A 144,179-nucleotide genomic window follows, 5' to 3' on the forward strand; every position below is an offset into this window, starting at 1 on the left:
GCATTTGGAATCCTTGGCTTTATTAATAGAGACAAAGAGTACAAAAATCTAGAAGTTCTGGTGAACTGTTGCAAATCAATGATTAGGCCCTAGCTGGAGTATTGTGGCCAATTCTGGCAGGGATGTCAAGGTTTTAAACAAAAACAAGAAATGCTGGAATCACTCAGCAGGTCTGGCAGCATCTGTGGAAAGAGAAGCAAAGTTAACGTTTCGGGTCAGTGACCCTTCTTCGGAACATGTCAAGATTTTAGACAGGGTGCAGAAAAGATTTACTGAAATAGTTCCAGGGATGAGGGCCTTCAACAATGCGGAGAGACTGGAGATGCTGGGGTTGCTCTCCTTACAGCAGGTAGGGTTAAAGGGAGATTTGATAAGGCTGTTCAAAGTCATAAAGGGTTTTGGTAGAGTAAAATAAGGTGAAATCAATTTCAGTGGCAGAAGAGTCAGTATCCTGATGACTCAGATTGTAGATAATTGGCAAAAGGGCCAGAGGTACCATGAGGAAACAGTTTTTTACACAGCAGTTGTTATGATCTAAAATGCACTGCCGAAAAGGGTAGTGGAAGCACATTAAATAATGACTTTCAAAAGGGACTAGGTTAAATACTTGAAGAGAAAAAAAGATTGCAGAACTAGGGGGAAAGAAGGCAGGATTGGAACCGGTTGGATAGTTCTACCAAAGAGCTGACACACGCACAATAGGCCGAAAAGCCTCCTCCTGTGCAGGATCATTGACTCTATGAAGTCTTTCCTTCGTGCAGCCGACAGAGGGCGCTCCTGAGTACAGGCCCCGCCCTCTCAGGCAAACCCTCCACAACTTCTAACGCTTGCGCAAGACCAGCCGCAGTGCGGCTGCGCACTCGGCAGCTCGGACACCAACTCTAGCCCCGCCCCCAAAGCGGCGAGGGATTGGGTTTCACAGGGCGTGGGAGAGAGAGAGAGAGAGCGCGCGAGCACATGGAGAAGCGCTTGTGCGATTGGCGGATGCTGGTGCCAATCGGATGACGTCACAGAGTTGCGTCACCGCCCCGTGTGGCGGTTGGGTCTGAGCTCGTGTGGCGGCCACGCCCCTTTTGCTAGGGCGAGAGCGAGGCTTCTCAGTGGGCTGGGGCTGTTCGGGGCGGTGGAGAGCGGAGCGACAGCTGGAGAGGACGCACTTTTCTTAGGCGGATTGGTGAGTGCTGCCGGCTCCTTTGCCGATAGCTGCTGTTGCCCGGGATTTTTTTTGGTCGGGATGGGACAGAGTGAGGTGGCTCCATGGGGGCAGTGTCCCCGGGCCGCATATTGTAATGTGTTGTTGTTAGTTCCCTCAGGCCGGCTGTCAGGGCGCGGTGTGTTCAAGGATGGTTGGTGGGGGGAGACGGTCTGCTTGGGCCCCACTCCCTCAGCTTGGTTGCCAATAGAGCCACTTTAACCCCGCTGTTCCTCTGCAGCTTTCAGCCTCCTGGTTGCTCACCTCAGTCTCGCTGCAGCAAGGGCTGGCACCCTCATCAATATGTATCGTTCATTCTCTATACCCATCAATAAAACCCTTTTTTATCGCCAACTTCAACTCAATTCTGCATACAGGGCGGGGGCGTGAATTATGGCATTTAAGCAGTCAGTTATTGACCTTTGTTATGATGAGTCCTGTTTCAGGCTTCAATAGCGTTGGCAGAATTAGTACAGACAGGATAGTATTAATGTTGGGTGGTGCTGGAAGGGACCTGAATTGTGCTGGAATTGTGACAAACAGAAAATGTGGAAAACATTAAAGGCGTTTGTGGGTATATTGACAGGTACTTTTAAAAACCTTGAGACAAGACCTTTCTGAACATGCTGATAGACCATCTTCTGCTCCCATCTTGTTCAGAACTAAAATTCGCTTAGTTAATACTCAAGGCAGTAATACTTGTGGAAGGTCATAAACTTCAAGGCTACAAATTTGTCCTGTTGGCTGTCACTTGGAATCTAAAAATGATAAATGAGCGATTTAACTTTGTGTGCTTTCAAAGTTATAATTCTTGGATTTATATTATTTTTGAAGGCCCAGATGCATAGAGTTTAAAGCATTCCTTTTAACTCCCTAGGTAACAGTTTTTTGCATACCTTGTATATGCTGCACAGAGAACTGTCTAATAACCGGTTAAAACATAGAAAAATAGGAGCAGGAGTCGGCCCTTCGAGCCTACTCTGCCATTCAGTACAATCATGGCTGATCATCTAAACTCAGTAAACTGTTCCTGCTTTGTCCCCGTATCCCTTGATCCCATTAGCCCTAATTATTGTAGGAAGAAGGATGCGAACAACAGTTTATATTTCTATCCAAAAGAGAGCTTCACAGTAGTTTACAAAGTGGAAGAAAACTGAGAAATTTCAAGTTGAAGTATCTCTTCTCTATCTTTGGCCTCCTTGTCTCGAGAGACAATGGGTAAGCGCCTGGAGGTGGTCAGTGGTTTGTGGAGCAGCGCCTGGAGTGGCTATAAAGGCCAATTGTAGAGTGACAGACTCTTCCACAGGTGCTGTAGAAAAATTTGTTTGTCGGGGCTGTTACACAGTTGGCTCTCCCCTTGCGCTTCTGTCTTTTTTCCTGCTAACTGCTAAGTCTCTTGGACTCGCCACACTTTAGCCCCGCCTTTATGGCTGCTCGCCATAAAACTGAGAAATTTCAAGTTGGAGTACTGAAAGTATAATTGAGAAGTGTTTGAGAAGACTTTAGAAAACAAAGTGGTAGATGAATAGTGTAGAACTGCAAAAGGACATAGATAAGTTGGTGGAATGGGCAGATAGGTGGCAGATGAAGTTCAATGTGGAGAAATGTGATTCATTTTGATTGGAAGAACATGTAGAAATAATATAAAATAAAGGGTACAATTCTAAAGGGGGTGCATAAGTCATTGAAGGTGGTAGGACGGGTTGAGAGAGTGGTTAATAAAGCATATAGTATCCTGGGCTTTATTAACAGGGATGTAGAGTAGAAGAGCAAGGGGGTTATGTTGAACATGTAAAAGACTCTAGTTCAGCCTCAGCTGGAGTATTGCATCCAGTTCTGGGTGCAGCACTTTAGGAAAGATGTGAGGGCATTGGAGAGAGTACAGAAAAGATTACCGAGAATGGTTCCAGGGATGAGGAACTTCAGTTATGAAGATAAATTGGACTGTTTTCCGAGAGAAGGGAAGGCTTCGAAGTGATTTGATAGAGGTATTAAAAATCATGAGGGGCCTGGATAGAGTAGAAGGGGAGAAAATGTTCCCACTCGTCAAAGGATCGAGAACAAGAGGACACAGATTTAAAGCAAAAGCGATATGAGGAAAACTTTCACGCAGCGTGTGGATAGGTCTGGGATCCGATGCCTGAGTGTGGTGGAGGCAAGTTCAATTGAAACATTCAAAAGGGAATTTGACTGTTATCTGAAAAGGAAAAATGTGCAGAGTTACGGGGGGAAAGCGCAGTAAGTGAATTGCTGTTTTGGAGAGCCGGTGTGGACACGATGGCTCAAATGACGACCTTCTGCACTGTATCGGTTCTGGTGATGCAGAGGTATTCAGTGAGTGTCTTAGTGAGCAGGAACTAAATGAGCAACTACTGATGCTGGAATAAAGAATAAGCTGCTGTTGGGGGAGCAAAGATTGCTTGTGGGGATGTGCTGGAAGTAGTTCTAATAAGTTGGGGCATGACATGCAGGGTATTAAAAGCAAGGAATAAGGACTTTAAATTCAATTTCTCGGACATGAAGCTTTGTCTGTGTGCTCTGGATTTCAGCTCGATCCTTTCTGCTAAAGGTCTGCTCTGGTCTGCAAAACAAAACCCGACCCGAGCCTGACAGAACCACATTCGACCTGGCCCGAGTCCTTCCTTTTTTTCCCGTGCCTGACCTGACCATCAGTTAACTTACCTTCCATTTTTCACTTTGTTGCTGATCTGCACAAGCTTAAAATAACAGCAAAACCACCTTTCTAGTCCAAAAATTAAATTAACAGTGGAGCCACTTACCTGTGATAGAGTGTGTCGTGCCCGACCCGAGCCTGAATTCCAGACCCGGAAGTGCACTTTGGGATTGAACAGTATACTTTGTTTCTGTGCCTACAGCCTTAACCTGAAATGGCAGCTGTGGAGATGGCTGAATCAAAGACTGAGGTGACTGGGACAGGGTGGCAGTGGTTTTACCAGTGTTGAGTAGGATGAAATCTAGCTTGTTTGGAATTTGTAGGTAGGCAGCTTAAAAGTGCAGCAACTGCTGCCTTGGAATCGATGGAGTTGGATAGGTAAAGCCTTTGGCTTGGAAGTTGATTCTGTGCTTTTAAATACTATTGGTGATGGGTTACTTGAGTTATTGAGGACAGGACAGAACTTTGAGCCTGAGGGTGACACTAGATGCATGAGGAGGACCAGTTGGACATGTAATATCTTGAGTTGAACCATGATGTCATAACGTATGTTGACATGGGAACCACTGATAGTTGCCTGCCTATCCTAATAGCTGAAAATTTCAAAAATGCTTTGCTAAATTATTCCTCTAGCAGTCAAATTACCAGTCAAATTTTGCCAAGATTTTTTTTGAAATTTGCATGCTATGGTAATGACTTGATGGTGACTTTCCACCTTGTTAACATGATGCCTGCAGTTGGCCGCAAATGCCCCGATAATGACAACCATAATAGAAGTTTGTGTGTTTCGAGGGTACTGCATCACTAGGCTTGTGAAGTTTGACATTGTGGTTTATAGTGTCATAACGTTTCTCGGATCAGGTGCTGGTTTGGTTTATAGTATCATAAGTTCTTTGCGCAAATTTTTAATACTTTGTGTTTTGCTGAATGTCATTAGCTAATGCTTAAGTAACTCAAAGGCTGTAATACTGGAGACACATGTTTGTTCAACTCTATCCGTTCATGTTAGACCTCTTCTAATTAGATTAATCCCTTTGGTTACTTGGGTATGCAAGTAACTGAAAGTAGCATCCCTAAATAAACTTAATTATAACAGTCAGATTGTTTTTGTTGCTTAGAGTTCAGCTGTACTTTGCAATTGGGTCATTCTACATTCCGAAGGATGTTGGATTCAGCAAATTATCATGCCTTTTTAAAAATCTGGCCCAGCAATGTGCATGAACTAGAACGTCCTGCCCGCAAACCCCCCCACCCCCACACCCCGACCCCCCACAACACAAATACCTTAAATAAAAAAAGAAATGCTAGCCAGCATTTCTTGTTTTTATTTCAGATTTCCAGCATCTGCAGTATTTTGCATTTATTTTAGTGCTTAATTCACCACCACATCTCTTCCAGGAATGCCTACCTTGAAGTTCTGCTCTTCTCTACCAGCATTTCTTGTTTTTGTTGCAGATTTCCAGCATCTGCAGTATTTTGCTTTTATATTACTGAAATACCTTAGTTTACTCCCTGTTCCTTTATTCTATAGTGCGATAACTTCCAACAAGCAGAGAAAAAAACACATTTCCTTGAGTGAGACTGGGCTAAATCTAAATCTAGAGGTGAAAGGACAGTGTAGGAATTTAGGCCCACGTATTTTTATATATTTTTTCCTTTCCATTAGTTCAGTTGCAAAAATGCAACAAGCAAGTTTGGTAGTGACAGGAAGGAAATGCTTAAGTGTCCATCACCAGTTGATGGTGTTTTAGAGGCTGTTGAATTGCTGCTGTTGCCGCTATGTCATCCCAGTGCTTTTACTTCACAATGGATGGGTTCAGTACAGTTCTGTAGGGGTCTGATGTATAAACTTGCTTTTATTTGACTTGTCTGTCCATTTAAAATTGCTCTTAAATGCTGAATTCTATATATGGTGAAATATTGGCAGTACTGTTTCTGAAACTTGATGCTGGTTGTCCATTGTCTTTTTAAGAAATTTTTTTGCAAAGGATTTACTTCATGTACAATATGTTTTAAATATTGCATGGATGCATTTGGGATGGAGTTTTTAAAAAAAATCTTGTGGAAAAAAAGATTTTCGGGATAGTTCTTGTCTCCTAGCTTTGTTTTTTTTGTGACTAGAATGGGTTTGAGTTTTCACTATTGAAAGAACTGCTTGTTTTCTCTTGTTTTGAACATTTGTCTCAATAGCTCTAGTTCAAGAAACCAGGCTAAGAAATGTGAGCTGCTTTATTCAGGGACTTCAATTTATTGAATCAGTCTGTGTAATCATGGGTATAATGGGAATGAACATGTACAACTGTAGACACTTGAGAACATGACTCTAGCATTACTCGTATTTATCCTTTATTGGCCTCATAAACCAGATCGACACATGATATGTGCATACATTATTCCTGATGAATCTTGAATATATAGCCTTAAATTAACCTGAGCTTTTTGCCCCTCTGGTATATTTAATGATTTCTGGTTTCTGAGGGTGCATTTATATGTCACAAAGTAAACAAAGTAAAATTGCTCCAGGTTACTTATTTGTCATAGCAGCTTTTCCAAACCAGATTTAACTTTTTAACTTTAAATTGGTGATATGCCATGTCCTGACCTTCTAGGAATTGACCCCAACTATGCACTTTTGAATGCAAACTGTGGTCCGGGATCTGCAGCTCAGGTATAAAATCCTCAGTTGCTGTAATGTATTCTTTGTGAAATTGTTTCAGTGGGTTGCTCTTGTGGGAATTGCTTTGCTGTGGTGCTGACAGTGATATTGTGTGAGGGTTTTTAAATTGGTCCATAAGAGTCTATTCTTTCAAACCTCAAAGTTTCTTTACTGTGATTTTGGAGCTTGTAGTCCTGCACTTCCTTTCCTAGTAAAAGTTGTCAATCCTTTTTAAAAGCTGCTCTGATACTAGTGATCTCTCCCCCAATTCTATCACCGTCATGCTTTTTTAAAAAAAAAAGTGTTGCCTATTTCCATTGACATCCTCAACTTGAAATTTTCACCTGTAGCCCTCAAATTCTGTGTCCGACAAGAACTTTCCTGGATCCAAATTCCGTTACTGTGACACTGTTAAAGACTTCCTTTGTGGTGGTTTATAAAAAGCTTTTTGTTTGCAGTAATGCATACCAGCTAATGTTTTTATTTTAATGCTCTCTAGGCTAGCCTCCCATCTTGCACCCTCTGTAAAAGTGAGCTCAGCCAAAACTCTGCTTGTATCCTAATTTGTGCCAAGTTCCATTCACCCATCACCCTTGTTCTTGCAGACTTACATTTTCTCCCATTCTGGCAAATCCTGTTTTTCCCTCTCTATGGCCTCTACCTCCTTATCTCTAACTTCCTCCAACCCTACAAACCTCAGAGATCTCTGTCCCTTCAGTTGTGGCCTCTTGCTCATTGCTCCACTTTTGGCGGATGTGCCTTCAACTTCCTTGGCCCTGAGCTCTGGAGTTCTCCCCAAAGCTCTCCGTCTCTCTAACTCTTCCTCCTCTAAGATGCTTCTTAAAACCTATCTCTTTGACCAAGCTTTTAGCTTTTGGCCACTTCTAATAACTGATTGTGTGGCTTGGTGTCAAATGTTGTTTGATATCACTCCCGTGAAATGCCTTGGGATGCCTTAGTATGTTAAACGTGCTATATAAATGAAAGTTGTTTTAAGGATGGGCTGATTGCGATAGTTCAGTAATTGAATCTTGGTGTTTAGGAACTGAGAAATAACATAGTTCAGTGCCCAGCCTCAAAACCACAGCAGGAATGATGATCCTGACTGAGAAGTTTGTTTTAGAAACTTGATATAGTGGTTGTGGGCTATTATCCCAAAAGACTTTAAATATTCATGCAGAATTCTATAAAATAGTTTTAATATATTGAATTAGTCCACTTTCTGTTTTGTGGTAAAATCAATGTTCAGTGATTTGAAACTATTTTTTAATGGCAAGTGTTTCAACAAATCAATTCGGTTTATTTTGTCACATCTGTGTCGTGGTTGTCTTTCTTGCATTTGGTTGCTCTTGTTTCCTGTTTTAAATGTCGTCTTGATTTGTTGGACAACATCATTTGATCTAAAGTAGATAAGCCTACATCAAACAATCTCTCAATTTTGTGTTAGGCAAAAAAATGGCGCTACTCTAGGATAAAATATATAAAGAGGCTTGCTTACCATCAAGGCCAAGAAGCATTGCTTTTTTCATTGCCACATTTACCAGACAGCAAGCTGGGGACAAAATAACTGCTACTCCTAGACAGGCTTACGGCAAGTGCTTAATTTTAACTCTTACAGTTAAAATTTCATCATAAAGGTTGTTACGGTGGTGAATGGCAGAATTATGTAGAGTTAGTGATAACTGACCATGAGCTTCACTTGTTTGTTCTGCTTCCTCAAACTTGACTGATGTACTTTTAAGTGGGACAGAATTTGCCTATGCTGGTGTGGTTTCAGATTGTTCTATTTCTATCAGTGGAAACTTGACCATTCTTTATAACAAGGAAGGTGTCATATCTTATGTCGTACATAAACTACATCAGTTTTGTAGCAGTTAAGATACCCAATTGTGTACAAAGTAACTGATGGTTCATGAGCAACTTTGGCAATTTCTGTAGGTGTGATAAGGTGTCGTCAGTATCTTGCTCTATGGCAGCGAGGCCTGGACAACGTACGTCAGCCAAGAGCGACGTCTCAATTCATTCCATCTTCGCTGCCTCCGGAGAATACTTGGCATCAGGTGGCAGGACCGTATCTCCAACACAGAAGTCCTCGAGGCGGACAACATCCCCAGCTGATACACACTACTGAGTCAGTGGCGCTTGAGATGGCTTGGCCATGTGTGCCGCATGGAAGATGGCAGGATCCCCAAAGACACATTGTACAGCGAGCTCGCCACTGGTATCAGACCCACCGGCTGTCCATGTCTCCGCTTTAAAGACGTCTGCAAACGCGACATGAAATCCTGTGACATTGATCACAAGTCGTGGGAGTCAGTTGCCAGCGTCCGCCAGAGCTGGCGGGCAGCCATAAAGGCGGGGCTAAAGTGTGGCGAGTCGAAGAGACTTAGTAGTTGGCAGGAAAAAAGACAGAGGCGCAAGGGGAGAGCCAACTGTGTAACAGCCCCGACAAACAAATTTCTCTGCAGCACCTGTGGAAGAGCCTGTCACTCTAGAATTGGCCTTTATAGCCACTCCAGGCGCTGCTTCACAAACCACTGACCACTTCCAGGCGCTTATCCATTGTCTCTCGAGATAAGGAGGCTAAAGAAGATAAGGTGTCGTATAAACATTGAGTCTTTACTTTCATAGTGAAGACTAGGTTGACGTGTAGTCTGAAGTTCCATCATTTAGTCTGAGGGTTGCAGGTGAACAATCTTTACAACAACAACATGTAATGGTGCCTTCAACGTAGAAAAAGTCCAAGGCAGTTCAGTGTCATAATTATACAAAAATGGATGTTGAATCAAAGGAGGAGATATTTAGGGGTGGCCAACAGCTTGGCCAAAGATGTGGGGTTTAAGGAGGGGAGAATGGTGGAGGGGTTTAGGGAGGTACATCCAAAACGTGGAGCCTAGATGTCTGAAAGCAAGGCTCCCAATATTGGGCCAAAGGAAGTTCGGGATGCACAAGACGGGGGAATGGAAAATTCAGGCAAGGGTGTAGGGTTGGAGTAGATTACGGAGATGGGGTTTAAGCCACAAAAGGGTGTAAATATAAGAATGAGAATTATTAATTTCAGGCAGTGAATGTGGAGTCGACGTAGGTTAACAAGAATGGGATTGATGGAGGAATGCGACTTTGTCGGGTAGGATAGATGCAGCAGAGTTTTGAATGATTGCAGTTTAGGATGTGGAGGATGGAAGGAAGGCCAGCGAGGTGAGCATTGGAATAGTTGAGATTGGAGATGATGAAGGCACAGATGAGAGGGTTCAGCAGCTGAGGCAGGGGCGAAGGTCGACAGTGTTGTGGAAATGGAAGTAGGTGGTCTTCTGTGGTGGATAGGTTATGTAGCTCAGTTCAGGGTGGAATAGAGTGCCATGATTTTGAACAGTCTAATGAAAGCCGAGACACATTGGCCAGGGAGATGGTGGCATCAGTGGTAAGTACACAGATTATGTGATCGTGCCTGAATGGCTTTGAATTTCCCAATGTTTAACTGGAAATTGTGGCTCATCCAAGACTGGATGTTTGACAAGCCATCTACCAACGCAAACGTAGCTGAGGGATTAGGAAATGCATGTCTTCAGATGGTTTTGCAGAGATTATTTATAGTCATCCTTCCCAGTACAACTTTTGGTGGAACCAGACATGAGTTTTAGATTTGGCTCGACAGGGTATGGTATGATGGTGATTGTTACTGGACTAGTACTGCAGAGCCTGGACTAATAATCCAATGAGCACGAGCTCAAATCCCATCAAGGCAGTTTGAGAATTTGAATGTAATTTTTTTTAAATCCAGAAATAAAGATATCAGTAAAAGTGACAATGCTATTGTAGTAAGCCCATCTGGTTCATCAGTGCCTTCAGAAAGAAACCTGCCATCTTTACTTGGTTTGACTTATATGCAACACCGGTCCCAGACCAACTTGGGTAACTTTTAACTGCTGTCTTAAGTGGCCTAGCAAACCACTGAGTTGTATCAAACTGGAGACCCACCATCAGCTTCTCAGTAACTGGGAATAGACAATAAATGGCAGCCTTGCCAGTGATGTCCACATTCTGGGAATGAATTTTAAAAAAACAAAGTGAGGGCATCCTTTTTTAGCAGCAGGTAAAAATCAACAGTGGCTCCTGATGGTGCAGCCCAGCGCTGACGTCATCAGAGAGCTCCCAGTTTCGCAAATGCGCAAAATGGACTCTTGCTGTCAGTATGGTGCTGCCCTCCCGGCTTGCCAGGACCAATTCGCGCATGCGTGCAAAAATGTCATTTGCGTACTGTAATGGCTGCTCGCCGCTCGCTCTCTGCCTCGCCACTTCTCCCTCCTTGGCCACATGGCCCCCGCTTTACCCCCCCCCCCCCAAACCTATTGGTCACTTGTTCCCTGCCTCGCCACTTCTCCCCCCCTCAGCCACTCACTCCCTGTTCACCCGACCCCCCCCCCCCCCCCCCCCCCGCCTACCTTTGGACCACTCGCTTGCAGCCTCACCGCTTCCTCCCCTCTGCTCTGCCTCTTCTCCACCTCTGCTCCCCGCTCCCTCCCGTTTCTGGTCCCTGCTGCCTCCCGCGATCACTGCCTTTCTTCCCCGCGTGGGGGAGAGAGAGAGTGGAGAGAGTGACAAGATAGGCAGGGGAGGGAGACTGCAAGTGGGAGGGAGCGGGGCGCAGAGTGGAGGAAGCAGTGAGGCTGTGAGCGAGGGCCCACTGGTTTGGGGGGGGGGTGTTTCGGGGAGAAGTGGTGAGGTGGGGTGCAAGCGGCGAGCAGACGGGCGTGGGAGGCAGTGGTGAAGAGAAGTGCGATGGCAGGAGGGAACAGGATACTGTTGGGGGGTGGGAAGGAGGTGGCGACCGCAGCCACTGGCCATTTGGGTTTCTTTTGTTTTTGTAATAAATTGAGCAGCGCGATCTTTACTACTGGCATCTACCAAAAATGTCGTAAGCATTGACATTTCAGTGCATGAGGCTGCATTTGCGCATGTGCAAGTACTGCGCCACCTAGTGGTTGCGTTGTCACCAAACGCAGCAAAAAATCAAATGAAGGTGGATGTTTTTATTCTGGATTATTAAACCCAGTTGCTTTGTCTACAAAATTGCAAGTAATTTGTGTTAAAGTATAAGCAGTTCTGCGAGCCTTCCTCTGACTCAGTGCTGCAGCGTATTTTTGTATTATTGTGCCAGCAGCAGCAGGAACCTGGTGCTCATGTCATTAATGCACTGTTCTTGGACTTGCCCCTCAAGGCAGTAGTGCTCAAGTGGAGATTTGCAATCTCTTACCCTCTCCAACATACCTTTTGATGTGCTGTCTGAAGCTAATTGTATGCCCAGTGGAATTCTTTTTCTGAAACATGACCTGCTGCACTTTGCAATTCCTCAGGTCAAGTTTAGGGCAAATCTGAGAAAAACCCTGTGTTTCAGAAGTTTTGTGAACATTTTTATTGCTCTGCTCATGATTAATGAAACTCTTGAAAAAATACAATAGGAGAAAATAATTTTAAGTAGGCTACTAACATGCAGATGCAGAGTGTGGAATCCAGCTGTAACTAGGAAAATGCACTGCTGGGATTGTGGATGTCAGATCCTTCATAGTAAAGAGTGCAGTTGATGGCAGGAGTGTTTCCTTAAACCTGCCATCAATGGTACTCTTATCGGTAATGTAGAATTGCCTGATTTAAGCAAGTTCTGTGTCATTGGCACCTGTGACCTGAGAGTAGATGGCAGATGTGTGGAAATTGTGTACTGGTTTTTAGTGCATTGGTAGTTCTGCCCAGTACTAAATTCTCATTGCAGCATCTATCCTGTTTACAGCCTTTTCTCGATAATTTGAAGTCATTTATTTGCACAAAAAAGTAATTATCCAACAATTTCAACGAGCTAACTTGAAATTTAGCCGACTGTAGCAGCAGCGTTTGGTTGCCCTGAAGTTGCAGACTTGACCCATGTCAGAATTACTTGGGTACAATTAGTACATGTAATGGCTGGCTGACTTTCTCTGGTACATTGGGCTAAAGGCTATGATGGGTGGACCTGATTTTAGTCTGGCAGTTACATTAGAAAGTGGCCTGCGATAATTGAAGATGCCAGGGAAAATCCCATTTCAAGGACAGTCTTGATGACTAATGGCATTATTGTTTGAGTTCTGCAATATAAAAGGAAGGCATGAGCACCAAAGTTAAGGCACTTAATAGTTGCACATTCATATTCTCATAGTGCTTGGCTTTAGCACCAGCTGTTTAGAATCTGTATGCCGTAAGATTTCTCGAGCGTATTTGATATTAGCTGGCATCAGCACTGCTTCTTGATCAGTGCCACAAATAAAGAGCTTCCTCACCTTTTTGAATCACAGTCTGTAAACTGGCTAATTGCTTTGTTAATTACTGCTAGTGTAGCTGAATATGCAAAATCACCCGACAATTAAGAAACCAGCACTAAGATCGAATGCTTCATATTTTGATGTGCTATTGCAGTCTTATTTGTTAGTGTTCTGTAAACAATGGATTGCATTAGAAGCCTAGATGGCCATCATTATTCAATTTTCTGATGCTGTTTAGCGATCAGTCTATACAAAAGTACTTGAGAAGACGTTTCCTTCTAGATACTTGTGTTCAAATATGTCTGACACTTCTGTCAAATAATCTCCATTCTCCTGAAATCGAAGGGGACCAGCAGGATTCTACTCCAAAAGAGAATCCATGTCCGATAGTTCTTGATTTGTTGGACTGCAGTTTATGTAGAGGTGGTTTCATAAAGGTTCCGGGCCATTACAAATACTCATGTATAAGAGCTACAGTACAGCGAGAGGTCAGAATTTAATATAGCTGCAGTTGTTAAAAAGGGTATTGTCATGTTGGATTGGATTTTGCAGTGAGTGGCGAAGCAACAGCGCTTGCCGCTAATCTGGAACGACGCTTCCCATCAAAGATTTAGCCGTCTTTGTGGTGCACATTTCCTCTTTCCTGATGTAAGTTTGAATCTGGTACCAAATCAAGGGTATCTCCAGGTGTCCAACAACAGTGATGGCATTGAAGTATTCTCTCAGACAGCAAACCAGGAAGTAAAAAATGCTGAATCTCATCATTTTTAATTTTAAATTTTACAGCAAGTGAAATATGATTGGGACATACAAAGGATTAGGTTGGAAACTGAAATATCAACATTTTTAAAATGTGAAATTTCTTATATTGGAGAAATTTGACAGCAAATATGAAATTGCTCTGAGCCAGTGAGGCTGTTTAGCAGTAATAATGAACTTAAATACATCATTAAAACCATTACACCTCCTTCAAGAAAGTAACTTTCTCAAGGGTTTTTAAACAAGACTAAGAATAGGTATGAGGTTCTTGCTTCCGGTGTGGACGATGCCACAGGCTGCAGGGAGGATGAGTGAACTGACCATAACACCGTGGTTCAGAGTGCCATTCAAGTTGGGGGGTGGGGGGGAGAGGTGGGGTGAAAAGAGAAATGTAGTAGTAGTAATAGGGGATAGCATAGTTAGGGGAATAGATACAGTTCTCTGCAGAAAAGACAGGGAATCCCAAAGGCTGTGTTGCCTACCTGGTGCCAAAGTTAAGGACATCTCTTCTGGGCTGGAGAGGAACTTGGAATGGGAGGGGAAGGATCCAGTTGTCGTGGCCCACATAGGTAGGACTAGGAAAGAGGTTCTGCTGAGGGACTGTGAGCAGCTCGGGGCTAAATTAAAAAGCAGAACCACAAAGGTGGTGATCTCCAGGTTACTATCTGAGCCACGTGCAAATTGGCATAGGGTAAATATGATTAGAGAGGTAAACGCGTGGCTCAAAGATTGGTGTGGGAGAAATGGGTTCCGATTCAAGGGGCACTGGCACCAGTACTGGGGAAGGAGAGAGCTGTTTCTTTAGAACCATGCTGGGATCAGTGTCGTGGCAAACCTTATAACTAGGATTGTAGATAGGGCTTGAAACTAATTAGTGGGGGGGACGGTTCAATTGAAGGGAAGTTTAAAAAATCAAAAAGAGATGAGCGAGCAGAAGTGCAGGGTAGTGAAGAGGCAAACGGTAATCAAAGTGTGACAGGAAGGGGCAGAAAATGTAAGCAGAAGCGTGCAGCAGAAATTAGAACCAGAATGAGTAATAATGGCAAAAAGTCAAACTTTAAGGCTCTTTATCTGAATGCATGCAGCATTTGTAACAAGGTAGATGAGTTGCCGACACAAATAGAAATTAATTAATATGACTTGATAGCTATTACAGAGATGTGATTGCAGGGTGACCAAGACTTGGGTCATCAATGTGCACCAAGAAAGGAGTACAAGTTAAAAGTTCTCTAAAATAGTGCCAGCTGCCAGGTTATCTCAGGCTGCTGTTTGTTTACTTTTAATAATGTAGCTTAAATAGTTATCTGAAGACCAGGACGACACAAATGTTTTCTATTTTTGTTACAGTAGTAAGGAGTTTTGTTGGGGCCTGGGGCATGCTTCCTCAGCAATATTATGTTGCACTGTATTTGTCGCTGGTGAGGAATTAATTACAGGACTTTTTGCTGGACTTTGGGACTGAATACGAGAAATATCTCCATAAAGCCTAAAAATATAATTGTTTACATTTTCTCTCTAAGATGGACAATAGAGAATATAAACATGTAACATTTCAGTCACTTAAGCACATCTAGAGTCTATTATAAAGAATGTGATAGCAGAACACCTGGAGAGCATAAGCAGGATTGGACAAAGTCAGCATGGATTTACAAAAGGAAAATCATGCTTAACAAATCAGTTAGGAAGGCGAAGGGTATGTTGGCCTTCCTTGCAAGAGGATTTGAGTACAGGAGCAAGGATGTCTTACTGCAGTTATACAGGGTCTTGGTGAGACCACATCTGGAGTATTGTGTGCAGTTTTGGTCTCCTTATCTGAGGAAGGATGTTCTTGCCATGGAGGGAGTGCAAAGAAGATTTACTAGACTGATTTCTGGGATGGCAGGATTGATGTATGAGGAGTGGTTTGGTCAACTAGGCCTGTATTCTCTCGAGTTTAGAAGAATGAGAGAGGATCTCGTAGAAACCTATAAAATTCTAACAGGACTAGACAGGCTAGTTGCAGGGAGGATGTTGCTGATGGCTGGGGAGTCCAGAACCAGGAGTCACAGTCTCAGGATAAGGGGTATGTCATTTGGAACTGAGATGAGAAATTTCTTCACTCAGAGGGTGGTGAATCTGTAGAATTCTCTACCGCAGAAGGCAGTGGAGGCCAAGTTAATAAATGTATTCAAGAAGGAGATAGATATATTAATGCCAAAGGGATTATGGGGAGAAAGCGGGAACAGGGTACTTAGACGATCAGCTATGATCTTTTTTGAATGGCGGAGCAGGCCCAAAGGGTCGAATGGCCTACTCCTCCTGTTTACTATGTTTTTTAAATGAGGGTCTCGGGAGGTATTCTAGTTGTTCTTGGATTCATGCTTTTTTTAGTTTAGGGTGACAGTAGTGCCAGACTATATTACAGTTGTGAAGGGTTTCCTTTTTAAGATTATAGGGTGGCTACAAATTATTGAAGAATTATTTATTGTTTATCTCAGTCTCATTTTCAGTGTCGTCATAGCCTTAATTTTTCTTTTAATCCCTTTAATGGTGCCTTTTTTCCCTGCATTATTCTTAACCAGTGAGCAAATATCTTCATATAGACTTGGTTTTGTGATGATTAACTGTGGCATGGATGGAAATCTACTTCAATTTGACCCATGGATGGTGAGTCGTCCATCTTGAGAACCGTGCAAATAAATTTGCGCAACTATCTGGTTGAACCCTTTTGTCTAGCAGTAGAACTGAGTTCTTCATTGCTGCACGACAATCTCATTGCATAATGCAACTCTGTGAAGCACTGCTAAATTGTATATTGCCCTTTATCTGTTTACTTAAGTAACCATTTAATGAAAACAAATCGTAACTATTTGACTATAAAATGTGCTGAAATATTGACTCATAGTGCAAGTCTAAAGGGCACAGTTAAATATTTGTAGGAGGGGAAGCTTGAGGGGGGATTGTTGTAACTTGACCTCTGATCTGGGAATGGTTTAGGCATATTTCTGAATGTTATCAGGCGATTGGAAAAAACTGATTGTATACAAAGCAGCGAATGATAGCAGAATTTATATAGTTCTTACTGGTGTACACCAGTGTTGTAAATAATGCGAGCTTAAAGGATGGTGACACCATGTTCCCAAAAATAACTTGTTGGTAATTTATGTTCTTTGCAGGTCAGATTATTTTGACAATTTCCTAATATAGCATAGAAGTGAATTATAAACTCAAACTTTTCATTTGATATTGTTACTGTTGGCAAGTTAGTAACTTTACTATTGGGAAAATTATTTGTCTGGTTGCTAGTAATGTATCATTAAAACAACTAGGAAATTTCAGTATTTGCAAAGGCAAATTGTGTTCAACTACTGATATTTATATAGCCCCTTTAACATAATAAAACGTCCAAGACACTTTACAGGGACATTTTAAAACAAAGTATGACACTGAGCTGCAAAAGAAGATATTGGGTCAGATGTCCAAAAAGCTTGGTCAAAGAGGTAGGTTTTAAAGAGTGTCTTATTGGAGGAAAGTGAGGTGGAGAGATGTAGGGAGAGCATTCCAGAGCTTGAGGCCTAGACAACTGAGGTACAGCCACCAATGGCGGTGGGTTTAAAATCGGATGCAGACGAGGCCAGCATTAGAGGAGCATGGGTATCTTGGAGGGTTATGGGGCTGGAGGAGATTAGAAATGGACTGGGGCGAGGCCATGTAGGGGTTTGAAAACAAGGATTCTTGTAATGTAATTTTCTTGTCATTGGGAAATGTGGACTATCATCCTTTTCCATATGAATTTTTTGAGCGAATGTAAGTGATTCAAAGTGTTAGACAAATCAGTTGAATGAAACTTTGTGTGGTAAGGCAGCTAGATTTTGACAATTTGTATTGCATCTATTTAAAAATGGCTATCTTATCGCTAGATTCACTGCTCATGTACAGTATCATAGTCATGGACTTGAGGTATGTGCCAATACTCTATCATGGTTGAGTTACTTTCTGCAGGCTCTTTGCAATAATTCCATTTTGGAATACCACTTTAAAGTGAATATATTTCTGTAACAATTTATCATCTAGTCTGTCTGGTTCCTAACTGTACCAATCACTGAAATCACTCTTGTCAGGTAGTTGTTTTAGCCAGTTATGAGCAGTTATGAGAGTTGGAGTCTTAAGAGAGACTTGTGTTTATATAGTATCTTTCACAACGTCCCAAAGTGCTTTATAACCAATGAAGGACTTTTGAATTGTAGTTAATATTGTAATGTAGGAAATGTGGCAGCCACTTTATGCACAGCAAGCTCCCACAAGTGATGTTGATTGGTAAATATTGGCCAGGACACTGGGGATAGCTCCCCTGTTTTTCTTTGAAACCGTGCCATGGGATCTTTTATATCCACCTGAGAGGACAGATGGAGCCTTGGTTTAACGTCTCATCTGAAAGATGGCACCTCTGACAATGCAGCAGTCCCTCAGTACTGCACTGGAGTGTCAGGCTAGATTGTTCTGCTCAAGTCTTGGAGTGGGACTTGCACCCACAACCTTCTGGCTCAGGTGAGAGTACTATCAACTGAGCCACAACTGATGATTGTAAAATGTTGGCTTGTCATCCAGTGGCCATTTTGGTGACAAATCTAGGAGGAACTCAACAAGTGACAGCCACCACTATAGATGTGATCTGCACAATGTAAACATTTTATGAGCTCTTGTTTCTTGACCAAATAGGGGCTGTAGCCTTACAATAAAAGTGACACTGCATTTAAGATGGCTTGGAATATTCCATTAATCAGTTTGTGTAATACAGTGCATTGAAATCAAACCAGGCAGGTGCCAACTATGCCTCCTGAATAAGTTTTGCTGCATTAGTGTCAATATTTACTGTTTTCTTTGTCTGGGAAAAGCTATCCTATTCAACATTAAACAAGTTGTATTTATATAGAGCCTTGAATATAACAAAATGTCCTAAGGTGCTTCACAGGAGCATTGTAAAACAAAATAACAATGAGCCACAAAAGGAGATATTAGGTCAGATGACCTAAAACTTGGTCAAAGAGGTAGATTTTAAGGAGTGTCTTAAAGGAGAAAAGCAAGATGGAGAGGCAGAGTGGTATAGGGAGAGTATTTCAGAGCTAACGGACGAGACAACTGAAGGTATGGCCACAAATGGTGGAGCGATTAAAATTGGGGATGCTGAAGTGGAGAATTGACTCTCCATTTCAGTTACAATGAGCGCATAACTCTTAATGAAAGAAAGAAATGTCGAGCACCAGCGTGTAGAATGGTTTCAGTTCTAAACTGAAATGAAGGTTGGCATTTATCATGTTTACGTTAATTTAGTAGAGTGATGTGGGCTAGCAGCCATCTAAAACTGGCTAATCAAAATAGGTTCCACAGCTATTCTTGGATGTGAACATGTAAGTGCCTAAATGTGAGCAACTGTTAACTTGCTTAGTTGCCATATTGACAACTGATGTAACCATATCTATGAATTTCCTAGCTTGAAGTTGTTGGGCATGCACAGGAGTCTGCCTTTCAGAAATTTCTTTGTAAAGAAGTGAATTTTTTTTTTCAAGAATGTTAGCCTCTTCCATGGGGATATAATTCGCTGCCATGCGTGATACTGATTCATACAGATCAGAAAGTTCCATGTTGGATCTCTGCTTTGTACGTTGTTAGCTAACATTTTATGGCTTGGGGTGGGAGGAGGGGAGGGAAAGAGCTAGGGATAAGAGGAACCATCTTGCTGAAGCTGCAGAGAATGTTTGCATCTTCATCTGTGATTAATCCAAGTCTTCATGGTCTGATTGTTATGTACCAAATAGACTTGGAATCAAGATTGTTTTGCTTTTATTTGGCATCTGATCATGTATAGTAATCAGTTGAGGGAGTGGCTGCAACTGCATACTGAACCCAATGAAGGACAAACTTTTTGTTAAAATAAGCCATCAAACCAAACTTATAAATGTTAAATAATGACTTTTTGGAATTTTTTCAAAAATCTGCTGCATTTAGTAACAAAAACAATGTGTATACCTTTACTTGCATTGTGACTCATTTCAGGTGAAATTACAGATGCATGCAGTGGGCTTGTGAGGGCCAGAGTTCTAGTCACAGTTTACAATCTGGCAAAGTCTTGGGGCCAGATGGACGTCCTGCTAAATTTTAAAGTACTTTAGCTTTAAGCTTATAGCAAGGTCCCTTGAGCATAGGAAACATAAGATGGATGCAAAAGGAAGAAAGCTCTAAACCACAACACCCTAATTTTAGTTGATCAAAAACTTAAGCTGCAAAGTCATTTGAAGAATTTGACAGACTTAAAAATATTAGTTTCTTCATTATCAGGGTACTTGAGGCATTTTACATTAAATGCAGTTACGAACAATCCCTGTTATGAATGAAAAATGCTAGTTATACTATACAGTTTATTGACAGGAACTGTTTTCAACTTTGGATTGATCCAATCTATGCAGTGTAATTTGAATGGGTGTTATCCGAGTCCTTTCGGTTTTTCCCGTGCCTGACCCGACTTGACCACCAGCATGTTCAGTTAACCTAGCTTTCATTTTTCACTTTTTACGTTTGTGCAGATAAGCAACAAAAACTGTAACTGGACTTGAAGGGTTGTTTAAAAAGTACGTTAAGATTGGAGCCACGTACCTGAGGTGGTAATGGTGTGTGTCCGACCCGACCTGAGCCCAAATGACGGACCTGGAAGAGCAACCCGACCCAACCCCAACCCGACACATGTCGGGGTCGGGTAGCCATGCTCTACCTCAGCCACCTCACCATACAGAAGGTACTTGGGTATGCGACTGTCTTCCATCCTGTGGACGTGTCCAATCCACTGAAGCCACCTCTATTTATTTAATGCCAGCACACTTGGGAGCTCTGCCTTTGAGAGGACTGTGACATTTGTGATTTTGTCCGATAATACGCTGCAGGCAGCAAAGGTAGAAATTGTTGAGCTGCTTTTCCTGGTAGCTGTAAGTCATCCGTGTTTCACAGGCCTTATAAACTATGAGCTTGGTCCTAAGGGTCAGCTTGGTGTTATCCCATGAGAGTTTCGAAAGTCTACTTGCACACTAGGTCGGATGGCAAACTCTACAATCTATCAAGGCTGAAAGTGAAAACAAAAACACATCATGTCCTGATCAGAGAACTCCTCTACACTGACGATACCACGCTCATTGTTCATGTGGAAACTCCATTCCAAAGACTCATGGTCTGTCTCTCCCATGCCTGTAACTTGTTCTCCCTGACTATAAGCATCAAAACAGTGGTCATGGGTCAAGGTGTTGCATCTCTGCCCCTGATCACACTAAATAAAACATGGTTGAAAGTGGTTAGCAAACTCTGCTACCATGGGTCCACAGTGACTGACAATCTGTGCCTTGATGCAGAGCTTGGTACACGCATAGGGAAAGCAGCTGCCACCTTTGGCCAAACTGAAGAACACATGGGGTACTATCTATATTTAATTGTCCTGGCCATAACTTGGTTTCATTATTTACTTGTGTGGTGTAAATTGTGTCCCATGGCTCAGTTTGCTTCATTACCTTTTTTTTGTCTAGTCATGACTGAAGCTGTAGTTCAAACCTCTGAAAACTGCAAAAGCAAGACTTTGTTCCATTAAACAAACAGTTGAACCCTATTGCAAGCATGTGGAATCTGGCTCTTGCAGCATCTGTTGTATGTTCCCTCTTCGGAGAGTTCCTTAACATGGTATGAAGACATGTCAGAAAATTGTTGGTCACTAAAAGTGAACTTTTGGGAAGGGTAGTGATTTGATCAGTTGATTCTGTTCTATAACTAAGCAAAAAAAAAAGTGGCGTTGGAAGGACCACTGTTTAGCTTCAGGCCAACAAATTCTTCTATGGAAACAAAAATGTTGGGTGGGCTTGCTAGATAATGTTCCTAGCTGAGAACACAGTCCCATTTGGAACCTGATGCATGTAATTCCAATTTTTTTTTTCTGCTGCAACATCTGTTCAACTGAATGTTTCCAGAACTGAAATCTGAGTAGTTTCTGCTATCAAACTACTTTGGTCTACAGAATATAAAAATTACAATGATTTCTAGCACCATTGTCCATTTTATGATCCTTAGCTTTCACAATTTAAAAAAACTTAATAGTCTTCGTTTTAATAGTTCACCATTTTAATATTTTATTGAGTTTAATTATTCCTCACAGCTGTTTCATAGCTGGTTGTGTGGTTATTTGAGTTTATTTTTGGTTACTGGCATTGTCAAATTGCAGAGAGGAATCTAATTTGCAGTGACTCATACTAGCAGGCTGACACATTTATGCTTCAAGTACTATCAGGGACATCTAACATATTGGAGCCTTGTTTCAAAACTAGAGTGGACTGTGTGCTAACATCTGAATTGTGTCTATTTCTGCTCATACCAATTTCTGCTCGACCTTTCATTCTTCATATTTTAGGTCTTGGTTACTTTATCCACTTATACCTCACTAACTTTTATGTAGGGCCATATTGTAACCTTGTACAATATTGTTTAATATTTAACTTGATCTTGTAGCCTTTCAAAACTAAATTCTGCTATTGTGCTTTTGATTGGTAATGTACACACAGTGTAAAGGTAGGTCACTCATTTGCAACTGGTTGACCTTCCAGTATTTGCTGGTTTTCAAATAATTTAAGCTTTAGATGTTATGAAACTTCTATATAACGTGCAGAAATGCAAATCTGAATGTGTTTCGAGTTCCAGTTTTACATTCTAATTGTACTTCAAATAGTGTATAATTTTTGCTATCAAGTACAATATTAGAATGCCCATTGCATAGCTCTATTCACAAAGTCTACATAATTTACCAGTAGTGCTGTATAAATCCCCACCTGTGGATCCACCGTATGTGCTTCTTAGAAATTGTATTAGTGGAATGTGGAAGTTCGTTTTAAATCCACCAAATCCCAATATTTGGTGCCTTTTGGTCCAAGATCCATTGGCTGTTTTTGTTTCAAACTGGGGAAATGTGAATCGAACTGGGAAATGATCAAAGTACACAAAAAGGAGGTAGTAATAAAGTTGCAAGCCTGATGTGAGCAACAAAAGTTTGTTAAATGCAGAAAGGTGTATGGTTGAAAAACTGATGTATTGCATTTACTGTGAAGCATTTGCAATCAAAACTTTTCAGGGTTTGAAGCTTTCTCTAAACCTTTTGATGAATGAAATTGCCTGGAGGGATCATTTAATGTACATGTTTGTATGAAAATATTATAAAAATAGTGAAACTGTTTTTATACCAATAAATGGTTACATAAACATTTAAAGTGCTTTAAAACTGGCATTGCTATTGGGCTATCAGGTGAAACTATTCCCTTGATTTATATGTTGATCGTGACTGGGTTGGATAGGTATGTTTCACTATAACATCCCATTGCATTTAAAATAAACAAAATGCTGGAAATACTCAATACTTTCTGATGAAAGGTCACTGACCTGAAACATTAACTGTTTCTCTCTCCAGAGATGCTGCCAGACCTGCTGAGTACTTCCAGCATTTTATATTTTTATTTCAAATTTCCAGCATCTGTGGTATTTTGTTTTTGTATCCCATTGCATTTGTCTTCCTATTGTATTAACAGCAGAATTGTACACCAGACTCCGGCTGTCCTGTGCTAGGTTCTTACAGGGCTGATTCTGCTTTGCTTTTGATGCTTATGGTAAGCCTGTAAACTGCACAGAAACTTTGACACAGGAATTTAACCTTATCGTAGAAAGTTTCATGTCCGTTTCCTACAGAGTACTACAGCAATATTTTAGCTGCCTTTCAGTCGGTGTGAGTCACAGAGACATCCTTGTAGATGGTTATTCTGATAAAGTGGAAGTGTGTTTAGTGTCTTAAGGGCTGTGTGAATCTAGTTTTGATTCTGTAACTTGAGCAGTTCCAGAGCTTGATAAGTGTATGAAGCTTTTCATAGACTGTATATGTTGCAACTTTGGAGTCGTCTTCTTGCTAAATAAAAAGAATAGGAATTCCAATTATGGTAAACTAATATAAGCATGCTGCTGGTCAACCTATGTAAACCTACTACTGAGCTAAGTCCATTTTCTGGTTTGGCTTATGAACCAAATAGTTGTTTAATCCAGTTGTAGTCTCTCTTCAGTCAAAGCAATACCATCCTATCCACTACATTCCCAGGAGTTCTTCCTGTTTTTCAATATGGACAATTCAGTCAGCTTGTTTCATACAATTTCATATAATGTACCATGCATGAAGTTCTGGTATTGGTGAGCAGTGTAACATCAGAAATTAATTTTCATCACTCATTTCTTTAGAGCATGAATACCTTGCCTGGTTATTGCTGAACAAGCAGTGTTTGTATATTTTTGAATTATTTGTATGTTTAAGTGTAACTTAGTACTGAAGTGTTCAACAAAGAGCAGTAAGAAGTAGATGCAGAATAAAAACCCTCAATTTCCAAAATGTACTGCGAGTAGGTAAGGCTCCCAGCAAAATGGACTCATAAAATTACCTCTACGGTATCTGAAATGAAAAAATAAACAACTTGGTACATATCCAAAGTGAAATAATTTATCCACATTTTTCCTTGTCCTCCAATTTAAAAAAACAAATTGAAGCCGTAATGTTAAGTCATAGAATCATAGAATAATAGTGCAGAAGGAGGCCATTCAGTCCATGGTGTCTGTATTGGATTTTTGAAGCAGCTATCCAGTAAGACCCATTTCCTTGCTTTTTCCCAATAATCCTGCGAAATATTTCAAGTATTTATCCAATTCCCTATTGAAAATTATTATTAAATCTGCTTCCACCACCCTTTCAAGCAGTGCATTCCAGATCATGACAACTTGCTGCATAAAAATAATTCTCAAATCACCTCTGGTTCTTCCAATTATCTTAAATCTGTGTCTTCTGACTACTAACCCTTCTGCCACTAGTTTCTCTGCTCTAAGGAGAACAACCCCCCCTTCGCTACTTTCTCCATGTAACTGAAATCCTGCATCCCTGGTATCATTCTAGTAAATGTCCAAGGTGTTGACATGCCTCATAAAGTATGGTGGCCAGAATGGGAAACAATTCTCTATTGGGGCCGAACCAGTGATTTATAGAGGTGTAGCAATGTCCTTACATTTGTACTGTCTGTCTTCATAAAGCCAAGGATCCCAAATGTTTTTTTAAACAGCCTTCTCAGCTTGTCTTTCAAAGATTTATGTACGTACTATTGGGGTCTCTGTTCCTGCATCCCTTTAAAATTGTACCATTTTCTTTATTGCCTCTTCTCATTCTTTCTACCAAAACGCATCACTTGGCATTTCTCATTTAAAGCGCATTTGTCATGTACCCGCTCATTTTACCAGTCTGTCTATATCCTCCTGAAGTCTGTAACTATCCTCCTAGAGTTTTGTGTCATCTGCAAACTTGGAAATAAATGCCCTGCATTCCCAAGCCCAGAGCATTAATGTATATAAAAAACAGCAGGGCTTCTGATACAGAACCAGGGGACATCAATGTATACTTTAAAAAAAAAATTCAAACTTGTATTCACTTATAACCTGTTGCATGCGTTTTTTTTTGGTTTGGCGGAGAAAGTTGACTATGGTGTGTCATATGGAATACCAGATGCTGGAGTTGGGTAGTATAACGTTTTAATTACTTGCAGGCTATGCCCTGTTCAGCGTTTCACTATTAAGGTACTGGCAGTACTTCAATTTCTAACTAATGGTGTGAGTTGAAATTGGCACTCTATGTAAACCTTTTAAAGGGACTTTTTTTTTTTGGAGCCAAAATGTTTTTGGTTTTCCTGCATGACAGCCATGCTATATAGTGCCTGAAGTTTTCTATTTTGATGGGAAAATAATTTTACTGTCCTATTCTGATATTAGCATAAATTGACAGCAACCAGTTCCACAATAATTAGACTTTTCAATAAAAGCAGTACATTACAAAAATAACGCTAATGGAACTTTTATAGTTCACGCTTTAAGTGAGATTTTTAAAGCAAGTATTAAAGTCATTAGCTGCTTAGGAAAGAACTTTTATATGATGCCTTTCACAACCTAAGGATGTTCCAAAATGTTTTGCAGGCAATTAATTCATTTTAAGTGTAGTTACTGTTGTAGGGAAATGTGGCAACCAATTTACACATAGCAAGGTTCCATTAACAGCAATGAGAAACAATTGGTTAATCACACTTAGTGGTGTCAATTGAGAGATAGTGTTGGCTGGAACAAAGTAAGAACTCTGCTTCTTTGAATAGTGCCATGGGATCTTTAATCCTGAGGATCCTGAGGGCAGATGCCATCCCACTTTAATGCCCCATTTGAAAGATGGCAACTTTGACAGTGCAGCACACCTTTAGTACCGCTGTGAAGTATCAGAATAGATTATGTATTCAACATTCTGGAGTAGAGATTGAGTCTGTCCTGGCTGAGAGGCAAGAGTAATCCGACTCCAGGCTGACACCTGAGACTTCATGTGACTAACTGCCTAATTGTTTACATTGTGTAGCTGTTGTCTGCAAAACAGGTACAATTCTGCCTTTTACTTCTAGAGGAATTTTCTTTAATGTATCATATGCTTGAGGGAAATGTTAGCATTTCCTTTCGATTTGTTTTGTAAACTTGTATTCCCTTTTCCAGCATCAGAATACGTTCTGGGGAAGCTTTGCACTGGTTTAAAATACATTTTTGCACTTTTCTTTGGCAGAAAACTACACGTCTGTTCAAGGATTGAATTGTTAGATTGCCACAGAATAAAGTGACAGTAAGTTACTGTTGCTGAAGAGATGGCACTGCCATTCAAAAAGGATCTGGAGAAGTACAAGGATATTGATGAGGATGAGCTTCTTGGCAAACTTAGCGAGGAAGAATTGAAACAGCTGGAAACTGCCCTTGAGGAGTTGGATCCAGAGGTGGGGATTGAAATTCTTGATATTTCTTTTCATGATATCTTATCAAAAATAAGCTTTTTGTCATCTATTTTTAGAAAAGTCAATAGAACAGGTGGTAATCATCTGAGATTGGTTAATAGAAGTACTTCATAAAAATTCAGCAAAGATTCAACCCTAATTTAAACCACTGGATGCCGCTCCAAGCAATTTTAAACTCATTGCCATCATCGCTTCCCTCATCTAAGGCATTGATCTAAATTGTAAAAAGTTGAGGCCCCAGCACAGACCCCTGTGGGACTCCACTCATCACATCCTGCCACTCAGAAAAGGACCTATTTATGCATGCACTCTGTTTTCTGCTAGCCAGCCAAATATGACACCAAGATTGTGAGCGATCTCCTCCCCCCACTTCCCCCAAAAAACCCCAATTCATTGGTATCCTCACCAGTTCATTAAGATTTGGATATCTGCACTACAGCACTGAAACACACTCTAACAAGTTTAATATGCTAATCATTGGGGTAGAGGCATGGAAGAAAAACAAAAGGCAGAACCAGGCTCTTTCTGTATTTGTACCATTTATATTTTGTCATCATTCAAATTCTGATCTCCAGGTGTTCAGTGGAAGCCACATACTTTAACATTCTGAATCTAAGTGGATATTTTCATATTCTGTCCATTATTTCCGCAAGTTAATGTATATCTAGAAAGATGGCCAGCATTACTCGTGTTATTTCTGAATCTTGAGACTTTTTTGGGGAGTGGCTATTTTTTGTGTGTATCGACATACTAAAATGGTGTTTGATATATTGTTTTGTTCAGACTTCTAAAATAATGTGTTTTCTTCACTGTTCTAGCATTCACTCCTGCCAGCAGGTTTTCGTCAGAAGGACCAGACTGTCAAAACCCCAACAGGCCCCTTTGATCGAGATCAGCTTCTAGCATTCTTGGAGAAGGAGGCATTGGAATATAAGGACAGGGAGGATTATGTGCCTTTCACAGGGGAGAAAAAAGGTACTGTACTAGCCTTACTTGGGGTTGCAGGCGCTCATTGTTCTCTTGCATGTTTCTGTCTTTGGGGAGGGAATTAATGAACAGTGAATTAAAAATTAGAAATCAGCCTCCATTTTCTGTCTTCAACTTGTAAATTAAGCAGAAGCAGAGAGATGAAATCAATGTAAATACATAGTTTTATTTAATCAGTTCATTTGTACAATTTTTTAAAAAAAGTACCTTCATTATGACATTCGTATTTGGCAACTGAAAATTCTTCAGTGTCATTTGTTTTTATATAAGCATTCTAATTCATATGTTAAAATAGCTTGGCAATATTAACATTTTCCATGGTTCAGTACTTCCCATGGTATGCAATTCAGTATGGATAGAAAAGGTTGCTCTCCATTTTAGATAAGTATCTGTTAGTGCTGTCTAAGCATGGTTTTTTGACAGTAAATGCCAAACATTAGTTTTATTAGGGCATTTAGCAGTCAAAGAAATTCCCTGAAGTATGAGCAATCTGAAGTTTGATTACAGGAAGGGTTAAAATTATCTAGAAATATTTTGGGAATTGTGTAGTCTCTGTTGCTGATTATCAAACATATTTAAAAATGCACAGATTCAATTACACTAATACAATCCATATGAGAGGATTTGAAACATTCCTGGCAGGCATCAAAATGCTAATTACAGTATTTAAATATGTTGTAACTAAGGCAAAACAGACTTCTTTTAATAGCATAATGGCGTTGGTGTGGTTACCATCTATTTTTTTTTCTGTTGACAAGAAGTGTTAATACACATCAGAAGCAGGTATTTAGCTCCAGGATGAGTGTGCGCTGAAGTAACTTTAACCTCATTAGGAGAGTGTTAGAAATGAAAAATGCCAAAACATAGGTGTATTAAATGCACACATAATACTCTAATTCATCTCTTATTCTAAGTAATTCTTAGCACTGGCATTTCCAACTGTGCCAAATTGAGTATTTTCCTCAGTTTTGAGTACTCTTAAGTGTAAGCCTCTCATGACAATAGCCAGTTCTTTTTTGTGAGCTTGTAAACAAGTACAAGTAGTATACACAGTGTCTAGTTTTTAAAGGCAGAGCTACAAGATCTCAAAAGTGAGAAGTAAAATTCTCAGCGTTCAAACATTCAAAATATTTCTCATCACACAGCTGCTAGGATGATTGAATCTAGTCTCCTTTTTTTGTATTTTTGAGTGCTTTATTTTAAGAACATAGCTATCATTTGACTAGAAAGCAAAATCCCCTGGCTTGAGATCAAAGGAATGTTTTTACTGTGCAACAATTTATCAAAAGTTTATATTTGCATAATGGTAACTTCCTGAAATGAGGCATGTGTGTATATACCCATACATTGTCTTGATCTGTAGGTGCACATTTTTACCAGCATTTTGGGCTTTTTCTGCTATACTTTTTATGTATATAAACATGAGTTTTAAGACCACTTGGATCACTTTTTTCCTACTTTCAGCACATCTTGCCCAATTGGAGAATATAAATAACATTTTTTTCAAAATACTTTGCTAGACATCATACAAGGTTGGTATAATTGGGTAAAATATGACTTAAACACATGGTCATAATTTGGATCCCCCTGCCGCCCCACCAAACCAAGTTCCAATAATATTGATATAGGGCCTATAAAGAGCTTTGTACTTGAATGGAATTCTTGTAACTTTTTGTGGCCAGCTGATTGGCACAATTTATTTTTTCTGATGACTGTTCTTGAGCTTTCTGATACTTTCACTGATGTTTTGCTGCTGAAATCAGCCCTTTCAGGTGTGAAGATGGAGATAGAATGAAATTCAAAAAGCTATTAAATTCGTTTTTTTCCCAAAGCATGGTACTTGACAGAGTAAGCCTCCAATTTCATGGATGACTTGAAGACTTCCATTTGGGTAGAGCTGCTGGAACAATGTCCTGCACCAAACACAGAAATCCTTAGTTCTGTTCCTTCTGCTTTTATTGCTCAGATTGTATCTTTCTTGAGAACTACCTAAATTCCAGGGGTCTTTTCTTCAAAGCTTTGCATCAAATCAAAAAATGCATCTGTTGAAAGCAGCCACACATACTTGCTTTTGGTGCCTTCTGTTGACCGTTTTACCTTGTGTAAAAGCAAAATACCAATGCTGGAAATCTGAAATAAAAACAGAAAATGCTGGATTTACACAGGTCAAGCAGCATCTGTGGCGAGAGAAACAGAGTTAATGTTTCTCTGTCCACAGATGCTGCCTGACCCGAATTTTCAGTATTTTCTGTTTTTGTTCCTTGTGCAAGGCTTACTCAACTTTCTATAATTTAAAAGGATTGGAACATACTTGTGTAAATGTGGAAAAAATGTTGAGGCACTAAACTAATTGTCATTGTTGTGCACTGGATGTGTGAGATAGGATTGCATGCTAGTAGTATGCTCAATCTGGTAAAGGTTCTTCCGTAATGCATGGTACAGCTACAACTACCTGTGCTGCAGCTTATCAGTCTTGTTACCAATGCCAGCTAAATCTATCTTTGAGAGCGATAATTGACCGCGTGGGTTTTCGCTGGGTGCTCCGGTTTCCTCCCACAGTCAAAGACTTGCAGGTTGATAGGAAAATTGGCCATTATAAATTGCCCCTAGTATAAGTAGGTGGTAGGAGAATATAGGGAAGGTGGGGATGTGGTAGGAATATGGGATTAGTGTAGGATTAGTATAAATGGGTGGTTGATGGACGGCACAGACTCGGTGGGCCGAAGGGCCTGTTTCAGTGCTGTATCTCGAAATAAAATTTTTTTTAAAAAATTGCTTAGAAAGCAGAGCTCAGACAAAATAGAAGACTTGATTCCCAGCTGCACAAATGGAGCCTTGTGGCTTCACAATTTTTAAGCTTGCAAACTCCCAGATCAAAAATTCCAAAGATCTAACATTGAGCAAATTTGGTACTATCTGAGGTTATGTTGATGACTTCACCTCCTATGTAGAAGAAACTTCTTGCTGATAGATATGTCAGGATTGTACACCTTAACAACTTTGTCTATACTACGGATTACTTGTGCATTATAGAGTTGGATGTTGAAGTACAGCAATCCTGATGTAAACCTTTTTTGAAATTGCAACTAGCAAGTGATTTTAACCTTTTGTTAATCAGAGTTCCACCTGATGAAAATAAATATTAAGCTGATGATGTCCATCCTTTCCAATGTGAACATTAAGGCCAAGTATAACTAAGGGTCTGAACTCTCCTCACATACTTAAGTGAGTTGAAAATATTTTCTCTCCAAAAGCCAAAATGGCACTACATAATTTTTTCTGCAAAGAAGTTAACAAATTAACTAATATCAATGCAATTCAGTACTGGAAAAGCACTTCAGCCAGATTTACAAACTACTACCCTCAGGTAAACACTGAATATCTAGCCGCAATAGGGGTCTCATGTTTACCAAATTCACAGTGCAGGTTTCCAGATGTGCTGGGAAAACTACATCATAAATGGCATGGTCAGAAAGACTTGAAATAAAATGCCAATGCTTCACTTGAGTTCCAGGTTTGAGATTCCCTCTAGACAGCATAGTTCCTAATCATCTCCAACCTGTCCTTATGACTTAACACTTTAAACTCATATAATTCTGGTGAAGTTGGACTGTATGCTTTCCAGACCTGGATATCAGACCATTGTAAAAGGGGCAATGGTGGGAGCTGATGCAATGTTTTATTACCTGCACCCCATCCCCCACCCCCGCTCCCAGCTCACCCCCCTTCCCCCCACCCCCTTCCCCCCCCCCCCTTCCCAGCTCCCCTCTTGCACTGTCTTCCCCTCGCAACCCCTTCCCCGCACCCCTCTCCCCTACAGCTCCCCCTGCACCTCCTTCCCTCCACCCCTTCCCACCGCACTCCTCCTCCTCGCACTCCCTTCCCTCCACCTCCTCCCACCGGCATCCACCTACCCCTGTGTAGGGGCCCCAACAACCCCACTGCCTTGTGGGCCTCTCGGGAGAGACCAAGACTATGGGAGTAAACCCGAACAGAAAATCCAGAGCGGAACCCCGAAGGCGGTCATGTGTCACCTTTGGCATGTTTCCGGCAGTTCCTGCAGCCATGCTGGTGCCAAACGTCGTGCTCTGCACTCCTTTGGATCCCAACAGGAAGGCCGAGAGGGGGGTTTTGACACTTGGGCAACTCACAACCTCCATACATCCGCCCAGGCATGCGCCATGGAGAGGTCACTCCATAGTCGCTTCACAGCGACCAAATCAACACGGAAGGCAGCTGTTACGGGTTATAAGTCCAGCTCAATTGGCGTAGAGATTGGGCGCCACGGGTTGCGTTTGTCGGTGGGAGAGGTCATCGCATCTCACTGGACAGCTACTGCCCGCCTCAAACCGGGCAGCCCCCGGTCAGTAAGGTTCTGTCCCGCCACAATCCACCTGCTTCAATGGGTGCTTGGAGCTCAAGGTCATTGCCCGACAAGTGGACTGTAACACCGCACCAAACAGCACGAACAAAAAAGGAAAGAAGGTACCAGCCCTTTGTTTTGCAAGCTGGATCGTCAGAACTATGTGTCCTGGCCTGTTGGAAGACTTTACACAAATCAACGATTCTCGGAAGACCGCCATCGTTAACAACGAGCTCAGTAGACTCAATGTGGACATTGCAGCACTTCAGGAGACACGCCTCCCTGCGAGTAGATCTCGAAGAGAGCAAGACTACACCTTCTTCTGGCAGGGTAGGGATCCTGAAGAACCAAGACAGCATGGAGTGGGCTTCGCCATCAGAAACTCTTTGCTCAGCATGATAGAGCCACCCTCAAATGGCTCGGGACGCATACTGTCCATCCGACTGTTCACCGCCTCTGGTCTAGTACACTTAGTCAGCATCTATGCTCCAACACTCTGCTCCCCACCTGAAGCTGAAGACCAGTTCTATGAGGAACTCCATAATATTAGTAGCATCCCCAACACCGAACACCTATTCCTGCTGGGGGACTTTAATGCCAGGGTTGGGGCCAACCATGACTCATGGCCTTCCTGCCTTGGGCGCTGTGGCATTGGAAGGATGAATGAGAATGGACAGAGACTGCTTGAGTTGTATACCTATCATAACCTCTGCATCACCAACTCATTCTTCCACACTAAACCCTGTCACCAGGTTTCTTGGAGGCACCCAAGATCACGTCGTTGGCACCAGCTGGACCTCATCATCACAAGGCGAGCCTCTTTAAACAGTGTTCAAATCACACGCAGCTTCCACAGTGCGGACTGCGACACCGACCACTCCCTGGTATGCAGGGAGGTTAGCCTCAAACCAAATAAGCTGCATCACTCCAAGCAGAAGGGCCGCCCGCGCATCAACACTAGCAGAATTTCTCATCCACAGCTGTTACGCAAGTTTCTAAATTCACTTGAGAAAGCCCTCCAAAACACTCCCATAGGGGATGCAGGGACCAAGTGGGCCCACATCAGAGACGCCATCTATGACTCAGCAATGACCACCTATGGCAATTGTGTGAAGCGGAATGCAGACTGGTTTCAATCTCACATTGAAGAGCTGGAACCTGTCATAGCCGCTAAGCGCATTGCACTGCTGAACTACAAGAAAGCCCCCAGCGAGTTAACATCCGTAGCACTTAAAGCTGCCAGAAGCGCTGCACAAAGAACAGCCAGGCGCTGCGCAAATGACTACTGGCAACACCTATGCAGTCATATTCAGCTAGTCTCTGACACAGGAAATATCAGAGGGATGTATGATGGCATTAAGAGAGCTTTTGGGCCAACCATCAAGAAGATTTCCCCCCTCAAATCTAAATCAGGGGACACAATCACTGACCAATGCAAGCAAATGGACCGCTGGGTGGAACACTACCTAGATCTGTACTCCAGGGAAAATGTCACTGAGACTGCCCTCAATGCAACCCTGTCTCTGGCAGTCATGGATGAGCTGGACATACAGCCAACAAAATCGGAACTCTGTGATGCCATTGATTCTCTAGCCAGCGGAAAAGCCCCTGGGAAGGACAGCATTACCCCTGAAATAATCAAGAGTGCCAAGCCTGCTATACTCTCAGCACTACATGAACTGCTATGCCTGTGCTGGAATGAGGGAGCAGTACTACAGGACATGCATGATGCCAATATCATCACCCTCTATAAGAACAAGGGTGACCGTGGTGACTGCAACAACTACCGTGGAATCTCCCTGCTCAGCATAGTGGGGAAAGTCTTCGCTCGTGTCGCTTTAAACAGGCTCCAGAAGCTGGCTGAGCATGTCTATCCTGAGACACAGTGTGGCTTTCGAGCAAAGAGATCCACCATTGACATGCTGTTCTCCCTTCGCCAGCTACAGGAGAAATGCCGTGAACAACAGATGCCCCTCTATGTTGCTTTCATTGATCTCACCAAAGCCTTTGATCTCGTCAGCAGACGTGGTCTCTTCAGACTACTAGAAAAGATTGGATGCCCACCGAAGCTACTAAGTATCATCCACCTCATTCCATGACAATATGAAAGGCACAATTCAGCATAGCAGCGCCTCATCAGACCCCTTTCCAATCTGAAGTGGCGTGAAACAGGGCTGTGTTCTCGCACCTACACTGTTTGGGATCATCTTCTCCCTGCTGCTCTCACATGCATTCAAGTCCTCAGAAGAAGGAATTTTCCTCCACACAAGATCAGATGGCAGGTTGTTCAACCTTGCCCGTCTAAAAGCGAAGACCAAAGTACGGAAAGTCCTCATCAGGAAACTCCTCTTAGCTGACGCTGCTGCATTAACGTCTCACACTGAAGAGTGTCTGCAGAGACTCATCGGGTTTGCGGCTGCCTGCAATGAATTTGGCCGAACCATCAGCCTCAAGAAAACGAACATCATGGGACAGGATGTCAGAAATGCCCCATCTATCAATATCGGCGACCACACTCTGGAAGTGGTTCAGGAATTCACCTACCTAGGCTCCACTATCACCAGTAACCTGTCTCTCGATGCAGAATTAAACAAGTGCATGGGAAAGGCTTCCTCTGCTATGTCCAGACTGGCCAAGACAGTGTGGGAAAATGGCGCACTGACACAGAACACAAAAGTCCAAGTGTATCAAGCCTGTGTCCTCAGTACCTTGCTCTACGGCAGCGAGGCCTGGACAACATACGTCAGCCAAGAGCGACGTCTCAATTCATTCCATCTTCGCTGCCTCCGGAGAATCCTTGGCATCAGGTGGCAGGACCGTATCTGCAACACAGAAGTCCTCGAGGCGGCCAACATCCCCAGCATATACACCCTACCAAGCCAGCGGCGCCTGAGATGGCTTGGCCATGTGAGCCGCATGGAAGATGGCAGGATCCCCAAGGACACATTGTACAGCGAGCTCGTCACTGGGACCAGACCCACTGGCCGTCCATGTCTCCGCTTTAAAGACGTCTGAAAACGTGACATGAAGTCCTGTGACATTGCTCAGAAGTCGTGGGAGTCATTGGCAGCGATCGCCAGAGCTGGCGGGCAACCATAAAGGCGGGGCTAAAGCGTGGCGAGTCGAAGAGACTAAGCAATTGGCAGGAAAAAAGACAGAAGCGCAAGGAGAGAGCCAACTGTGTAACAGCCCCGACAACCAATTTTATCTGTAGCACCTGTGGAAGAGTCTGTCACTCTAGAATTGGCCTTTATAGCCACTCCAGGCGCTGCTGCACAAACCATTGACCACCTCCAGGCGCTTACCCACTGTCTCTCGAGACAAGGAGGCCAAAGAAGGAGAAGAAGATATCTTGTCCTGCGATTTGGCGCTTAAAACTGAATGCAATATGCCAGTTGGGTCCTGACTAATCGAAGCATCACTTCCTCACTTTTGAATTCCAACCCAACCTTCAGATAAAGGCCAACATACCGTTAGCCTTTAATTACTAGTAAATTGCTCGTTTTTAGTGATTTGTGTACAAGGATGCAAATCCCTTTGCCCCTCCATAGCTTCTCGTTACTCACCATTAAGAAAATATTCTAATTTATATTTTTCAAATAAAAATATATATTTTAAAAACCTGAGGCCCAGTATCGAACCCTAGGGAACTCATCGCCCCATCTCTTCCATCCTCATCTCCAAGTGCGAGGAGCTCATGAACTTCTTTGTTACTAAGATTGAGACCATACATTCAGCTGCCTCTGCTGCTTCCTCCCTTCCCCTAGCCCACTGTGCCAAACTCCCTCTAATGTTCCCCCCCCTGCCCTAGCCCTGAACACACTTATATTCCCTATCTCCAATTGTGGCCTCTCTGTGCTGATCTTGTCTGAGACCCACCTTCTCCTCCCTCGACTTTATTCTTAGTGAACTGCTGACCACCTGACCTCCCTTCCTGGTCCCCATGTTAGCTAGTATTATTGGTACTCCCCTCGGGTATTGTCCCCTCCTCTTCAATTCTGCCGTTATCACCCTCTACTCAAAAAAAAAAAACTCTTGCAAACTATGTATCATCTCCAAGCTTCGTTAACCGCTCCATTGAATGCTATCGCCAACCAAATCCTGAACTCCATGTTTGAATCCCTCTGATCAAATTTCCTCCCCTTCCGCAATATTTAATCTGCTCTTATCAAAGTCACAAAGATGAGCAAAGTGGGGCAGAGTTGTGATGTTAGAGGTGGAAATGGGCAGTCTTAGTGATGATGCAGCTATGTGGTTAGAAGCTCATCTCAGTCAAATATTACACTAATGTTGCGCACAGTCTATTTCAACATCAGACAGTTGCCGGGAAGAGGAATGGAGTCATTAGCTATGGAAAGGAGTTTCTGGCGGGGTCCGAAGACAATGACTTCAATCTTTCCAATATTTAGTTGGAGGAAATTTCTGATCATCTAGTACTGAATGAGGGACAAGCAGTCTGACAACTTAGAGTGGAGGGTCAAGAGAGGTGATGGTGAGGTATAGCTGGGAGTTGTCAGTGTACATGTGGAGCCTGACAGTGTGTTTTTGGATGATGATGCTCAGGGGTGACTTAATAGAGGTGTACAAAATTGTGAGGGGCCTAGATAGACAGGAAAGACCTGCTTCCCCTCGCAGAGAGGTCAGTTACCAGATTTAAGGTGATTGATAGAAGGATTAGAGGGGATAAGAGGAAAATCTTTTTCACCCAGAGGGTGGTGGGTGTCTGAAATTCACTGCCAGGAATGGTGGTGGAGGCAGAAACCCTCAACTAATTTAAAAGGTACCTGGACATATACCTGAAGTGCTGTAACCTGCAAAGCTACGGACCAGGTGTTGGAAGGTGAGATTAGATTTGGCGGCTGGTTTTTTCAGCCGGCGCAGACACGATGGGTTGAATGACCTCCTTCTGTGCTGTAATCTTTCTATGGTTCTACGGGCAGCACGTAGGTGATAAATAGAAGAGGGCCAAGTATAGATCCTAGGCAGACACCAGAGGTAACTGGAAGAGAAGTCATTGCAGGTGATTCTCAGGTTACACTTAGATAAGAAAGGAACCAGGCGAGTGCAGTCCCACCGAACTGGATGACAGTGGAGAGGTGTTGGGAATGGTGTGGTCAACTGTATCTGACTGCAGACAAGTTGAGAAGGACAAGGAAGGATAGTCACTTAGGATGTCATCTATGATTTCCTCAGTTATTCCCTTTAAGATCCTGGGCTGAAAACCATGAGATCCTAGAGATTTATCTATCTTGTGTGCCATTATTTTCTCTATCACCATATTTGATATTGATGATGTCACTAAGTTATTTCCCTTGACTTATTTCTAAGTTTTCTTGTACTGCAGGTATTTTGCCCTCTACCTTTACTGTGAAAACGGTACTCAACCAGCAAGTCTATTTTCTTGTTATCTAGTATAAGCACGTCTGCATCAGTCTTTAATGGGCCAGCATTCCTCTTACTACCTTTTGTTCCTGAATATATTCATAAAAGCTTTTGCTGTCTGTTTTGTTAACAGGGATTAAGTGCACGAGTCTTTGCCCTTTTCTTTTAACTCCTTTCTCCCTAGCTTCCTACCCTAGGGCACCTTGGCACAGGAATTGAACCTTAATGTATGTTCAGTACCCCTCTCTTCTAAAGTACTGAGGGAACTACTGAAATATTAAGTATAACTTCAATTTGCTTTGCCTATGACTTCATATGCTAATCGACATCTTGCTAATTGGGATGGTTGCAGCTAATAATTGGTTCACACACTAATTGCTTTTTATTTTGGAGATTGTGTCTCTGCTAGATAAGCTGGCACTGCCTTACTGTGTTCAGCACCAATGTGCAGTAAAACTTTATTTGGCAGATACCTCCTGTTACAATTTTGCTGAAAGTTCTGACTACAAGAATGATGGCAGGTGAATTAAATACAAATAGCCAAAATTATGAAGATGCACGATTCCCCCTGCTCTCCCATCATCTTGTTCGTAATGTTGAAATGGGTGGTTTCAATGTTCATCCATTTTAAAAGGTACATAATGACTACTGAATTATTTAGTTTTATCGGATATTTAATTAGGGAAAGCCAGCACAGATTTGTGAAGGGCAAATCATGTTTAAGTTGCTGGAGTTTTTTGATGAGGTAACAGAAGGTTGATCAGAACAATGCTGTTGATGTGCACATGGACCTCCAAAAAGCATTTGATAAAGTGCCGCAAAACAAGCTTGTGAGCAAAGTTCTAGCTCATGGAATAAAAGGGACAAGAGCAACATGGATATGAAATTGGCTGAGTGACAAGAACCAAAGAGTAGTGGTTAATAGACGTTTTTCGGACTGGAGAAAGCTTTGTAGTGGAGTTCCCCAAGAGTCGGTGTTAGGACCCTTGCTGTTTCTGATATAGATTAATGACCTACGCCTTGGTGCACAGGGCACAGTTTTAAAATTTGCGTATGATACAAAACATGGAAACATTGTGAACTGTGAGGAGGATAGTGTAGAACTTCAAAAGGACATAGACAAGTTGGTGGAATGGGTGGACAAATGGCAGATGAAATTTAATGCAGAAAAGTGTGATATGTTTCATTTTGATAGGAAGAAATTGAGAGACAATATAAAATAGAGAGCAATTCTGAAGGGGGTGCAGGCGGAGAGGGTCCTGGGTGTATATGTGCGTAAATCATTGAAGGTGGCAGGGCAGGTTGCGAGAGTGGTTAATAGAGCATACAGCATCCCAGGCTAATAGGGGTATAGAGGACAAAAGCAAGGAAGCTATGTTAAACACTGTAGAACACTGATTTGGCCTCAACTGGAGTATTGTGTACAATTCTGGGTGCCACATATTGGGAAAGATGTGAAGGCATTGGAGAGAGTGCAGAAAATGTTCATGAGAATGGTTCCAAGGATGAGGAACTTAAGTTACATGGGTAGCTTGGTGAAGTTGGGATTGTTCTCCGAGAAGAGAACAAAGGTTGAGAGGAGATTTGATAGAGTATTGAAAATCATGAGGGGTTTGGACAGGGTAGATAGGGAAAACCTGTTCCCATTGGTGGAGGGATCAAGAACAAGACGGCACAGATTTAAGGTGATCGGCAAAAGATACAATACTGACATGAGGAAAAGCTTCTTTGCTCAGTGAGTGGTTAGGATCTGGGTTGCACTGCCTGAGTGTGTGGTGGTGGCAGGTTCAATCGAGGCATTCAAGAGGGAATTGGATTGTTAGCTGAACAGGAAGAATGTGCAGGGCTATGAGGAGAAGGCCGGGGAGTGGCACTCGTTAAAATGCTCTTTTGGAGAGCCAGCGCAGACATGATAGGCCAAATGGCTTCCTTCTGTGTTGTAACAATTGTGATTTCTCTGAAGATGTTAAACCAAGTAGTTAAATCTGCCTGATCAAATGAATGTAAAAGATTGCATAGCACCATTGAAAGAAGAGCAGTGTGTGGGAGGTGGGTGGGGTTGGGGGGCGGGTGCAGTGTGTAGGGTCACTGGCGGGGAAGTTCTCATGACCCAGCCAACATTTTATATCTCAGCCAACACCACCATTCATTTCACTGTTGTGTGCAAATTAGCTGCTGCGTTTACTTATGTAATTCAAAATTATTCATTGGCTGTGAAGTACCTTAGGGTGTTATGAAGACATGACCTTTCTTTCGAATTATGGGGGTCTCACTTGTTTGTGTGATTGCTTGGTACTAAGATATTCTGGTAGGTACTGTAGCACTAGATGGTGCCTAGACCTATGAGATCACTGGGCACACTAGATAAACTTGGTTCATAATATAATATTGATTAGAAGCTTCATCCATCCATTCAAAAAACGGAGAGAAAAAAATCTAGTATCTCCATTGCAGCATCCAACTGGCTCCTTGTTTTTACCTGCACTGCTCTAAGCAGAGTCCGCCCTAAATGTTACTCTGGATTATTCTGGATACTTTTCTGATGATCCTAATTTGCTTTATGCAAAGTTGAATCTATGCCTTCCTGCTATTGCTTTTCTTGCCTTGTTCTGGATGCAGTTTTTCTATTTTCCATTTTCATTTAATAGCTTATATAACTATTATAAGATTTCTCCTTGCTCCTTTTCATGGTTAAAAAATCTCCAGTTTCCCCATTATTCCATCATATTGTAAACAAAAATTATATGGAATGTTTCTTTTAGTGCATTGTTTTCATTAAGTATCAAATGATTCAAAATATATAATTTTTGAGTCAAGTAACTACTGGAAAACCTGTCTGGTTTAGTTGTGTTTCGAAAACTGACTTTAAATGGTGCATGTGAATCTTTACTAATTCATTTAATTATTTTGGAGCAATAGTAGGCCATTCAGCCCCTCTAGTCTGTTGGCTGTTGTGTTGATCATGGCTGATCTCTATCTTAATTCCATCTACCCACTGAAATGTAAACAGGATTATCTAGCAATCTGTTCGCTCTTCTTCCTGACCTACAGTAGTTAGTTAATTGGAGAGGGCATGTTTTTCTTTTCAGTATTAGTACGGCGTCTTTTGTACATCTATTTCCTCTCTCTGCGGAACAAAGGTAACTGGAATGTACAAATAAATTAGACTAGAGATTGTATTACATAGGAGAAGTCATCTAATAGACCCTCCCTGAATTACAGAAGTTGCATTTAATTTTTTAAAAAGGAGCATGTCATGCATGAAGTACCTATTTAGCATGATGGTATTTGCCTTAGTTAGATTAATCTAGTCCTTTTTCTTCATGGATTATGGTGGTGATGCATGGACTGTTAAATGCCAACCTTGTGTTGAATTTAAATTTACTGGTTCTGATTAAAAGTAGCCTTTCTCCTGGATACTTTGCATGTCTCTGCTGTTTCTCGTATTTATTGTCCTTTTTTTGCTGGGTTTCTGTATTTTGCTAACCTGTGCTCTCTGCTGCTCGTCCTAATGCCAACCACAGGAGCAGCAGCTGCCACTGCCTCAGGTGAGACTTTGAGTCGAAAAATTTTCTTTCTAATCATTTATTTCTCCACTCATGTTACCACCTTTTTCTTGTTGGAATGTGAACCTTGCACCAACTATTCATTGCACTTAGCTGTTCATTCTAATGTCCAAGGATTAAACTGGGATTATTGGTAATGCAGTTGTGCTTAAACAGTAAACCCTACTATCACTAATATTTTTTTATCACTAATATGCTAGTAAAAATATTTGTAACCATATATATTTTCTAAATTAAGCAAAACTTACCTGGCCTGTGGCAGTAGCTTGGAGGAGTTGCAATTGAGCTGAATTGGTATTATACAGTTTGTTACTAAATTGATGCATCTTCAGTTAATGAATGGAATCTCTGTTCTCATGCTGTTAGACTTGCTCAGTGACCTCAACTCCTGTTCCCCTGATGCCCTGAGAACTGTTTGAACTTCTTGTCATGGTGTAGGGAAGTTTTCTGAGAGATTTAATTTGTTTTTATTTTCCTATCTTGCCCACCCCTACCATCTTTCTCACGATTTTTGTGTGTGGGTTATTCAGAGTGTGGTACTTCATCTGAATTGTTAGCATCATCAATAGTCTGGATCTAATTTTACAGCCTAATTTACTCTTAACCTACTCAATGATGTAAACCAAACTAGAATGGGAAAATTATTCAACAGCCCCATATGTTTGTAGTTAAAATACTGATGGGATTTGGCATGAAATTTGTCTTCTGTCATCAACATAATATGCTGGTGATTTGAAACAACTCTTAAATTTCAAGCTGGAAGTATATTAATACTGGGATATAGGGCAAATGCATCAGGAGGATTTTTGTATCGTAATGTAATGTCAGCTAATATGATTTGAAAAGAATGTTAAGTTGGCTATCTACAGTAGTTTTTCTGCAGTGCTTGCAAAAGCAGTATTTCCAGCATGGCCTTTGAGCACTTACCTCTCTGGTATTGGTTTTGTAGGTAATATTAGAACTTTGACTCCTGATCTCAGATGATGGTTATGTTTGACATTCCTTGAGGGCAAATGCCACTGGTTTGACTAGTTGGAAAGTGGGTATAGGGAACTGCAAAAGGGAAAATTACTTCCCACTACACTCCCTATATGCCTATTCATTGAAACGTTGATGATGTGACCCTTCTTACTAAATGCTGGAGGGAAAATTAAGGTATTGTGCTAACAGTCCTCGAACGTGTTTTATAACTTTAAAACATTTGAGGAATTTAGAACCATTATATCACAGTACAAAAACTTCAGACTAATTGATTTGTAATGCAATTTTAAGCTGAGTACATTCTCCAGAATAGTTTTAAAATCTAGGTATTTGATTAATCTTTATAAGACTAGTTAGATTCTGAATGTGGCAAATTGAATAACAGTAAAATTTTAGAGTCTAGCTGAGGATTTATAAATAAGGATTTAATATCTTTATAAAAAGTTTAATCCAAAAGTTAATATCAACTAAACAAGTACTTAATCAACAAATTCCAGGTCTGGGTTATGTTATTAGTGACCACTGATAGCACTAGTTTTCAATGCATCTCACTGTTGTGCCTCCTACCTCTGTGTGGTTGTTTTTGAATTATTTTTCTCTCCCTTTCTGTAACATTGTCACATGGATGGCTTTCAGTTATTCATCAAAAATTCTCTAGAAATATGAAAGAATGTAGTAATATGCTGTTGGTTGTTAATCTGCTAAATGTTTGTTATGTGATGCACAGTATTTGGCTAATATCTGCAGATCTTTAAAATATACAATACACAACAATTGAAAAAAATCTACAAAAGTGGTGTTAACCAGTGGTAAACAGAGTGCACAACGTTGAATTCTCAGTTGAGAGAACCAGTTTCAATCCCAGCTATGACTGACGCTTGCATTTATGGGGGAATGAGGAAGGGAAAGAGATTAAAATATAGTTAGTCTCACCTAGGTCAGCTATGGGCCAAGAAAGAGATGATCCTTAATGTTCAAATATTTGATGTGATGGAAGTGCCATTGTTGATGTCTGGATAATATCTACAGATTGACTTTTTTTGCCGTGCATGTGAAATGTTTGCATTCTACAGAATGTAGTCTGCATATTCAGGATTTTTTTAAAGCAAATTATCACCTTTGAGCAGGTAATATTTAATTTGTTGAAACTGCATTCTTACAGAAATAAAAACAGCTCTAAGGCATTGGTATGGTATTAGCAACTTAGAGGGAGAACAAGGATTTTGAAAAAACATTTGAGAAATGTCTTGGTAGTTGTTGGAAAAGCTTAATAGAATATTAAAATTCTAAAGTGATGGAAAGCTGAAGTGATATTCTTTTGAACACATGATCTGGACTGTAAATTGTACATGTAGGGAGAAACCCATCTGGCTGTACACAAATAGTTGCAATTTATTACTGTGATATTCAAATTGGCTATTTTGAGTTATTTACATAGTTAACTGCTAACAATTTTAACGGCCTTCAATATGTGATATAGATTTAACTTGAGTGTTCTTTTCCAGAAAGCCGCTTAGAGGATGAAACTGGAGCCCATCTTTATTCAGTCGTACATTTATTTTACAACATAAAGGATTACAAACATAAAGGCTCCTTACTTAAAACCTCCTTCTATGTGCTTATGTAAGACCCCAATTAATGTTCTCCACCTCCATAAAATTAAACATAACTGATATATGTTTAAGTCCCTTCTTTCTCTTTAAATAAAATTTAGTTTAACAGGCACAAACAACATTTCAAAATAAACTCCATATTCTGTGCAAAGTATTACCTTGCCAGATGGCTCTTCTCTAAGACCCCTTACAATGTCCTTGTTTTACAAAAATAAATGCTTGTACAATCAGATAGTTGATGACTTGCATCTATCCACTTAAGTTTAGAGATTTCTTTTCTCTCCAGTGTTTGTTTCAAACTAGCAAGGTCAATCCATAACCCTTTCTCACTTGCATGTTTCAAGATGGCTCCTGGGCTGGAAGCTCCCTAGGAAGCTCCCTTGCTGTTCAACTCTATCCATGGCCATCTGCTCCCATCCCTAACGTTTTCTCCCCCAATCTGCCCTCTTAAACTTTTTAAATTCCCCTGGCTCTTTAAATCAGTTCATTTTAGCCCTATCTAAAAGTTAACAGTTAGTTTAGTGTATGTTACCTGGGCCCACTGCCCTCCGCCAGCCACACCTGCTCTTTGTTTTCTCAATGAAATTGATCCGGATGTAACTGACGAGCACAGCTGCCGATACTTTAATCTCCGATCCTGCTGTCTTCACAGTCCAGAATGTCTGCAGCCACGGCATGCGGTAAGTCCATTGAGGTGAAGAAGGAGCTGCGGGACCCGAGAGAAGTCCTGTGAAAAGGTGCCCCGAACACCCAAAACATCCACGAACGGCCCCCCCGGCCGCAACTTCAAAGCGCCCGCGGGAGATGGCTCGGAGAGCATCTGCAGCGCACTGTCGGCAATGCTGCATGCCTTTATTTAAACCACTGCTAAAAAAAAAACCCTTAACAAATGTAATCACCTCTAAGTCTGCCAAATGATGCTTCACCTCCCGAAGGACGTGGATGAGCTTTCCGGACGTCGATGGTGGGCACTGAGGAAATGGCTTATTACCTGCACCAGATTCCACCCCCCCTCCCCCCCCTTTACCCCCCTTCCACCCCCCCCCCACCCCCGTCCCCTTCCCTGCTCCACCCTCTCAGCTCACCCCCTCACAACCCCGTCCCAGCCCGCCCCCCCCTCGCACCATCTTCACCCCGCACCCCCTTCCCCTGCACCCCCCCCCCCCACCCCCTCCCTCTACCCCTCCCCCTTGCATCCCCTCCTCCCACCGGCACCATCCTACACCTGTGTAGGGGCCCCAACAACCCCACTGCCTTGTGGGCGTCTCGGGAGAGACCAAGGCTAAGGGAGTAAACCCTAACAGAAAATCCGGAGCGGAACCCCGTAGGCGGTCATGTGTCACCTTTGGCATGTTTCCGGCAGTTCCTGCAGCCATACTGGTGCCAAACGTCGTGTCCTGCACTCCTTTGGACCCCACCAGAAAGGCCGAGAGGGGGGTTTTGACGACTGGGCAACTCTGAACCTCCATAAATTTGCCCAGGCATGCGCCATGGAGAGGTCACTCCATAGTTGCCTCACAGCGACTGAAACAACACGGAAGGCAGCAGTTACGGGTTATAAGTCCAGATAAATTGGCGTAGAAACTGAGCGCCACGGGTTGCCTTTGTCGGTGGGAGAGGTCATTGCACCTCACTGGACAGCTACCGCCCGCCTCAAACCGGGCAGCCCCCGGTCAATAAGGTTCTGTCCCGCCACAGTCTGCCTGCTTCAATGGGTGCTTGGAGCTCAGGGTCATTGCCCGAAAGGTGGACTGATACACCGCACCAAACAACATGAAAAAAGGAAAGAAGGTACCAGCCCTTCGCTTTGCAAGCTGGAACGTCAGAACTATGTGTCCTGGCCTGTCGGAAGACCTTACACAAATCAACGATTCTCGGAAGACCGCCATCATTAACAACGAGCTCAGTAGATTCAATGTGGACATTGCAGCACTTCAGGAGACTCGCCTCCCCGCGAGTGGCTCTCTAGCAGAGCAAGACTACACCTTCTTCTGGCAGGGCAGGGATCCTGAAGAACCAAGACAGCATGGAGTGGGCTTCGCCATCAGAAACTCCTTGCTCAGCATGATAGAGCCTCCCTCAAATGGCTCGGAACGCATACTGTCCATCCGACTGCTCACCACCTCTGGTCCAGTACACCTACTCAGCATCTATGCTCCAACACTCTGCTCCGCACCTGAAGCTAAAGACCAGTTCTATGAACAACTCCATAACATCATTAGCAGCATCCCCAACACCGAACACCTATTCCTGCTGGGGGACTTTAATGCCAGGGTTGGGGCCGACCATGACTCATGGCCCTCCTGCCTTGGGCGCTATGGCGTTGGAAGGATGAATGAGAACGGGCAGAGACTGCTTGAGTTGTGTACCTATCATAACCTCTGCATCACCAACTCGTTCTTTCACACTAAACCCTGTCACCAGGTTTCATGGAGGCACCCAAGATCACGTCGTTGGCACCAGCTAGACCTCATTGTCACAAGGCGAGCCGCCTTAAACAGTGTTCAAATCACACGCAGCTTCCACAGTGCGGACTGCGACACCGACCACTCCCTGGTGTGCAGCAAGGTTAGACTCAGACCAAAGAAGTTGCATCATTCCAAGCAGAAGGGCCACCCGCGCATCAACACGAGCAGAATTTCTCACCCACAGCTGTTACAAAAATTTCTAAATTCACTTGTAACAGCCTTTCAAAACACTCCCACAGGGGATGCTGAGACCAAGTGGGCCCACATCAGAGACGCCATCTATGAGTCAGCTTTGACCACCTACGGCAAAAGTGCGAAGAGAAATGCAGACTGGTTTCAATCTCATAATGAAGAGCTGGAACCTGTCATAGCCGCTAAGCGCATTGCACTTTTGAACTACAAGAAAGCCCCCAGCGATTTAACATCCGCAGCACTTAAAGCAGCCAGAAGTACTGCACAAAGAACAGCTAGGCGTTGCGCAAACGACTACTGGCAACACCTATGCAGTCATATTCAGCTGGCCTCAGACACCGGAAACATCAGAGGAATGTATGATGGCATGAAGAGAGCTCTTGGGCCAACCATCAAGAAGATCACCCCCCTCAAATCTAAATCGGGGGACATAATCACTGACCAACGCAAACAGATGGACCGCTGGGTTGAGCACTACCTAGAACTGTACTCCAGGGAGAATGCTGTCACTGAGACTGCCCTCAATGCAGCCCAGCCTCTACCAGTCATGGATGAGCTGGACATACAGCCAACCAAATCGGAACTCAGTGATGCCATTGATTCCCTAGCCAGCGGAAAAGCCCCTGGGAAGGACAGCATTACCCCTGAAATAATCAAGAGTGCCAAGCCTGCTATACTCTCAGCACTACATGAACTGCTATGCCTGTGCTGGGACGAGGGAGCAGTACCCCAGGACATGCGCGATGCCAACATCATCACCCTCTATAAAAACAAAGGTGACCGCGGTGACTGCAACAACTACCGTGGAATCTCCCTGCTCAGCATAGTGGGGAAAGTCTTTGCTCGAGTCGCTCTGAACAGGCTCCAGAAGCTGGCCGAGCGCGTCTACCCTGAGGCACAGTGTGGCTTTCGTGCAGAGAGATCGACTATTGACATGCTGTTCTCCCTTCGTCAGATACAGGAGAAATGCCGTGAACAACAGATGCCCCTCTACATTGCTTTCATTGATCTCACCAAAGCCTTTGACCTCGTCAGCAGACGTGGTCTCTTCAGACTACTAGAAAAGATCGGATGTCCACCAAAGCTACTAAGTATCATCACCTCATTCCATGACAATATGAAAGGCACAATTCAACATGGTGGCTCCTCATCAGAGCCCTTTCCTATCCTGAGTGGTGTGAAACAGGGCTGTGTTCTCGCACCCACACTTTTTGGGATTTTCTTCTCCCTGCTGCTTTCACATGCGTTCAAATCCTCTGAAGAAGGAATTTTCCTCCACACAAGATCAGGGGGCAGGTTGTTCAACCTTGCCCGTCTAAGAGCGAAGTCCAAAGTACGGAAAGTCCCCATCAGAGAACTCCTCTTTGCTGACGATGCTGCTTTAACATCTCACACTGAAGAATGCCTGCAGAGTCTCATCGACAGGTTTGCGTCTGCCTGCAATGAATTTGGCCTAACCATCAGCCTCAAGAAAACGAACATCATGGGGCAGGATGTCAGAAATGCTCCATCCATCAATATTGGCGACCACGCTCTGGAAGTGGTTCAAGAGTTCACCTACCTAGGCTCAACTATCACCAGTAACCTGTCTCTAGATGCAGAAATCAACAAGCGCATGGGTAAGGCTTCCACTGCTATGTTCAGACTGGCCAAGAGAGTGTGGGAAAATGGCGCACTGACACGGAACACAAAAGTCCGAGTGTATCAGGCCTGTGTCCTCAGTACCTTGCTCTACGGCAGCGAGGCCTGGACAACGTATGCCAGCCAAGAGCGACGTCTCAATTCATTCCATCTTCGCTGCCTTCGGAGAATACTTGGCATCAGGTGGCAGGACTATATCTCCAACACAGAAGTCCTTGAAGCGGCCAACATCCCCAGCTTATACACACTACTGAGTCAGCGGCGCTTGAGATGGCTTGGCCATGTGAGCCGCATGGAAGATGGCAGGATCCCCAAAGACACATTGTACAGCGAGCTTGCCACTGGTATCAGACCCACCGGCCGTCCATGTCTCCGTTATAAAGACGTCTGCAAACGCGACATGAAATCGTGTGACATTGATCACAAGTCGTGGGAGTCAGTTGCCAGCATTCGCCAGAGCTGGCGGGCAGCCATAAAGACAGGGCTAAATTGTGGCGAGTCGAAGAGACTTAGTAGTTGGCAGGAAAAAAGACAGAGGCGCAAGGGGAGAGCCAACTGTGCAACAGCCCCAACAAACAAATTTCTCTGCAGCACCTGTGGAAGAGCCTGTCACTCCAGAATTGGCCTTTATAGCCACTCCAGGCGCTGCTTCACAAACCACTGACCACCTCCAGGCGCGTATCCATTGTCTCTCGAGATAAGGAGGCCCAAAAGAAAAAAGAATTATCCAATAAGGAATGACTACATAACTTTTAATGGGTATGCTATCTTCAGTATGCGCCTTGTACAGGATCTCACCTAAAATATTTGATAAATAGAACCCCATGTCCGCTGCCTCCACAAGAGCAAGTGTTTCTGCAGCTAAAGTACTTTTAAAGGCCCTTTTTTTTTTTTGGCTTCCCAGCTAATGGGCAACATTTCCCATTTTCTCCCATCAAATATTAAACCAGCAGCACTCGAATACCCATCAGGAAGATTATCATGAAGCATCACTTAAAATTACAAGTTTAATGTTCTTTGGATCACCTAAGGATGGGAATGTTTTCTGGATAGTTTCTAAGAACAGCACGTCTTGAGCCAACCAGAGAGCAGGCTATATAAGACCTGGTGTTGTGCAATGAGATAGGATTAATTAATGACCTCAGTGAAGGCACCCCTAGGCAGCAGTGATCATAATATGATTGAATTTTACATTCAGTGCAAGGGAGAGAAGAGTGGCTCTAAGTCTAGTATTTTAAACTTAAGGGCAATTATGAGGGCATGAAAGCAGAGCTAGCTAAAGTGAGCTGGCAAAGTAGGTTAGGGGATAGGTCAATAGAGATGCATTGGCAGACATTTAAGGGGATATTTCAGAATACACAGAATAGATACATTCCAATGCAAAAGAAAAATTCCAAGGGGAGGACCCACCATCCATGGTTAACTAAAAAAGTTAAAGATAGTATCAAAATTAAAGAAAAAGCATATAATTGCACAAAGATGGGTGGCAAATCAGAAGATTGGACAGAATATAAAAAGCAAAGAATGACTAAAAGATTAATAGAGGGAAAAATTAGAGTACAGAGAAGGCTAGCTAGGAATATAAAAACAGATAGTAAGAGTTTCTATAGATATTTATAAAAGAAGAGTAAACAAAGTGAGCGTTGGTCCTATAGAAAGGTAGTCTGGGGAATTAATAATGAAAAATGGGAGATGGCAAAAGAATTGAGCAGGTATTTTGCATCCGTCTTAACCATAGAGGATACAAGTAACATCCCAGAAATAGCACTAAATCAGGAAATTAAGAAAATTACAATCACCAGGGAAGTGCTACTGAACAAGTTGTTTGAGCTGCAGGCTGACAAGTCCCCGAGTCCTGATGGACTTCATCTTAGAGTTCTTTGAATATTTTTAAGGCGAAGGTAGATTCTTGATAAGCAAGGGGATGAAAGGTTATCGGGGGTAGGCAGGAATGTGGAATTGAGGTTACAACCGGATCAGCCATAATCTTGAAGGCTGAGCAGCCTCGAGGGACTAAATGGGCCACTCCTAATTCGCATGTTTGTAACAAGCTTCGCAATTGCTCTGCCTCAGGTTTAGGTAGAACATCATCTTTCTGTGATGGCTGAGCATGATTAATCAGGTTGGGAGTAACACTCTTTAAATAGGATTGTTGATTTAAAGTTATTCAAACTTACTCTGCTTTATATCTAAACCAATATATTTAAAAGCCCTACAAGCCTGACTCTCAATCTTAAATTCTACTCAAATCGTATTAGTAACACATTTCTCATTCCGCAGTGCCACCCCATAAGAAATAATCAACCTGCATCATGAAGATGCCTGAAAGCTTCCCTTTATGATACCCAATTAAACATTGCAGGATCTGCTTTTAGTTGAACGCAACCTATTTTCAGCAAAAAAAGATCTCACCAAGAAATACCACACCTGGATGCATCATTCAGGCCATAGAAGCATTTGTTTAGTTTCGACAGTTTTCCTTCTGCATCTACTGCCTTTTTAGGCAGTTTCAGAAATGCTTCTCTGAAAAGTATCACCTTGCAATAACGAGGCTTTTATGTTGGTTGATCTACACTGCCATGAATGTATGGCCATAAGAGCTAAAAAGATTTTCAAGATTACTTTTCCAGCTGTGGGAGAATCCACTCTAACATCTGTATCACCCAGTCACTCTTCAAAACACCTGGCAACTAGCCTCGCTTTAGCCTTACAAGTCCCATCTGAAAGGACTTTTTCAGTACAAATCCATCTGTGGCAAGGCTGGCTGACTCTTATCTGGTAAGCAATTGTCTGTGTAACTAAGATAATTTGCTCTTTTTTTCCTGAGGTTCTTATCATCTGATGCCATTAATACTTCTCTAACAGAGAAACATCAGATTTTGTTAAGGAGATGCCATTAATGCCGTGACTGGGTAAACTGCTGATCCACTGACTTTGCAAAAACCATTGTCTTAACATGCTCCATGTCGAGATTCATTTGTGCCTTTTCATAGAAAGTTTACTTAACCGTAAGGTATCTTATGGGAGATTACATCTGCCCTGATAAAGTGGCTTACTCCAGCTATTTTACATGGGATTACAACTCTCTTTAGTGCCCTCAGTGTGTTGTCATCACCAAACCTAAAGCAAATAGTACTTTAATACCCCTAACCTTACGTCGATCCTCACTACAGAGTGAATCCAGGTAATATTTTAATCAGTCTGTTCCACATGCTGTTGACGTGCTAGCACTATCCAACACAACGCAGTTGAATGAATCCATGACTACCGCATTCAACACAGGACTAAAACTCCTTGTGACTATTACAATTCATTCAGATTCATCATTATCTTTCTCTTCTGCCTCAGAATTCTCTCTCATTTTGAAGACCCTGCCTGTCCACTTTGGGCAGTTAATTACATAATTAGTCACACCTCAAGCATCAACTGTTCCTTGGGATTCATTTGCCTATTATTGCTGTTCCAATTCTGTATTCTGTAGAAGCCAGATCTGATAAAGATGCTTTCATCCTCATTCCCCCTGTCTGTAACTCTTCCATTTAGTTTTCTATGTGAATTTTTTTCTTCATTTCCAGCCTTCACTTTTAGGCAACTATCCTATGCTACCAAGTTCTATTCCAGAAAGCCTGTTGTTGAAGGATGAAATTGTAGCCAATCTTTACTCAGTCATTCTTTTATTTTACAGAGTAAAAGATTACAAACATAAACCTCTTTACTCAAAACCTCCAACCAGTAGATGTATCCTTATATATGTTCAAGTAAGACCACAATTAATGCCCTCCACCTGCATATAATTAAACATAATTGATACAATTAACATTGAGGATTTGAGTAGTGTACTCTATCCAATCTTCCTGGACTATGAGTGAAGTACTACCAGTTCTCTGCAATGCTCTTAGTTGCTAGGCATGTTCCAGTCGAGGTTCAACGTCCTTTCTTTTCACCCAAAGAAAATCAGTGCAGGATTGAGCCTGCGTTTCATCCTCTTTTAGTTACATTTTGGAAATCTTTGTTAGAGAATGTGAAGTATATATTTCCTCAAACAGTTCTGAAATATTCAAGCAATATTGTGGAGAATTTGAACTCTACATAAAAGGATGTCGGCTCGGTTGATTAGCAATTTGTGGTATTCAAACTGCTGGAAGCACCAAAGTATTTCACTGAAAAGAAGTGGACATGCAGTAGTAGTATAATTGTAGGAGGTGATCAGAGAGATTTTGAGGAGACTTTTGAGGTGACTGAAGGGGTGAGGGAACAGCTAGAGTGTAGGCCATAAAATGTTTAAAGTTGTGGCTGTGTGGTGCTGCACAGGAGGTCAGAGTAGGGAGTTGAGGGCATGAGCTAAATGATGTTTCGAAGGTGGGTGAGGGTGATGAGGGCTTGTCCCACCTTGGGACTTGCAAATGAGAACAAGCAGTTAGAATTCAGTGTTTTTGGATAAATTGTGACTATGGAAACTGTAAAGCCTGAGGTTTCATTATCTTAGCTGATTATGCATAATCAAATCAGATATATGCATGACTTCCTGTGTATCTGGACTTTAGGAGCCTGCAGGGCTCATTTTCTGATGTTTTTAAATATATTTTAAGCACAATGGATTGGGTAATCGTATATGTACACTTAAGGTTTATATTTTGGGAATGGTTAGCATTCTAAATTTATAAGCTTCTTGAACTTAGTGTTGTCTGTCAGGTCAGTTTGAGAAGCGTGCTTCCAAATTTAGACTCTGAAAAATGCAGTCATTTTGAAAGCATAAATGGTGATGCACGTGCTGTGCATTTTTAGGGCTGAGACAGACATGTGTTGTGGATGTAAGCATTCATGAGAAGTTATCAGTTCTAGTGGATGCGTAGCTTAGCTTTCCATTTCAGGCATTCGTTGATCACCTGTACTGTTCTGGTGTTTAATTTCCACCGCTGCTATTCATTGCTGCTTACATTCTTAATGGTTTAACTTTCAAAATCTGCTAGCATTTAGGCTGTGCTCCATTTTTCATTTTAATTGATTCATTGGCACAAAAATTTGTAATTCACCTATCAGTTTCAATTTTAGGATATAATTCTAGATTTTCATATTTCTAACATCAAACTATTAAGTTAGTGTAGTTTGTGCTATTAGTACTTCAAAAATTGTTCACAAACTTTTTTATATTTTAGAAGTTTAGACATTATAGCATGCCATGGCAAATATTTCTCACCTTTGTACTTCTATTATACCGCATCTGAGTGATTGCTAGTTGGAATAGATGCCATAAAAGGTAACTGAAGATTGTGTACTATAAAAACAAATGCTGGAAATACTCAGCAGGTCTGACAGCATCTGTGGAGAGAGAAGCAGAGTTAATGTTTCAGGTCAGTGACCCTTCTTGAGAACACACTTGGTTCATCGTATAGTTAAATCTGGCTTATCCAAAATTCATTATGCCAAATGTCTGGGGATCAGAACGAGGTTGTCAGATCAGCAGTCATTTTTCATTGTAATTACCCGTGCTAATCCAAATCCCTGTTGCTCTAAATCCAAATGGTATCTTTGTAGTAGTAATCAAAATCCATTATCTTTGCTAGTTATCTGTGAATTATAAAATCTCCCAAAGTAAAATTTGTTTTTGTAAATGTCAAGTTTGTTATTGTCCAGTGGTCCTATTATTACTGAATGGGCAACTGTATTTGTACTGTACCTCCTAGCTTATTTACTGATTGCATGTGTTGCCGGTAACCAGCTGGTAATGCATTAAATGTGCATACCATTCTTGCACTTTAATTATTTGGAGGACATGGAGATGTTAAGAGTTCAAATATTGCCATGACATGTTGTGAAGCTGGAATTCAATTAATTCTGTCTGTTTGTAGGCTGGCACTCAAAATGACCATAAATACTGCTATTTTGTTATAAAAACACAACTGGCTTACTAATGTCCTACAGGAAGAGAAGCTGCTACTCCCACCGTTATGGCGTATATTTGACTTGGATTCTCGTCCCACAGTTGATGCTAATGCCCTCTTTGTGATCTATAAGCAGTTGAAGGAGCAATTGCTCAAGAAGAATGCTGATCACATTTTTGGGACCTTGGGATGGTGTATAAATGTGGCTGTGCCAGCGTTGTCATATTTCAAAGAACATTTATAACTGTTGCTTTCTCCTCACTCAGCATTAAAAGTAAGGTTTAAAATACTGGTCTTAAATGTTTGAAGTGGTGGTAAGAGTGCACGTTGACGATTGTACTAGCTGCTTTCTTTATCTGTCCATATATGCTCTAACCTTTTATATTCTATACAAATTAGGAGGGATGTAATTGATGCAAGTTCTATTTCACTTGTGTTCAGTAACTGCAGGAGTATGGGACAATTTGATAAATGAACAGTGCATAATTCTTTGAACTGAATATGGAATTAGTGACTTGATTTGAAGTTGGCTTGATGACTTGCAATTCATAACATAAGTGGGCATTCCCAATATATTTGGATAAACATGCTCTAACTTTGAATCAGAAATACTTGTAGAATATACTTGTGTAGTTTCTGCATCTGAGGACTGTTATAAGATACTAATGAACAGAAAACAGTAATGCAACTGAGTTATTATCATTTAAGAACTAATTCTTCCTGCATCTAAATGCCAATTGATAGTAACCTATTACAGAAATGGTTCAAGCAAGGAAGGTCAAGATTATTAAAATTGCAGATTAATAAGATTATATTCAGAGTGTGTTTATGCAGCTGGCAGTGTAGATTTTTTTTTTATTCATTCGTGGGATGACGGCGTCGCTGGCCAGGCCAGCATTTATTGCCCATCCCTAATTGCCCTTGAAGGTGGTGGTGAGCTGCTGCTGCCTTGAACCGCTGCAGTCCATTTGGGGTAGGTATACCCACAGTTCTGTTAGGAAGGGAGTTCCAGGATTTTGACCCAGCGACAGTGAAGGAATGGCGATATAGTTCCAAGTCAGGATGGTGTGTGACCTGGAGGGGAACTTGCAGGCGGTGCTGTTCCCATGCATTTGCTGCCCTTGCCCTTCTAGTTGGTAGAGGTTGCGGGTATGGAAGGTGCTGTCGAAGGAGCCTTGGTGCGTTGCTGCAGTGCATCTTGCAGATGGTACACACTGCGGCCATGGTGCGTCGGTGGTGGAGGGAGTGAATGTTTGGCGCCCCATCTACAATCAAGCGGCTGCTTTGTCCTGGATGGTGTCGAGCTTCGAATTTTGTTGGAACTGCACCCATCCAGGCAAGTGGAGAGTATTCCATCACACTCCTGACTTGTGCCGTGTAGATGGTGGACAGGATTTGGGGAGTCAGGAGGCGAGTTACTTTTTGTAGGATTCCTAGCCTCTGACCTGCTCTTGCAGCCATGGTATTTATATGGCTACTCCAGTTCAGTTTCTGGTCAATGGTAGCCCCTAGCATGTTGATAGTGGGGGATTCAGTGATGGTAATGCCATTGAATGTCGAGGGGAGATGGTTAGATTCTCTCTTGTTGGCGATGGTCATTGCCTGGCACTTGTGTGGCCCGAATGTTACTTGCCACTTATCAGCCCAAGCCTGGATATTGTCCAGGTAATGCTGCATTTCAACATGGACTGCTTCAGTATCTGAGGAGTCATGAATGGTGCTGAACATTGTGCAATCATCAGCGAACATCCCCACTTCTGACCTTATGATTGAAGGAAGGTCATTGATGAAGCAGCTGAAGATGGTTGGGCCCAGCACACTACCCTGAGGAACTCCTGCAGTGATGTCCTGGAGCTCAGATGATTGACCTCCAACAACCTTAGGGCGGCACAGTGGCACAGTGGTTAGCACTGCAGCCTCACAGCTCCAGGGACCCGGGTTTGATTCTGGGTACTGCCTGTGTGGAGTTTGCAAGTTCTCCCTGTGTCTGCGTGGGTTTTCTCCGGGTGCTCCGGTTTCCTCCCACAAGCCAAAAGACTTGCAGGTTGGTAGGTAAATTGGCCGTTATAAATTGTCACTAGTGTAGGTAGGTGGTAGGGAAATATAGGGACAGGTGGGGATGTTTGGTAGGAATATGGGATTAGTGTAGGATTAGTATAAATGGGTGGTTGATGGTCGGCACAGACTCGGTGGGCCGAAGGGCCTGTTTCAGTGCTGTATCTCTAATCTAATCTAATCTAACCACAAACCATTTTCCTTTGCGCTATGTATGACTCCAGCCAGCGGAGGGCTTTCCCCGATTTCCATTGACTCCAGATTGGTAGGGCTCCTTGATGCCATACTCGGTCAAATGCTGCCTTGATGTCAAGGGCAGTCACTCTCATCTCACCTCTTGAGTTCAGCTCTTTTGTCCATGTTTGAACCAAGGCTGTAATGAGGTCAGGAGCTGAGTGGCCCTGGCGGAACGCAAACTGAGCATCACTGAGCAGGTTATTGCGAAGCAAGTGCTGCTTGATGGCACTTTCGAAGACACCTTCCATCACTTTACTGATGATTGAGAGTAGGCTGATGGAGCAGTAATTGGCCAGGTTGGACTTGTCCTGCTTTTTGTGTACAGGACATACCTGGGCAATTTTCCACATTGCCGGGTAGATGCCAGTATTGTAGCTGTCCTGGAACAGCTTGGCGAGGGACGCGGCAAGTTCTGGAGCACAGGTCTTCAGTACTATTGCCGGAATATTGTCCGGGCCCATAGCTTTTTGTAGTATCCAGTGCCTTCAGTCGTTTCTTGATATCACGTGGAGTGAATCGAATTGGCTGAAGTCTGGCATTTCTGATGCTGGGGACTTCAGGAGGAGGCCGAGATGGATCATCAACTCAGCACTTTTGGCTCAAGATTGTTGCAAATGCTTCAGCCTTATCTTTTGCACTGATATGCTGGGCTTTCCTATCATTGAGGATGGGGGTATTTGTGGAGCCACCTCCTCCAGTTAGTTGTTTAATTGTCCACCTCTGGCTGGATGTGGCAGGACTGTAGAGCTACGATCTGATCAGTTGGGTTTTGGGATCGCTTAGCTCTGTCTATCGCATGCTGCCTACGCAGTTTGGCACGCAGATAGTCCTGTGTTGTAGCTTCACCAGGTTGACACCGCATTTTGTGGTATGCCTGGTGCTGCTCCTGGCATGCCCTCCTGCACTCTTCATTGAACCAGGGTTGGTCTCCTGGCTTGATGGTAATGGTAGAGTGGTGGATATGCCGGGCGGGCCATGAGGTTACAGATTGTGGTTGAGTACAATTCTGCTGCTGCTGATGGCCTACAGCACCTCATGGATGCCCAGTTTTGCATTGCTAGAATTGTTCGAAATCTATCCCATTTAGCACGGTGGTAGTGCCGCACAACGCAATAGAGGATATCCTCAATGTGAAGGCGGGACTTCGTCTCCACAAGGACTGTGCGGTGGTCACTCCTACCAATGCTGTCATGGACAGATGCATCTGCGGCAGGTAGATTGGTGAGGACGAGGTCAAGTATGTTTTCCCCTCTTGGTTCCCTCACCACCTGCCGCATACCCAGTCTAGCAGCTATGTCCTTGAGGACTCGACCAGCTCGGTCAGTGGTGGTGCTACCGAGCCACTCTTGGAGCTGGACATTGAAGTCCCCCACCCAGAGTACATTTTGTACCCTCGCCACCCTCAGTGCTTCCTCCAAGTGCTGTTCAACATGGAGGAGTACGGAGTCATCAGCTGAGGGAGGGCGATAGGTGGTAATCAGCAGGATGTTTCCTTGTCCATGTTTGATCTGATGCCATGAGACTTCACGGGGTCCAGAGCCGATGTTGAGGACTCCCAGAGCAACTCCCTCCCTACTGTATACCATTGTGCCACCACCTCTGGTGGGTCTGTCCTGCCGGTGGGACAGGATATACCCGGGGATGGTGATGGCAGTGTCTGGGACATTGTAAGGTATGATTCCATGAGTATGACTATGTCAGGCTGTTGCTTGACTAGTGTGTGGGACAGCTCTCCCAACTTTGGCCCAGGCCCCCAGATGTTAGTAAGGAGGACTTTGCAGGGTCAACAGGGCTGGGTTTGCCGTTGTCGTTTCCGGTGCCTAAGTCGATGCTGGGTGGTCCGTCCGGTTTCATTCCTTTTTATTGATTTCGTAGCAGTTAGATACAACTGAGTGGCTTGCTAGGCCATTTCAGAGGGCATGTAAGAGTCAACCACATTGCTGTGGGTCTGGAGTCACATGTAGGCCAGACCAGGTAAGGACAGCAGATTTCCTTCCCTGAAGGACATTAGTTACAACAATCGACATGGCCATCATTAGACTAGCTTTTAATTCCATATTTATTAATTGAATTCAAATTCCACCTTCTGCTGTGGTGGAATTTGAGCCCATGTCCCCAGAGCAATACCCTGGGTCTCTGGGTTACTAGTCCAGTGACAGTACCATTACGCCACCGCCTTCCCACATAATACACATTGTGCTCAATAAGATTAAGGAGATAATTTTCTATAAATATGAACAAAAATAAAAGCAAACCTAAACCAAGAACAGATCTTGGAATAAACTTCGTAGCTGATGGTGTATTCATATCTTTTGCTTAATATATTACTTCAATTATTTTGAATTTGGTGCCCATGTAAATGCTTTTAAACGTGCTTGCATGAAACATCTGTCGGAGCTTATAACTAATAGTTGAAGTTATGCAACTTAATTTTTCAAGTAGAAATATTGAGGCAACTTTTCTGCATAAAGTTGCCTCAATATTTCATCCATCCAGTTTTATAACATGCCATCTGTTCAATGAAAGGAGTTTGTTGATCCCAAGTTGAGATGGGGGTGTTCTGGGTTTTGCTTACTGTTCTCATAAATACATCAAAGATAGTTCAATAGATGTTCCATTCTTTGCTTGAATGTTTTTTAAAACTCATTTCCAATCCATAACTCTTCAGACATTGATGCAAAGACTTCCAAATGACCCTGTCTACATAGCTACGAGTAATGACTTCACTTAAAAAGTTATTTAGTTTGCTTATTTACTTCTCTCGTGGGAAAACTCAAATGCATTTTCTTTTGTTTTCTTGAAACTTGAAATACTTAGAATGACAAATTCTAATAAATCATCTTTTTGAAGGATTGGATGGTGCTGTGGGTTCATAACTTGTCCTTTTCACCTCTGGACCCAGATTGAAATTCACCTTTTTCCTCTCCCCAAATCCATGTTTCGGTGGGAATAGCAGTTTTGTATAGAACTAAGGATGGTTAATGAGTGAATCACTACAGTGTCCTTTCTGTTAAGTGGGATAATAATGGAATGTTTCAGAGGTGAAGGGACTAGAGCGATTTACAGCAAAAAGAAATCAGCTTGTTGAGTAACCTCAGATCTTCATTAACCTGGTGATGAGGAATAATGATGTATTGTTCTCGCTTCAATAGCCCTGATCTTTCCTCTGTGTGAACTGTCCAGGTAAGGACTTGCCATCATATGGGTATTGTCCTTGCCATGCACATTACCATCTTCCTTCCTGAATGTGTGCCCTGTAGCTACAGTCTCACGGTGCCATTTAGTCCAGTATCCGCAGTATATTGCTTTTGCCATTCAATTTGTGTCCTTGTCCCAGATATTTTTGAAAACCTACTTCTTCCACTTACTTGGATTTCTTCTGTTTTGTGGGTGTCTTTGATTACCTGCGAAATTCCATGGGATTTCTGACCAAAATTGAAATCAGCTGAAGGATTTCCAGTCAGTAAGTGGTGAATGTGTTATAATTTAAGAAAATCAAAATGAAGCTGGATTGTTCTGAGAACTTGCAGGATTTTCAGAAGGAACAAACTTGTCAGCAAACCTCATGGTCCTACGCACCCATCACCCTGTGCTTGCTGACCTACAGAGGTGGTTGGTCCTGTAACAGCTCTTAAAATTTTCATGTTTTTCAAATTCTGCCATGGCCTTGACCTTCCCTGTTTCTGTAACCACCCCCGGCTTTACAACCATCATCTCTGTACTCCTCCGATTCTGGCCTCTTGCACATTCCTGATTTTAATAGGGATAGAAGTCATGCTTCAGCTATACAAAGTCCTGGTTAGACACATCTGGAGTACTGCGAGTAGTCCTGGGCATTACACCAGAAGGAGGAGATATTGGTCTTGAAGGGAATGCAGTGTAGTTTTACTAAAATGATGACTGTGAACGCCAAGGGTTAAATTGAGAGATTTTGCAAACTAGGACTGTATTCCCTGGAATTTAGAAGGTTAAGGCATGATTTGATTGAAGTTTCCCAGATATTAAGGGGAAACATATGGGGTAGATAGTGAGAAGCTGGTTGGGAGTCTAGGGCCAAGGGGCATATCTTAAAAATTGGAGCCAGATCTTTCAGGAGTGAAATTAGGAAATACTTCTACACACAGAGGTAGATGCTTGGAACTCTGTTATCCAAACGATAATTGATGTTTGATCAGTTCAGTTAATTTTAAATCTGGGATTAATAGATTTTTGTTAACTAAAGGTATTTAGGGATATACGCAAAGGCAGGTAAATGAAGTACATGCAGTTCAGCCATGATCTCGTTAAACATCGGAGCAAGCTTGAGGGGCTAAATGGCCTACTCCAGTTCTCAGTGCCTTCAGCTGTTTAGGCCCTGAACTCTGGAATTCCCTCCCTCGCTCTGTTCCCATTTGAGATGCTTCTTAAAACATACCTCTTTGACCAAGCTTTTGTTCATCTGATATCTCCTTATGTAGCTGTGTCAAATTTTGTTTGATCATGTAAAGTGCTTTGGGATGTTTTACTATGTTAACGGTGGTATATTAATGCAAGTGTTGGTCGTCTTAATAATTTCCCAGTATCTTGCTGCATATCTTTGACTAATTCCTTTTAGTGGTTACCACTGAACAGGCAGTAATCTGGACTGCAAAATGCCTCCATTTAAGAATCTGTCTCTGACCTAGTAAGCTAGCTGAAACAGCAGGTATTTTGAGTCACAAGCTGTGCTGTGACCCAAACCTCAAATTTCTGTTTGGAAAGCATGTGATGTGTTGCACTGCTGGCACACTCCCAGTTCTTTCTAACAAAATGTAATAGTATAATGTAAACATGAATAATATCTACCAATTTTTGCTTATATGAAAACAAATCCACAGTTATCTTTTACTAGGGTATCTTTAGGGGCAAGGTGTAGAATCCTTGAGTTTTTCAGTTATTGCCTAGATTAGTTTTGATTTTTAAAGGGGACAGATGCTCGAAGAACTGTGGAATTTTGTAGCCGGGAACCTTATCCACAATTGGTGGATTGATGAGAACATCTGTTAATGTTGTAACTCTCCCATTTGGATATGTTTTATAACATGCAACATGTTCATCTGGTACTGTATTTGTTACAAGCATCAACTAGAAGCTGGTCTGAGAAAATAGATGGGAAAACCTTAACGTTAATTTAGAAATGATTTGTTATAGGAAAGTTATGGACACCCAAGCAAAAACCTGTGGAGCAGCGTGTGGAAGAGAAAGTGACCCTGGATCCAGAACTCGAAGAAGCTTTGACCAGTGCAACAGACACTGAACTCTGTGACCTTGCAGGTAAACCATCTTGAAAACAGCAATTTCTTGATTTGTCTGTTTTGGTGCACTTCGAATTCATTTGATTTTGTCTTGGGTAGAGAGAGATGGAGAGGAAATTGTGCAAAACTTTTCAGGTGGGAGGAGTTTGTTTACTCGTCACAGTTGCAGATTTAGCTTTAATTGGAGAACAACTGCAAAGATGGCAAAGGGCCTACTACATCTTGTGGGTAACATTCAGAGGAGATAGTATAATAGAGGGGTCAGATGCTCAAAGAACTGTGGAATTTTGTAGCTGGGAACCTTATCCACAATTGGTGGATTGATGAGAACATCTGTTAATGTTGTAACTCTCCCATTTGGATATGTTTTATAACATGCAACATGTTCATCTGGTACTGTAGTTGTAATCATTAATTCACTGCGTCCACAATGGTTTTTGAATGCCTGCAGTAGTAGTTATTGAGCATGCTATTTACTGGAAGCACCAACGATCTTTGTATTGCACAATCAATATTCATGTAGTTGTACAGGTGATCACCAAAAAAGAAAGTATTACAAAGGTTAGAACCAATATCCAGTACTACAGAGTAATAGGATATAGCTTTGAATCCCTAAATTCTACTTGTTCTTCCACTGGACACTAATGCTGATGGATGTCTCCACTGGGGCAGGGTTGGGGAGAAAGAGAAAATACGCCAGGCAATCTCTTACCTGGCTGCCCAGCTACATAAGTACCATCGCTAGTGACTTGGGAGGAATGTGCCTTCCTTCGCTTTAAAATGGGAGTTGAGTTATTCAAGTGAAAACCGGCAAACTGAATAAACTAATGAAATGGTGTAATCTACCTTCAAGCAAAAACTTAAAGTATGCAATAATTGTGGCTAACTTTTTTCAGGTAGGGTTGGGATGTCAGTGTATATACTTAAGTAGTTTGCTTAAAATCTTCATTTGTTATCTTGCCCAATACACCTGACTTGAAATTTGATTGCTAAACTACTTAGTAATATTTCATTGTGTTTGTTCACAGTACTGCAGGGACTTGGTGCTGGTAACGAGTCAGTTGTAAATACTGAATTCTAGCAGTTTCTCATAGATAAAACTCTTGCTAATTTCAGTGGCTGTGCTTTTGTTTAGTGACAATACATTTTTAGAACAATCCATGTTTGTTGCACCACAGGAAGTACATAAAAACCTTTTGTTTATCAAATCTCAATTAATGTGGGATATTTGTTCTATCAATTAACCTTGATAGTCTCCCTCACTGCTACAAGTACTTCATTTCAAGGGGAAATCACTGACAGTAACTGAATTAAATAATCAGGTTTCAACATGCCTATTTGTATTAATTTTGCAGCTTGGATAAGAACTAACTTAATTGAGGCAGATATATTTGACTGAGATTAGCAAAACCTGTTAAGATTTTATTGATTTACTGTTTCCTAATTTCAGCCATTCTAGGAATGCACACTTTAGTGAGCAGCACGCATTACTTTGATTCTGTTGGAGGTGGAAACAAAGGAAGCTTGAACAGTAAGTTGGAGAAAACCAGTTACTAAATGTTAACAATTGCATTTCACTTGATTTGTTTTGCTACAGCGTCTTCATTAGAAATGACAGTGATCGCCTGGTGTGTTGACAAAGCATTGCAGTTTTACATTTTCTATTCAAGAAAATAATTCAGGTTTTTTTTTTACTTTCAAATATTTATGCATTTATTTCTGGAATGGTGAAATTCTGAGGCTGATGAGTACTCACTTTGCTGCTGTAAATATTGACATTGTGAGATGGTTGGCAGTGGAGTGAATGAAGATTTTGATTTAAAACAAAAACAAGAAATGCTGGATTCACTCAGCAGGTCTGGCAGCATCTGTGGAAAGAGAAGCAGAGTTAACGTTTCGGGTCAGTGACCCTTCTTCGGAAGGTTTTCGGAAGGAAGATTTTGATTTGCCTGGGTGGAATATCAGTAGTTTAATTATATAATTGAGCAAAGGAGACAAATCAAGGTCAAAAGAATTTAGTCAGTAGGAGATTAATTTTCAGTTAAGTAAGTTGGGTTAATCGCTTTTTAAGAAAAGTGTACTGTTTCAGAGATGCATACAAACCAGCAGTAGTAAATAAAGGTCACGTTGGCTTATACCAGTTTAAAATGTGTTCTTGGGATTTTCTTCAAATATAAAATTAGCAAGTGCACTGAAGTATTCAGGTCATAGCTGGAAGACTAATATTTTATGTAACAAATTAACACCGTTTTATAAATATGTTGATTACTCTGGTTATTTAGTGTTGTCATCAGTGCACTGTAGAGAAAAGATTTGTATTAAACCAATGTATTTTTTGTATGGCATTTTTATTCACTGCAAATTTTTCCATCACTAGTAACAGACCTGTCATCACCAATACTTCACTTGAGTGCTGTACAGCTCAAAATGCTCTTTTCAGGCACCACCCATGTTTGAAGGGCATAACCTGTATTAGATATTTTGGACATGGTATTGAAAATTCCATCATTTAAGTTTTACTGAAATCCTGGTAACAGTGCTGCGTAGCTAAGTTGAATTCCTTGTCCATTCTCTTTCCCTTCACCAATTCCCTCTAGATAATAAGTTGAACAAAGATAGTACTGTTTTAGTGGTGTGTGTGTGTGTATATTGCACTTAAAAATGACAATTAACCAACCCTTATTATTGTGTATAGATTTGTTGCTTACGAGGGTAGTCTGGGTTAGTAGGATAAACTTAATTTAAAATGTTTATTTTTATGCCACATGCCTAGGTTTTGACTTAGTGTTAAACATTCATACTAATTACTTCAGTGAAGCAAGACTTAAACCAATACATGTTACAACTGAAGTATCAGATCAATTATGATGTTGACTTCTGAAAGCAGAGCACTGCTACATCAACTAGTTGTGATCAACTAGTGTTAATATACTAAACATCACTACTGGCGAATGGTATTGCCACTTACATGTATGTTTAAGACCCTTGAGAGATGCCTTTTTAGTGCTGTTGAAGATTCAGGATAATTTGTTAGTGACAGGTTTTGCTAACTGCTGTAAATGGTGATTCCAGATGTTGTCAAAGGTGAGAAAGTCAAACCTGTTTTCGATGAACCTCCCAACCCAACAAATGTAGAAGAAAGTTTACAGCGAATAAAAGCCAATGATCCAGGACTTGTAGAAGTCAATCTTAACAACATAAAGGTAGGATGCCTGTAGTTGAATACTGCTGTCTTATTTAAATGTTGCTTTATTGCACTTTGAAGAAACTAAGTGACTTATGTAGCCAGCAGAGTTGTACTTTCCATTTATCTGATTAAATTTCATAACCATACATATTTGCATAATTTTAAAAGATTCTAACTGCTTAATGTAACAAAATACCTGGCTCCAACTCCATGGAATTCTGCCACTTCTGGAGAACCAGATTCAGCTCGTGATCTATGATTTAAAAATTCCTCAACATTCTGGTGATACTATGTGGTTACCAGTTGCTTCATTTATAGTAATGAACTGCTAAAATAAGTACTTAAATTATGTGTTTAAGAACTTTTTGCCTCTTTATTCCTTTTTCCTTTCTACTTTACCTTCTCTTGTGTTCACTATTTTAATTTATAATTTCAATACTTTAGCTCCTTTTGTATTTTGTCCTGTGTCACCATCGGACTTATCTCCATTATTTTAAGAAGGAAAACTGTCTTCAGAGACTAGCTTTTCAGCAGTTGAATATCTGCATAAGAGATTTGACCAGGTCAGAATTATTGAGCTATTCCCAATAAAGCTATTGTACTGGTAATGTGAAAGGGAGCAAATTGAGGTACTTGGGTTACTACAATTTTTGCCTTCCACTAAGCAGGAAAGTTGGTTGACAATCTTCTCCCTTGCACCTTCTAGTGGTTGACATGTGCTATATTACAGAACCTTGCAAAAGCGGAGATGGGGGAATTACTGAATAAACTGGTCAATAAATGGCAAATTGATTTATTCGAAAGACCTGGTCATCATCCTCTGATGCAGTATGTTGGTAGGACATGCTCTTTGCTGCAGTTTCTTTCATAGGAAGCTCTAACCTTGGTTAAGCTTCAGTTTGAAGAAAGCAGAAATAGCCAACAGTGCACATGGGTAACTAGTGACTATTTTGGAGTTGCCAGAAACTCCTGAGGAAGGGATAAGCTGGGGCTCCAATGTACATTGATAACTGTTGTCTTAAATTTGTCTTTAGAATATTCCAATTCCAACATTAAAGGACTTTGCGGAAGCCTTGAAAAAAAATACTCATCTGAAGAAATTTAGCTTGGCAGCATCTCGGAGCAATGACCCCATTGCTTTTGTAAGTTTCATTTTGCTCTGATTCTGTGTTCGTGAAGTGTTCTTTTGTTCGCCAATGATTTAACTTGGAATCGTGGTTGAGAGCAAAATATGAAAACAGTGAACTGTGCATTAACTACCACCCACCCTCCACCCCGCCCCCCCACAGCCCTTCTAAGTAGTGGCAATAAGACATCAAAACATGGAGTTCTGTCCTACTTGTAACATTTTTGAAATTTGTGGGCCTCGACATTGGAGGATAATATTTGACACTGGTGTCAGCAGTTTAGGAACATAGGCTCCTCAAGCCTGCTCCGCCATTCAACTAGATCATGGCTGATCATCTATCTCAATACCATTTTCCTGTATTATCCCCATATCCCAAGATATCTTTCATATCGAGAAATCTATTGATCTCTGTCTTGAATATACTCAATGACTGAACCTCCACAGCCCTCTGGGGTAGAGAATTCCAAAGATTCATCATCCTCTGCTTGTTTAAAGAAATTTCACTCCTCGTCTCAGTCCTAAATGGCCTACCTCTTATTCTGCGACTGTATCCCCTAGTTCTAGGCCCCCCCAGCCAGGGGTAACATCCTTCCTACGTCGACCCTATCAAGACCTTAAGAATTTTGGATGCTTCAATAGGATCACCTCTCATTCTTCTAAACTCTGGGGAATATAGGCCCAGTCTGCTTAATCTCTCCTCATAGGACAATCCCGCCATCCCAGGTATCAGCCTGGTGAGCCTTCATTGAGCTCCCTCTACGGCAAGTATATCCTTTCTTAGGTAAGGAGACCAAACAGTACACGATACTCCAGGTGCAGTGTCACCAAGGCTGTATTCATTTGCAGCAAGACTTGTTTACTCCTGTACTCAAATCATACGAACATGCGAATTAGGAGCAGGAATAGGCCACTTGGACCCTCGAGCTTGCTCCGCCACTCAAGAAGATCATGGCTGATCTGATTGTAACCTCAACTCCACATTCCCGCCTACCCCAATAACCTTTCACCCCCTTGCTTTTCAAGAATCTATCTACCTCTGCATTAAAAATATTCAAAGACTCTGCTTCCACTGCCTTTTGAGGAAGAAAGTTCCTAAGACAAAATCCTATTGCAATAAAGGCCAGCATACCTTTTGCCTTCCTAATTGTTTGCTGCACCTGCATCTTAGCTTTCAGTGACTTATGAACAAGAGCACTCGGGTCCCTTTGGACATCAATACTTTCCAACCTCTCTCCATTTAAGAAATATTCTGTATTTCTGTTTTTCCTACCAAAGTGGATAACTTCACATTTTTCCACGTTATATTCCATCTGCCATGTTCTTGCCCACTCACTTAGCTTGTCTAAATCCCCTTGCAGCTACCTTGCATCCTCCCCTCATTCCTACCTATTTTTGTGTCATCAGCAAACTTGGAAGTATTACTTTCAAATCATTGGTATAGATTGTGAATAACTGGGCCCCAAGCACTGATCCTTGCGATAGCCCACAAGTCTCAACCTGAGAATGACCCATTTATTCCTACTGTTTTGTGTCTGTTAACCAATTCTCAACCCGTACCAGTATATTACCCCCAATCCCATGTGCTCAAATTTTGCTTACTTGTCTCTTGTGTGAGACTTTATCGAAAGCCTTCTGAAAATCCAAATTCCCTCTTATCTATTCTTCTAGTTACATCCTCAAGCAACTCCAACAGGTCTGGGGTTTCAGAGATGCATGCTTTTAAACAGCTTTTGTTAATGACTTTCCCTCCTGAGGTGATGGGTTCCTTTGAAAATCTGCCTGCTGGTTAATGTAACCATCTTCCCTCAGTCTGTGAAGTGCTAATTGAGATTAGATAAGCAGTTAACCCTTACTTAAGCTGTCACAATTTGGTTCATATTGTAATTTGATCGTGGGTGGGCCCATGTAGGTTGTTGCTTTAACATTATGAAGTTGTAAGAAAAGTTTTAATGTATTTTACTCAGCTTCTAAGCAACTGGCATCTTTGAGCCAGCTGTGTGTTTGTTGAATCCACTTTCTGTAGCCCGACAGACTAATTTTTTCAATTTTACCTGGGACTACAATTCTGCAGCTCGGCCCTGGAAAGTTGCTTTCACAACATAAACATGGGGGATTTTTTTTATATTCGTTCATGGGATGTGGGCATCGCTGGCAAAGCCAGCATTTATTGCCCATCCCTAATTGCCCTTAAGGTGGTGGTAAGCCGCTGTCTTGAACCGCTGCAGTCCATGTGGAGTAGGTTCACCCATAGTATTAGGAAGGGAGTTCCAGGATTTTGACCCAGCAACAGTGAAGGAACGGTGATATAGTTCCAAGTCAGGATGGTGTGTGGATTGGAGGGGAACTTGCAGCTGGTGGTGTGTCCCCATGCATCTGCTGCCCTTGTCCTTCTAGGTGTTGGAGATTGCGGGTTTGTAAGGTGCTGTCTAAGGAGCCTTGGTGAGTTGCTGCAATGTACCTTGTAGATGGTACACACTGCTGTCACTGTGCATTAGTGGTGGAGGAAGTGAATGTTTGCGGATGGGGTGCCAATCAAGTGGGCTGCTTTGTCCTGGATAGTGTTGAGCTTCTTGAGTGTTGTTGGAGCTGCCCCCATCCAGGCAAGTATTCCATCAGGAGAGTATTCCATCACATTCCTGACTTGTGCCTTGTAGATGGTGGACAGACTTTGGGGAGACAGGAGGTGAGTTACTTGCTGCTGAATTGGTTCATGGACGCCAAGCTCCTAGAATTTGAATCAAAGGAATGTAAAAGCATCCATGTCACGTTTGAGCCTGAGCTGAGTAACATATCCTCTCAATCACAAAACCTTTGTACTTCCATTTCTAAAGTCCCATCTCCATCTCTGTCTCAGCCTATTTGATGCCAAAACTCCCAACCCTGCCACTGTCCCTGTCATCTGCAGACTTGAATTTCCAATGCTCTGCTGGCCAGCCTCTCATTTTCTACTTCCATAAAATTGACCCCAACCAAAACTCTGCTTCCCTTATCTTATCCCTTGCCAAGTCCCACTCAAACATCACCCCTGTGCTGACCTACATTGGGTCCAATTCCCCCAAAGTCTCAAATGTAAAATTCTCGCCCTTGTGTTCATGGCTTCACCACTCCCAATCTCTGTAACCATCCAAGTTGCTACAACCCTCCAAGAACTCTGTCCCTACAACTATGGCCTCATGTACATCCCAAAACACCCTTCACCCCACCATTGGCGGCCCTGAATTCAGCCATCGAGAGCCCAAGCTCTGAAATTCTCTACTTACACCTCCCTGCTGTCCACCTCCCTCCATGTTTAAGATCATCTTTAAAACCCACCTCTGACAGAACCACAGTGTTTCAGCTAGTGGACTCGTGAGAATGTCAAAATTGACCCCTGTTTAAAAGAATTCTGATTGTGTTTCAGTGCTGCTTCATGTTAGTATTAATGGGTGATTTTTAAATGCTTGATTTTGGCACCATTACCTGTTAGCATTCAAACCAAGTTTTTGTCTTAAAAGGCTATTGCAGACATGCTACGAGTAAATACGGCACTTAAAAGTCTAAATATTGAGTCAAACTTCATCACTGGTGTCGGTATACAGGCAATCATAGATGCACTGAAAGAGAATGAAACCTTAGTGGAGATCAAGATTGATAATCAGGTATGTTGTTGTGTACCTGAAATGATCTGAAATCTAGTATAATTTTGGCACACTGCTGCTAGGACAGTTTATTTTTTCTAGATATATAAAAGCCTTCAGACCAAGGAACTGGAATGTCGTATGATTTCTCTTGCATCCTAATTGAATTATCCTGAAATCTGTCTGCATCTACCCTGAGCAGCCAGTACCTTTGCTGTTCACTTTAATTTGTTATACATCTCTCTGCTCTGTAACCTTTTTTATATCTTAAGTATATAAACTTAACACCAAGAAGCCCCAAAGATACCCTGTTCTGGATTCAGCTAATTTAAAGTTATGAAGACGTGGAGGGATTCATATTGTCATATCTTTGCATAGTTTTTAAAAAATATATTTGTAGTTTGGTTGAATTAAAGGCCTACAGGAATGCTGCTTTGTATGAAAGAACAAAATGTGCAGCATAGTCATCGATTGTGTATGTAGTGTTCTGAAAAATAATTGCTAATCTGTGGTAAAGCAGTTATTACATGAGAATTGCTTTATAAATGTTTTCCAAAACCACTTTCAGCACCCATCCCTAAAATGTCCAGTCAAACTACTTAAATTAGTTAAATGGACAATTTAAAGCAAGAGAGCAGCCTCAAAGGAAACTTCTCACACTAAATTGGATACATTGACTGTTTCTGTTCACAGCGCCAACAGTTAGGTGCCACAGTCGAAATGGAAATAGCACAGATGCTGGAGACAAACACCTCAATCTTGAAATTTGGATATCAGTTCACGCAACAAGGACCACGAACAAGGGCAGCTGCAGCCATAACCAAGAACAACGATTTAGGTAAGATTTACGATTCCTTTTGACTTTATCTCCATAATCCAATTTCCAAAGGGACTTTTATATTTTCTCCCACTGCACCCCCTCCCCACCAATTTAGAATCATAGTTATACAGCACAGAAACAGGCCCTTTGGCCCACTGTGTCTGTGCCAGCCATCATGTACCTATCTAGTCTAATTCCATTTTCCAGCACTTGGCCCATAGCAATGTATGCTATGGCGTTTCAAGTGCTCATCTAACAACTTAAATGCTGTGAGGGTTCCTGCCTCTACCACCCCCTCAGGCAGTGTGTTCCAGATTCCAACCACCTACTAGGTGAAAAAATGTTTCCTCAAATTCCCCTCTAAAGCTTCTGCCCCAACCTTAAATCTAGCCCCCTGGTTATTGACACCTCTGCTAAGGGAAAACATTTCTTCCTGTCTGCCCTATCAATGCCCCTCATAATTTTGTATACCTCAATCAGGTTCCCCCTCAGCCTTCTCTGCTCCAAGGAAAACAACCCTAGCCTATCTAGTCTCTCTTCATAGCTGAAATGCTCCAGCCCAGGCAACATCCTGGTGAATCTCCTCTTCACCCTCTCCAGTGCAATCACATCCTTCCTATATTGTGGGGACCAGAACTGTACACAGTACTCCAGCTGAGGCCTAACTAGCGTTTTGTACAGCTCCATCATAACCTCCATGCTCTTATTTAATTCATTCCCTGAAGGTGCTAACCTGTTGGAAGTCAGTGATTATTTTTATGCCTGACAAAAGCAAAATACTGCAGATGTTGGAAACGCTTAGCAGATCAGAATTTCATCAAGTCATTGACACGTCAGCTGTTTCTCTCTCCGCAGATACTGTCTGACCTGCTGACTATTTTTATGTGCAAGCCTTGATAGCGAATGTTAACAGGCCCCTGCATCCTGAAGTATCGAGGTTTCATGCACAGTAACTATAACATCAGGGCCAAGTCAATCCTGTCATTATCTTATGTGCACAAACACAGGGACACTGTTAATTGGGAGTAAGAGTCTTGATCAATTAGATTATAATTTTCAATCAAGGTTTAGCTGAACCATTAGAATTTTGATCTGAAATATGAATCTATTGAAATTTTAAGGCAATTTTAATTGCCTGTATGTGTTCTGTTTGTCATAGTTCAGACAATTGCAGGACAAATTAATTTTGAATGGAAATGGCAAACCAGGATTCCACCACCCACCCGCCCCCCCTGCACCCCCCATGTTAGCTTTGGTAAATGCATCCGGTTTTGCAGCACTGAGCTATACAGATCAGAACATTCACACAGGCAAACAAGATATTTCTTGCTACCTCCACGTAGCTGCACCCTGGCAAAAGTCTGCTACTTTGCTAAGCTTATTTTGAATAGATAACTGTTGTTCCTGCTTTTTATTGCAGGTAATGCACTTCCTTTCAGGAGTAGAATATCTGATTATTGCATCGCATTCTGGTTTGACATGCCCAAGTGTTCACCCTTTATTTTTTCATTTAGAGTAGACCCCTGCTTTGTTTGCTCTTTTTTACATTTCTCATTTTTTTTTTTCTGTCACCAGATCAAGCCTGTGGCATTGATTGGCTAAAATACAGATTATCCAACCACTGTCAAACACTGACACTTCAATTAACACAACAGAATTCCATGGTATTTCATTGTATAGGTATGGGCTAAAACAGGCCCCTTGTGAAGAAATTTCAGCTTAAGGTTGATGTCCCAATATTGGCAGTGAGGGGCACATAATCACTACTGATCCAATTCCTCCCAATCACCGAGCCAAGGTAACAGAATAGATGGCACTGTTCTACTACAAATGGTTGCTTCCTGAAAAGTGACTAAATAAACCTGTTGCACAGTTCAAAATCTGAAAGCTTTCTTGACATACCTATAAATCGTTTTTAATTGTTTGTATTGGTGTAACTTTGGTATATTTTGTTGGTATAAGTAATATTAGTTCTGATTCCTGCAATGTGAAGCCTCCTTTGATGTGAATATTCTTTGCTATTATGACATTATTTCTGCTGTATCTTCCTTTAAGGTTTTCGGTTCCATTACATTGCAGATTTTCCTTGGCCTCTATTTTTCCTCCAAACTTTTCATATCAACAAAAGATAGAAAAAAGTCATGCATCTCGCCTTGAAACCAAACTTACAACCACTGAGCACCCATAAAGCAACAGTTTGAGAACATTAATTTCAGTTTCAATGTTATGTGCTGATTTTTTTTATTCCTGCTAATTGCTGTCATCTTGCTTCTTCAGTCTGGAATATGAATAATTTCTTCATACACCTTGCCAGCTGTCCAGCCATGAAATTTCAAACGGTATTAAGTGTGATGAGTATGGAGAACTGGAACTGCTGAACTAATTATCACCAGTTTTCTGCATTGCACTAACTGCTATTTTCAGAGTTTTGCCTTTTATTTACTTCACTGCTTGTCTTCTAATTTCTGGCCTGTTAGAACTTCTAAGACAGAACTTCTAAGACTGGATGCCGTTTGAATGCATGCTCCAGAATTTATAATTGACCAGAAAAGTTCTGGATTTCTAAAAGATGGTGTGTGTGTGTGAGACATGTATTCTAAACTACTTGTTGACAATACCATTTTAAGCTATTCAGTTATTTTTCTTTGTTATTTCAATACAGTTCGCAAAAAGCGAGTTGAAAGAGACGCATACTAATGGTAATTTGGAGCCTGTGCCTGCCTGGTGCTGTATTTCATCCTATGGAAGATCCACTACAATGCATTGGGCACGTTGCCAAGCCTAGCTCAAGGCATTCTCACACATTTGCCGTCTGGGTAGAAGGGAAAAGACTGGAATTTAACCCCTCCACTGTTCTAGCAGTAACTAGTTTAGTAATGACTTTTACCCATAAACATCACATTTTTTTAATTTTTCAGGGGACCTCATGAGTAGCACCAAACTATGTTGTGATTTGAAAATGTTAGATATTAAGATATCCAGGACAGGAAAAATGTTTGACTTGAAATTTGCACTGTGCCCAACGTCAAGTATTTTTTAACCTTTTATAAAATGTATTGAAAATTGTGCTAAATTGTGTGTTGTGCAGTCAAGTGTCATTTTTGTACTGCACTTCATGTTCCAGTGTACCAGGACTAAGACAAAAAACCTTTTTTTTTTTAAAAGAATTTTGTATTAACTAAAAAAAACTACTATGAAGTTTGTCTTGGGACTTAGATTTATTTTGCCGATTTGGCCATGCTGTGCAGCACTGAACCATGGTCATTGCAGGTAGCTGTGGTTCTTCCACATGTATGCAGTGTGGTGAGAACAGTTCAAATCAAGGCTTAACACAGGGATATTTCTTCAGACTTTCTGCCAAAAAAGTCACTTTGCAATTCTTAAATTCATCTGTACTACTTTTGCTGCAATTGCATCGTATTACCAAAATGACTTGTATCAATTGAAATTCTATTAGAACAAAGTAATAAAACACTTACAGATTATGTTCTGAAATGAATATGCTAGTTGGCAATAGTCATAACTGTTTAACCAAAGATCTGTAAATCTGGATTCTTTGCAGTTTTGTTCTCCTAATGTGTTAAATAGTAAAGCCTGCAGACATTTCCAGCAAAGCATGTTGGATTCTATGGAGTACAGAAGTACTAGTATTGGGGAAAACAAATCTGAACCATTGCTAATACCAAGTCCTAATGGTTTGAGAAATCCATACCAACCTGTACTGATAAAGCTGTGTGCAGTCATTAAAAATATTTAAACTTTTTATGTCCCCCTTAATGAAACTTTTATTTGTTGACTGTTTTAGGAGTTTGTCTAACTTCACTGGCATAGAAAATTATGTGGCAGCATGACTAATATTGCAGGAAATATTCTGGATGCTAGAAAATCCATGCGCATGCCAGCATCGTGTATAGTATGCTTAAAGGAGCAAGCTGTTGTGAATGCTGTCTAAAAGCCCTAGGTTTAAGTGTTTGTGCGGTTAAGCTATATTATGATGAAAAACAATCACTTTGTAGGTCCATGTATAATGTCTGCCCCGTCAACTAATACATTGCATTGAGTTATTGGTTCTTTCAAACATATGATTATCATGGGATTGTGTAAAGAAAATTGTTATGAATGCTCAACTGTTAACATTTAAGCTTCTCTGTAATGCAAAAGGTCTTGTTTAATCATAATGGAAATCAGATTTGTGGTAGTAAATACTCGCAAATTAAAATTGGATGTTGAAAGTATTTGTATAGCATACCCTTATAACTAAACTGGTAAAACACTCCTCACGAAAGGTGTTGGGTGTTTTTGTGTAGTATTAAGTAATAATTGGTTACCAACCTATTTAGTAAAGTGCGTATAAGAATTAATCTGTTGAATGAGGGACGTTTATGTAAAAAGTGCTGTGTATATTTAAAATGTACAGCATTCTACAATGAAACCTGTGGGATAATAAAGTTTTTAATACTTAAGTTCTCATCTATCTTGTTTAGTTATTTGTGTTTAAACTGGTAATTTCATAGGAAATACACAAAGCAACTGTAGTAGTCAATGCTGATATGGCACTGCCAATGTATTGACATTGATAATTTGGTGCAAAAATTTATGCGATAGGTCTTGTATCCAATTTATATCATGTTAGTGATACTATAACTGCAGCTGATCTAAAGCTTGCATTTTTATTGTACAAAGCCAGAGGCCTGCTGTACTGTCATTTATTATGATTATCGCCCTTATGCCATGCTGCTGAGGTAGGCAATGTGACTGAATACACCTATTATGTATAATTTTGTTAGAGCTGCACTGCTAAATGTATAACTAAGAAAGTGTGAATGCTGTGGCTATTTCATGGTGCAACAGGCCACAAATAGGTTTGGGGATGGAGGATGGTAAAGCTCTACCCAGGGCAAATTCTCTCGTGCTTTTACGTACCCAAAAAATGCTCCATTGCATTCCTAAACAGCTGCATTCACAGGCATCCGGTGAAATATGATTGTTCACTTTTTACCAGCAGAAGCAAGTGCTGTGCCAATGAGGCTCCATTTTACAGTATATTGGGCATTGTGCTGAGATACAGGGTTAATGCAGGAACATCCTTAGTGTAAGATGGATGCAGCATGCAGCTAAGTACTAGTTTTAAATGCATCAGTTCATTTGCTTCTAAAGAAGTAAAGCCTTCCTCCATGAGTGCAGACTTAATTCTATTCCATAGCTCTGTTTTACCTTGTAAACTGCTTATTGCCTTGCTTGCAGCAGGCTCTGAGCCCCTAAAAGGGCAGGCTGATATTCAAACAAGTTCTTATCTTAAGTGCCCTATTTCCTGCTGTTATGCTGATGTGAGTCTTCCTGGTTAGCAACCATTAACGTGTTTCTCTGACCTGTAGCCAAAACAAAATCTTGAAAATCTACCCTTTTTGCCATGGCAGATTATATTTCACATTGCTGCCCAAAATAAACATTCATTTAACATTTAAGCTGCTAGAAGTCATCCTTCCTTACTGAACTGTAATTCATTTAGAGGCTAAGCATTTACATTGGGTTGCTAAATCTTTACATAGATTTGCTTCCTAGTACTGTATGTTTGAAAATGATTTTCTTTTAAAAATGCCGATTGTACATCATGGCAAAGAACTTGGAGGCCCCTCCATATGCAGCAAGATCTGGACAACATTCAGGCTTGAGCTGGTAAGTGACTAGTAACATTCATGCTACGCATGTGCCAGGCATGACAATCTCTAACGAGAGAATCCAACCATCACCCCTTGACATTCAATGACATTACTATCGCTGAATCCCCCACTATCAACATCCTGGTTTGATGGGGTGGGAGGGTGCTATTGACCAGAAACTGTACTGGAGCAGCCACATAAATACTGTGGCTACAAGAGCATGAGAGGCTGAAAATTCTGCAGTGAGTAACCCATCTCTTGACTCCCAAAGCCTGTCCACCATCTACAAGGCGCAAGTCAGGAATGTGATGCAATACTTTGCACCTGCCTGGATGAGTGCAGCTCCAACAACACTCAAGAAGCTCACCACCCTCTAGGACAAAGCAGTCTGCTTAATCGGCACCCCTTCCACCACCTTAAACATTCAGTCCCTCCAGCACCAACACACAGTGGCAGCAGTGCGTGCCATATACAAGATGCACTGCAGCAACTCATCACGCCTCTTTCAACAGCACCTTCCAAACCCATGACCTCTTCCACCTAGAAGGAGAAGGGCAGCAGACGTGTGTGAGCGCTATCTGCAAGTTCCCCTCCAAGCCACACACCATCCTGACTTGAACTATATTGCTGCTGGGTCAAAATCCTGAAACTCCCTAACAGCAAAATGGAAGTACCAGCACCAGATGGACTGCAGTTCGAGAAGGCACCACCACCTTCTCGAGGGCAGTTAGGGATGGGCAACAAATGCTGGCCTTGCCAGTGACACTTGCATCCCATGAAACAAATAACAGAAAAGGGAATTGCTTTTCATTGTAATGACGAGCACAAAAAAAAAATCTTTGGGTCTATTTGAAGAAATGCAAAATGCTAGCCTGCTAGGAAAACTGAGAAGGGCTTTTCTTTGATTTTCTGTTTAAATCTGAAATGCTAATTTTTGCATTTGCAAAATGTGAAAACATTGGTTCTTGTGCTTCAAAACCAGTAAAATGCCACACTTGAATAAAATTGCACATTTCAATATTTGTGTTACATTATTCAAATCTCAACTTTAAATTCTGTTTGAAATGTAATATAGTTGAGTATTGATTCCACTTCAGGATTTGATCTCACTTTGGTCATGAATATTGTTTTTGAAGGATGATTTTGTCATGCATTATATGATCAGTTAGTTTCAATCGGTGAGGATAAGATTAGGCTAGAGCTATGGCTTAGACTTGTGTTAATTTTAAGAAAGTTACCTCTTTGGTGCAGTGACTACTTTGAACAATCCTTTCGCCTGTCATTATTCTAGACTTATTTAGATCTGTAGACAAATAGCATATGCATTTTGGCAGTTTAAACTTGGATGCAAGATTTTCGTCCTTGTTTTTAAATCCCTCCATGGCCTCTCCCCTCCCTTATCTTTGTAACCACCTCCAATTCTGGCATCTTGAGTCCACAATTTTCATTGCTCCTCTTTGGCGCCTGTGCCTTCAGCTGCCCAGGTCCAAAGCTCTGGAATTCCCCCTCTACCCTTTTCTCCTCCTTTCATGATGCTCCTTAAACACCTACCTCTTTGACTGAGCTTTTGGTCAATTCTCTAAATATTTGCTCATTTGGTGCAGTGTTAAATTTTGTGATGTTTACCACTTTAAAGGTGCTATATAAATGCAAGTTATATGTCGGCCTAATGGAAAAGTTGAACTACTCGCAAATTGAATTATACTTCATTGAAAATTTAGTTGATTGGTTTGAGAGACAACCCTCTCAGATTGAATACATCGCTATAAAAATGGTTGAGATGACTATTCCAAACGAAAGCTTTGAACAGTCTTAATACTGTGGATGCTAAATATGAATCTAATTTTGCTTTCTGTTTTTGAATATAATTGTTTGAGCCTCCTTTTCATTCAATAAAGAAGGCTAAAATTGCAAGTTAAAATTAAGTAATTACTTTCCTGCCTTCCTACTTGAAATTGCAAGTATAAACAAAATAAATTTTGATCTGGATAGCTCATATATCACGAGGATTTCATTTTTGAGATTTCATATTTTCTGTTAGTTGAGTTTCTGCCTGGATTTCCAAGTTTTGCAGCCTATTCTGCAATTGGTGAAGGTAATAATTGCACCAGATTTCTAAAATTCTGTTTTGAGATTAAGCTGAGTCTTAGTTGATATTTAGCACGAACCATCCAGTTATATTTTTAATCTTACAATGTTGCACATCAAATTGTTCATGTCTTCTGACAGTGAAGCATCAAATTCTTCACAAGTATATTGCTTTTAAATGGTTGTGTGGGAAAATACAATGCATCATGTGAAATTGAATCATACAGATGAGACTATCATCCCAGGTAAAATCTTAATCGCTGGTTTGACCAGTTTAGATGAGGGTGACAATTGGGGCTCTATTCATCTCAGGGTGAGCTAGTTTGGAAAGGTGGGTGGGGAAAGAGAGAGAAAGAACATGGAAACACAGGATTAGGTTTGGTGCAGGTAACCCCTGTGGTTAAGAAGGCCGCTGGCAATTACTGCCCAGATTCTCTCAAGATTCGTCACTTGGGTGAGGTACTGTCACCTATAAAGACTTGAAAGAAAGACATGCATTTATATCTCACTTTTCATGACCACCGGACATCTCGCAGCACTTTACAGTCAATGAAGTACTTTTGAACTGTAGTCATTGTTGTAATGTGTGCAAATTGGCTGCCATATTTCCTACAATAAGCTCTCTCAAATTGCAATGTCATAATGATCAGATAATCTGTTCTAGTGATGTTGATTGAGGGAAATATTGGCGAGCACACTGGGGATAACTCCCCTGCTCTTTGAACTAGTGCCACGGGGCTTTTACATCCACCAGAGAGCGCTGATGGGGCCTCGTTTTAATGGCTCATCCAAAAGGCGGCACCTCCCACAATGCAGCACTCCATCAGTACTGCAATTGAGTGTTAATCTTCATTTTTGTGCTCAAGTCTTGGACTGGGCCTGGAACCTTGTGACTCAGGTGAGAATGCTACCAACTGAGTCACAGCTAACATATAGAAACATAATCTGGCCTATGTCTGTGCCTTCAAGGAGACTGAAGCTGAGGGAAGAAAAACTTGGAAAAAGTACACGCTCAGAAGCTATTCCATTTCTGTCACTGATATCAGTGATGCTTTAGTCCAAAAATGTGTTTGGATAACTTCTAAACCAGAATGTGATTTTGTGTATGAGAACATGATCAGGTGTGTGCAAGTACTCTGTAATTTGAATAATTTAAGAATGGTTTAATGAACTCTGAACTGCCATGAGTCTGCATGTGTTCGTGTGAATTCAAATATGAAATATTGACCAAGCTAAGTTGGGTGAAATAAATACAGGTGATTATCAGTAGATACAACCATCTAAAAAAAAAAATTATGAATAAGTTGAAGAATTGGAGAGAATGGTTTGGGAAATTGTGAACATTAAGATTCCTTACTGTTATGCAGGTGTTTATTTCCAAACTAAATTTTTTTTCATTCGTTCCTGGGCTGTAAGCATTGCTGGCAAGGCCAGCATTGGTTGCCCATCCCTAATTGCCTTTGAGAAGGTAGGGAGCTGCTTTCTTGAACTGCTGCAGTCCATGTGGTGTAGGTACACCCAAGGTGCTGTTAGGAAGGGAGTTCCAGGTTTCTGACACAGCAACAATTGAAGGAACAGCGTTTTAGTTCCAAATAAGGATGGTGCGTGACTTGGAGGGGAACTTGCAGGTGATGGTGTCATTGTCAAACTTCCAATTAAGGTATGTGATTAAATTTACTTTGGTACAAACTTTGTTAATTTTGTCTTGATTTATTGTTTTTCCACTTTTCTGCTGTATATTGGAAAATTGAAATAAGGCTGCCATTTCCCTTTCTTTCCATTTCCATTATTGAAATTGTAGCTGTATAATTCTGCTGTGCTGCACTTCCCCCTCTCCATTGTCATTGGGATAACCAATTTTTGTTCCTTTGTCATGGGCCTCTGATGAAATACATCATTATTCCTGCTAAATAAAATGCTGAGGGAGGAAAAAAACACTCTGGAGACATAATCCAATGTTGCAGGCAATTAGGTGGATTTTAAGCAAAGTGCACCTGACACTAAAATTGGTTGGTATGTTGCAGGAGACAAAGGAAAGCAAATACGTTTAAGAAATAACAGTGTAAAGAAAATGAGAAGCAAAATACTATGGATGCTGGAAATCTGAAATAAATGCTGAGCTGGTCAGGGAGTGTGTGGGGAGAGAAACAGTTAAAGTTTTCAGAATTGAAAAATGAGAGATATATAACAGGTTTTAGAAGTATAGAGGTCGGGCAGGGGGTAAGAGCAGAAGGAAAGGTCTGTGTTGAGGTGGAAGGCAGAAGAGATTAAGTGACCCGGAATGATACAAGGCAAAAGGAGATAGAGATGGGGTAAGTAAAGGAACAAACAGTTGGCTGGAGGAGGTATAAATGGGAATAGCCGAATCATTACCAACCGCTGCCATCCAAAACAAAAAACACAAAAGGAATGGGAGTGAGTGGGTGGGGTAAAGGTTATGATCTGGAATTGTTGAATGCAATGTTGAGTCTAGAAAGCTGTACAGTACCTAATTGAAAGTTGAAATGCTGTTCCTCCAGCACTTGCGTTGAGCTTCTTTGGCATAGTACAAGCTTAAAACCTATCGCATCTCTAACTTTTTCCAGATATGACGAAAGGCCAACGACCTGAAACATTAACTCTGCTTCTTTCTCTAGAGATGCTGCCTAACCTGCTGAATGTTTCCAGCATTATCTGTTTTACTATGTAATAAGAGAAGCTAGATTAGGTGAAGCAGAAATTTAAAAAGAGGGAACAGGGAAACCGAGATAGCGGGAGGCGTAAATAATGATTTTAGAAATTTTAGGATTTTTATTCGTGACTAATAAATTGCTTGTGACCTTACCCATAGTAAGTTGATGAATTACAAGAAATAAGCCTCAGAAACCTGCTACATAGAGCCAAATATTACATTGTGAAAAGTAGCATGATAAGATTGAATAAGCAATGTTGACATAGTACCATGGAATGGTCAATGTTGACTAAAGAAAAACCAAATATTTTGCAACAGGAGATGCAAAATTAATTTTGAAAAATCTATTTGTTATGGAAGTATTCTAACATCTCAGTAGCATTACTTCAATAAGCAATTCTTAACCCTTAAAGAGCATGAGCTGAAATGTTTTGACAAGGTGTAGAGATTTTCCTGGAGAGGTTAAGGGCTACATGTGAGTTTAACTTTGTTTTTGCTATCATATAGCTAGTGCAAACATTAGCTGTCCTATTGAGCATAGAACCACTTGTTTCCAAATAAATTGTTTTTACTACTACATACATGTTAAATCCATTATTTTTGATCAATCATGACCATTGCAATGATTCAATCTAAGAGTAACATGTAGTTAATTGATTTTCCCAAGATATGGTTCATTTTAACATAATTTGAGATTTTATAGGGGCAAACTTCTATTTTTTTTAAAATACAGATTTATTACCTTTGTCTGCCAAAAAGTTGTATTTTGTAAATGAGAATCCCCCTGTATCTCCTAACTTTTAAAGATGATAAAAGCCAGATCATAAAGTCTGTAAACTTCAAGAAAGCCCTATATTTATTTTAACTTTTTAATGTGTTGGGAAAACCTAACTCCGTTAGAGTATGTGTGGTGGATATTTCTGTGTATCACTTGGACAGAAGAATCATTTGGGAAAGTATCACTTTGCTGACCATTTAATGGAAGGGGCCTCTGACTTGTCTGATCGCCTCTTCATTCAGGATCTAAACCGGTTACATCACAAGCTGGGACTCCTTTAGAATCACCGATCACTATCCATTTCAACTTGTCCTAGTTGAAAACTCTGATTTTTGCAATGACCCACTGAAATGTTATGGGATACAGTGGATCACCTGATAATGCCAGCCTTGACACTCGTATTCCAGTACCAGAATTCATTCAGAATTATATTTGACTTAATAGACAAACATTCTTACACTCTACCCAATACAGTACTCATTATTTCTGTTTTGGCTGAAACTCTTGGTGGCTTGGCCTTCAAATCGACAGAATGTTTGAAGGACTGTCTCTGCCTTGGGTATCAGCTTTCAAGATATCAGTATCAAGATAACTCCCAAGCTGGGGGTATTCTATGACAGCTGTATCCACTGCGTGTGTTCAAGAGCAAAGCAACCGCTTCAAGCACAACTGTGACAAATCTTCCTGGTAGAAAGGTTGTGTAGCTTGTGTCCATCCTTTACTCGTAATCAGAATTGTCTTGCTTTGTCCTCTAGTTTGCTTTTGAGCTACTTAGCTACTGAATTGGTATCAGAATAGATATTCATGAAAAGTGGATTATGGCCCAAGAGGCAATTCTCATCCATCATTGAATGGGGTGCACTTCATAATTGTGCTTATTCTCCTCCCATGTCTTGCTGTTTCTCACTTGGGTTTTCTTCGAGATGAACCATCGTTTTATGTACATTTGCGTGGTCTTCCCATTCCCCAAAAGAAAATCCTAAACATTTTCTATTTTAAGGAAGCAATATTTTTGTTTAAAGAGTTGAATAAATCTTTTGTTTTCCCCAAACTATAATGGGACCTGGAAATTCTTATGAACTTTGTTGAGATAACAACGATCATTAAAAGTGAGATATTCTTGGAATCTCAGAATGGAACATCACATGATCTCTGCATGAAGTTTTTAAAAGGATAGACATGTCCTTTTGCCTCATCCATCGGGCTGCCTGCTTCAGGAGTATATATGCAGTGTCTGCTAATCTAAAGAATAATTACCTAAAAGGAAGTAAAATGCTCTTTGTTCTCAAGGGAAAGAAGCTTAAATGAGGTTAAAATATTAAAATTAAATGCAGTACAATCCTAAGACAACTTGTCTCATAATATCCATGCTTTGTAGTATTAATGGGAGTGATCACTTTGCTTAAGGGTTTGATTGATCTTGCCCGTCACAGACTAGGAGAGGTGTATTCAACAGTTCCTTGTATGGTTTGTCAAATCATTTAGATGACCTCACTGGTTTCTGTTTCAGCAGAAGTTGTTAGATTCTCTGGGAATGAGGTAATTACATGGACAATGACTTATAAACTCAACATGTCATGACTTGATTTATTACACTTGCACAGTATGAACTGCTGAGTCTGATTTGATTTGTGTACTTGCATGTACAATTATAAGTTCTGTACTTTCTTCACCAAGTATGGTATTTTTCTACTCAACTTTATTGATCATCTTTTCTGAGCTCTGGTAACTGTGTACTCCCAGTTATGTAGGTTGAAATTGCTCCAAAAATGAGAATCTCAAAGATTTTAATTTTTTCCAGAAAAGGATAAAGTATGTACAAAAACAAGTGCCTTAAATAATTTAAAGTAATTCATCAAACTCAATAGTTGAAGGGTTAATTGAGCTGTTCTGATTAGGGGCAGGCAATGCTTGGTGGAAGGAATGTGACAACTCTGTTTAATCAACCAGGAGACACACAATGCTATAGTTGGAGAGGAACGTTATCAACATTCCTTGGAGCAGCTATCCTTTTTGCTTCCTTGACAAGATAGTACATGTTACACATATGGTTAAGTCAGAATTAGTAAAGATAATGGGCCAAAACCTGAGGGTGTCTTATGGCATACCTCCTTAGTTAGACTTTTTCCTGCATTTTTCAGCTCAAAAAAGTGCACACAACTTAGTTGAAGTGGGAGCTGATAATAGCATGGCGAGGGAAAAGGGATATCTGGGATCTTGGTAAACAGTGGGACCAACAGCCTAGCTCTGTAACCAGAGATTGAAGAATTGAGAATTGAATGGAGGAATGACAGAAGGAGGGTGTATTTGAGTTGAATCATGTACAGAGGAGGACTATATAGGATGGGCACCTTCATGTAAAGTAAATTGATCTGGAATAGTTCAGTAAGTCAAAATATATAAACTTTACAAACATATAATTTCTTCTGTTAAAAGGAATAAATTGTGCTTTAAATTAGATAATTAGAGTTGCTGGAATACCATAATGCCCTGCTCCACTGACAAAATCTAATAGCAAAAAGCACCTAAGCTCTGGTGCTAATTCTGATTCTGAGCAAATTTATTTAGATTATTGTCAGTCACCACACTACTGCCAAGTGCATGATGGGGTTGTGTTGCTTAGTTTCATAGTAGAATGCATGCTGATTTTTCTTGTATGTGTACTTTTGTACTTGAACAACAGCTTGTTTAAAACTTTTAATGTAGTAAAACACTCCCAGGCACTTCACAGGAGCATCAAACAAATTTTTGGAAGTTGGGTTTATAGATACACAACCTGATGTCTCTTATTTTCTTTTATTCGCCTGGATTCATCATGTTAACTGGCTGGAAAAGCAGAACCAATTTTACTGCAGTTAATTCCAGAAACACAGTTGGGGAGACTTTCAAATGGTGGTCGTCCATTTCTCACCTGAAAAATGGGTGACGGGCAGTTAAGTCTGCTTGCGGCCTTGTGTGGCCATTTGCCTGAACCAGATTTCTCCGAGGCCTTTAAGTCGGCACCCAGAATGAGACAGTTTAGCTATGCAAAGCAGTGCTGTTGTCAGATGCTGATTATGACTTTTTAAAGGAGAAATAGACGCAATATGTATAACGAATACATGTCCCATTTTCTCTTGGCATTGCAAGGCCTAATTGCTAATCTTTAAAGGCAATTCTGGAAGTCAGCAAAAGGTTTTTTTTAAAACATTCTCATGGGTCACTTCTGGCCCCACATAAATCTTCCAGCGTACTGCCTGACTCTGCATCCCACCTGGCGTCCACTGCCCCTGCACCCACCACCTTGGAAATGGTGGGTTGCAATGGGGGCCCTACTTGGTGCTCACAGCTTGCTAACAAGATATTAGAAACGTGAATCTGAAAATTCAGGCCTGTCGTTCATCATGTTGGGCGAGTGTCATAGGCGCATTGCTGATATTGCGTCTGTTTGCATACACTGAAAGCCTACCCTGGCGTCATTTGATGTTGGCTGAAGGTCCGATTTTCCCTCCCCACACCCTCAGTGATCTTGCAGAAATGAATGGACGCATGGCCATACCACATGTGATGATTTTCCAATCCACGTTCCCCGATTTGCACCCTGACAGGACACTCTCCTCACTAGAAGCAATAAACTTGAGCATTTACCTCATTGTTTCATTGCCTCTTGAAATGGCATTCCCATAATTTGTTTCTGATCAGCATCTCTCCACTCTTATGCACACTGATTTTGAATGTATTTTGTGAAACAAACTGTTGACAAGTTGATAAATTATATGGATTGTTTCACAGATCTGGGAATTGAAACATGATCAGATAGGGACACCGAATCTTACAACACTGAAGGAGATCATTTATTCTGTCTTGCCTGCACCAGTGGGCCAAATGACAACCTCCATTATTAGGAATTATCTTCCATGGGAAGCAGCAAAGTTATAGAATTTTGAAGGTGATGGTGAAGGCAAAGATTGGAGTCTTCAGTGGCATTGTATCTAGTGTTCTGTGTAATAGAACTGGAACAGTGTGAAAGGAGTTCAGAAATTCCAAAATTTTGAAATCACAATATGAGCAGGTCCAATGGTAATGACAAGTGACTGAAGCGCAGGTTAAGATAACCAAGTAAACAGCTTTGTGTGACAAATGATGGCCCTAGCAATAGCACTCGCTGCTGACCTTGAAAGCTGCCCAAAAGATCTAGCAATCCCTGGCATGAATTTCCCTTTCCTGGCACCGTTTGAATTTGGTGTCAGGTCGAGGGGATCTCTAGGAGCATAGCAACAGTGAGGTCATCGAGCAGGCTAGGCAGCCAATCACATTGAACTATTTTCACAGCATGGATTTTAACTTAAACGACCATTGGTCTGAAAACTCCAGGGAAGAAAGCACTTTGATAGAGTTATGTGGCACGGCTAAAATTGAGATGTAAGTGATCATGATCTCAATAAAATGCAATGCCAAGAAAAGCCCAGGATAGAAATTATGTCACTTCATAAGTTCTTTATAAATGAGGTTCAGGGAAAATTAAATTGTTTCTATCCCTCCCTTGGGTCTCACCATGTCATATATCATTTCACTCCCACCTAGCAGAGTTTAGACAAACCACTTCTTTTCAGAAGTAAAATGCTGCAGATGTTAGAAATATGAAATAAAAACAGAAAATGCTGGAAATTCTCAGCAAGTCAGGAAGCATCAATGGAAAGAGAAAGTCATAGCATTTCAGGTCGACAACCTTTCATCAGAACTGGGTAAAGTTAGAAATGTAATAGGTTTAAAGCAAGTGAAAGGTGGGCAAAGAACAAAAGGAAAGGTCGGTAGGGTGGAAGACAGGAGAGATTAAATGACAAAAGATTTGATGCAAGGCCAAAAGGAATAATAATGGGACAAATAAAGAAAGAAAAGATGTGTCTAGAAGTGGTGTGAATGACTGAATGATGAACAGTTGCCTTCCGAAAGCAAGAATAAAACACAAACCAGCCAAGAAAAGGAAACACAATGAGGGCAAAAGTTGAAATAAAAACACAACTGCAGGAAATGTTCAGCAGGTCAGGCAACATCTGTGAAGTGAGAAACAGAGTTACTTACAACTGCCTCCATTTTGTTTCCTTTTCTCGGCTGGTTTTGGTTTTTCTCATTTTTTTTCCCCCTTTTGTTTTGCTTTCAAATGGCAGCTGTTCCTTGTTCTGTCATTCATACCGTCTCTAGACACATCTTTTGTTTCTTTATTTGTCCCATTACCAGTCCCTTTGGCCTTGCACCATGAAACCTTTTGTCATTTAATCTCACCTGTCTTCCACCCTGTCGCAGACCTTCCCTTCTGATCCTTTATTTCCCCCTCCCCTCTTCACTTGCTTAAAACCTGTACATTTCTATTTTTTCCCACTTCTTTTCCAGCCTGTTCCATCAAGTTTTTCAATACCATTAATAATTGTATCATTGCAGCTTTGGAGGTGCAGCCTCTGTGTTCTTTGTGTTAAAGTACCTTCCGCTCAGCGCACTCACTCATACCTTCTGTTCAGAGCCCTCCTGCTCCCCCCACCCTGAAACAGCAAAGATTATTTTCATTTATTTGTAGAGAAAGTAATTGAAACAAGAAATCGGTATATATTTAGATAAGATGTTCTGTAATATCTCTAACCTGTTGCCTGCAAATTATGCTGAGATCTGCCAATCAATCATGATACATTGTGACCTGGAAGCTAGCCAGACTGTGGCAATGGATGATATAAGTTTAGTATTGATTAACTGCAGCCCATTCCCATGCCATGACTCCATTATTGGCAGATTGCCATATAAATTCTTAGAATAAACTTTACCTCACAATTGCGAACGCAATCAGTTTCAGGCTGATCAGGATTTCAGATGCAACATCCAAAGCAAAAATAACGCATATTAAAGGGCTATGCTGTGACTAATTTTAAAGTAGAAATGTACATCATTAGAATTTTATTGCAGCATTTTTAAAACCACTTTCTAAAATGTGATCCCATTCAGGGTTTCAAATTACCTTACATAAGTAAAAGTCAAATTTTTGAGACGAATCTTTGAGGCTAAATTTGGGGGGTTTGACTTTCATGCTAGTCATATTTTTAAACTTTTATTAAAATAATAGCCACCATGGAGACAGACATAATGAGTGCATTAAAATCCATCTGGACCACTCTCGTCATCGTCTGCAGCTCTGAATAATTCTTGCCAATCGTCTGCTTGAATGGCATCATCAAACGGATCATCAACAAGTTATGTCATCATCATCTTCTTCATTTTACAAATAGCCATCCTCTGCCATCTTGTGCAGTGGAAATTCCACGTTTCCTGAAGGATCTCACGACAATGTTGGTTTTGAGCTCATTTCAAGCATCCGCAACTCATTCACGCAAAGTTGCTAATGTTGGAGTCAGCATGCTGCCTCCCTTGATGAATGTTTTCTCTCCCTCTAGCATCGAGTTGCATCACTTTTTTCTGATGCTGTCATTGAAGGGCTTGTTAGTACTACATCTAATGTTTGGACCACTCTGGTAAGGTTGCTTGGAATCACTGCAATATCGATGTTGTGTGTGATTTACAATATTCTGTCTGCACGCTGAAAGTTAAGGTTGACTTTTACACAAGAGATAGGAAAAAAAAATCAAGATTTTTTTGACCTAAAGACATGGGTCAACTTTTACGCAAAAGCGACTTTTACATGAGTATATACGGGTATAGAATTAGTGAAACAAACTGAAGAGCTCACTCAAATTTTCATCCAGTTGATTGTTTTTAATTTGCTAGTCAACTGGGGGTAAGGAGGCAGGGCTGTGGTAATGTTAGTCTTGCATGCATTGCCTGAATATATGATTTTCCAAGTGGGCTCCCCAGGAGTCTGAGAGGGGATCTCAGCGTTATACATTCTAACAGCAATACTTTGCAACTATACATAGCAAACGTTCTCTTACAGCTACTTTATTTTTACTTTGGACATCACAGTTAAGAGAGTTCCAAAAATTAATCCTTATTGGCTTGCAGTTTTGCTTATTTTAGTTGTGATATAAACTTCCGTGACAAATCTTCACAAAGATCGTTTTATTACAATCAGTTAATGGGGTTATGGCATGCAAACAAGCTGCAGTTATTCTTTGACATCAACAAACAATCATCCATTGCTGTAGCTTGGTCTGTGTCCAAAATCATCAGATTTCTAGGTTTGTTGACTTACTGGCATGTTATCTGTGGTGTTGTATACTAATGAAAATTTTCTTTGCTACAATTATTGAATTGTTTTCCTTGAGTATTGGGCGTTAGGACAAGAGGTCTTTAGGAATGTGTTTGAAATGTGTCAATATTTACTGATGTTTCCTGGGAGTGAGTCAATAGGTTGGAGAGGAGCAGATTACCTGGCCAATTTTTTTCTTAAATTGGGCCTAAATTCTCTGGAGTTTAGAAGAATGAGAGGCGATCTAATTGAGACATACAAGATTTTAAAATGGCTTCATAGGATAGAAGCTGAGAGATTGTTTCCACTGTTTGGGGTATCTAGAACATGGGGGCACAATCTCAGGATAAGGGGCTGATCATTCAGGACTGAAAAGAGGAGAAATTACTTCATTCAAAGAGTTGTGAAGCTTTGGAATTCTCTAGAGAGTTTGTGGATGCTCCATCGTTGAATACATTTAAGGCTGGGATAGATAGATTTTTGGTCTCGCAGGGAATCGGGTATGGGGAGTGGGCAGGAAAGTGGAATTGAAACCCAAGATCAGCCATGATCATATTGAATGGTAGAGCAGGCTCAATGGCCCATATGGTCTACTTCTGCTCCTATTTCTTGTATTCTTGTGTTCTCTAACCCATGGATTCTGAAGTTCGCTGTAGTATATTGGCACTGTCCTGTCTAAGATCAGCTAGTTCAGCAACGATAATAAATGATTTTTGCAGTCCGTTTTGCTCCTTATTCTTCCTGGTTTAAATTCAGTTAGTCTTGGCCCACACAATTGTTTTCAACCTGCGTTTAACCCTCTTGTATCAGCATTCCATGGTTGAAATTTATCCAATGCATATTATTGGATCACTGAAGACAGAAAAGGCCTTACCTGTTTAGATGTGCTTCCTTACTGTGCTGCAACCCCACCTACAGGCTCATGTTATCTACCCCTACCCGACACTATAATATTTAATCGCAACAGTTTCATTCCTGCGTGGCTTTACTGAAGCAAGAGGTGTCACAGCACAAATAAAAGTGTCATTTGTTTTTCACTTTGCCAATTGTGAATAAACTACAGTATTTGAAATCCTGAATGGGATCCACAGGTTCCTCTGACAGTAACACTGTACACTGAATTACTTTATCAATAGAGGAAAGTAATCTCATCGGTGTGTCTATTGTCCCATCCATCAAGGACATTTGCTGAATTGGCTTTGCAGAAATGAGCATTGCAGAGGGAAGTGCTGGAACACAACTGCAAATGTGCTGGGTGCATTTTGTCTGTTGGGAACTCGGTTAGTTTCAGGGCTCTGTAAAGAAAGAGCTTGTATTTATACATTCGGATGTCCCAATGTGCTTTACTGTCATTACATAGTTTTAAAGTGTAGACACTTTTAATGTAGGAAACAGGTAGCTATTTGTGCATATATTCAGCTCATAAACAGCATGAGATAATCCAATAGTCTATTTTACTGTTGTCGGTTGGAGGATAAACATTGGCTCATTCACCAAGAGAACTCCGCTGATCTTCAAAATAGTGCCATGGCATCTTTTATCCCTACCTGAGAGGGCAGATAAGTTGGTTAGGAAGGCATATGGGATACTTGCCTTCATCAGCAGAGGCATAGAATATAAGAGCAGGGAGGTTATGATGGAGCTGTATAAAACTCTAGTTAGGCCACAGCTGGAGTACTGTGTACAGTTCTGTGCACGACACTATAGGAAGGATGTGATTGCACTGGAGAGGGTGCAGAGGAGATTCACCAGGATGTTGTGTGGGCTGGAGCATTTCAGCTATGAAGAGAGACTGGATAGGCGAGGATTGTTTTCCTTAGAGCAGAGAAGGCTGATTGGGGACCTGATTGAGGTATACAAAATTATGAGGGGCATTGACAGGCTAGATAGGAAGAAACTTTTTCCCTTAGTGGAGGGGTCAATAACTAGGGGGCATAGCTTTAAGGTAAGGGGCAGGGGGTTTAGAGGGGATTTGAGGAAAGATTTTTTTCACCCAGAGGGTGGTTAGAATCTGGAACACACTGCCTGAAGGGGTGGTAGAGGCAGGAATCCTCACAATATCTAAGAAGTATTTAGATGAGCACGTGAAATGCCATAGCATACAAAGCTACGGGCCAAGTGCTGGAAAATGGGATTAGAATAGTTAGGTGCTTGATGGCCGGCATGGACGTGATGGGCCAAAGAGCCTGTTTCTGTGCTGTATAACTCTATGAAAGCTGGTATCTCTGACAGTGTAGCACTCCCTCAGTACTGCACCAGAGTGCCAGCTTTGATTTTGTGCTGATTTTCTGACTCTCGGGTGAGAGTGCTACCCACTGAGCCAAGTTTAACACACTGAATTAATTAACCTGTCTTTGATGTAGTTCTCAAAATTTGTTTTCTGGGATGAGAGTGATGCTGACAAAGTTTTGTTTGCTAGTGTTTAAACCTTTGTCAGATAACGCTAGCAAATTTATAAATAAGATTTTCTGTTTTTATGACACAAGTATTGCATTTTCTGAGGTCTGGTGCTAGGATTTTTAAAAACTAGTGGATCTCCCATGGCACTGCTCACAAATTACTTTGTAAGACGCAATGCTGCTAATGTGTCTCTCTCTTGTCGGCTACAAATTCTACCTAACAAGTAAACACTGGGTTAGTTCATTCAAAGGTTAAATTGGTCTTCAGGCTGGCAATAGAACCCAGGCTTTGTTTGCGGAAAGGTCATTGGGGAGCTTGCAGATATTGTGGCTCCAGCATATTCTGTTCCTTGAGAGTTTTCTTCAAATGACTGTCTGTCTTTATGCCTTTAATTCTTTATACTTTTTTAAAAGTGTGACAAAGATATTTGCATTAGGCCATGTGTGACTTATAATGTGTGCCTGATATCCAAAATGTGACAGGCATGAACTATTGGATACTTAAAACTTTTTGCATTATAGATAGAGTATGTTCCAATAAATCACATTTCTCATGTAGATAGTTTAGGATGAATATGATATGTTACATTGTTGAACCTCCAGAGGGCAACATAGTACAAAATATGGTAATATTAGATGTTGCAGATTAATCCTTCGTTCTGTAGAACACAACATACAAAATTCTAGACTTAAGATGGGGCTAAAATTTAAACTATCATTAAAACTCTTTGCAAAAGATCCAAAAATCCAGAACACTTGGGCTAATTTTATAGTCCAATGATCCCAGCATGGAGCCATGCTCACTGGGAGCTTAGGAGAGAGGATTGGGGCTACAACATCATAGCCCTACCTTCACTGGAATGTGGTCCCTGGAATGTGGCTTCCATGTATACATTCTAGAACCTCCTTGCTGTGACATTTCCATGGTTCCTGCAGCTGAGGAACTGGAATGGTTTACAGACAGTTTGGTTATTTCTCTTTTTGTACAGTTTCTAAATCCCCCATAATGCTGAATTCCTCTTTTTGACAGTGACTTTGAAAGCACCAAGGAAAGTGTTGGATCATCACAATGATGTAAGCTATTTTTTATCAGTGTTGCAGATCGAATTCTATCCCCTCCAGCTTTTACAGTTCTCATGTGCAGCACATGAGCAAAATGCATGGCACAGATTTTCCATGAACCATAACACCCAAAGTGAGCACATGAAATAAGGTTCCATGTTGGATGTTCACCATCAAATGAAGATAGAAAGAATGGAAGGAAGCTGCAAGCATTTAGAAAAAAATCAGGATTTAACACCAAAACTGCTAAATTAGAGAACAAAAATGTTCTTGGGGAAAAATAAATTAGCTAGTGGAGACATGGAAGAACATTCTATGTCATTCTTTACTTGGGTGGGTGGGTGAGTGAATGGGTGGGTGAGTGAATGGGGGATGAGGAAAGTTATATTCCTGCCAGCATTATGGAGTGGTCTACAAAGCCTACAACACTAGAGAAACAAGAATATACCCTGAGTCCTTGCTAACTGTGGAGTTTATTTCCAAGTAAAACAAAACAAGCAGATGCAAAGCCAGCAGATTAATCTTCATGCGCGGTTGCCAAGATGTCATTAGAAAACTGGATATCATTATAGTGAGCAGGAATAGAGGATGACTCAGAGCAGTGGGTGGTGTTGCTATGACAACCATGGCTCTATTGGCATAATGTTATAGTTTCATATACTTCAGTAATAGATAATCATTTCTTGATTTTCTCAAAATAGGTTTAATTGTCTATCCCCTCCAGAACTACAAATCTTTGCTTTAAGCAAGTTGCTATTTAAGACCCAAAGTAAAACCACTACTTCACTTCATAACACAGCAAAATCACAACAGCATTTCTGCATTATCCAGGTCACTGAATACTAAAGCCAACTGTATTGTAGATGAAATCAACTCTTTATACACAGCAGACCAAACTTGGACCTTCTGCACAGCTGCTGAATAAAGTTGTGGCATCAAGGAAACATCTGTTTCTTACAATGAATAGTAAATATTCAAAAATGGAGCTTGTTTACTAGACCTGAATTGAAGATTTCCATTAACACCATTCATAATGGTATTGTGCAGTTAACCACAGAATTAAAGTTCAGCCACAGTTTGTTTTACCTTTGTTTGATATGTTGGATAAATGTCAACCCACTGGTTTACTACGGACATATGTCCCATCGGGCAGCTCTGTTGAAATGCATACTTTCCCATACTGCTAGGGTATTCCATTTCCTTCTCTCCTCACTTCCACCCTATCACAGACATACCCATTTATTCTTTTCCCCCACTCTTCACCTATTTCGCTTGTTTGAAACCTATTACATCTCTAAATGTTCCCAGTTCTGATGAAAGGTCACTGACCTGAAACATTAACTGTTTCTCTCTCCACAGATGCTGCCTGACTTGCTGAGTATTTCCAGCATTTTCTGGCTTTAGTTCAATTCATAGACATGCTCAATCCACATCACACAGCAATGACATCAACATTCACAAATGACGCCATCTTAAACAAAAGCATAATGCAATACAGTGCACCATTAAACCTGTTTTTTTTTCTATTTTCTTGCCTCATTAATTTTACCTATTTGATTTTAAGTATACGCACATATGAATTCGGAGCAGGAGTACACCACTCAGCCCCTCAAACCTGCTCCACCATTCAACAAGATCATGGTTGATCTGATTGTAACCTCAACTCCACATTACCACCTACCCCCGATAACCTTTCACCCCCTTGCTTATCAAGAATCTATCTATCTCTGCCTTAAAAATATTCAAAGACTCTCTTCCTCAAAAGGCAGAGGAAGCACAATTCCAAAGACACTCAATCCTCTGAGAGAAAAAAATTCTCCTAATCTCTGTCTTAAATGGGTGACCCCTTATTTTAAGCAGTGACCCCTAGTTTTTTTTTTATTTATTCATTCATGGGATGTGGGCATCGCTGGCCAGGCCAGCATTTATTGCCCATCCCTAATTGTCCTTGAGAAGGTGGTGGTGAGCTGCCTTCTTGAATCGCTGCAGTCCATTTGGGGTAGGTACACCCACAGTGCTGTTAGGAAGGGAGTTCCAGGATTTTGACCCGGTGACAGTGAAGGAACAACTATATAGTTCCAAGTCAGGATGCTGTGTGACTTGGAGGGGAACTTGCAGGTGGTGGTGTTCCCATATATTTGCTGCCCTTGTCCTTCTAGTTGGTAGAGGTCGCGGGTTTGGAAGGTGCTGTCTAAGGAGCCTTGGTGCATTGCAGCAGTGCATCTTGTAGATGGTACACACTGCTGCCACTGTGCATCGGTGGTGGTGGAGGGAGTGAATGTTTGTAGATGGGGTGCCAATCAAGTGGGCTGCTTTGTCCTGGATGGTGTCGAGCTTCTTGAGTGTTGTTGGAGCTGCACCCATCCAGGCAAGTGGAGAGTATTCCATCACACTCCTGACTTGTGCCTTGTAGATGATGGACAGGCTTTGTGGAGTCAGGAGGTGAGTTACTCGCCTCAGGATTCCTAGCCTCTGACCTGCTCTTGTAGCCACGGTATTTATATGGCTACTCCAGTTCAGTTTCTGGTCAATGGTATCCCCTAGGATGTTGATAGTGGGGGATTCAGCGATGGTAATGCCGTTGAATGTCAAGGGGAGATGGTTAGATTCCCTCTTGTTGGAGATGGTCATTGCCTGGCACTTGTGTGGCGCGAATGTTACTTGCCACTTATCAGCCCAAGCCTGGATATTGTCCAGGTCTTGCTGCATTTCTACACGGACTGCTTCAGTATCTGAGGAGTCACGAATGGTGCTGAATATTGTGCAATAATCAGCGAACATCCCCACTTCTGACCTTATGATTGAAGGAAGGTCATTGATGAAGCAGCTGAAGATGGTTGGGCCTAGGACACTACCCTGAGGTACTCCTGCAGTGATGTCCTGGAGCTCAGATGATTGACCTCCAACAACCACAACCATCTTCCTTTGCGCTAGGTATGACTCCAGCCAGCGGAGGGTTTCTCCTCTGATTCCCATTGACCTCAGTTTTGCTAGGGCTCCTTGATGCCATACTCGGTCAAATGCTGCCTTGATGTCAAGGGCGGTCACTCTCACCTCACTTCCTGAGTTCAACTCTTTTGTCCATGTTTGAACCAAGGCTGTAATGAGGTCAGGAGCTGGGTGGCCCTGGCGGAACCCAAACTGAGCATCACTGAGCAGGTTATTGCTAAGCAAGTGCCGCTTGGTGGCACTGTTGATGACACCTTCCATCACTTTACTGATGATTGAGAGTAGGCTGATGGGGCGGTAATTGGCCGGGTTGGACTTGTCTTTTTGTGTACAGGACATCTGTGCAATTTTCCACATTGCCGGGTAGATGCCAGTGTTGTAACTGTACTGGAACAGCTTGGCTAGGGGCGCGGCAAGTTCTGGAGCACAGGTCTTCAGTACTATTGCCAGAATATTGTCAGGGCCCATAGCTTTTGCAGTATCCAGTGCCTTCAGTCGTTTCTTGATATCATACGGAGTGAATCGAATTGGCTGAAGTCTTGCATCTGTGATGCTGGGGACTTCAGGAGGAGGCTGAGATGGATCATCAACTCGGCACTTCTAGCTGAAGATTGTTGCAAACGTTTCAGCCTTATCTTTCGCACTGATATGCTGGGCTCCCCCATCATTGAGGATGGGGATATTTGTGGAGCCACCTCCTCCAGTTGGTTGTTTAATTGTCCACCACCATTCATGGCTGGATGTGGCAGGACTGCAGAGCTTAGATCTGATCCGTTGGTTATGGGATCGCTTAGCTCTGTCTATTGCATGCTGCTTACGCAGTTTGGCATGCAAGTAGTCCTGGCTTGTAGCTTCACCAGGTTGACACCTCATTTTGAGGTATGCCTGGTGCTGCTCCTGGCATGCCCTCCTGCATTTTTCATTGAAACAGGGCTGGTCTCCTGGCTTGATGGTAATGGTAGAGTGGGGGATATGCCGGGCCATGAGGTTACAGATTGTGATTGAGTACAATTCTACTGCTGCTGATGGCCTACAGCGCCTCGTGGATGCCCAGTTTTGCATTGCTAGATCTGTTCGAAATCTATCCCATTTAGCACCGTGATAGTGCCACACAACACGATGGACGGTATCCTCAATGTGAAGACGGGACTTCATCTCCACAAGGACTGTGTGGTGGTCACTCCTACCAATACTGTCATGGACAGATGCATCTGCGGCAGGCAGATTGGTGAGGATGAGGTCAAGTATGTTTTTCCCTCTTGTTGGTTCCCTCACCACCTGTCGCAGACCCAGTCTAGGAGCTATGTCCTTTAGGACTCGGCCAGCTCGGTCAGTAGTGGTGCTACTGAGCCACTCTTGGTGATGGACATTGAAGTCCCCCACCCAGAGTACATTTTGTGCCCTTGCCACCCTCAGTGCTTCCTCCAAGTGGTGTTCAACATGGAGGAGTATTGAGTCATCAGCTGAGGGAGGACGGTAATTTATAATCAGCAGGAGGTTTCCTTGTCCATGTTTGATCTGATGCCATGAGACTTCATGGGGTCCGGAGTCGATGTTGAGTTCTAGATTCTCCCACAAGAGGAAACATCCTTTCCACATCCACCTTGTCAAGACCCCTCAGGATCTTCTATGTTTCAATCAAGTCAACTCTTACTCTTCAGATACAAGCCCAGCCTGTCCAACCTTTCCTCATAAGACAACCTGCCCATTCCAGGTATCAGTCTAGAAAGCCTTCTCTATACTGCCTCCAATGCATTTACATCCTTCCTTAAACAAAGACCAATATTCAATTCCCCTCACAATAAATGATAACATTCTATTAGCTTTCCTAATTACTTACTGTGCCTGCATACTAACCTTTTGCGATTCATGCACTTGGACACCCAGATCCCTCTGCATCACAGAACTCTGCAACCTCTCACCATTTAGATAATGTGCTTTGTTTTAATTCTTCCTGCCAAAATGGACAATTTCACATTTTCCCACATTATACTGCATTTGCCAGACCTTTGCCCACTCAGTTAACCTATCTATATCCCTTTGTTAGCCTCCTTATATCCTTTTCACAAGTTACTTTCCTACCTCTCTTTGTGTCATCAGAAAATTTAGCAACTATACCTTCCATCCATTCATCCAAGTCATTTATTAAATTGTAAAAAGTTGAGGCCCCAGTACTGATCTCTGTGGCACACCACTCGTTACATCTTGCCCAACAGAAAACGACCCATTTATGCCTACTTTCTATTTCCTGTTAGCTAGCCAATCTTCTATCCATGTAAATATGTTACCCCCTACACCATGAGCTATTATTTTCTGCAATAACCTTTGATATAGCACCTTATCAAATGCCTTCTGGAAATCCAAGTACAGTACATCCACCAGTTCCCCTATATCCGCAGCACATGTTACTTCAAAGAACTCCAATAAATTGGTTAAACATGATTTCCCTTTCACAAAAACCATGTTGACTCTGCCGCATTACCGTGAATTTTTCTAAGTGCCCTGCTGTAATGTCTTTAATAATAGCTTCTGACATTTTCCCTGTGACAGATGTTAAGCTAACTGGCCTGTAGTTTCCTGCTTTCTGTCTCCCTTGCTTTTTGAATAAAGGAGTTACATTGCCTATTTTCCAATCTAATGGAATCTTCTTTGAATCCAAGGAATTTTGGAAAATTAAAACCAATGCATCAACTATCTCGCTAGTGTTACGACCAAGGTGGGTGTAATGCACTGATAATTCAGTACCACTACTCCACAGGTCATAGCATATCAAATATAAAGTTTCCCACCTACTGGGAAATAAAGCATGCCAAACCAGGTTTCTTTGAACAACAACAAAATTAACTATTTATTGCTTAAACCTTAGTTTATTAATAATGAGATAAATCTATATATGAAAAGATTTTATAACTACTTATTCTTCCTATCCTTCAAGCACACACATACATTCAAAAACTGGTTTAGCAGGGAAAAAGGCTTTTCTCTTTACAACTATTTCTTAGGAATAATAAAATAACTGGTTGTAACGTTCTGGTAGGATATTTCCAGTTGGTGAGGTGTCCCAGAGTCAAATAGTCAAATGTCACTCGAAGTCTCTCCAGGCGAGGTTGATGAACAGTCTGATGGGTAGGCATTCATGGCACTTTGTCTGCAGCAGGTGTCACACAGATCTTTCAGCAAAGGATGTAACAACAGGTCTACTTGGATTTTGAAATAGCAGTCTAGCAATAGAAGCTTTCTTGAGCTTTCGGGATCTCCCAAAGCAGAACAGGCAACAGAAATCACTCCTGAGGAAGAGATTTTTCAGAGACTGGAAGCAGTAGGAGTCTGCTACCTTTTAAAATGCAGGACTTTCTCTCAGCAAAGAAGCCTTTCTCCACAGAGAGCAACAACTCCTCTTTTCCTGGGTCTTTTCCTCTCTTCAGGCAGACCACAGCCACACCTCAAATGTAGCAATTTTTTTTCCAAGAGAAGCAAATCTTTTTAGAGAGTGAGTCTTTTCTCCTCTGGTCTGCAAACACAGGTCCCAGCCAGCTCACTGCTAGTTGCTTCCAGCTCCCTGGTATTTTCACAAACTTCAAAACTGAAACTAAAACCCTAATAATAAGTCATGTGACCGTCATAAATCGTCTTGTCATTTTTTTGTTGAATTGCTTGGAAACAAGTGCCTTGCAGTCTGGGTCACTCAGTTCAAACACCAAGTTTCAGCATTCAATGTTCACGGAGAAAAATCCTTTTTCTCAGATTTTAAAAGCACACAGAATTCTTAGCTTTCAATAAAAAAATGAAGCTCTTGTGACACTAGCCACTTCTTTTCACAGCTTAGGATATAAGACAGATCAACCCACAAAGATTCACTGGAAGTGGTTTGTATTTTATTTGTGTTGCAGGGAATAACTCAATTATGATTTTGTCATTCATGAGCTGTCAAGTTATCTACATATGGAATATAAATGAGAAGTCTTCATAACATGTAATTTTCTCTGATGTCTGGCTGTAAGGACTCAAGGTGTAATGAGTTTGGTCAGTCTCAACCTCTTAGTTCAGTGTCCTTTGGGGAAGGTAATCTGCTGTCCATACTTGGTCTGGCTAATATGTGACTCCAGGCTCATGGCAATGTAGTTGATGCTTAACTGCTCTCTGAAATGACCTAGAAAGCCACTCAGTTGTAAAGGGATACAAAATAAATGTTGGCCTTGCCAGCGATGCCCATATCCTGTGAATGAATTAATTTTAAAAAAAGATTTTGCATCCACCATGCAAAACAGTTTATTATTCAACACACTTCTCTTTTTCTCATTTTCTCAATTGGGAGACTTCTGGTTGATATCCCATTGACTCCAAGTGGATTGTTGTTCTTCACACATCATTTGCAATCGTTTATAATGTATCCGCTGTGATTTATTTCGACATAAGCAAAAGAGGACCAGCTTGCTGAGTTAGTTACCATTCACATGGAAAATGTTTCCCTAACATTGTGATGGTTAGAAATTACTCCATGTGTAACATTTATCATCAGAGTCAAAGTGAATATGTGCCCCTATGGCTAATGTAAACATGGATGCATTTCTAGCCGTTAATAATTTTTTATCTTGTATTTTTCTTCAGTATCTAACAATCACTATCATAACAAGGAGATCATACAGTTGGACCATGCTGTCTCTGATAATGTTGCTTGCTTGTAATCATATGAACCACCTGCAACAGGACATAGATAGGCTAGCAGAATGGGCAGAAAGGTGGCAGATGGAATTTAATACTGACAAGCATGAGGTGATGCATTTTGGCAGAAGGAATAGGGAGAGGCAATATATACTTAATGGCACAGTTCCAAAGAGTGTGCAGGGACAGAGGGACCTGGGAGTGCATGTGCATTGATCTTTGAAGGTGACAGGACACATTGGGAGAGTGGTTAGTAAAGCATATGGGATCTTGGGCTTCATAAATAGAGCTTTTGAGTACAAAAGCAGGGAAGTGAACTTTTATAAAGCTCTGCTTAGGCCCCAACTGGAGTATTGTGCCCAGTTCTGGTCACCACACTTTCGGAAGGTTGTAAGGGTCCTTGAGAGAGTGCAGAAGAGATTTACCAGAATGGTTCCAGGGATGAGGGATTTTAGTTACAAGGTTAGGTTGGAAAAGCTGGGTTTGTTCTCCTTGGAGCAAAGGAGATTGGGGAGAAATTTAATAGAAGTGTACAAGATTATGACAAACTAAAATGAGCTAAACAAGGAACAACTGTTCCCATTAACATATGGTTCAAGGACTAGGAGACACAGATTGAAAGTTTTGGGTAAAAGATGCAGGGGGAATATGAGGAAGGACCTTTTTAATGCAGCAGGTGGTAATGATCTGGAACTCGCTGCCCACAAGGAAGCGGAAGCAGCCAATGACTTGAAGAGGAAGTTGGATGGTCACTTGAGAGAAATAGACTCTCGGGGTGTGGGGATTGAGCCAGGAAGTGGGACTGACTGCATAGCTCTGTGGAGAGCCGGCATGGACTTAATGGGCCAAATGGCCTCCTTCTGTGCTGTAAATGACTCTATGTACAGTTTAGAAAAGGGTGTTAGTATGAGCTAAACCTTTTGACTTCATGTTAGGTATGCAATGAAATTAGCAGTCCCACAGTGACCACAATGATGACTCCCATAAATAATGGAAATAATATACCGGTGAGTGTGGAATGCCATTCTGTCATCGTTGAGGCTATGTTAAATCAGCTGCGCACCTTAAATATAAATAGGTGGATTTGTAGGGAAACATTGGCATTGGAGACCCACACATATGTGGGTCTATAAAGTTTCCATTAGATCAAGGCTCCTCTTCCAGCATACTTAATGTGGAGAATCAATTCTCGACATTTGCACTTTATCTGCAATCAGGACTCTGCTTCTCATCAGGGTCCAGTGATGTATGGACTGAAATGTTTAAGGGAGATGGGGAGTTTGAAGATCACACAGTCCTGAGCCAGAAGGAATTTTTTTTTAAAGTAAATTAAACATGCCGGTTACAGGGGAGCTTGAGCATAGCGACTTACAAATGCTGAATCTTTCAGAAACGTTATGAAATTTAATCGAGCTCTATGTACAGCTGGTTAAGGAAAAGACATTAATTCCCTTAACAGCTTAGTCTGATATCTGACGAGACAGTGGTGAAAATACAACTGACAATTCAGCGATGAAATTGCATCATTTCACATCATCTGTCAGGGAACTACAATGCAATTCAGCTGTAATAGATAAAGAAGCAGACCATTTGTTGCAGGAAAACTGAGGTCACTGAAAGGCCAAAATAGTCTTGCAGTAGACGTGTTTCCAATATGTACCTCTTCTCATCTCTCCTCTCCAAAAGGTGTTTATTCGTGCTGGGGTATGCTTGCATATGCTTTGTCAAAGTGATCACTCTGCCTAGATAGTTGGTGTAAATGCATTGTTCATCTGAGGATATCTCTCAGCTGCCCTCCCATTCTCGAACCTCAGCTCAACCAAAACGTTGCTGCCTGTATCCTATCCTGTATCAAGTCCTGTTCACCCGTCATCCCTGTCCTTGTTTACCTGCATTGACTCCCAGTCTCCCATCCCTCCCATCTAAAATTCCCCCGCTATATTTAAATCCCTTCATTGCCCAGCATTTTGGGGAGAGAGTTCTAGGTTTCCACTACCCTTTGTGTTAAAATGCTTCCTGAATTCACTCCTGAATGGTCTACCTCTAATTTTGTAATAGATCCCACCAGAGGAATTACTTTCTTTGTATCTACCCTATTGAATCTCTTTATCATTTTAAAAACCTTGATTAGGTCACCCATCAACCTTCTGAACTCAAGTGAATACAAACCAAGGTTACTCAACCTGGTGTCAGAATTGAACCCTTTCTGCCCTGGTTTCATTCTGGTGAATCTGTGTTGTATCCACTTCAAGGCCAATGTATCCTTCCTGAGGTGTAGTACTCCACTTGGTGTATGATCAATGCTCTGTACAACTGAAGCATAACATCCTCACTTTTGCATTCCAGCATTCCAACCCTTTTGATATAAAGACCAACATTCTATTTGCTTTTTTACTTTTTAAACCTTTTTACTAGCTTTTGATGATTTGGGTACCTGGGCACCCATGTCATTTTGCTACTCCACAGTTCCTAGTCTACTCTTAAGAAAATACTGCAATTTGTCTGTCTTAGATCCAAAATGGATGACCTTATACTTGCCCACATTAAATTCTACTTCCTACAGTTTTGTCCAGGCAATTAAACTATGTCCCTTGATAGCTTTCCGCTCCCATCTACACAGCTTACTTTGCCTCTAAATGCAGTGTTATGTAAAATTGGATAAACAACTCTATTCCTTCATGCATGTCATTGATAAATATGATAAAGCTGAGTCCCCAGTACAATATCCTGGAGGATGCCACTTGTCACACCCTGCCAAACAGAGTACATTGCCCTACCATCTGCCTCATACCACCCAACCAAGTACCAGTCTGTGTCACAATGATCCTCCATGTGCTGCTCTTGCAATTTAGGTTTCATTTGGTGTTAGTCATGCTGAGTCCAGTGTTTAGCACAGAGACCCAGTTTCCTCATGGAATATAAATGCAGGATTACCTGACTCTTCACTTCACCAAAACCAACTCCCATGACCTGCTGATTGTCATAGAGTCTCGATTAATGCTCTGAAGTGAACAGCTTATTTCCCTTCAGTGTAAAGTGCTCACACAAGTGTATCTCATAGATTGCTCAAATAATAAAGAAAATGGTTAATGAAGAAATATGCATTGACCACAGGTATGTGAAAAGACCCAGCTTTAATGTTGGGTACTTAATTGTTTTAGACTTAGCTAAAAAGATGCTTCTGAAATAATTGTGTTTTGAGTTTTTGAGGAAAAGTATCATTGGGAATATTTTATAGACAAAAAACAAACATCCACTGAACTGTTATTTTGTTCTACACTTTCATGTCATCTGGTTTACCTTGTCCCTAAAATAATGCCGTTGATAGTATTTCAATGCTACATTATTCAGTCTAATGTTACCTACAATTCCTCTCCATGCATTGGCCCCCTTTGCTTTTTTTTTAAAGCTGTTTATTAAAGATCAGGCAATTATTGCCATCCCTTTTTGGTAGAAGCTGTTTGTCTAAAATCTTGAACGTTTGATGGGCATCTCCACGGCAGAAACTGAGAGTTCATCACATTGGGCCTCGGAGGTTCAGGCCCACTTCTTGCCACTGTTATACACTGTGCAGGACTGCAAGATCCTACTGTTACGAGGTGAATGATTTTTAAAGAAAACTGACTTATTTCTCCAACACTTATTCAATGTTATATTTAAAATATGTTAAGGACATAAGAAATCGGAGGAGTAGTAGGCCATAAGACCCCTCGAGCCTGCTCCACCATTCAGTACGATCACGTTTGAATTTTTGCATCAGCTCCACTTCCCCACCCAATCCCAATAATCCCTTGATTCCCTTAGTTCTCAAAAGTCTCTTGCTCTCGATCTCGGTCTTGAGCATACTCAAAACGACTGAGAATCCACAGTCCTCTGGACATGAAAGAAATTCCCAAGCAGATTTCTTGCACTATCTAGCACTTTGCATGAATATGAATAAAGCAAACTCACTGTCACTGATTATCGCCTCAGAGGAGATTCACCAAGATGTTGCCTGGACTGGAGCATTTCAGCTATGAAGAGAGACTGGATAGGCTAGGGTTGTTTTCCTTAGAGCAGAGAAGGCTGATTGGGGACCTGATTGAGGTATACAAAATTATGAGGGGCATTGATGGGTTAGATAGGAAGGATCCTTTTCCCTCAGCAGGGGGCATAGATTTAAGGTAAGGGGCAAGAGGTTTAGAGGGGATTTGAGGAAAAAAAAATTTCACCCAGAGGGTGGTTGGAATCTGGAACACACTGCCTGAAGGGGTGGTAGAGGCAGGAACCCTCACAACATTTAAGAAGTATTTAGATAAGCACTTGAAATGCCATAGCATACAAGGCTACGGGCCAAGTGCTGGAAAATGGGGTTCGAATAGTTGGGCGGCACAGTGGCGCAGTGGTTAGCACTGCAGCCTCACAGCTCCAGCGACCCGGGTTCCGTTCTGGGTACTGCCTGTGCGGAGTTTGCAAGTTCTCCCTGTGTCTGCGTGGGTTTCCGCCGGGTGCTCCAGTTTCCTCCCACAGCCAAGGACTTGCAGGTTGATAGGTAAATTGGCCCTGGTGTAGGTAGATGGTAGGACAATGGTGGGGATGTGGTAGAGAATATCGGGTTAATGTAGGATTAATATAAATGGGTGGTTGTTGGTCGCCACAGACTCGGTGGGCCGAAGGGCCTGTTTCAGTGCTGTATCTAAGTTCCCAGGCATCCCATGTGACTGCTAAAGTGCTTTTAAAATGTGATTTTGAATTAGAGTGGGGTTATATTGCAGGGAGTGCCAAGATAGATAGGAGTGACCGGATCTTTTAGATCAGAATCTCAACTCATTTGGCTTCGTTCCCCTGTTTATCAGATCAGGACCTAATAACTTTGTGCATTAATACGTGTTAGATTGGCTTAGCTGATTATACTTTCAACTCTAAAGCAGAAAGTTGTGGGTTCAAGGCCAATTCCAAGACTTCATGTAATCTAGGCTGGTACAGTTAAAATGTAAGAAACAAAAAATGGTTCAGTGACTCTTTGGATGTGTCAGAGTGTAACCAAGAATTTGTTTATAACAGTCCTGTGGAAAATTTGACTGTGTATGTGTAGGAAGTCAACTTAGCATTGTATATTATTTTTCCTTCCTTCCAGATTTCAGGTCACTGACTTCTGCTGAATTATAGTTCCACTTTGATACTGTACCCAAATGCCCATTCTTTATATGTGATCCTAGACAGTGTTACTCAGGATATCATTTAACTATAAAGATAAAGTTATGCTGTTTCCACATACATTTACACTTTCCAGTAGGGGACATTTTATAGCAACCAAGATTAGCAAGTTGAGCTGATAATTTGGCCGATCCTAGCCCAGTGCACTGTGGCCAGTTGCAGCATGCTGACCACTATTCTGGCTAATGCAAAGTAGATGGGTGACTGAGCCTGGGACATTCCTCATTTGTGTGGCCCGGTTCCACATGAGCCAGTGCAATTAACGGAAGAACCAACGTCAGGATTGCTGTAATTTGCTTTTACTGTAGTCGATGATATCTCTTTGGCCTCCTTGTCTCGGGAGACAATGGGTAAGTGCCTGGAAGTGGTCAGTGGTTTGTGAAACAACGCCTGGAGTGGCAAGAAAGGCCAATTCTAGAGTGACAGACTTTTCCACAGGTGCTACAGATAAAATTGGTTGTCGGGGCTATTACACAGTTGGCTCTCTCCTTGCGCTTCTGTCTTTTTTCCTGCCAACTGCTAAGTCTCTTCGACTCGCCACTCTTTAGCCCCGCCTTTATGGCTGCCCGCCAGCTCTGGCGATCGCTGGCAACTGACTCCCACGACTTAGTGATCAATGTCACAGGACTTCATGTCACGTTTACAGATGTCTTTAAAGCGGCGACATGGACGGCCGGTGGGTCTGATACTAGTCATGAGCTTGCTGTACAATGTGTCCTTGGGGATCCTGCCACCTTCCATGCGGCTCACATGGCCAAGCCATCTCAAGCGCCGCTGACTCAGTAGGATGTATATGCTGGGGATGTTGGCCGCCTCGAGGACTTCTGTGTTGGAGATACGGTCCTGCCACCTGATGCCAAGGATTCTCCAGAGGCAGCGAAGATGGAATGAATTGAGACATCGCTCTTGGCTGGCATATGTTGTCCAGGCCTCGCTGCCATAGAGCAAGGTACTGAAGACACAGGCTTGATACACTCTGACTTTTGTATTCAGTGTCAGTGCGCCATTTTCCCACACTGTCTTGGCCAGTCTGGACACAGCAGTGGAAGCCTTTCCCATGCGCTTGTTGATTTCTGCATCGAGAGACAGGTTACTGGTGATAGTTGAGCTTAGGTAGGTGAACTCTTGAACCACTTCCAGAGCGTGGTCGCCGATATTGATGGATGGAGCATTTCTGACGTCCTGTCCCATGATCGTTTTCTTGAGGCTGATGGTTAGGCCAAATTCATTGCAGGCAGCCGCAAGCCTGTCGATGAGACTCTGCAGACGCTCTTCAGTGTAAGATGTTAATGCAGCATCGTCAGCAAAGAGGAGTTCCCTGATGAGGACTTTCCGTACTTTGGTCTTCGCTCTTAGACGGGCAAGGTTGAACAACCTGCCACCTGATCTTGTGTGGAAGAAAATTCCTTCTTCTGAAGACTTGAACGCATGTGAGAGCAGCAGGGAGAAGAAAATCCCAAACAGTGTCGGTGCGAGAACACAGCCCTGTTTCACACCACTCAGGATAGGAAAGGGGTCTGATGAGGCGCCGCTATGCTGAATTGTGCCTTTCATATTGTCATGGAATGAGGTGATGATACTTAGTAGCTTTGGTGGGCATCCAATCTTTTCTAGTAGTCTGAAGAGACCACGTCTGCTGATGAGGTCAAAGGCTTTGGTGAGATCAATGAAAGCAACGTAAAGGGGCATCTATTGTTCATGACATTTCTCCTGTAGCTGGCGAAGGGAGAACAGCATGTATACTCATGTAAGAAATAAGGTGAAATATTTCAAGAACAAAATAAACATTCAGTGTCTGTGGAGAAATAGTAAAACCATTTGACAAATTTAATTTTTCATCTCATTTGCCAGTTCCAATGCAAGGCAAAATCAAATAAGTCATAGCGTCAATCTCATTAACAAGTTAATCTTGACAACATGCAAATTTCACGGCTCTTTCAAATGGCATTTTCTCCCTCTATCCACTTTCAATTTCAAAGGCTGGTTATTTGTGCCTTGTGGGTGACAATGATAGGTGGACATTAGTTACAGATCTGTAGCGAGCACTGGGATGACAGCCAGGGTTCAGAATAGATTAGTGTTGTCAGGTGCTTGGCATTTGACAGATGAAAGCCAGATTTAGAACACTGAGTGACAAAGGCAAATGTTTTGCTAAGTGCTCTTTTGTTGAATTTCAAATGAAAAAGGTGCCTCCAGTATTTTTTCTTCTTCCGCTTTGCAGCAGAAAGGCTCCAGGTCTGCTCATGTCTGCTTGTTTAGAATATAGAGTCTGTGATTTACCAGTCTGCTACTGCAGCTGCTTTCTCTCGCGTGTAATCGAAAATCATTAAATGCCATTTTATTAAATGTCATTGGAAACACTTGACATCTCTAGCATACAGGTGCTGCTTTGTTCATCAGTAAATGTGCTCAGGTACAAGGTGTCCAGGTGAGTTGATGAAAGGTGACGTTTGGAAAAATTTTGTTTATAAAGGAAGACTAGTTGAACTGGGTCTGTTGTACATTTATTTATTTTATTTATTTATTTAGAGATACAGCACTGAAACAGGCCCTTCGGCCCACCGAGTCTGTGCCGACCAACAACCACCCATTTATACTAACCCTACAGTAATCCCATATTCCCTCCCTACACTAGGGGCAATTTACAACGGCCAATTTACCTATCACCTGCAAGTCTTTGGATGTGGGAAGAAACCGGAGAACCCGGCGAAAACCCACGCAGACACAGGGAGAACTTGCAAACTCCGCACAGGCAGTACCCAGAATCGAACCCGGGTCCCTGGAGCTGTGAAGCTGCAGTGCTAACCACTGCGCCACTGTGCCACCCATGGGAAAATGTTTCATGATCATTGTTATATCAATTAGTTACCACAAACTGGATGGGTCTCAGCAATGTGGGTACAGCATCATCAATCTACCATAACATGTACATTACATTTTTGCCCAAAAAAGGGAATTTAATTGTACTTTAAAAATAATTAGTAAGATTGCCTTCACATCGAATCTTCAATGTTGAAGAGCAATTTCAGCTTTGTACCAATGCTAAACTGGCAATGTAAACAGAGATGGCAGTCTCTCACTGTTTTGATACGACGTCATTTGTGGGTAAACATTACCTCACTGCTTGAAAGGTAAAGTGGAGGAGCGAACCACCCCTCCCAGTTTCCATGTGGTTCTATAAGGGGTGGACAGTTGGCTCAGCCAATTTACTGCACGTGCAACGAAAGTGAAAATGGCCCCCTTGCTCTTTAAATCCAACGCAGTGTCAAACCTGGTGGTGAACCCCTGGACTACCTGACCCTAATTTAAATAATTAGAGCAGAGATTCTCTCCTCCCCCGCATCCTCCCTCCACCGTCCACCCCCCCCCCCCCCACCCCCCCCAGCCATTTAACCTTGTAACTGTTTGGCGAGAGCACTGTGCACCAGTGTTTACAAGCACGTACAGAGCTCTCTCTTAAATAGGATAGATAAAAGTCCAATTAGTTAGGAGCCAAGCAATGGAACAGTGATCTGCCTGGCTAGAACCCAAACATCCTTAGGTTTTGTTTTACATATTGCAATCACTTTGTTACTTTTCTTGTGGGTTTGAAGATAACTTTTAATTAAGTAAATTATATTTGAAAACAATTTCAGTAGTCTCTCAAGTTCAGGCTTTATGTATCCTTTTTATAGCCTAAGAAATGGAATTTCCTATTTTACTAAATGTTAGAAATTAAAATGAATATTTAAAGAATGAATCAACTTGGAAATTGATATTCAAGATGGAGCAGGCCTGGAACTTAATATTTCAAATCATATATATTGAAGCTGTTTTTGGAAAAATTCAAGGCAGATTTTATGATTGTCATAAAGTCAAGTGCTATTAGATTGGTTTGTTGGGCATTAGGTTTTGCAAGTTATTGTATAATCTGCCTGACAATATACAAATAGTTGGGCTACTATTGTGAGCAGATCAGCTGCAAAGCAAATTTGCCAGCTGCCTTGGTACAAAGCTCCAGATGTTATCACTCAGACCTTCATGCAGTCTCTTGATAACCAGCATGACAGGATTGAAAAAACAGCTTCATGTGCTACAGTGGCTAAAATCACTGTGGTCACTTCACTTTGAGGCTGGTTCTGTGATAGTTCCTGATGTAGAAGAAGTCTGACAGCCTTTCTCATTGGCTGCTTGTTTGATACCAAGTTCAGCTGGAGTGCTTCATGCAGATGGGAAAACAAAATCAGTTTATTGAGACAGTCAATGCAGCCAGGCCACCTGGAATACTGAGAGCATTCTTGACAAATACACATAATTAGTCCTGTTTCATCAGACCCCTAGTTTTTTTTTATTTATTCATTCATGGGATGTGGGCGTCGCTGGCCAGGCCAGCATTTATTGCCCATCCCTAATTGCCCTTGAGAAAGTGGTGGTGAGCTGCCTTCTTGAACCGCTGCAGTTCATTTGGGGTAGGTACACCCACAGTGCTGTTAGGAAGGGAGTTCCAGGATTTTGACCCAGCGACAGTGAAGGAACGGCAATATAGTTCCAAGTCAGGATGGTGTGTGACTTGGAGGGGAACTTGCAGGTGGTGGTGTTCCCATGCATTTGCTGCTCTTGTCTGTCTAAGTGGTAGAGGTCGCAGGTTTGGAAGGTGCTGTCTAAGGAGCCTTGGTGCGTTGCTGCAGTGCATCTTGTAGATGGTACACACTGCTGCCACTGTGCATCGGTGGTGGAGGGAGTGAATGTTTGTGGATGGGGTACCAATCAAGAGGGCTGCTTTGTCCTGGATGGTGTCGAGCTTCTTGAGTGTTGTTGGAGCTGTACCCATCCAGGCAAGTGGAGAGTATTCCATCACACTCCTGACTTGTGCCTTGTGGATGGTGGACAGGTTTGGGGAGTCAGGAGTTGAGTTACTTGCTGCAGGATTCCTAGCCTCTGACCTGCTCTTGTAGCCATGGTATTTATATGGCTACTCCAGTTCAGTTTCTGGTCAATGGTAGCCCCTAGGATGTTGATAGTGGGGGATTCAGCAATCATAATGCCATTAAATGTCAAGGGGAGATGGTTAGATTCTCCCTTTTTGGAGATGGTCATTGCCTGGCACTTGTGTGGTGTGAATGCTACTTGCTACTTATCAGCCCAAGCCTGGATATTGTCCAGGTCTTGCTGCATTTCTACGCGGACTGCTTCAGTATCTGAGGAGTCACGAATAGTGCTGAACATTGTGCAGTCATCAGCGAGCATCCCCACTTCTGACCTTATGATTGAAGGAAGGTCATTGATGAAGCAGCTGAAGATGGTTGGGCCTAGGACACTACCCTGAAGAACTCCTGCAGTGAAGTCCTGGAGCTCAGATGATTGATCTCCAACAACCACAAACATCTTCCTTTGCGCTAGGTATGACTCCAACCAGCGGAGAGGTTTCCCCCTGATTCCCATTGACTCCAGTTTTGCTAGGGCTCCTTGATGCCATACTCGGTCAAATGCTGTCTTGATGTCAAGGGCAGTCACTCTCACTTCACCTCTGGAGTTCAGCTCTTTTGTCCATGTTTGAACCAAGGCTGTAATGAGGTCAGGAGTGGCCCTGGCGGAACCCAAACTGAGCGTCACCGAGCAGGTTATTGCTAAGCAAGTGCCGCTTGATGGCACTGTTGATGACACCTTCCATCACTTTACTGATGATTGAGAGTAGACTGATGGAGCGGTAATTGGCTGGATTGGACTTGTCCTGCCTTTTGTGTACAGGACATACCTGGGCAATTTTCCACATTGCCGGGTAGATGCCAGTGTTGTAACTGTACTGGAACAGCTTGGCTAGGAACGTGGCAAGTTCTGGAGCACAGGTCTTCAGTACTATTGCCGTAATATTGTCAGGGCCCATAGATTTTGCAGTATCCAGTGCCTTCAGTCGTTCCTTGATATCACGAGGAGTGAATCGAATTGGCTGAAGTCTGGCATCTGTGATGCTGGGAACTTCAGGAGGAGGCCGAGATGGATCATCAACTTCTGCCTTATCTTTCACACTAATGTGCTGGGCTCCCCCATCATTGAGGATAGGGATATTTGTGGAGCCACCTCCTCCAGTCAGTTGTTTAATTGCCCACCACCATTCACGGCTGGATGTGGCAGGAGTGCAGAGCTTAGATCTGATCCATTGGTTATGGGATCACTTAGCTCTGTCTATTGCATGCTGCTTATGCAGTTTGGCATGCAAGTAGTCCTCTGTTGTAGCTTCACCAGGCTGCCACCTCATAACACATCCAATAAACACTTCTGCTTCATGAATCATTAACGTGATAGAAACCATTGACCAAAACATTGAAGAAGCTTCACTGCAAAGAAAATGAAGGGCTGACAGTTTTGTTGGGGGGAGAAAAATCTTTTCAAGACCGACATGTGATCAGTGCAGGAAACTGTCAGCCATTCAGGACCTGTGAATTAAAACAAAAGTTCAACGAGGTTCCGATAATGTTTTAAGCAGTGAGAGCAATTCCCAATTGGATTAAGCTTCAAGCATAACTTGAGGGCTGTTCATCAGCTAAACACGATAGCTGGATTACTGCTTTCAATCCATTATAATGTAAGCAATGCATTTTTTTTTGAAATGATGGATGATTTTTCCAATGCAGATTAGAGTCACGTAATGGAAGATATCAGAAGACTTTGGGCAATGATGCAGGATATTGCACTATATCAGGTTATTTCAGATGTTGTCATGTAAAAATCCATCATGCTTATGCAACATCCCAAATAAATCAAAAGTACACATGCAGCGCCACCTTCCAGGATACCACCAATCTACTTTAATGTCACTAATTCTCACTATCTCTCTCGCCAGATTCACCACTGTCCACACGAGGGACAAAAAGCATTTTCCTTTTTAAAAAGAAATGCAGCTTCTATGCTTTGTATAGTATAAAGATGTACATTGACATGTTATTAAAGTACAAAATAATGTCACATTTCAAATAACATGTTTATAAAGCAGTCAAATGAGTCAGAAGATTGTAGGTGCAAGCTCCACTCCCGGATTTGAGCACAAAAATCAAAAAGCTGACCATCCAGGGCAGTAGTCAGGGAGTGCTGAACTGTCAGAGGTGCTGTCTTTCCGATGAGACATTAAACCAAGGCCCCGTCTGCCCCCTCAGGTGTATGTAAAAGATCCCACAGCACTATTTTGAAGAAAAGCAGAGGAGTTCTCCCCGACATCCTGACCAATATTTATCCCTCAATCAACATCAGAAAACAGGTTATCTGGTCATTATCACATTGCTGTTTATGGGAGCTTGCTGTGCGCAAATTTGGCTGCCGCCTTTCATACGTTACAACCATGACTACAATTCAAAGGTACTTCATTGGCTGTCCTGGACAGCGCTATATAAATGCAAGACTTTTTTTTTCTTTTTCAAATTTCACAACTTTGGCTGTTTGATCATAGTCTATGGTGTCATCTGTATGCAAAGACTGTTGTACAATTGCAACAGGTTCCTGTGCTTGTGTTTTATTTTTAAAGACAAATTGTCACCTTCCTTAGTTGGGAATCCTGATGTAATATGATGAGTGTTGCTGAATCATTGTGATTAATGAAGAAATACTGCCTAATACTGGGTGGCGCAGTGGTTAGCACTGCAGCCTCACAGCTCCAGCGACCCGGGTTCAATTCTGGGTACTGCCTGTGTGGACTTTGCAAGTTCTCCCTGTGTCTGCGTGGGTTTTCTCCGGGTGCTCCGGTTTCCTCCCATAAGCCAAAAGACTTGCAGGTTGGTAGGTAAATTGGCCATTATAAATTGCCCCTAGTATAGGTAGGTGGTAGGGAAATATAGGGACAGGTGGGGATGTGGTAGGAATATGGGATTAGTGTAGGATTAGTATAAATGGGTGGTTGATGGTCGGCACAGACTCGGTGGGCCGAAGGGCCTGTTTCAGTGCTGTATCTCTAAACTAAGACTTTGCTGCTGTTGTACCAAATTTATGAAAAGGAGCAATCTAACTTTACTGCAAATATACTGCTGGTTCTTTCAGCACTTGCCATCAGTATGACCAATGGAGAACAGGGTACTGTTATTTATGGATAACAATCCATAACCTTTTTGCATGATTATATATGTGTCAGTGAGGCTGATAAATTCTTCATATTTTGATAAGTAAATTTATCACTGTTCTCTTAGGAATCCCATTATTCATCATACAATAATGCCAGTTGTTCTAAATAGTAATTGCACTGTGAATACTAATGCTGTCTGTGTCTTGCAGATTGTTTACTTTAGTGCCTAGCTTTCAATTGCTGAATGCAAGATAAAGGGATTGAAGAGCTAATACTGCTGCTTATGAAAGAAATGGTTGAGGAAGGGAATGACAGTCCACATCTAATTAATGCAAAAGGTGCACAAGTCAGTCACCAAGTGCTGTATTAACTGTTTTATATCATGCAACTATTTTCGATTTAGGATTTATTACATTATTTAACAAAACCTTGATTTACAGATACTGTTGCAAATGACAGTTAGCCCTTGAAATTGTTGGAATCATAGGAATATGATTCCCAGTTCCTTCTCTTCAAAGTGATTTGTTCCCCTTCTATCTAATTTGGCAATTTTCTGGCCTCCCCTCCTCTCCTGGAGATCTTGACTCTTTTACAGGCACTCTGGCACCTTGATTCTCTGCTAACCTGGAGGCTGTAAAGATAGTTCCCCGCTTTCATTGCCCCAAGCTGGTGTGTCAGAGCCTGAAGATATGCTTGGTGGCACCTTTGTGGGTATGGCTAGTCAAGCTGTGCTTGTTGGTCACATTGAAAGGCCTTCCTTTCATGCAGTGCCGCTTAAAACCAGATATACTGTGATTGGAGCACTTTTGAAGAACCATCTAGGATTATGATTATTCAGGAATTCACATATTGTATTGACATTATCATGGGCCTAGTTTGGGAATTGAAGCCTCCATGTGCATTAATCACTTGACAAAACAAGATGTGCACATCTCTCCAGATGGAGTTATGAAGGTCCTGCTGGCTGTGAAGGTCAGAACATCCTGATCTGGACATCCCTCTGTTGGTCCCCCTCTTCTTCCTCCAAAAATCTCTGGATACATGAGACACAAAAACAGTTACCACAAAGATTCATGCTGACCTAAGTGGAAGCAGAAAGAAAACCGAGACAGAAGTGACCTTTAGACACATTTGTTCAGTGTGCTTTTAAATGAACTACTGCACACAGCTAATCTAGCAACCACAAATGTCCATTATATATAGGAGGGAGTGGCACTGAGCACTCTGCATGCACGAGCATTGGAAAGCAGCATGTAGGATAAAATTATATCACCCCACCACTAACTTTAATGTCAATAAAAGCAGGTGGAAGCTTCCTGCCGATGATGCGCACATTTGGAGATCTGGTGCTATGAATCTCTGCCAGATTTTCCCTTTTAATCTACTCTCGGTGCACTTACCTTCCAGGAGAGCAGTGGAGAGGAGTCCGGGCGCGCTGGAGTTTGAAAACAAAGTGAACAGTGACATCATAGGAAAGCTGCAAGATGATTAGTTGGTGAGGAACTGCGGTTAGGGAATATCAGTAAATAGCAGAGTTAGTACACCACTGTTAGGGTGTGTGCGTAAATAGCTTAATAATAAGGAACAAGTGAGTAGCTGTTTTTTTTTGTGTAAGGTTAATTTCAACTTGTGAACTGTATTGATTTTCAGTAGGATTTATCAGTACTAGTAAGGTTTTATTAATTCTAAGGTGTTGTAGTATTGGTAAGGTTTTTTTTAGCAGTAGCAAAGGGTCAACTAATAAATAAAGGAATGACAGGGTTGCTTCAACCTCAAGTGTGTACCGCCTTTGCTATGTGGGAGCTCCAGGATACTTCCCGTATTCTGGAGAACCATTTGTGCAGGAAGTGTCATCAATTGAAGCAGCTTGAGCTCCAGGTTTTGGAACTTGAGCGGCAGCTGGTGACACTGCGGTGCATTCATGAGGATGAGAGCTACGTGGACAGTACATTTATAGATGTGGTCATCCCACAGCTTAAGAGTATGCAGGGAGGAAGGGAATGGGTGACCATCAGGCAGTCAAATAGAATTAGGCAGGTAGTGCGGGAGACCCCTGAGCACCTCTCACTCTCCAACAGATATTCAGTTCTGAATACTGAGGAAAGTGATGCTTCAGCTGGGGAGTGCAGCCAAAGCCAACCCCATGGCACCACGGGTGGCTCAGCTGCACAGGGGGGTACAGGGAAGAGAGGAAGGGCCATAGTGATAGGTGATTCAATAGTCAGGAGAACAGACAGGTGTTTCTGTGGCCGCAGACGTGAATCCAGGATGGTGTGTTGCCTCCCTGGTGCCAGTGTCAAGGATGTCACTGAGCAGCTGCAGAGCATCCTGAAGGGGGAGGGTGAACAGCCAGCAGTCATGGTCCACATTGGGATCTAACAACATGGGTAGAAAGAGGGATGTGGTCTTGTAGTCAGAATTTAGGGAGCTAGGGAAGAAATTAGCAAGTAGAACCTCAAAAGTAGTATTCTCCAAATTACTCCCAGCGCAAATGAGTATAGAAATTGAAGGATAAGACAGATAAATGCGTGGCTGGAAAAATGGTGCAGGAGGAAGGGTTTTAGATTCCTGGGACATTGGGACCAGCTCTGGGGGAGATGGGATCGGTACAGGCCAGACAGGTTGCATCTGAACAGAGCCGGGATTGAGTTCCTTGAGGGACGTTTTGCTAGTGCTGTTGGGGACGGTTTAAACTGGTCTGGTAGGAGGATGGGAACCTGAGGGTAGACTCAGCTGGGACAAAATCAGAAATGAAAATGGAAGGCGGATAATTAATGGATGAGTCTGGAAGACAGAGGAAACGAGTGTTAGAAAATAAAAAAGAGTTTGGCGTGCTCAAGGGTATCTATTTCAATGTAAGGAGTATAGCAAAAAAAACAAATGAGCTGAGGGCACAGATAGACATGGCAGTATGATGATATAGCTATTACAGAAACATGGCTTAAGGAGGGACAGGAATGGCAACTCAATGTTCCTGGTTATAGAGCTTTCAGATGCAATAAGGAGGGGATAAGAAAGGAGGGGGAGTGGCAATTTTGGTCAAGGAAACTATTACAGCTGCGAGGAGGGATAGTATGTTGGGAGGTTCATCAAATGAGGCCATGTGGATTGAGCTAAGGAACAAAAAAAGGGCAATCACACTGCTAGGAGTGTACTATAGACCCCCAAACAGTCAGAGGGCAATAGAAGAGCAGATATGTAGGCAAATCTCTGAGAAGTGCAAGAACAATAGGGCAGTAATAGTAGGCGATTTTAACTACCCCAATATTAACTGACATAGTTTTAGTGTGAAAGGAATTGAGGGAGCAGAATTCTTGAGGTGCATTCCGGAGAACTTTTCTGCCCTGTATGTAGCAAGTCCAATAAGAGAGGGCACAGTTTTAGACTTTGTTTTAGGAAATGAAGCTGGGCTGGTGGACGGGGTGGCAGTGGGAGAGCATTTTGGTGGTAGTGATCATAATTCAGTCAGTTTTAACATAATTGTGGAAAAGGACAGAGATAGAACAGGAGTTAGAGTTCTCAATTGGGGCAAGGCCAATTTTACTAAACTGAGGAGTGATTAAGCGAAAATGGTCTGGAAACAGCTACTTGAAGGTAAATCAGTGTCAGAACAGTGGGAGGCATTCAAAGGGGAGATACAAGGGGTTCGGAGTAAACACGTTCCCACAAAAAAAAAGGGTGAGATGGCCAAATCGAGAGCCCCATGGATGTCTAGGAGCCTACAGGGTGAGATAAGGCAGAAAAGGAAAGGTTATGTCCGGCACAGAGAACTCAATACTACAGAAAGCCAAGATGAGTATAGAAAGTGGAGGGGTGAAATCAAAAAAGAAATTAGGAAAGCAAAGAGAGGGCATGACAGAATATTGGCAAGAAAAGTCAAGGTGAACCCAAAGATGTTTTTATCAATACATTAAGAGTAAGAGGATAACTAAGGAGAGAGTAGGGCCCATAAAAGATCAAAAAGGTAACCTATGTGTAGGGGCGGAAGATATTGGTATGGTTCTTTATGAATACTTTATGAATACTGCCTTCACAAAAGAGAGGGACAATGCAGATATTGTAGTTAAGGAGGAGAAGTGTGACATATTGGATGTGATAAACATAGGGAGAGAGAAAGTATTAATGGGATTAGCATCCTTGAAAGTTGATAAATCACCAGGACCAGATGAAATGTGTCCTAGGCTGTTAAAAGAAGCAAGAGAGGAAATAGCAGAGGGTCTGACCATCATTTTCCAGTCCTCATGGGATACAGGTGTGGTGCCGGAGGATTGGAGAATTGCTAACATTGTACCTCTGTTTAAAAAGGGAGCAAAGGATAGACTGAATAATTACAGGCCAGTCAGTCTGAAATCAGTAGTGGGAAAATTATTGGAATCTATTCTGAGAGACAGGATAAACTGTCACTTAGAAAGGTACTGGTTAATCAAGGATAGTCAGCATGGACTTGTTAAGGGAAGATCTTGTTTGACCAACTTGATCAATTTTTTTGAAGAAGTAACAAGGAAGATAGATGAGGGTAGTGTAGTTGATGTGGTCTACATAGATTTCAGCAAGGCTTTTGACAAGGTCCCACATGACAGACTGGTTAAAAAAAATAAAATCCCATGGAATCCATGGAAATGCAGCAAGGTGGGTGCAAAATTGGCTCACTGGCAGGAAACAAAGGGTAATTGTTGACTGTTTTAGCGACTGGAGGGATGTTTCTAGTGGCGTTCTGCAGTGCTTTTTGCGGTATATATATATATATATATATATATTAACGATTTGGACGTAAATGTAGGGGACATGATCAAGAATGACACAAAGATTGGCTGTATGGGAGATAGCGAGGAGGATAGCTGAAGGCTGCAGGAAGATATTGATGGTCTGGTCTGATGGGCAGAAAAGTGGCAAATGGAATTCAACTTGGAGAAGTGTGAGATGATGCATTTGAGGAGGTCAAACAAGGCAAAGGAATAAACGATTAATGGGAAAATACTAAGAAGTGTAGAGGAAGTGAGGGACCTTGCAGCGAATGTCCACAGATCCCTGAAGGTAGCAGGACAGGTCAATTAGGTGGTTAAGAAGGTATATGGAATCCTTTCCTTTATTAGCCAAGTATAGAATACAAGAGCAGGAAGGTTATGCTGGAACTGTTGAGACCACAACATGAATGCTGTGTGCAATTCTGGTCACCTCATTACAGAAAGGATGTAATTGCACTAGAGAGGGTACAGAGGAGATTTACGAGGATGTTGCCAGGGCTGGAAAAATGCAGCTACGAGGAAAGATTGGATAGGCTGGGGTTGTTCTCCTTGGAACAGAGAAGGCTGAGGGGAGATCTGATTAAAATGTACAAAATTTTGAGTGGCCTGGATAGAGTGGAGGTGAAAGGTCTATTCTCCTTAGCAGAGAGGTCAGTGACGAGGGAGCATAAATTTAAAGTAATTGGTAGAAAAGTTAGAGGGGAGATGAGGAAAATTTTTTCACCCAGAGGGTGATGGGGGTCTGAAACTCACTGCCTGAAAGGGTAGTTGAGGCAGAGACCCTCAACTCATTCAAAAGGAGTCTGGATATGCACCTCAAATGCCGTAATCTGCAGGGCTACGGACAAAATGCTGGAAGGTGGGATTAGAATGGGTGGATCGTTTTTCGGCCGGCACAGACACGATGGGCCAAGTGGCCTCTTTCTGTGCCTTAAACTTTCTATGATTCTATGACCAGTTAATGGAAACATAAATTGACCCTGTCGTGTTGCTTGTCTTTGTACCTTTATTTGAAACACTTTTTAAATGATTAAATCTGACTGAACACTTGAATGGAGAGTGACCTGAGATGCAAACACTTGTCCAACAGATGTTATTCATGGACCTCATCTGATATCACAGAGTTCAGTTAATATGAATAGTGGTATTGTGATGTGGAGTGTGCGGAGAGGAGTACTGGCAAGGTTCATATGTTGTGGGACTGCTTGATGTAACTCAGTTGCAGCAAAAGTACAGAGCAGGAACTTTCAAATTGGATGATTGTTCCACTTGACAGAGAACCAGAAGCATTAACAAGTCGTCGTCTTCTTCTTTGGCCTCCTTGTCTCGAGAGACAATGGGTAAGCGCCTGGAGGTGGTCAGTGGTTTGTGAAGCATTAACGAGTAAATAGATAGAATGATAGCAGAACCTGATCTGGAAGGTTAGGAGGAAGGACCAGTGTACACGCAGGGTACAGGTTGACCTTATACTTGCAACAAAGCTACAACTTCATCACTGTGTGATTTTCAAACCTCATCAACATTATTATATTAAATGTATTCCCAGTGAAAGTACAAAGTGCATAAAAATGCTCATCTGCTCCTGTATATTTGTACAATATGTGAGTATTAAATAAAGTGTAAGATGAAATTTCAGCACAGAATGCTTTTGTGAAGGCAGTTTCTCTTCATTGAGTGCTCTTGTGTTAATACTGATTTGATGCAGGAGAGGGGGATATAATATGAAACCTGACCCACCTAGAAATTTAGATCTACCTGTTAAATTGGGATCATTGATTTGCACGAAAGACTCCTGTGATTTATGCAATATATTATACTGGAGGCACTTGGATGAAAGGGAAGCATTTAGTTGTATCAAGGGTAGATGTTACTTCATAGAAATTAGCCAGTTCATATTGAATTATCTTAACTTGGTACCATTGCCTCTGCTATCGCAAAACTCAGGAAATATGAATATCAAATGGGATACATCAATTAATCTGTTCAAGTACAATATTCCCTTGTAGCTTCTTTTTCAAAAATGAACTCCAATCATATCACTTCTCTTCATCCAAATTTAACACGATCAGGCACAAATCAACAATAAAGAATATCCTGACATACAAAGGAATTGAATAGAGGAATTGGACTGAAGGATAAAATCATCTGCTCAAACCTACTATCTCCATTCCTTCACCTGATGTCAGGTGCTGGGAAGTTCCTTACTTCTCCACGACCATAGTTTAAGCCAGAATACTGGTAAAATGAACAGCTTAGATCTTATACAAAGGCAAAATACTACAATTGTTAGAAATCTGAAATATAAACAGAAAATGCTGGAAATATTCAGCAGGTCAGGCAGGATCTGTGGAGAGAGGAACAAAGGCTAACTTTGTTTGTGTTTCCACAGATGCTGCCTGTGAGAAACGTAGCCCACTTAATAATAATTTACACCAAGTCAAACTCTGAAGAAGTAAGTTTATTTAACGTTCTTGCAAGATCGGGTGTCCTTCAAGCAGGCACACCGATCAACATATTCAGTTCATGTTTATACAATACAAATCCATTTGTCCACGCCTTTATTTTACATTATTGGTTATAACGTATTATGACACTAACCTATCCTATGGTTGCTACAGTCTCCTCCTCTGTTTACTTCTCCCCCTACTCTAACTTTCTAGCCCCTAACTCTTGTTTTTGTTTTACCTTATTTGGCTCTCCATTGTGTGTTTTAACTTGCAGCTGTCAGCCTTTATCTTAGTGGGGCAGTTTCTTATTCACTACATCCTTTGTTCTAACTCTTGCTGTTTCTCTTTTATCTGCCTAAGCACAATTTTTAAGTGATGTACTGTCCCAAGGTCTGTACTTACATACCCTTATCAGTTCTCTTTTTAAGTGATGTACTGTCCCAAGGTCTGTACTTACATACCCTTATCAGTTCTCTTTGTCAGTGATGTACTGTCTTAAGGTCTCTACTTACATACCCTTATCAGTTCTCTTTTTCAGTGATTTCATTATGTTGTGTACAAATGACTTCTTGGTAACTTTCCACAAGCTGTAGAAACAACATTTCAGTATTTCTTATTCTCACATGCCTGACCAGCATTTTCTGTTTTTACACTTGCAATATATTGCAACATTAGTTAGCTACCAATTCTGTTGAAGGATGTCTGCTATTTACAATCGTGTCATATTTCCTTCTTCAGAAATAACTTAAAGAGCAACTGCTCAGTGCCACATTGGACCACAGTATTTTCTTTCACATCCTTTAATTCTCTCACTGACCCCAAGCTAATTGCCTCTCCCATTCTACATCCTACTTACTGTTAAGACGTCTGAAGCATCACGTGCTCTTGATATCTAACTGCTGCCTTTTCTCACATGAGTGACTGCACTATTCTACATTAAAACTAGCCCTCAGTATTCTATGGTATTCACTTTTTGATTCACACATTCACAATGAGGGTTCATAACATCGTACCTCTCCTTTAATGTTTTACCACCAAGTCTTGGCCATGACGTTTAACTTCTCAGGAAGTCTAAGGTTGTTCCAGCTATAGTAATATTAAACCAAATAAATGCCAACAGAATATTATCAATTCTGTGCACAGTAGGTGTCCATTTATTTCATACATTCCACTCCAGTATTGATTACATAGCCAAAATGACATTTCAGTGCAGTACTGAGGGAGCACTGCATATTGGAAGTGCTTTTGAATCTGATGATAAACTGAGGCCTGTCAGCACTTTATGTCTCTATAAAAGTTTTATAACATTAAATCCCAGTTGGTCAAATACAGTGTAATAAAGTGACATGTATTCTATGTACACATGAACCAGATAGTAGCTGATTGTTTAACAGTGCAAAGATAAATTGGAGATTTGCTTAATCCTGGAAGGATTTTGTTTGAACTCAGTAAATAGATCGAATGTTTTCTTAGTTTGATGATGGCAAATGTAAAATCAATCTATTTTGATTACTTCCTATCTAAACAAGGCTTATTCAGATGGTTTCAACCTTTCGGAATAATTCAATTTTGCTTTGAAAAGTAGAACAAAGTAAATCATGTGCTTTTATTAGATTAACTTTCAAGCTAAATTCACCTTTACAATGATCACATGAACTCCAATAATAATTATCTAACCTGTCTTTCTGTGACGGTGGCAAAAATGGAAAATATTACCATTCTGGTTTACAATAAGGTAAACTACAGTTCTATAAAATATCAAATAGCAGACAGGCTTCCTCTGTCGAGGACATATAACGGAATAAGCGTCATCCACATTGTGCGTGCTGAACGTCAACTGACGCGTGAGCTTTGCTGCTGCAGTTTGCTGGTGACATCTTTGTATTGTTACTGTTTCACTCGTTCAAGTGTCACAGCATTGTATTTAACAAAGTTGCTCATCCTGCTAAGATTTGCTGTGCCAGTTGATTGGAGGTTTGTAAACATTTGGGAATTCTAAAACTGGAATAGCATTTTGATTTTGATCATTAGCATTCTAATTATGCATTCTAATTAGCATTCTGTTATGTTTTCTTTGTAAACTTAAATGTATTATTGTATCTTTGTCAATTATGCTGTGGAATTAACATTGACACATTTTATCTGTTCAATCCCTCTTGTTATTGGGTGTACGAATGTTGCCTATAGTCACAGCTTGTCGGGAAGTTCATCTTCGGAAGAAGAAATATGTGGAAGATTTTGCTCTTGGGATGGAATCAGCTGAGCACTTCACTTCAGAGGAAATGCCGACAGAAGGCAAGGCAGTTCATTAGACTAGTTATGATTAAAACACCCAAGAAGACTGTTCTGTACGTTTAGTAGTCATGCACAATAACCTCTGTAGTCTCCGTAAGCAACAGTTATGAATCACACAGAAGCAAAATACTGTGGATGCTGGAAATCTGAAACAATAAAAAGAAAATGCTGGAAATACACAGCAGGTCAGGCAGCATCTGCAGAGAGAGAAACAGAGTCAGAACACTAATGAAAGATCATCGACCTGAAACATTAACACTGTTTATCTCTCCACAGATGCTGCCTGGCCTCCTGAGTATTTCCAGCATTTTCTGTTTTTAGTTATGAAGCATCCTTTGCAGTGTTTGCCTAACTCTGACCTTCCTTAGTTTGAATTTTAAATAAACACTATTTTTCAGCCCCTTACTGCTGAGTATTACAGAAATCTCCTTCATAATTGCGAATCAAGCTTTAAGCAGTTTGAATTATTCAAAATCCAGGCACCAAAATCTCTTGTCCTGTCTTCTGCCACTGGAAGTATGAAGGGATGGAACTGCCTCTTGTCTTATGGCTCCAATGCTTGAAATGTTGGGATCAACTTAGCTCATTATTGCTGGGGATGGCATATATAGTTCTGTCAGTAATTGGTGACATCTTGAAGGTGAGGTGGCAGAAGGATTTACTAAGGCCCAGCATTTAAAGTTTCATAAACAAAGGTGCTAAGGGATTTGGGGCAAAGGCAAGTATATGGAGTTAGGTCACAGACCAGCCATGATCTCATTGAATGGCAGAACAGGCTCGAGGGGCTAAATGGCCTCCTCCTGTTCCTATCATTCATAATCCTTTGCAAATGTGGTTCTCATTCCAAGAACAGTTGTAGTTGAACGATATGGGCGGAGTCAGTCAATTGGCACATTTATGATTTTAGGTGGTGAGTTTCCACACGGAATTGTCCAAAGTGCAGGTCAGTAACTTGTTAAGAAATGACAAGCGTAGGTTGTCCTGGGTCTCTCATGGAACCACTCCACACCCCTCCACCAGCTTTTGTGCATTTAAATGGCTGAGTTAAGATTAAGGTCATGCTGTATTAAGATATTAGACATTCTAACAAAACTATTCTGACATTGTAAAACCCTTTCAGTCTGGTTCTTAGGTTGCAGCACTGTATAAATCACTATCTTATTTTTAGGTTTGCCATTTAGGTAAGAAGAACTAGAAGTTACACCAGTGTAAAACAACTTCCCTTTATCTGATTATATGCCATTGGAGTTTAACAGGTTTTGGTGTATCATCTTGTCTTTATGCACAGTAATATTCACACCTGGCTGCATTACTTACTTTTTTCTGTAGAGACAGTTGCATTTTTTGACAGCTTAGTTGATTTCTTTAAAACCTGACATTTTACAATTCGACTGTGGCAAAATGATGATTACGTTGCACATTTTGAATTACATTTTCATTTACTTGCTGCCACCATTGCCCCAGGAAAGATCAGCTATCAACACTGATATAGTACAGTCCTCACACCAACTGATACAGTCTCTGACCTGATTTACCAACTGAAATCTTATTCAGGATTTTAAAACAGGATAAGCTGCCTCATCTGTCTCTTAGGGTAAAGTTTGGTCCAGGGCATTAGTTGCCACAGAAACCTAAGCATGCTATTAAGGAAGGTTCTACTTTGGAGACTGCATAAATAAGGCCGGTGATTAGTGACAAGAAGGTTTTTCATTAATCAAACTAAACAAAAGGCCTTTAAAGGCCTAAGATATTAACTCCCATTTTAACCCTGCCTGCCCAATTGGGTAGGGGGAGTCAGGTGATTAAAATTGAGGGAGATTAACAGATGCATAGGAACATCACCACCTGCAAGTTCCCCTCTAAGTCACGCACCATCCTGACTTGGAAATGTATCGCCGTTCCTTCACTGTCGCTAGCTCAAAATCCTGGAACTCTCTTCCTAACAGTATTGTGAGTGTATCTACACCAGATGGACTGCAGTGGTTCAAGAGGGCGACTCACCACCAACTTCTCGAGGGCAGTTAGGGATGGGCAACAAATGCTAGCCTTGACAGCAATGCTCACATCCCAACATCACAGCCCTGTCCAACACCATTTTAAACTTTCAGAGGCAGCTGAGACTTTTTAAATGTATTAAAATCAGAGTCCCATGGTGCAATTAGAATCCTGACACCATTTTAAAGTAAAAATAATGGCAGTCCCACCGGACCTGCCAACAATTTTGAGCAGCAAACAAATCTCGTGGGGGCCAAAACAGGCGAAGAAAATTAAGAAATGTTTCTTTATTTTGTTTCCTTACAGACCAAGGATTCTTGGACCTTCCCTGGTCCAGGTTTCCCTCCCTATCCCCCGACCATGATTTTCCTCCAAATCCCCTCCTAAGCACTTACCTGACTGCTGGGGAACATTTTTTTGCGTCTACGACAGAGGCCTTCTGCTCACAATCATTCTCCAGGGCTCCTATGCACGGTGCTTTCCCACCCCTTTAAAATTGGGGCCAATGAGTTTACTCGGTGAATTGTTGAGACATAAACACCAGGAAAGTCCCAGGTTCAATCCCGGGTCTGTGCTGATTTAGCTCTTGTTTGCTATGGTGGTAGTACTTAGGGGATTCAATAGCTATCTAAGTCAAACCCTTGCACCAGTCTTATCATGACACTGCAAAGCTTGTTACAGTTTCCTGGGCAAAAGACTTGAGAGGGAGTTCAGTCCAATTTCCATGGTGAATTTAGTTTGTACTTGACTGGCAAATCCATTATGAATTTGACAAGGTTAGGCATTGAAAAGGAATTCCAATCATTCTTTTCCAATATATAATGAGTCTTCTGTGCAAATGCGAAGTTAGTAATTGGAAAATTTCATTAGAAGGGATTAGTTGAGAAGCTTGGAGGAACCAAGAGGCTATTTGAAAATCTCAGAATATGCAGGTTGATATTCTTCAAAGAAAAGGGAAATTCAACATGTATTCAACAATCATTATCCTTAATGGTTTAACAGTCCTTAGAATTATGTTTTTTTAGTGTTTGTTTACCTGAGGGGCTGTATATAGGATGTTCTACTATAAATATCTAATTGTTACTTAGCTGTTAGATTATTCTGTTGTATTTTATTTGTGTAATAAATTCACTCCATCGTTCAGACTTTAAACGAGGTCTGTTGTGACACTGTCGAAGGCTGAAGCAGTCGAGTATCACAGCAGTTACCATACAAATTTGCCTTTCATTTTCCCAGAAATAGTGCTAAAAGCTTATTAGAAGCCTGGAACTTGCTGCCGACGAGGGTGGTGGAAGCGGAGATGGTCAATGTTTTCAAAAGGAAATTGGATGGGCACTTGAGGAAAGTAAACTTGCAGGATCACGAGGATAGAGCAGGGGAATGGGACTGACTGGATAGCTCTACAGAGAGCCAGTATGGACTTGACGGGCCGAATGACGCCCCCTTCTGTGCCATAATGACTCTGAGCTTACATAGATCTTAAGACAAGCATGAAACTCTAAAAGGTACAGGGAGTTCCAGTTGGAGTGTTTGCCCCATGTATTTACCTCATAACATTTTGTTAAAAAATGTCATGGAAATATTATTGGGGGGTGGTGGTGTTCCTACTATATTGTTTTTTTGTTACAGTCCTATAAATGTTGTGCATTTTCCATTATTTCTCAGTTATTCCTTTTGTTAATGTGTTTTAAGCTTTAAGCTGCTGGTTAAATGCAGGTTCAGAAGACAAAGGCAGATTGCTACAAAACACTGCAGTTTCTATCATTTGGATTTAAATACCAAAATGGACCTGAAGGCACTGGAGGGTGTATTGATGCAAATCATTTCAATAGCTTGTGACTTCATACTTGTTTTATCACCAGTGTACAATCCGCAGCGTCTGGGGACAATTCTTTAGTTTGGCTGTGAGCTCAACAAAAGCTATTAAATAGTGTAAGAAACATCAATCATGAGAAAATGCCATTCAGCCCATCAAAGTTCATTGCCCTAGTATTGTACAGCCTTCAACCTACCTCCAACCATCTCTCCTCCCTTCATCTGAAGGAGTTAATCCTTGAGATATAAGAATAGAAATCTCTGACAGAGCCATTTAAGACTGATGAGCACTTCCACTCCATAAAAGAATTCATTCTCCCCTCAACACCTTCAGAGTTGGGCTGGTGTTCATTTCTTTTCATGTTGATTGAATCAAAAACAGGCTAAAACAAAAGGATTAGATCGTGTATCCCTGCAAAGTTCAGCATAGTGGTAGAAGAAATGGTTTTCTCTGTTTCCCCCCTCTCTTTTTCCCCTCTTTCTCTGTGTTCCCCCCCCCCCTTTTCTCTCTGACAGTTGCACTGAGCAGGAGCACTCAGCACAGCAGTTTTGTGGTTGGTCAGTTTGTTTAAAAATGCTGCGCTGTCAGTTTCACACCTGACAGCTGCTGAAGTAGGAATGCGCTTCCCAACATTGGACAGATTTAGGGTTTTCCGGCGGGCTTTTAAAAAAAAGTCAGAAAAAGATGTTGGGAAGCACGTTCCTGCTTCAGCAGCTGTAATCTGTGAAACTGACAGCGCGGCATTTTTAAAAAGGCCACTCTGCAGGAAGATAAAGGGAAATTTCTCATCTCCACTCATGCAGCCCTGGTAAGGATGAGAAACGGCTGCGGGCCAGATCCTGGCCCACGGGCCGTATTTTGGATAACCCTGATTTAAAGAGATTATTAACTACTTACAGGTTACATGTTTGTTGATTTCTTCTTGCTGTTGCTATGATTCGACAAGTGTTTGGTTTCCAAGTTGCAAAAGACTACAGGGAGAGGTGTGGCAGGTGCTGAAGGACTTTTTGCTAGCTTCAAGGTTTCTGCACAAAACAGTTGCTCCCAGACATGTGTGCACTTGCAGGCCTTCTCCTTGGAATACAGCATGACTGGGAGAATAAGCAAAGGTCATGCAGAGCAGGACAAGCTGCTGGAAGAGGAAGGGGAGGAGAGGGAGAAGGGCTCTCAGCAAGAGGTCATATCAACCCAGGGTGTTCAGGGAACAATTCACCTACCTGATCCTCAGCAAAGAACAATGTGTGGGGTAGTCTGTGCTTCAGTAAGAACATTGTCAGTGAAATATGAAACTAGCTGCAGCCACAGCTCCAACCTCAGAACAGGGAAAGGACTGGATTGTTAATGGCTGTGAAGTTGACCACGGCAATGAACGTCTATGCATCTGTTTCCTTCCAAGCTGAAGCTGGAGTTCTTTGCAACATCTCAGTTTGAGTAAGGGATATCACTGAGGCTGTCTATTCAATGAGAGCTAACTGCATTTCATTCTTTCTTGCCAGACACCAGCAGGCAGAGCAAACACATAGCTTTGCGAGGATTGCAGGCTTCCCCTGGGCCATTGACTGCTTGCACATCATTTTGTGGGAGTTGCATGCCAAATTCTGGCCTATACAGGAACTGAAAGGGATTTCACTTCCTCAGCGTCGAGCTGGTGTGTGATCATCGGCAGAGTATCATGCAGGTCAATGCCCAGTATCCTGACAGCAGTCATGATGCCTTCATTCTGCGGCAGTCCACTATGCCAGCTGCATTTGAGACACCACAGAAAACCAAAGGATGGCTATTGGATGGCAAGAGTTATCTGCTGGCGATATGGTTCATGACTCTGGTATGCAACCACCACACGCATGCACAGCACATATATAATGAAAGCCATGCTGCCTCATGAAATGTGATAGAGTAGACCACTGGAGTGCTGAAACAACACTCCCACTGCCTGGACCGTTCTGGAAGAGAGCTGCAGTGATCAGTAGAGCAGGTGTGAAGATTTGTGGGGGTCTGCTGTATGCTGCACAGCCCTGCCATCAAGAGGGCACAGACCTTGCCAACAGCTATATGGCGAGCAGCTCAGGAGCAGGAGTCAGGGAGGAGGCAACGTAAACAGCTTCTTTTGCCTCGGGCTGTCCATGAAGAACTAATTCCAGTGTGATACCAGTAACCGCAACACCAATTTACCATTCACCATGTTACAACAGTGCTTCTATAAATTTGTTAGGTTTTCTTTGAGGACTAAATAATTTTAGAATTATGGGCATTGTTTTATTTGGGAAAACTGAAAAGGATTCAATGGATTTTTTTTCACTGGGGTCATTGAAAGGACACTGAGAAGTCTTGTTTGAAAACAACATTTACTGGAAGTCACCTGTCTTTTGATAAATACCCAGCAGGAGCTTTTTGACTTGGGGAAGATGTTTACGGAGAAGTCACAGATCAAGATTTATAGGGGTCAGGAGGCTTGACTCTTGAGATATTGTTTTTGGTTTCGCTTTGGACAGTGTGTTGGGGTGTGAACTATTTTGAAGGTAGTTGGAGAAAACCAGCCAAGAGAGCAGCCACCATCAGCTCACCCATCTCTTCCATCTCTTTGAGAACTTCCTGAGAATCAAGTGTAAGAATTAGAGAAACAAATGCTGCATTCCTTCTGAAAAGCCTGCCAAACTGATCTTCAACGTCACCTACAAAGAACTGTTCTAGAAAGATCCTTGTGACAGCTGTCTACACATATTTGGGATGCCAAACCAAAAAGGGGCAACTGACATCTTTCCATATCTTCTCTTTTTTCTTCAAGAATTAGCAAGTATTTGGCCAAAGTATTCTTCTTGATTTTCTTTTTGTAACGGAGCTCTAAAGGGAAAAAATCTATTTTTCAGTTAACCTGTGTATGTGTGAAGATCTAAATTAAAAAGGGAACTTTCAGATTTCAATCGGTGTGTTATGCTTTGCTTTGTTATTGGTTATGTTTTGCTTTATAATAAACTGATAATTTTGTTGTTTATTAAAGAAACCTGGTTGGTGTATTTTGTTTTGGGATAAAGAGTAGAGTCTATGATTGATCGTAACGGTAACTGGGTAAACATTTAAATATCTGGTGTAACCTGTGGAGAAGTGGAACTAGAAAAGACAGTGCACTCTTCCCACCTCAGTCATAACAACCAACAGTCCCACACTTCTTACCTTCCCTCTGTCACTGACCATAACAGCATCCACTTGGCCACAATGCAAAAATACAAGCTACCACAAAATAAACATTCCAAAGCAAATTCATAAATGAAATCATGCCCTATTCTATCCAATTGTTAAACAATTCCCCTTGTGCATTCCCTTTGTGCCTGTCTTCTGTATGCCTTTCCCTGTCCTAGTGCTCCTACACAGTGCTACCCCAGTTGTAGCAGCATGGCTGGTGGAAAGCTGCTGACTTTCAGTGGAGGAGACTACAGATCGCCTTGGAGAATGAACTTGAGTGGCTCTGGGCCTAGAAGGCCCGGCTTTGGCCTGCACCATCTCAGCATTGGCAACAGCAGTCTGGGCTGGTTGATAGGCAACAGCAAGGGAGAGTGGAAGGGGTGAGAGGATGAATTCTGTCATCCTGAGAAAGGACAGCAGGATTGTGCTCTATCAAGCCACTCTGAGATAAGGCCTGTGCAATCCTAGTAAGCAATTGGAGGACAGATTGCTGGACTGCAGTCTTAGCTTTCACTGCAGCACGCAGATGTTGGGTGGCTGCTGCTTGTGCTGCAATGAAAGTTGTGGCGTTGACCATCAGACAGCATATCGTGGTTGGGTCAACAAGTGTGCAAATGGAATTGGCCACCACTTCCATGCTGGAAACGGTGGGCTCCAAGCTTTGTGCAAAGCCCTGCGCCAAGTGGGTGTCGGACTCCTCCATGCTCCTTGACATTGAACGCACAAGCATTTTGTTGTGCACACAACCAACTTCCTTCTGTTGACCACCCCGTCCAAGTGCTTATCTGAGTCCTCTGCAGGGGAACCTGTGTGCAACGTCGCCCTCCAGCAAGCTGGCACATGTGATATCCTTGCCCCCTGCCCTGGCTCCAGGTCACTCGTACCAAGTGTCTCGCCACTTGCAGATACTACTAATCTATCCTTTAAGATATGTGCAGTCAACATCTGAGCTAGTGGCTGTGAGTGTGAAATTAAGTAACGGTGCTGTATCTTCATCATTACTCTCTTCTTGCTGTTCTTCCATTATCTGGCCAGGTTGCACCTCTTGAGTATCTGAAAGGAAAAAGGTACAAGGGTAAGGTCGTGGTGAAGGGAGGGATGGAGGGGGGAAGAAAGAGTTGCATGCTTACACTATCTGCAGCTTGTAAATCAGAAGAGAGTGTGGGAGAAAGGGAAAGTGGAATGTGAGAAGAATGTATGAGGATACAGTCATCTTCAATGGTTGCAGCCTCTCTGCTGGCTATGGCCCCAGAAATGGCCTTTCCAGTAATGGCCAGCATCATCTCCTCTGTGGGTAGGATATACAGGCGTGTCTGTCCCACTCCAGTTAGTTCCTCTTGCCTCCGATTATGTGGCATCTTGTTCTACAAAACAGTGTGCCAGTGAGTGCCATGTTGACTGTCTATCTGGAGGTCCTCCTATCCATTCTCCCTACCCTACTCCACCGCCACTCCCCCCATGGATACAGGACATCTCTACTCCTTTTCGCTTCCTCCAAGACCTCCAGTGCAGCATCCAAAAACCATGGAGCCTGCTCTCTCCCATGTAGTGCCATTCCTCATTGTTTCCCAGGACAGATTTACTTCCTGTACAACAGCCAACACCTGCTCCAGCCACAATGCACCTCCCCTTTAAGAGGTGCAGGCTCGCTTTAAACAGTGCAGGCTAGTTCTAAGTGGTGCTAAGAAATTATGATTTTGGGCCCCATGCTGATGCATGCAGCCAATGAACAGCACGGTTAATGCTGGCTGCACGTGTAACTTAATGAGCTGGGAGCACGGAATTGGCATGCTGCCTGCATTTCTATCAACGGGTGCAGGTTAATCCTGCATCATGATTCCCGTGCCTGTTTTCTGGAGCTATCCAATTTAGCCCCTGTTTTCCCTCTCCTGCCCCCAGCCAAGGCTTTCATGAGATATGACTCTTTGGTTTATTTGTGACCTGCAAGGTCCCAGATCACAAAGCACAGCAAGAAAAAAGGTGTTGTATCTCTTCAGAGAATGGAACAATTCTGGCAGATTAAAAATTGATTTGCCAGCACAAATTAAACATTTCATTAAGGCGGTTAGTATCACCTTAACTCTTGTGCTTTGCATTTTTTCTGATGAGGAGAATTCATTAGCGTGTAGAAAACTGAGGCAAAACACTGTTAAATGAATGTGCTAATGAAATGTTAGGCAACGATTTATAATCCATTTAATTTAGATGTTGTTTGACAATTTCAGGGCTGGTAACAGAACAACACAATTGCTTTGAGCTGTCTTCCAACACTCTGCAATGTCACTGCTGGATGTATTGTGCCTGTCACATACAGTATGTTTCATGAAAATGCCTTTGACATTCAGGAATACATTTAGCTTTGTATGCATTTAGGGGGCAGCTAGATAAGCATATGAGGGAGCAGGTAATGGAGGGTTATGCTGATTGAATTAGTTGAGGAAGGATGGAAGAAACCTCAAATGGAATATAAACACCAGCAGGGACTTTTTGGCCAAATGCCCTGTTTCTGTGGTGCGTATTCTATGTAATTCTATGCATCTTTCCCCACAATGCATTCCAGATGTTGTCACACTAGAAATGCATAGACCCTCCTGTTGTATATATATTTGTATACAGCAATCCAAATATAAAGGGAAGAATTGAATCTAAGTCTGAGCTGAATGCTGGAGCTCGAGGGAGGGCCAGGGCTGAAATAAGTGAAGTATCTTTGTTGCCTTGAGTCCCACAAACATTATGCACACTCAAAATATCCTCTCCATTAACTTCCGTGTCTGAGAGGAAAAGGCGGAAAATGGGAAAGAAAATAAATGAATTTGGAATTACGAATGTACCAAGATATAGAAACAAAACTGTGAAAAAAAACCATCTGGTCCACCCCATCCAGACATGAAGTATGATAGACCCCTTCACCACCTGATCTCTTGGGAGAGGCAAAAAAAAAAGAAAAGAAAAACCTGAAGCCGATTCAGGAAAAACTTTGGGAAATTCCTTTCTAACACCCAAAATTCCAGGAGTTACAAGATTCAAAGTTCTATTGAATTCAAAATTCATTTCAAAACTGCAGAAGTGAGCGGTTTGTTATCCCAATGTTAGGATCTTCACCAGTGTCTCACATCCACCAATGTTCTCACTGGATAGGACATTGTTCTACACTTTGGTATCAGCACTGAATGACATTACCATTCAGAAAGAAATCCAGGCCTCAATATTTAATGTCACATTAATTATACATAGAAAATAATAATAGTCGCATCCTACCACAGTCACACAATGAATGACTTTTGAAATGGAGCGTGACAATTATGTGGAACACATATACCTTACTATTTTCATACCACAATGAAGGAAAAGTACACCTGTGCTTATGGCAGACCAACATCTCCATTCATAGAAATATTTTATATTATTTGCCAAACAATATAAAAATATTTATTTTTAAGATGATTCCCGTATGGATTATTATGAAATTACTGTATGCTAAGTCTACATTTCTGCAGATTTCATGTGTAACATATTGTGTTACAATATTAAAAATGTATCAATGTCCTTTTCATCTGATGTTTTATTAGTCAAAAGTGGAACTTGATTTATTTTCAATCTGTTCAAATAATTTTACTTTAAGCCAGACACTTAGTAGACCAATTTCCTCTGCGTTAGATGCATCAATGGTACATGAGCACCAGAAAATCTTCTGTAAGTTAATGTTTGTTCTTCATGCAGTGCTCACACTACACAGGCCTTAATGCAATCAAGTATTCCTTAGCTGTTCAAGGGTGAAAAACAAATGCAAGGTTGACTCTTTGGAGAATGGATGATCCACTCCAAAGGGGATCAATTTAACTTTGGGCAATGGTGTAAAAATGAGCAATGTGGAATTAGCTGTGCATTACACACCATCTCTGAATTTTCATTCAAATGAATGGAAATGTAAACTATTGGATTGTCAAAAGTTAAAATTAGCTCTCGTGTGTGGCTAATGCCACCTGTGAAGAATCTCTTTACCTCTAAGAACTGCAATGATGCATATCAGCAAGGCAAAACTACAACAAACCAAATCATTTGTATTCTTAAAGCAATGATTCCAATGTTTGGATTACACTGACCATGCCCTAAAGCATAACTGGAGTGAGTCAGCACACTATTTGTAGGATATTCCATGCTGCACAAAATTGGAATTGGATATTTATAAAATGGATACTTTAAAAAAAGGGGCAGTCGCAAATCAGGTACTTGGGTTTCAAGTTTTTATAGACTCATAAGCCAGGATTTTGTTGAGCTCCTGACATCGGGCTCCATGGTGGGGTAGGGTGTGGGTGCCGGAAGATCGCAGCGGCAGTGGCCTGCCACGGAGCCCAACGCAGGGATTGCTGGGCCCGATCTTCCTGGAGGTGGTGACGCTCCGTGAGGTCCCCTCGCCGCTCAGCGACGGGACCACCTTTAAATATTTAAATGAAGGAAATTAATGCATTTAAATACCATTCCCCGCAATCTTACTGGGTTTCCGGGATCTTCCACGTGACGGGCAGCACTCATGCACCTTCACTTTCCTGGCACCACTGAGGTGGGGAAGGAGGGAATTTAGGATTTTTAGTGAAGTTGGGTGAGGGGGCATGGGGTCAGCTCAGCATTTCCAGAGGTGGGGGTGGGGGAGGGAAAGGGGTGACCTCTGCACTTTGCACAGTTTGTGAGGGGGGTGGGGGGGGGGGGAAGAGGTCAAATCTTCAAGTAAGTGTTTTGGAGTGGTAAACTAGCCAGGGATATAAAAACAGATTTATTTATTATTTATTTAGAGATACAGCACTGAAACAGGCCCTTCGGCCCACCGAGTCTGTGCCAACCAACAACCACACATTTTATAGCTTTTACAAGTATATAAGAAGGAAGAGAGTAGCTAAAGTAAACATTAGTCCCTTAAAAGCAGAGACAGGAGAAATTATCATGGGGAATAAGGAAATGGCAGAGACATTGAACAAATATTTTGTCTCCGTCTTCACAGTAGAAGGCACAAGTTACATACCAGAAATAGTAACCTAGGGGCAAATAAGAGTGAGGAAATTAAAGTAATTAACATCAGCAGAGAAAAAGTACTGGAGAAACTCAAGGGACTAAAATCTGATAAACCCCAGGATCTGATGACCTACATCCTAAGGTTCCAAAAGAGATAGCAGCAGAGATAGTGGATGCGCTAGCTATGATTTTCCAAAATTCCTTAGATTCAGGAATGGTCCCAGCAGATTGGATGTTAGCAAATGTAACACCGCTATTCAAGAAAGGAGGGAGAGAGAAAACGGGGAACTACAGGCCAGGTTGCCTGACAACAGTCATCAGGAAAGTGCTGGAATCTATTATTAAGGATGTCTTAACAATGCACTTAGGAAAGCTTAGTATGATTAGTACAAGTCAACATGGTTTTACAAAAGGGAAATCTTGTTTGACAAGTTTATTAAAGTCTTTTGAGGATGTAACTGGTAGAGTAGATAAAGGGGAACCAGTAGATATAGTATACTAGGAATTCCAAAAGGCATTTGATAAGGTGCTACACAACAGGTTAATACACAAGATAAGGGCGCATGGAGTTGGGGGTGATATATTAACATGGTTAGAGAATTGGTTAACGGACAGGAAGCAGACAGTGGGGATAAATGGGGCATTTTCAACTTGGCAGGCTGAGAGTAATGGAATGCAGCAAGGATCAGTGCTAGGGACTCAGCTATTTACAATCTATATTGATGACGTTGGCAAGAGACAGAGAGTAATACAAAGCTAGGTGGGAATGCAAGCTGTGAGGAGGACACAAAGAGGCTGCAAAGAGATATAGACAGTTTAAGTGAGAGGTCAACAAGGTGGCATATGGAGTTTAATGTGGGGAAGAATAGAAAAGCAGAATATTTTCTAAAAGATGTGAAACTTGTAAATGCAGATGTTGAGAGACTTGGGTATACTCACAAATGGAACACAAAAAGTTAATATGCAGGTATGGCAAGCAATTAGGAAAGCAAATGCCATGTTGGCCTTTATTGCAAGGGGATTAGAGTACAAGAATAAAGAAGTCTTGCTTCAATTATAGAAATCATTGGTGAGACCACACCTGGAAAACTGGGCTGGATTTTACCGGACCTCTACGTCAGGGATTGTGACGGGGGCCCTGGAAAATGCCTCCAGGATAGTCCCACCATGGGCCTCCATGCCAGGAAGGTCCGGCCCCATATTGCCGACAGTGGCAAGGCCTCGTGGCTGAGTGACCCCACCGCTCAACAACGGGGCCGAAATTTAAATATTTAAGTATATGAAAATGATTCAATTAAATACTTAACCGCTCCCATCGTCCACTCCATTGCCATATTGGTGGTGGCGGCCGTCATCCTGCGCCATCGGATCTCCATTCGGAAGTCCGATGCGGGACACTGGTGGGGAGGTGGGAGTATGGAAATTATTTCAGTGCGGGGGGGTGGTGGGTGCAGCGGGTAAAACGATTCTGATTAGTGGAGGGGATGGTGGGAAGGGGTTGAAGGTAAAACTTACTGAATTTTGTGGGGTGAGTGGGGATGGTCAGGTACTCAAGGTAAGTATTTTTGGGGGGGGTGAGAGGGTAAGGAAGGAAGTAAATGGATATTGGGTGTGGGAGAGGGAATGGAAATATTTCTTTCATTGTTCAAATAAATGTTAACGTGCCTATTCCTTTAACTATTGCAATTCAATGTTAGGGCTGGAAGCCCTTTAAAAATGATGCCAGCAGCTTCGCAGTGGCACTGGACGCCATTGCCAGGGATGGATTGCCTGCCCCTTCCCACGTCATCAGGGGTGGTGGTCCGCCCCAGCCATGTTAATGAGCCACGGCAGCTCCGCGGAGTAAAGCCTGTGCATGTGGGCCGCCATCTTTTACTCGACGGCAGCAAAATAAAATCCAGGCCACTGTGTGCAATTTTTGTCTCCATATTTAAGGAAGGATATACTTGCATTGGAGGCAGTACAGCGAAGGCTCGCTAGATTGGTCCCTGGAATGAGAGGGTGAGTAAATTGGGCCTATATTCTCTGACGTTTAGAAGAATGAGAGGTGATCTCATTGAAACATTTAAAATTATGAAGAGGTTTGGCGGGGTAGATAATGAGAGGTTGTTTCCACTGGCTGGGGAATCTAGAACAAAGGGGCACAGTTTCAGGATAAGGGGTTGATCATTTAGGACTGAGATAAGGAGAGATTTCTTCACACAAAGGGGTTGTGAATCTTTGGAATTCTCAGCCCCAGAGAGTTGTGAATACACCATTATTGAATATATATAAGTCTGATATAGACAGATTTTTGGTTTCTTAGGGAATCAAGGGATATGTGGAGCGGGCAAGAAAATGGAATTGAAGCCCAAGATAAGCCATGATTGTATTGAGCAGTGGAGCAGGCTCAACGGGCCGTATGACCTACTCCTACTTCTTATGTTCTTATATCCCCAGTGCTCTCTCTTACCACTTACATGACTGCTACAGATCATTTTTTATTATTCGTTCACAAGGTGTGAGTGTCACTGGCTAGGCCATCCCTAATTGCCGTTGAGAAGGTGGTGGTGAGCTGCCTTCCTGAACTGCTGCAATTCACGTGGTGTAGGTACACCCACAGTGCTGTTAGGGAAGGAGTTCCAGGATTTTGACCCAGCGACAGTGAAGTAACGGTGATATAGTTCCAAGTCAGGATGGTGTGTGGCTTGGAGGGGAACTTGCAGGTGGTGGTGTTCCCATGCGTCTGCTGCCCTTGTCCTTCTAGTTGGTAGAGGTCATGGGTTTGGAAGGTGCTGTCTAAGGAGCCTTGGTGAGTTGCTGCAATGCATCTTGTATGGTACACACTGCTGCCACTGTGCATTGGTGGTGGAGGGAGTGAATGTTTGTAGATGGGGTGCCAATCAAGCGGGCTGCTTTGTCCGTGATGGTGTCGAGCTTCTTGAGTGTTGTTGGAGCTGCACCCATCCAGGCAAGTGGAGAGTATTCCTGACTTGTGCCTTGTAGATGGTGGACAGGCTTTGTGGAGTCAGGAGGTGAGTTACTTGCCTCAGGATTACTAGCCTCTGACCTGCTCTTGTAGCCATGGTATTTATATGGCTACTCCAGTTCAGTTTCTGGTCAATGGTGACCCCTAGGATGTTGATAGTGGGGGATTCAGCGATGGTAATGCTTTTGAATGTCAAGGGGAGATGGTTAGATTCTCTCTTGTTTGAGATGGTCATTGCCTGGCACTTGTGTGGCGCGAATGTTACTTGCCACTTATCAGCCAAGCCTGAATGTTGTCCAAGTCTTGCTGCATATTGGCACAGACTGCTTCAGAATCTGAGGAGTCACAAATGGTGCTGAACATTGTGCAGTGATCAGTGAACATCCCCACTTCTGACCTTATGATGGAGGGAAGGTCATTGATGAAGCAGCTGAAGATGGTTGGGTCTAGGACACTACCCTGAGGAACTCCTGCAGTAATGAGTAATGTCCTGGGCCTGAGGTGATTGACCTCCACAACCACAACCATCTTCCTTTGCGCTAGGTATGACTCCAACCAGAGGAGAGTTTTCCCCCAATTCCCATTGATTGCAGTTTTGCTAGGGCTCCTTGATGCCATACTCAGTCAAATGCTGCCTTGATGTCAAGGGCAGTCACTCTTATCTCACCTCAGCTCTTTTGTCCATGTTTGGACCAAGGCTATAATGAGCTCAGGAGCTGAGTGGCCTTGGCGGAACCCAAACTGAGCGTCAACAAGCAGGTATTGCTGAGCAACAGCCGCTTGATAGCACTGTCAGCCACCCCTTCCATGAGTTTGCTGATAATCAAGAGTACACTAATAGGGCGGTAATTGGCCAGGTCGGATTTGTCCTGCTTTTTGTGCACAGGACATACATGGGCAATTTTCCACATTGCCGGGTAGATGCCAGTGTTGTAACTATACTGGAACAGCTTGGCTAGTGGCACGGCAAATTGTGGAGCAGAGGTCTTCAGTACTATTGCCGGAATGTTGTCAGGGCCCATAGCCTTTGTAGTATCCAGTGCCTTCAGTCGTTTCTTGATATTACATGGAGTAAATCGGATTGATTCGCCTGAAGACTGGCATCTGTGATGCTGGGAACCTCAGGATCATCCACTCAGCGCTTCTGGCTGAAGATTGTTGCAAATGCTTCAGCCTTGTCTTTTGCACTGATGTGCTGGGCGCCCTCATCATTGAGGATGGGGATGTTTGTGCAGCCTCCTCCTCCAGTCAGTTGTTTAATTGTTCACCACCACTCATGACTGGATTTGGCAGGACCGCAGAGCTTAGATTTGATCCATTGGTTGTGGGATTGCTTAGCTTTGTTTATTGCATGCTGCTTCTGCTGTTTGGTATGCAAGTAGTCCTGTGTTGTAGCTTCACCAAGCTGACACTTCCTTTTTAGGTATGCTTGGTGCTGCTCCTGGCATGCCCTCCTGCACTCTTCATTGAACCAGAGTTGGTCCCCTGGCTTGATGGTAACGCTGGGCTTTGAGGTTGCAGATTATGGTTGAATACAATTCTGCTGCTGATGATGGTCCACAGCGCCTCATGGACGCCCAGTTTTGAGTTGCTAGATCTGTTCAAAATCTAGCCCATTTAGCACAGTGGTAGTACTACACAATACAATGGTGGATACCCTCAGTGTGAAGACAGGACTTCATCTCCACAAGGACTGTGCGATGGTCATTCCTACCAATACTGTCATGGACAGATGCATTTGTGACAGGCAGATTGGTGCGGACGAGATCAAGTAGGTTTTTTCCTCTTGTTGATTCCCTCACCACCTGCCGCAGTCCCAGTCTAACAGCTATATCCTCTAGGACTCGGCCAGCTCAGTAAGTCGTGGTGCGAGTGAGCCACTCTTGGTGATGGACATTGAAGTCCCCTACCCAGAGTACATTTTGTGCCCTTGCTGCCCTCAATGCTTCTTTCAATTGGTGTTCAATATGGAGGAGCACTGATTCATCAGCTGAGGGAGGGCGGTAGGTGGTGATCAGCAGGAGGTTTCCTTGCCTATGTTTGACCTGATGCCATGAAACTTCATGGAGTCCGGAGTCAATGTTGAGGACTCCCAGTGCATCTACCTCCCAACTGTATACCACTGTGCTGCCACCTCTGCTGGGTCTGTCCTGCTAGTGGGATAGGACATACCCAGGGATGGTGATGGTGTCTGGGACATTGTCTGTAAGGTATGATTTCGTGAGTATGACTATGTCAGGCTGTTGCTTGGCTAGACTGTGGGACAGCTCTCCCAACTTTGGCACAAACCCACAGATGTTAGTAAGGAGGACTTTGCAGGGTCAACAGGGCTGTGTTTGCTTTGTCGTTTCCGGTGCCTAGGTTGATGCCAGGTGGTCTGTCCAGTTTCGTTCCTTTTCTTAGACTTTGTCCCGGTTTGATACAACTGAGTGGCTTGCTAGGCCATTTAAGAGTCAACCACATTGCTGAGAGTCTGGAGTCACATATAGGCCAGACCAGGTAAAGACAGCAGATTTCCTTCCCTTTAGGACATTAGTGACCCAGATGGATATGTTGATAGGAATTAAATAAAGAGGGGCATGAGGAGGCTCATGTGGAGCATAAACACTGGAATGGACCTGGTGGGCTGAATGGCCTGTTTCTGTGCTCTAAATACTTGGTAATATTTTATACATGTACAATACATATACAACCCCAACCTTTCTGTCACATACAATTTTTTTTCCAGTCGGCGCAGACACGATGGGCTGAATGGCCTCTTTCTGTGCTATAACTTTTCTGTGGTTCTACGGTACTCTTCCCAGATCTCATTGATGAGACTAGCACATACATCCATTCTACAGCTGCTATATAAATATGCTGTTAAAACCCAAGGCCTATTTTCTGTTCCTGTCTTCCGCCATCAGCAGCAGGTTTCATTGTTTTCTTCAGTAAATCCAGATTTTCTGTTATTTGTTTCTCTTACAAGTTGTACTCTTTTAAGATCACTTTTCCTTGCTGCTTGATCCATACTTTCAACTTTTGAATCCATTTTGTTGTCTGCTGTTCTCACCCTTCTTCAAATTATTTTACTTTGCTTGTTCATCCATAATCTTGCCAACTGCTGCTTCAGTTGTCTTTTGTCTACAGCACTGTTTACTTAGAGCATAGTTTCCCCCGTCCGCACCTCCCCCCTACCCCCGTCATGACCTAATTTCTCCTTGGAATAGGAACATTGAACAAAGCAGACCTTATCACTGTCCCTTGACAACACCTGTCATTGCATTGGCAGATTCCTACTATGCTTTCTACACCAATTTATCTTAGTACCTTTAATGGATTTCTCCTGAATAATAGATATCCTTTAATTCATTGCACACAATACCCTTGATAAACTGTGACCTTATAATTTCAGCTAATATCCTAGCACTATATTCAGGTGGAACTATAACCAAGATCAAAAAATAGAGTTTATATGCAAGAAATACTAAGAGAACAATTGTTGAGTATTTGTCAGCATGTCATTGGACCCTTAGACTTTGTCTCTCGTGCTCTTCCTGAATACCCATGACAAAGTAGAATGGGAATTCCTCATGAAGCAGAAACTGTTTTTTTGTCCAAATTATGTAACCAATAGCATTGAATTGTCTTAACTGAACAATCATGAATAGACTAAGTAAAGATGGGCTTCCCATTGTTACTGTTTTCTGTGGCAACCAAATCAATGAGCATTAAAAAAAATGATCTTTTTTATTCACGGAATTTGATGTACAAACTTGAGCTGAACCCAGAGTGAGACGTGCTGATGGATCAGAAACATCTGACTTTAGGAAGATAAAAGCATATTTTCAGTAATTGTAACACCAAAGCTGCTGCACAGAACATATGGTGGGTGGGGATTTGAAACTTCTATTTCTCTATGTAGATATGATGCCTTGTTCATTCATTCCTAATACTTGTTGCTGGTAACAGAGTCAGATGTACAAATACTCTGACAGGCCTTGCAGGAACACTGTATCGAAGTATCCTAAAATATGTTCCAAGGAACCGGATGAATCTGTAAATTCTCCCATCCCCATCCTCCCCATTTTAACTCCTCACTATGGATTTGTCTTGGATTCACTGACCAGCTGTGGTCTAGAAGTGCAAGATGCCAAAGTCAGCTCGCTGAATTGCCTTATGTCATCCAGTTTGGATTAATTTTGAGTTTATCATGCTATGCTACATTAGCTACTGAGTAAACAAATTATTTGAATGACACGCAGTTAATAGATTGAGTTATTTAACACGGTAAATAACAGAAGTTGTAAAGGCAGCTTAATGTATCATTTTACTTCAGAATTTCTGAATCAGTGACTATTTAATTATGGTTGAGATGAGTGATCAAGATCGCTGGAAATTGGTGAAGTTCTTTAGAAGTGAACTCCTGAGATAGTTGATAATCTGTTGAATAGAATGGAATAAACTTTACGGGCTGCACTTTAAAGTTGGGCGGCGGGCAGAAAAATTTGCAGTCTGCTCACATGAGGTGCACATCGCGGAATCACCTCGATTTTAAAAGCAGAGGCTCATTAGCATGGCCGGGGCAGCCGCCACGCCCCGCCCCGCCCACCCCGCGCCACGCCCACCCCGCGCCACGCCACGCCCACCCCGCGCCACGCCACGCCCCGCTGATGACGTGGGGGGGCACGCGAGCCACGGCGTCCGGCACCAATGCGTAGGCGCCAGTGCCATTTTTAAAGGGCTTGCAGCCCCCAAAGACTAGTTCAATTTTTAAAGGAAAATTACATCTCACATTAATAAAAGTAATTGAAAAATCTCTTCCATCCTCTCTTACAACCCCCCCCCCCAATAGCCTCACATTAAATTCATTGCCTGCTTACCCACCAAAATACCTAACGTGACAAAGTGACCTTCCACCCCCGAAGTTCAGAAAATGTAACCCTCAACCCCTTCCCATCACCCCCCCCCCTCCCCCACAGCCAATCCAAACAGTTTGACCCCGCTCTCCCACTGAGAACATCACCACCTCCCCACAGTGTCTCACCTCGTTTCCCCAAACGGGGATTCGAAGGCATGGCATTTACCGGCCACCGGAATGAAGATCCCAACTCTCCGGCAGAATCGCTGTGGCCTGCATATTAATTAAAGTTAAGTATCCATTTGCATATTATAATGCAGGTCGCGTCGCTAAGCGACGGGGCAGCCGCCATCCGAGGCCTGGCCACCGCCGCCGAGATCGGGACAGGGCCTGCCGGTGGCGGGCCTCATCTGTTGCGAGCTTCATTTCCCCACCCGTCACAGTTCCAGGTGTCGGAGAGCCTTTAAAATCCAGCCCAATGTGCTGGTGGTTAGCGATGCTTCCAGAGCTTCTACGGTCTTATCCCTATGAGCAACACGGGTCAAGTTGAACTTCTTTCCCTAGGATGGTGGTGTTAGCTTCAGGAACGTTGAGGTGATGAGCCCCTTTGATGGTGGGGTTATCTGTTTCACTTGGATCCTCTGTTCCAATTGAATCCACTTTACAGACGAGTGACAATATCTGTTAACTGGTTTAACTCTCATGTTCCTTAATTTCAGACAACTTATACAGTTAAGTTACACACTTATACCTTCTACCTGTCTGCCAGTATAACAATACAATTTGATTTGATAAGCTCTTTCTCTCTGTGAATATACTTTGTACTTGTAAAGGTACCCTTCTACATCTGCTAGGTAAAGATTGCTACAGAAGAGAAGGCAAAGAGAATCTTCTTTAACACGGAGATACTACATCTAACCAGGACTAGGAGAATTTAAGAAAATCTAACAGAGACAAAAAGAATCTGACAAGAGGTGTCCCAAGCTTTCCTTAATGTATCTTAAGTTCAAAGAAAATCTCCTTTCCATACAATTGATCAGTCTGGCTGACATGTTTATTTGAAGGGTTCACCTCTTCTGGTATTTATCATTACTAACAGTTATGTACAAATTCTGGAAAATGTCAAAGTTAATGAGGCACGGCTACCTAGGCATGAGAAGCCTAGTCCTACTTGTTACTCCTCAGTATTTCTTTAGCATCTCTACACAGGATCAGATAGGGCATGACATATTTATGTCTCACTAACTCAGTCCTTGTTATAGTGCTGGTATGGAATGCACAGTTTAAATAAACATTCTCAGCATTTTCATTAGTTTCAGTTTCCCAGCTATTGCCCAGCATTCAGTTGAACTTGTGACTTCATATTGTGATTAATTTGACTGAAACTCCATGTTGAGAACACAATTCAAGCAATTTACAAGGTATTTTCCTATGACTTCATCCCTAAAAATGTTGTCATTCTGTGTATTAATAGCCATAACTTTTTAAATGAAAAAATACACATCATATATTAAAAGCAATGTTACAAGTACAAATATCAGCTCTAAGATTCTAAAAATTTTGTACCAGGGAAAGACTTCTTCTCCACAAACCTTACTTCCTATTGTCATGATTTTTGATTGTTTTTTGTGTCAAAATTTACCATTGTACAGGGCAATTTCCAACTTTTCCTAATCATTGTTGCTCGGTCAACTGTCACTAGGTACTTTCAGGCTTTGACCATTAGGTGGTTCTGTCGGCAAGTTTCTGAAGTCTCTCCTCTCCATCACCATCTTGCACATTTAAGAATAACTCATCTTCAACAAACACTGAGCAACACCGGGGGTAATTTACTCTGATATGAATGTGTTATGACCCAACCCTTCATTAATCAGACACAAGAGCTGCAATCACACAACAAGAGCCAAGGTTTTATATTTATGCACTTGCAATGCCTTTGATTTTCCACGTCAGAGTGAGTGGACAAGAAAATTGGGGGTCTGTTCAGTGCAGAATAAAGAAGCGCTGGTCCACAATTCTTAAAGAGATATATGGGAGTAATTTTAAGCTAATGTTCAGGCAGGGCACTAATTAAACACACCGCTTGATTTTACTCTCCATTGGCAGGTGGCTGATATGTTGCTACCTTTTTCCCAATGGTCAGGTTGGGCTAAAATCGCCCTCAAAGCGTTTAACACATACCCTGCCATTCCATTATGTCCTTCCCATTCAAAGTCTTAATTTGAATGCATAGGAACTACATTGAATGTACAGCACATAAAACAAGTCATTTCATTTGCCCAACAAGTGTTTATATTCCCATTTGACCTGAGCTCACTGTATGAAAGAAAGAACTTGTATTTGCAGTTCATGATTTCTGCCTAAAGCACCTTACAA

The 144,179-nt window shown here is 41.8% G+C and overlaps 2 protein-coding genes across 2 annotated transcripts in view; both read left to right on the top strand.

The window, feature by feature from the left end:
- The first annotated feature begins 1,075 nt into the window (after positions 1–1,075).
- On the top strand, positions 1,076–74,314 carry tmod2 (tropomodulin 2). Its single transcript, XM_068017994.1, has 10 exons — positions 1,076–1,174; positions 26,236–26,440; positions 27,277–27,433; positions 60,995–61,117; positions 62,549–62,629; positions 64,171–64,301; positions 65,320–65,427; positions 68,909–69,052; positions 69,725–69,869; positions 72,514–74,314. The coding sequence occupies exons 2-10, from the start codon at positions 26,315–26,317 to the stop codon at positions 72,546–72,548; spliced, it is 1,050 nt and encodes a 349-aa protein (XP_067874095.1). The 5' UTR covers positions 1,076–1,174; positions 26,236–26,314; the 3' UTR covers positions 72,549–74,314.
- Positions 74,315–141,949: 67,635 nt separating this feature from the next.
- lysmd2 (LysM, putative peptidoglycan-binding, domain containing 2) overlaps positions 141,950–144,179 on the top strand; it is a 61,807-nt gene continuing 59,577 nt past the window's right edge. The window contains exon 1 of the mRNA XM_068017996.1: positions 141,950–142,092. The gene's annotated coding sequence lies outside the window, so the exon portion shown is untranslated. The remainder of the gene's footprint in view (positions 142,093–144,179) is intronic.

Source organism: Heterodontus francisci, chromosome 38 (genome assembly GCF_036365525.1).
Source record: "Heterodontus francisci isolate sHetFra1 chromosome 38, sHetFra1.hap1, whole genome shotgun sequence".
Lineage (NCBI taxonomy): Eukaryota > Metazoa > Chordata > Chondrichthyes > Heterodontiformes > Heterodontidae > Heterodontus > Heterodontus francisci.

Bases quoted from the DNA above. Each gene is read 5' to 3' on its own strand.
- tmod2 (XM_068017994.1), top strand. From the start codon at position 26,315: ATGGCACTGCCATTCAAAAAGGATCTGGAGAAGTACAAGGATATTGAT. The intron at 26,441-27,276 runs GTGGGGATTGAA...TCACTGTTCTAG, and splicing joins TTGAGGAGTTGGATCCAGAG to CATTCACTCCTGCCAGCAGG. The intron at 69,870-72,513 runs GTAAGATTTACG...ATTTCAATACAG, and splicing joins AACCAAGAACAACGATTTAG to TTCGCAAAAAGCGAGTTGAA.